The sequence below is a fragment of the Oncorhynchus kisutch genome, linkage group LG17 (genome assembly GCF_002021735.2).
Source record: "Oncorhynchus kisutch isolate 150728-3 linkage group LG17, Okis_V2, whole genome shotgun sequence".
NCBI lineage: Eukaryota > Metazoa > Chordata > Actinopteri > Salmoniformes > Salmonidae > Oncorhynchus > Oncorhynchus kisutch.
In genome coordinates, this window is record NC_034190.2 from 20380796 (window position 1) to 20524974 (window position 144179).

The window sequence follows — 144179 nt, forward strand, 5'->3', positions numbered from 1 at the left end:
ACTGGCGGCACTGGCGGCCCCTGGCAGACTGGCGGCCCCGGGCAGACAGGTGGCTCAGGCGGCGCTGGGCTGAGTAGCTCTCGTAGCGCCGAACAGGCGGGAGACTCCGGCTGCGCTGGAGAAGCGGGAGACTCCGGCAGCGCTGGAGAGGAGGGAGACTCCGGCAGCGCTGGACAGGCGAGGCGCACTGTAGGCCTGATGCGTGGTGCTGGTACTGGTGGTACTGGGCCGAGGACACGCACAGGAAGCCTGGTGCGGGGAGCTGCTACCGGAGGGCTGGGGTGTGGAGGTGGTACTGGATAGACCGGACCGTGCAGACGCACTGGAGCTCTTGAGCACCGAGCCTGCCCAACCTTACCCGGTTGAATGGTCCCGGTCGCCCTGCCAGTGCGGCGAGGTGGAATAGCCCGCACTGGGCTATGCAGGCGAACCGGGGACACCGTGCGCAAGGCTGGTGCCATGTAAGCCGGCCCAAGGAGACGCACTGGAGACCAGCTGCGTAGAGCTGGCTTCATGGCACTTGGCTCAATGCTCACTCTAGCCCGGCCGATACGCGGAGCTGGAATGTACCGCACCGGGCTATGCACCCGCACTGGGGACACCGTGCGCTTCACAGCATAACACGGTGTCTGTCCGGTCTTTCCAGCCCCCCGGTAGCACAGGGAGTTTGCGCAGGTCTCCTACCTGGCATAGCCATACTCCCTGTGAGCCCCCCCCCCCCAAGACATTTTTGGGGCTGACTCTCGGGCTTCCGTCCGCGCCGCCGTGCTTGCTTCGCCAACTCCATTCTCCGATAACCTTCTGCTCCATCGAATCCCAGGCGGGCTCCGGCACTCTCCCTGGGTCGACCGCCCACCTGTCTATCTCCTCCCAAGAAGTATAGTCCAGACTCTTGCAGTCCAAACCGTACTCCCATGTCCATTCCTCTTTGCGTTGCTGTTGCCCGTTACCACGCCGCTTGGTCCTGTTGAGGTGGGTGATTCTGTCACGGTTTTCTGTATGTGAAGGAGAGTCAGACCAAAATGCGGCGTGGCTATTGCGATCCATGTTTAATGAAAACAAAGAAAACACGAATCAAATACAAAAAACAATAAACGTAACACGAAAACCGAAACAGCCTAATACTGGTGCTAAGTAACACAGACAGAACAAGGACATAAGGACAATCACCCACAAAACAGGCTACATAAATATGGTTCCCAATCAGAGACAATGACGAACACCTGCCTCTGATTGAGAACCAGATCAGGCCAAACATAGAACTAGACAAACTAGACATGTAACATAGAATGCCCACTCAGCTCACACCCTGACCAACCAAAACATAGAAACATACAGAGCAAACTATGGTCAGGGTGTGACAACAAGGCAGTTAACCCACTGTTCCTAGGCCGTCATTGAAAATAAGAATGTGTTCTTAACTGACTTGCCTAGTTAAATAATGGTGTAAAAAAAATATATAATAATTTTTTAATCGGCGTCCAAAAATACAGATTTCCGATTGTTATGAAAACTTGAAATCGGCCCTAATTAAACGGCCATTCCGATTAATCGGTCGACCTCTAATATACACATCAACTTGAATATTTTATTAAAGTAAAGTAATGTGACTAAATGATGGTTAATAAGTGATAAGCAGTAATGGGCAGTCACTACCACCATGGGACTTTTATTCATTGTTTATTCTGTGTTATTACAGCATTCAACCCACATAATGCATGGTGCATTTAATGAAACGGAAATTGAAAACCTTGATTATTTTTTTATAATCAAACCGAAATCTGAACTGACTTCAAAAAGCTCTAATCACTCAGCACTATGCAGCTCAGAAGAAGAAAATGTGTGTGTGTGTGTGTGTGTGTGTGTGTGTGTGTGTGTGTGTGTGTGTGTGTGTGTGTGCGCACTCCATTTGACGTCCCCTGGTGTTGTAGCACCACGAAAACTCATAGTTTATGGGCTCCTGTTAGAAACGAAAAAAAAAAACATACACACACGCACACACAAACATACACAGGGGGGTTGCAATCAATATAGGGGGACATCAAACCAGCCATAACAGGATAAAACATGGGGTCTTTGTCCGTGTCGTTTGCTGCCAGTTGTCTTTACCAGTGGGTGGATAGGCGATAAAGCTATAGAACACACACACACACACAAACACACTAAAGCTTTAGTGCCTGTTCAGCTGTTGATATGGTTTAGCTGGCTGCAGTGTCTGCCTTCAAACAAGGTTGTGTACGTAAGCAATAAATAAAAGCTTAATGGCTGCACACACACACACACACACACACACACACACACACACACACACACACACACACACACACACACACACACACACACACACACACACACACACACACACAAACACTGCCTATTTAGGTTTGGACTGAGTTAACAGTTAGCTGTGTTGATATGCTCAGCCAGTGTCTTAGTAGTGCATAACCTGTCTCTTGTCAATGTTTATATCATTTTAGAATGTGTTTGCAGAGAGAAGTTGAATATGTGTCAGGAATCCAGAGGTAGTTGGGTTTCTGTGCAAGCATGTGTTAGCAAGGGCAGAGAAAGAGTGTGTGTGTGTGTGGCTCGTTTTGCATTTCAAACAGGGGCCCGTGATCTATGAGGTGTCGCAGTGCCACAGCACCAGGGGACGGAAGGCAGAGTGCATACCTTCCAAACACACAGACACACATTCGCAGCTTTGGTGGATGCTGCATGTGCGTGCACACACTCACCCACACATATATTTTGTGTGGAGCTGCCTGTACATTATTAATGATCTTCACACGGAGTGTTCCCTCTCCCTCAGCGGGAGGTCCTCTCACTGACGCAGCACTCACAGCGCTCACAGATTGCAAAAATCGATGCCCACACACGCGTCACACACACGCGTCTCACCTAGGATAGGCATTGGCGTGCCATTTAACCCCAATAATCTCTTCTCTAGTTGTAATGTGTGAAGGAGTTGTGTGGTTAGTATCATTTTCCAGTGTGGTTAGTATCATTTTCCAGTGTGGTTAGTATTCTCTTCTAGTGTGGTTAGTATTCTCTTCTAGTGTGGTTAGTATTCTCTTCTAGCGTGGTTAGTATTCTCTTCTAGTGTGGTTAGTATTCTCTTCTAGTGTGGTTAGTATTCTCTTCTAGTGTGGTTAGTATTTTCTTCTAGTGTGGTTAGTATTCTCTTCTAGTGTGGTTATTATCCTCTTCTAGTGTGGTTATTATCCTCTTCTAGCGTGGTTAGTATTCTCTTCTAGTGTGGTTAGTATTCTCTTCTAGTGTGGTTAGTATTCTCTTCTAGTGTGGTTAGTATTCTCTTCTAGTGTGGTTATTAGCCTCTTCTAGTGTGGTTATTATCCTCTTCTAGCGTGGTTAGTATTCTCTTCTAGTGTGGTTAGTATTCTCTTCTAGCGTGGTTAGTATTCTCTTCTAGTGTGGTTAGTATCCTCTTCTAGCGTGGTTAGTATTCTCTTCCAGTGTGGTTATTATCCTCTTCTAGCGTGGTTAGTATTCTCTTCTAGTGTGGTTAGTATCCTCTTCTAGTGTGGTTAGTATTCTCTTCTAGTGTGGTTAGTATTCTCTTCCAGTGTGGTTATTATCCTCTTCCAGTGTGGTTAGTATCATTTTCCAGTGTGGTTAGTATTCTCTTCCAGTATCGCAAGTATTCTCTTCCAGTGTGGTTATTATCCTCTTCCAGTGTGGTTAGTATCATTTTCCAGTGTGGTTAGTATTCTCTTCCAGTATCGCAAGTATTCTCTTCCAGTGTGGTTATTATCCTCTTCTAGCGTGGTTAGTATCCTCTTCTAGCGTGGTTAGTATTCTCTTCTAGTGTGGTTAGTATCCTCTTCTAGCGTGGTTAGTATTCTCTTCTAGTGTGGTTAGTATTCTCTTCTAGCGTGGTTAGTATTCTCTTCTAGTGTGGTTAGTATCCTCTTCTAGTGTGGTTTGTATTCTCTTCTAGTGTGGTTAGTATCCTCTTCTAGCGTGGTTAGTATTCTCTTCTAGTGTGGTTAGTATTCTCTTCTAGTGTGGTTAGTATTCTCTTCTAGTGTGGTTAGTATCATTTTCCAGTGTGGTTAGTATCATTTTCCAGTGTGGTTAGTATTCTCTTCCAGTATCGCAAGTATTCTCTTCCAGTGTGGTTATTAGCCTCTTCTAGTGTGGTTATTATCCTCTTCTAGTGTGGTTATTATCCTCTTCTAGTGTGGTTAGTATTCTCTTCTAGTGTGGTTAGTATTCTCTTCTAGTGTGGTTAGTATTCTCTTCTAGCGTGGTTAGTATTCTCTTCTAGCGTGGTTAGTATTCTCTTCTAGTGTGGTTAGTATTCTCTTCCAGTGTGGTTAGTATTCTCTTCTAGTGTGGTTAGTATTCTCTTCTAGTGTGGTTAGTATTCTCTTCTAGCGTGGTTAGTATTCTCTTCTAGTGTGGTTAGTATCCTCTTCTAGCGTGGTTAGTATTCTCTTCTAGTGTGGTTAGTATTCTCTTCTAGTGTGGTTATTATCCTCTTCTAGCGTGGTTAGTATTCTCTTCTAGTGTGGTTAGTATTCTCTTCCAGTGTGGTTATTATCCTCTTCCAGTGTGGTTAGTATCATTTTCCAGTGTGGTTAGTATTCTCTTCTAGTGTGGTTAGTATTCTCTTCTAGTGTGGTTAGTATCATTTTCCAGTGTGGTTAGTATCATTTTCCAGTGTGGTTAGTATTCTCTTCTAGTGTGGTTAGTATTCTCTTCTAGTGTGGTTAGTATTCTCTTCTAGCGTGGTTAGTATTCTCTTCTAGTGTGGTTAGTATTCTCTTCTAGTGTGGTTAGTATTCTCTTCTAGTGTGGTTAGTATTTTCTTCTAGTGTGGTTAGTATTCTCTTCTAGTGTGGTTATTATCCTCTTCTAGTGTGGTTATTATCCTCTTCTAGCGTGGTTAGTATTCTCTTCTAGTGTGGTTAGTATTCTCTTCTAGTGTGGTTAGTATTCTCTTCTAGTGTGGTTAGTATTCTCTTCTAGTGTGGTTATTAGCCTCTTCTAGTGTGGTTATTATCCTCTTCTAGCGTGGTTAGTATTCTCTTCTAGTGTGGTTAGTATTCTCTTCTAGCGTGGTTAGTATTCTCTTCTAGTGTGGTTAGTATCCTCTTCTAGCGTGGTTAGTATTCTCTTCCAGTGTGGTTATTATCCTCTTCTAGCGTGGTTAGTATTCTCTTCTAGTGTGGTTAGTATCCTCTTCTAGTGTGGTTAGTATTCTCTTCTAGTGTGGTTAGTATTCTCTTCCAGTGTGGTTATTATCCTCTTCCAGTGTGGTTAGTATCATTTTCCAGTGTGGTTAGTATTCTCTTCCAGTATCGCAAGTATTCTCTTCCAGTGTGGTTATTATCCTCTTCCAGTGTGGTTAGTATCATTTCCAGTGTGGTTAGTATTCTCTTCCAGTATCGCAAGTATTCTCTTCCAGTGTGGTTATTATCCTCTTCTAGCGTGGTTAGTATCCTCTTCTAGCGTGGTTAGTATTCTCTTCTAGTGTGGTTAGTATCCTCTTCTAGCGTGGTTAGTATTCTCTTCTAGTGTGGTTAGTATTCTCTTCTAGCGTGGTTAGTATTCTCTTCTAGTGTGGTTAGTATCCTCTTCTAGTGTGGTTTGTATTCTCTTCTAGTGTGGTTAGTATCCTCTTCTAGCGTGGTTAGTATTCTCTTCTAGTGTGGTTAGTATTCTCTTCTAGTGTGGTTAGTATTCTCTTCTAGTGTGGTTAGTATCATTTTCCAGTGTGGTTAGTATCATTTTCCAGTGTGGTTAGTATTCTCTTCCAGTATCGCAAGTATTCTCTTCCAGTGTGGTTATTAGCCTCTTCTAGTGTGGTTATTATCCTCTTCTAGTGTGGTTATTATCCTCTTCTAGTGTGGTTAGTATTCTCTTCTAGTGTGGTTAGTATTCTCTTCTAGTGTGGTTAGTATTCTCTTCTAGCGTGGTTAGTATTCTCTTCTAGCGTGGTTAGTATTCTCTTCTAGTGTGGTTAGTATTCTCTTCCAGTGTGGTTAGTATTCTCTTCTAGTGTGGTTAGTATTCTCTTCTAGTGTGGTTAGTATTCTCTTCTAGCGTGGTTAGTATTCTCTTCTAGTGTGGTTAGTATCCTCTTCTAGCGTGGTTAGTATTCTCTTCTAGTGTGGTTAGTATTCTCTTCTAGTGTGGTTATTATCCTCTTCTAGCGTGGTTAGTATTCTCTTCTAGTGTGGTTAGTATTCTCTTCCAGTGTGGTTATTATCCTCTTCCAGTGTGGTTAGTATCATTTTCCAGTGTGGTTAGTATTCTCTTCTAGTGTGGTTAGTATTCTCTTCTAGTGTGGTTAGTATCATTTTCCAGTGTGGTTAGTATCATTTTCCAGTGTGGTTAGTATTCTCTTCCAGTATCGCAAGTATTCTCTTCCAGTGTGGTTATTATCCTCTTCTAGTGTGGTTATTATCCTCTTCTAGCGTGGTTAGTATTCTCTTCTAGTGTGGTTATTAGCCTCTTCTAGTGTGGTTATTATCCTCTTCTAGTGTGGTTAGTATTCTCTTCTAGTGTGGTTAGTATTCTCTTCTAGCGTGGTTAGTATTCTCTTCTAGCGTGGTTAGTATTCTCTTCTAGTGTGGTTAGTATTCTCTTCTAGTGTGGTTAGTATTCTCTTCTAGCGTGGTTAGTATTCTCTTCTAGTGTGGTTAGTATCCTCTTCTAGCGTGGTTAGTATTCTCTTCTAGTGTGGTTAGTATCCTCTTCTAGCGTGGTTAGTATTCTCTTCTAGTGTGGTTAGTATTCTCTTCTAGCGTGGTTAGTATTCTCTTCTAGTGTGGTTAGTATCCTCTTCTAGTGTGGTTAGTATTCTCTTCTAGTGTGGTTAGTATCATCTTCTAGCGTGGTTAGTATTCTCTTCTAGTGTGGTTAGTATTCTCTTCTAGTGTGGTTAGTATTCTCTTCTAGTGTGGTTAGTATCATTTTCCAGTGTGGTTAGTATCATTTTCCAGTGTGGTTAGTATTCTCTTCCAGTATCGCATGTATTCTCTTCCAGTGTGGTTATTAGCCTCTTCTAGTGTGGTTATTATCCTCTTCTAGTGTGGTTATTATCCTCTTCTAGTGTGGTTATTATCCTCTTCTAGCGTGGTTAGTATTCTCTTCTAGTGTGGTTAGTATTCTCTTCTAGTGTGGTTAGTATTCTCTTCTAGCGTGGTTAGTATTCTCTTCTAGCGTGGTTAGTATTCTCTTCTAGTGTGGTTAGTATTCTCTTCCAGTGTGGTTAGTATTCTCTTCTAGTGTGGTTAGTATTCTCTTCTAGTGTGGTTAGTATTCTCTTCTAGCGTGGTTAGTATTCTCTTCTAGTGTGGTTAGTACCCTCTTCTAGCGTGGTTAGTATTCTCTTCTAGTGTGGTTAGTATTCTCTTCTAGTGTGGTTATTATCCTCTTCTAGCGTGGTTAGTATTCTCTTCTAGTGTGGTTAGTATCCTCTTCTAGCGTGGTTAGTATTCTCTTCTAGTGTGGTTAGTTTTCTCTTCCAGTGTGGTTATTATCCTCTTCCAGTGTGGTTAGTATCATTTTCCAGTGTGGTTAGTATTCTCTTCTAGTGTGGTTAGTATTCTCTTCTAGTGTGGTTAGTATTCTCTTCTAGTGTGCTTAGTATTCTCTTCTAGTGTGGTTAGTATTCTCTTCTAGCGTGGTTAGTATTCTCTTCTAGTGTGGTTAGTATTCTTTTCTAGTGTGGTTAATATCCTCTTCTAGTGTGGTTATTATCCTCTTCTAGCGTGGTTAGTATTCTCTTCTAGTGTGGTTAGTATTCTCTTCTAGTGTGGTTAGTATCATTTTCCAGTGTGGTTAGTATCATTTTCCAGTGTGGTTAGTATTCTCTTCCAGTATCGCAAGTATTCTCTTCCAGTGTGGTTAGTGTTCTCTACCAGTGTGGTTAGTATTCTCTTCCAGTGTGGTTATAATCCTCTTCCAGTGTGGTTAGTATTCTCTTCCAGTGTGGTTAATATTCTCTTCCAGTGTGGTTATAATCCTCTTCCAGTGTGGTTAGTGTTCTCTTCCAGTGTGGTTAGTGTTCTCTTCCAGTGTGGTTAGTGTTCTCTTCCAGTGTGGTTAGTATTCTCTTCCAGTGTGGTTAGTATTCTCTTCCAGTGTGGTTAATATTATCTTCCAGTGTGGTTAGTGTTCTCTTCCAGTGTCATTAATATTCTCTTCCAGTGTGGTTATAATCCTCTTCCAGTGTGGTTAGTGTTCTCTTCCAGTGTGGTTAGTGTTCTCTTCCAGTGTGGTTAGTATTCTCTTCCAGTGTGGTTAATATTATCTTCCAGTGTGGTTAGTGTTCTCTTCCAGTGTCATTAATATTCTCTTCCAGTGTGGTTATAATCCTCTTCCAGTGTGGTTGGTGTTCTCTTCCAGTGTGGTTAGTATTCTCTTCCGGTGTGGTTAGTGTTGTCTTCCGGTGTGGTTAGTATTCTCTTCCAGTGTGGTTATTGGGGTTAGTATTCTCTTCCAGTGTGGTTATTATTCTCTTCCATTGTGGTTAGTATTCTCTTCGGGTGTGGTTAGTGTTGTCTTCCGGTGTGGTTACTGTTGTCTTCCAGTGTGGTTAGTATTCTCTTCCGGTGTGGTTAGTGTTGTCTTCCGGTGTGGTTAGTATCATCTCCCAGTTTTGTTAGTGTTTTCTTCCAGTGTGGTAAGTATTCTCATCCGGTCTGGTTAATATTCTCTTCCAGTGTTGTCCTTATTATCTTCCAGTGTGGTTAGTATTCTCTTCCGGTGTGGTTAGTGTTGTCTTCCGGTGTGGTTAGTATTCTCTTCCAGTGTGGTTATTATTCTCTACCATTGTGGTTAGTATTCTCTTCCGGTGTGGTTAGTGTTGTCTTCCGGTGTGGTTAGTGTTGTCTTCCAGTGTGGTTAGTATTCTCTTCCGGTGTGGTTAGTGTTGTCTTCCGGTGTGGTTAGTATTCTCTTCCAGTGTGGTTAGTATCCTCTTCCAGTGTGGTTAGTATTCTCTTCCAGTGTGGTTAGTATTCTCTTCCAGTGTGGTTATTGGGGTTAGTATTCTCTTCCAGTGTGGTTAGTATTCTCTTCCAGTGTGGTTATTGGGGTTAGTATTCTCTTCCAGTGTGGTTAGTATGCTCTTCCATTGTGGTTATTATTTTTAGAAAAAAATCTGTCCAAATCTAGTTATAATATGCATATCTTATATTCTTGGCATGAGTAGCAGGAAGTTGAAATTGGGCACGCTATTTATCCAAAAGTGAAAATGCTGCCCCCTATACCTTAAAAAGTTTACAGCTTCTACCCCCAAGCCTGGGGTGGCAGGGTAGCCTAGTGGTTAGAGTGTTGGACTAGTAACCGGAAGGTTGCAAAGTTCAAACCCCTGAACAGGTGTTCTGCCTCTGAACAGGCAGTTAACCCACCTTTCCTAGGCCATCATTGAAAATAATAATTTGTTCTTAACTGACTTGCCTGGTAAAATAAATAAAAACTAACAATGCTGAACAATTAATAAAATGGCCATCCAGACTATTTACATTGACACCTCCCCCACCCCTGTTGATTCTAAACTGCTGCTTCTCGCTGTTTATTATCTATGCATAGTCACTTTACCCCTACCTACATGTATAAATGACCTCCACTAACCTGTACCCCCGCACATTGACTCGTTACCAGTACCCCCTGTATATCGTTACTGTTATTTTATTGTGTTACTTAAAAAATAACACAAAACTTGAGTTTATTTAGTAAATATTGGCTCTATTTCTTGAACTGCATTGTTGGTTAAGGGCTTGTAGTAAGGTCTATCTATAGCTGTTGTATTCGGCGCATGTGACAAATACAATTTGATTTGATTTGTATGTGCTTGTGTGTGTGTGTGTGTGTGTGTGTGTGTGTGTGTGTGTGTGTGTGTGTGTGTGTGTGTGTGTGTCTGTGTGTGTGTGTGTGTGTGTGTGTGTGTGTGTGTGTGTGTGTGTGTGTGTGTATGTGTGTTGGAGAGCCTAATGTGTGTTCTTCTTGTTCCCCAGGTTCCCGCTGCCATCCAGGAGGCTCGCTCTCAGAGGGAAATGATTCCGCATGAAGTTGACGGACGGCTCTCTTCCTCTCTACACGGAAACGGCAGGTGTGACTCTCGCTGCTCCCACGACAACAGCAGGTGTGCCCCTCTCTGCTTCTCGCTGAGCCAGAGCCAGGCGTCCGACAGACGCTGAGCTACAGGACAGGACAGTCCCTCTCTACTCCCTCCACCCTACCCCCTCTAACTTACCCCCACCCCCTCTAACTTACCCCCTCCAACCTTCCAGTCCTCTGACCCCAGCCACCCACACAACCAGCAGGAGGGCCTATTCTGTCAACGAGGAAAAGCCAAGAGAGAGTGAGGGAGCCAGCCAAAGACAGGAGTGAAATAGAGAGTGAACGAGGGAGAGACCGAGATAGGAAGAGAAAGAGAGTTCTAAAGTGATAGTGTGAGAGAGACGAGCCAAGGCTAGTGTATGTAACAGGAAGTTGATAGAGAAAAGATAACAGTATGAAGTCCAACCAGGAGCGCAGCAACGAGTGTCTGCCCCCCAAGAAGAGAGATTTCCCAGCTAGCACTGTGGACGAGAGGCCCCTGGTGATGGCGCCTGCTAGTGAGAGCCAGCGCGGAGAGAACCTGGCATGGCTGGCCAGCGTAGCCAGCGGGCACAACAGCGGGCACGATAGAGACAGTGGCGGAGGTGGCCTCGATGGCAGTAGAGGTGGGCAGCGTATCAGCACTCCCATTGAGTCTGACGGGCCACAGTACAAACCGCTATGCTCCACCATCACCACACACACAGACTTCCTGGTCCCTTCCTCTATCTGTTCCATCTCCTCCTCCTCCTCTTCATCACATCAGTCCAGAGTGGTGACCACATCCCTCCCTGCCATGTACACCTCTGCATTGTCCCAACCAGGGGGGACGATCCAGTACACCCAGCTGCCCCCCAACGTCCAGTTCATCAGTTCCCCTTACACAGGCCCCTACGCTGGCTACATCTCCTCCCAGCTCCTCTCTCCCCCTCCACCCACCTCCACATCCCAACGCTCCCACCCTGACCCATACCCCAACACCACCATCACCTCCCAATCCCAGATCTCTGGTTCCTCTCTGAGCGTGGCCCCCCAGACTGCTCCCTCGCCACACGGTGGGACCCACCACCTGCCCCTCCACCTGCACTCCCACCCCCACCACACCCTGGCCCTCAGCGGGGGCTCCCAGGTGCTGGTCCAGTACACAGGCCCCGGCCCTGAGGGGCCCCTGACTAAGAGAGAGGAGGGCCGGCCCAGGGAGTTGCACAACGGAGATCAGAGGGGCCGCTATGAGAGAAAGGAAAGCAAAGGAACCCCCTCCTCTTCTTCCTCCTCTTCCTCTCAGTACCACCAACTCCACCAGCAGCAGAGCGCGCAGCATCACTATGAGGCCTACACCTCCCATGATGCATCAGGGCAACGGACCTCTCTAATGCTAGTGCCCAACAGCCGCGGAGGACCAGACAACCACAGCCCCGACAAACTACGGCAATCCGCCGCCTCGCACACAGAGAAAGGCAGCCTCCTTCTGGGTAAACCTGTGTCCTGCACCCCCTCCTCCTCCTCCACGTTCACCTTCCCCCCTCCACTCAGTGTGGAGAGTCTTAAGGCGGCTGTCAGCTCCCTGTCCCCTCACACCCACACAGTCATCCAGACCACACACAGCGCCAGCGAGGCTTCGCCCCTCTCCCTGGGCCAACTCTCCACCAACACCAACTTCTACCAGGCTGGCCCCGGCGGGCAGCCCATCATCGGCTACCTGGCTGGGAGTGCAGGAGGGCAGCGGTACCACACCAGTCTGCCCCAGCACCTGCTCATCCCAGGGGCCCCAGGGTCTCAACCTATCATCATCCCTGTCAGTGGGGCCGGGGTCACCAGCCTGGAGGCTGGCCATGCTGCCCACATAGCCACTACAACCCAACCACAGTCCTTCCCCACCACGCTACCCCACACTTACTTCACCAACACAACCAACCCTAACCCCAACCCTAAAGATGAGCATCTATTTGAGGTCCCGGCGCCCTACCCCCCTCTCTCCCACCCTGCCGGGGTTGGAGGCACTGTGGTCCAGGCCCAGCTACACCTCCCGGTGGTCCCAGCTCCCACGACCCCCTCCTCAGCCCCCTCCTCGGCCCCGTCGCTGCCTCCCTACTTCATCAAGGGCTCCATCATCCAGCTGGCAGACGGGGAGCTGAAGCGCGTGGAGGACCTGAAGACGGAGGACTTCATCCAGAGCGCTGAGATCAGCAGCGAGCTGAAGATAGACTCGTCCACCGTGGAACGCATCGATGGCAGCCACACGTCCAACTTCGCCATCGTACAGTTCTCCGTGGGCGAGCACCGCGCTCAGGTAGGAGAACACGTACAGTGCCTTGCGAAAGTATACGGCCCCCTTGAACTTTGCAACCTTTTGCCACATTTCAGGCTTCAAACATATTGATTTAAAAGTGTATTTTTTGTGAAGAATCAACAACAAGTGGGACACAATCATGAAGTGGAACGACATTTATTGGATATTTCAAACTTTTTTAACAAATCAAAAACTGAAAAATTGGGCGTGCAAAATTATTCAGCCCCCTTAAGTTAATACTTTGTAGCGCCACCTTTTGCTGCGATTACAGCTGTAAGTCGCTTGGGGTATGTCTCTATCAGTTTTGCACATCGAGAGACTGAAGATTTTCCCATTCCTCCTTGCATAACAGCTCGAGCTCAGTGAGGTTGGATGGAGAGCATTTGTGAACAGCAGTTTTCAGTTCTTTCCACAGATTCTCGATTGGATTCAGGTCTGGACTTTGACTTGGCCATTCTAACACCTGGATATGTTTATTTTTGAACCATTCCATTGTAGATTTTGCTTTATGTTTTGGATCATTGTCTTGTTGGAAGACAAATCTCCATCCCAGTCTCAGGTCTTTTGCAGACTCCATCATGTTTTCTTCCAGAATGGTCCTGTATTTGGCTCCATCCATCTTCCCATCAATTTTAACCATCTTCCCTGTCCCTGCTGAAGAAAAGCAGGCCCAAACCATGATGCTGCCACCACCATGTTTGACAGTGGGGATGGCGTGTTCAGGGTGATGAGCTGTGTTGCTTTTACGCCAAACATAACGTTTTGCATTGTTGCCAAAAAGTTCAATTTTGGTTTCATCTGACCAGGTGGCTTGTGGCAAACTTTAAACAACACTTTTTATGGATATCTTTAAGAAATGGCTTTCTTCTTGCCACTCTTCCATAAAGGCCAGATTTGTGCAATATACGACTGATTGTTGTACTATGGACAGAGTCTCCCACCTCAGCTGTAGATCTCTGCAGTTCATCCAGAGTGATCATGGGCCTCTTGGCTGCATCTCTGATCAGTCTTCTCCTTGTATGAGCTGAAAGTTTAGAGGGACTGCCAGGTCTTGGTAGATTTGCAGTGGTCTGATACTCCTTCCATTTCAATATTATCGCTTGCACAGTGCTCCTTGGGATGTTTAAAGCTTGGGAAATCTTTTTGTATCCAAATCCGGCTTTAAACTTCTTCACAACAGTATCTCGGACCTGCCTGGTGTGTTCCTTGTTCTTCATGATGCTCTCTGCGCTTTTAACGGACCTCTGAGACTATCACAGTGCAGGTGCATTTATACGGAGACTTGATTACACACAGGTGGATTGTATTTATCATCATTAGTCATTTAGGTCAACATTGGATCATTCAGAGATCCTCACTGAACTTCTGGAGAGAGTTTGCTGCACTGAAAGTAAAGGGGCTGAATAATTTTGCACGCCCAATTTTTCAAAATATCCAATAAATGTCGTTCCACTTCATGATTGTGTCCCACTTGTTGTTGATTCTTCACAAAAAAATACAGTTTTATATCTTTATGTTTGAAGCCTGAAATGTGGCAAAAGGTCGCAAAGTTCAAGGGGGCCGAATACTTTCGCAAGGCACTGTACTTATGAAGGCAAACATTTGTCCAAACAAACACTGAGCATGCTCAACAATAGTAACATTGATAACATTTATAATCACAGGTAAGGGACAGACAGGGTCCTTAATGTCCATGCTTAGAATGACGTGAAATGTTACATCAAGAACACTTGGCAATCATAGTATTTACATCACATTTACTCCATAGACTATAATGGTGTTCTATAGTCATTTTCCCTCTTGTTTGCCACCTATGAGGATCCTACATGCCTCATAGCCTCTGGTGGGAAAACTTCTCAGACTTCTCAGACCTTCTAAAACCATCTCCTCTCTCTACTGACTATTACATAGGACACCTATCTCCATCCATATATCCATGTTACACGCGACAACAAAGCTTGCTCAACATAAGACTTTTCCCACACACCTTCTCAGTGTGTGAAGATGATGATGAATCATGACATGTGTAGGAGGTTCAAAGGAGTTTAAAGATGAAGGACTAGAATGTGAGCTACTCAGCTAGCTGTATATATGACCACGTGGGATTGTCATGAATCTGTTTTTTTCAAATGTTCTGGTATTCCAGTTTCTCTCGCCCATTATCTCTCTCTCTCCCCCCTCACTCTCTCTCTGTCTCTCTCTCTCACTCTCTCTATCTCTTTCTGTCTGTCTCTCTCTCTCTCTGTCTCTCTATCTCTCTCTCTTTCTCTCTATCTCTCTCTGTCTGTCTGTCTCTCTCTGTCTCTCTCTCTATCTATCTATCTCTCTCTCTCTCTCTCTCTCTCTCTCTCTCTCTCTCTCTCAATTCAATTCAATTCAAGGGGCTTTATTGGCATGGGAAACATGTGTTAACATTGCCAAAGCAAGTGAGGTAGATAACAGACAAAAGTGAAATAAACAATAAAAATTAACAGTAAACATTACACACACAGAAGTTTCAAAACAATAAAGACATTACAAATGTCATATTATATATATATATATATACAGTGTCTCTCCCCATCTCCCCCTCTCTCTCTCTCTCTCTCTCTCTCTCTCTCTCTCTCTCTCTATCTATCTCTCTCTCTCTGTCTCTCTCCCTCTCTCTCTCTCTCTCTCTCTCTCTCTCTCTCTCTCTCTGTCTTTCTCTCTCTCTCTCTCTCTCTCTCTCTCTCTCTCTCTCTCTCTCTCTCTCTCTCTCTCTCTATCTCTCTCCCTCTCTCTCTCTCTCTCTCTCTCTCTCTCTCTCTATCTATCTCTCTCCCTCTCCCTCTCCCTCTCTCTCTCTCTATCTATCTCTCTCCCTCTCCCTCTCTCTCTCTCTCTGTCTCTCTCTCTCTTTCTCTCTCTCTCTCTCTGTCTTTCTCTCTCTCTCTCTCTATCTATCTTTTTGTTCTTTCTTTTATTCTTTCTTTCTCTCTCAATTCCTTTCTCCCTCTGTCTCTCTCTCTCTCAGGGGGTCTGTTAAAATCTCATCTTTTTCATGTCTGTTCTCCGGTTCCAACCCCTCAAACCAGCTTCTGTCCAACTCCCCCCATTCTCTGTCTCTGAAACATGGACAGCCTCAGAGCATTACTGTATCAAAGACTTCCATTCTTATCTCTTTTCTCTCTTCTCGTATTCTGTGCTTTTCAGATTTTTTCTTTTGAGGTAGTTTCTTCTCTGAGTTCATGTATATGATGTCTGATGTTTAACTTGTTTTTCTACTGTCTGTTCTCTCTCTCAATCTCTCATTCTCTCGTCTCCTCAATCCTCCAGGTGAGTGTGGAGGTGCTGGTGGAGTATCCCTTCTTCGTATTCGGCCAGGGCTGGTCATCGTGCTGCCCGGACCGGACCACTCAGCTGTTAGAACTACCCTGCACCAAGCTCTCAGTGGGGGACGTCTGCATCTCCCTCACCCTGAAGAACCTGAGGAACGGCTCCCTGAAGAAGACGCAGCAGACCCAGAACCAGGCTACTGAGATCACTACCAGCTGCAATATGGGCTCCATCCACGGTCCCCTCAAATCCTCCAGGTCAGCCAGGCACGGGGAGCAGGAGAACGGGGTGGGCCAGAGAGGCTCCAGGAGTGGATGTGGGAGAGTGGTGGTTGGAGTAGGTGGAGGTGTTCAGATCGCCTCAGAGAATGGGGAACTGAGGTTCGGCGCCGGGGGAGAGGCCAACTCGAAAGGAGGCCAGCCTGGAGATTCAGAATCTAGTGGTGGTGCCGCCAAGCCGGTGAGCCGCAAGAGGAGATGGTCGGCCCCCGAGGGCCGTAAGGTGGAGAGGAGCGAGAAGGAGCCCCCGTTGACTCTGCCCAAACCTTCCTTTATCACTCAGGAGGTAAAGATCAGCATCGAAGGCAGGTCAAATATAGGCAAGTAGTGAAGGTAGGAGATTTAAACAAGACTGTTAATTCAAATATGGGATTGGATGGAGATTCAAAAAGGAAAAAGAAAGAGAGAAAGAAAGAAAGCCCACATGAAATGTTAATTTTAGATTGTTTTCTTGTTTTTATTTTCTACCCGGATTTCTGTACTGTAGGCAACATTTTACCCAGTACTTACATGTTATCACCTTACATTAAGTTAAGTTGGTAATAACATTGTAATAGATGCGTTCGGTATTAGGTAAACAAGCAACCGGTGCAATTGTTTAGTTTTTTTTTCCCACAAATCTCCGGGCGAGGGGTTTTGTGAAGTTTTGTAGATGTTTTATTGGTGGTTTTGTGGCACACAAGAGCACTGCGTGATACCTCTCTGGTCATGTGACGGCTGCAGGTGGACAAATACATCAAATGAATAAAACATGTAGTTAGCTTTCCAATCGCGGCTAGGGGCATGACTAAACGGGTGTAATGTAGACCCGTGAGTGATGTCACTTCCTTTGTGATGTCACTTCCTGATACAGGCACTACTGACGAGAGTGTTCAGGAGGTCTGGACTTAATCACTCTCGACGCCACCCAGTTGCCATGGTGGCAGACTGAGTTGATATGATGTCATTTATCCCAAGTGACTCAAGACGTCTTTAGATAAGACAGTTCAAAAAGCGTCTGTAACCATTTTAAACCCTCATGACAACACATCTAATCCTAAACAAGGGGTCACCGGAAGCTTCGACACTCATCCATCTAGACCACTTAGCTAGGTGATGTCATCCAGCAGGCCAGTCCAGCCAGGTGATGTCATCCAGCAGGCCAGTCCAGCCAGGTGAGGTCATCGAGCGGCGCCAGTGTGCCTCTAGAAAGAGGGAACTCTTCCTTCCTTTGTTATGTTTTGCTGACACTGATCTCTTTATGTTATTATTTTTGTTTTTGAAACATTTTAATTTTAACATTTTAATTTAGTTTTGCTTGTCAATTTTGACCTTTCATCCTATCTTGCCCAGTGAGTTGATAATGATATATTTGATGATTGTCTAGAACTTTGAGATCAGGGGTCACATGTATGTACGTATAGTTTGAACCAAGGTGGTAAAGTTAAATGTTATTCCTTTATACCCTAACGATGCATACATTTGCAGTCACACTGGGTTGAAATGAACTATGAAAATAGGAAGATGATTATACTCCATCCTTTTACTTGGTGCAACCTTTTGATTTGTATTCTTATGGAGAGAGAGGCAGAAAGAAAGTGGCACCCTATTTCAACATAGTGCACGACTTTTGACCAAGGCCCTATCTCTATGAGCCCGGGTCAAAAGTAGTGCACTATGTAAGGAATAGGTTGCCATTTGGGACTCTGTCAGAAAGTCAGTGTTGAGTCTTTAGAGAGGAGAGGGACAGGATGTTGTGTTGAAGCACTTTCATTTGCACACCTGTCACACTCACCAACTGATGATATCACAACTATTATTATTATTATTATTATTATTGATCTCTTCATTAACACAGTACTGTATGTTTTTGTTATTTTGACTTAAGGAAGAAGTAGAACTCTGTGGCAGCAGCACTTTTGAACGATGAAGGGGGTCATGTTGATGTCTTGGTGTCTTGGGGTCACACTACCTTTGAAAGGGATGAATGTGACATGTGATGGAGTGAGTGCCAGTTAGGGGAGGGAGGGAAAGAGAGAGGAGGAATATGGAAGAAGTGCTTTTTGTTGAGGCACTTTACTCAAATCAAAACATGCTTTTCAAAATATGCGTGTGGTCAAAAAATGTACCTTTTGACACATAACTGCCTTGTCAAGGATATCACAAGTCAATGAAATCCAAAAGAAGAATGGGTAAAGAATGGGAATAATTGTGGGAATGTCCAGGTATGTTGTGGACGAGATTGAGGGAGTTATAGACGCTCTGGCCACAGAATTTCTGAAGGGCGTCATATACATAATGTATGTATGCAAGTGTGCATGAATGCAGGTATGTGTTAGTGCACACACACTCACAAGAGCACACACACTCACACGGACACACACACGGAATACAGTACCCACACAGACAGGCACTTTCCTAAAGGAGAGGATTGTATGTATTTCATACTTGTTGATATACGTTTAGTATGTATACAAATACTTATGTGGCATAGATATTTCCCCTTGATGATGTAGAGAAGCCAAGATATTTGAGTAGCAGACGAAGATGATAGTTAGTCTCAGTGCTCTGTGCAGTGTGTGTTTGTTGGCGTGTGTGTGTGTACGTGTGTTTGTATATGTGTATAGAAATATCATATAACTTAATATGATATATCCAATGTAAAATGTCCAGTGTTTCTGTTTTTGGAGTTCTACTTAAGAGAATCTTGCAATTTGCACATCTGGAGAGGTAGTCAGTTGGGTGACATTACTTTTTGACTGTGTTCAAAATATACTTTTCTCTATACAGTGCACTGGCCAAAAGTAGTGCACTATATAGGGAATAGGATGCCATTTCAGACACAACTATGTTTTCAGCTAGGTTGCACATACACACCGAACTGAAACCCCATTTTACTGAATTGTAGCAGTTATTTAACAAGTGTGATCCATGCTGATTGTCTCCAATGCTCTCTGCTCTGCTCCTCATTGGACCACACCTGTGGCATGTCCAAGTCCCGCCCACTTGTTGCGTGTTTGGTTGAGAGACATTGTGGAGCCGGGGGCGGGGCCACCAGCAGGTACACCTGTTGAGCTCTCTGATTGGCTGCGTTTTTCAGGTGTGTTTAGGTGGTAGAAGATGTGGCAGAGAACTAGAAGAATGTAGAAGTTGCTTCTAACTACTGCTCTAGGTTCAAATGTTTAGTTCATCCTGCTAATGGTTAGTGTTAGGAGTGGGTGCAGGCCAGAGGAGGCTGGTGGGATGAGCTATAGGAGGACGGGTTCATTGTAATTGCTGGAATATTGGAACGGAGTCAAACATGTGGTTTCCATGTTTGATACTGTTCCATATATTTCATTCCATCCATTCCAATGAGCCCATTCTCCTATATCTCCTCCCACCAGCCTCCTTTGGTGTAGGCTAATCTGATCCTAGATCTGTGGTTAAGAACAACTCCTACGTGGACTGTGGTGAAATAGGAGGATGGATGCGGGTGATCGGTGTAGTGATGGACGGATGGATGTGTGACTTGGATGGATGGATGAAGACAGATGGGTGATGGTGAGTGAGTAGACACCGTATAGGTTGGAAAATGCTTTATTTTTTATAATAAAACAGGGTTTCTCAGATCAACACCACGGCAGTGCATCTTCATTTGTTCTTTTATAACATTGTTTTATTATTTCTTCTGAAGGTAGTTTATGAATATGTGCATGTATGTGTGTATATGTATGTGTGTATATGTATGTGTGTATATGTATGTGTGTATATGTATGTGTGTATATGTATGTGTGTATATGTATGTGTGTGATGTGTGTGTTTTTGTGAGAATCTTTTTGTCTTTTTGTAAGGGCAGGATGGGTATATTAATGACTGTTCCTTCTAGAGCTTCACCAAACTGGGTAAAATAGCAGGTATTTTAACCATTAGATACAGATGCCGTATCTTAATTTGATCATCTTGTTGTTGCAGGAGTATCCCTGCACAGCAAGAAATTCAAACTTGTAGTGTATTTAAGGTTTAAAAATGCTTCTTACGTTTGTAGTTTCCACTTTCAAATTTCAGACTTGATTTTCCCTGATGAAAAATGTATCAACCCCTACAAAACAATCTATTAATTATAATCTACATAAAAATTATCATTTGCTGCAGGATTATTTTCCTGCTCTGTGAAACAGGCTCAAATTAAGATACGGAATCTGTATATGGTTTTGCATTCATACACATTGAACCAAAATGAGACCCTGGTTGAGTTAAGTATTGTTCTGACTGACTTACCCCTCCTAAACTCTCATTATGGGAAAATACAGAAAAACAATGACACACACACCACTCAAACCCTTTCAGGTAATGTTTTCTAGTGCAAATGCATAGCATCATGGCAGTTGTGTGTGGGCTGCTTTCCAATAGCAATAGTCAGACAACAAGCATACATTATAACCCATTAGAGTGCTCCTCCTCTCATACCTCCCTTTCATGGCCAGCCACAGATGGGGGGTGAAGCTGTGTCTCTAGAGAGCGCACTAGTTAAAAGCCCTTCCTCTCGTCTCTCTCTGGCTGGCTAGCTATAACATGTCAATCGTTCCTTCTAGAAGCTCTCTGCAATAAAATCCTTCTCCCTCAATGTTAGAACCAAAATAAAGAGCTGTTTCCACACACACACACACACACACACACACACACACACACACACACACACACACATACAGGCTCACATACCCCCTTTAACATACCAGCCTAGTCATTTCAGCAACTTTCAATTCCTATTAAGTTGTTGCAGTTGCACGGCCTGCCATTCAAAAAATTCAGGGAGATTTTCACATATGCAGTGACAGACTGTCCAGTAAGGACTAAAGTACCCATGATGCTACACCCACTAGTGACCTCTAACCTCTGACTACTAGTTCAGGTATCCATGGCCAGCCAGCCTCTGTCATACCCTCTCTAGAACCTCAGCAACCAGTTAGTTAGTTTACCCTCAGCAACCGCTAGCTACCTTCTATCAATGGCCTGGCCTTACATGTGCAACTGCCTATTTCTTCCCCCTAGCACAGTTTCCTTCTGCTCTCTAGTTCCCACACACACACTCACTTTTTATTTTCTGTTAGAGACATATTAAGTAACAGTGTTCACGCTCCAGTGTGGATGCTTGCATGTTGAGATGAGTGTTAAGTGAACCCAGAGATTCACCACAGTTTGTTTTCCTTGTTTTAGGAATAAACAAAATAAACACACACACATACACGAAGCCACGTTCACCCGATCTGCAATGTCTGATTAGGTCAGCTTTACAATCATAGCAGTGTGTCAGGTTAGTTGGAGAGGTGAGAGGCGTAGTGGGCCGGACAGGTAGATGTTAGAGGCCAGGACTAAAAAGGGGAATGCAGTCAGGAGATTTAGCCTAATGTATAATACAATGTAGCGGCTTGTTATAAGGTTGTATTCAAGTTGTACTAAAATTGTGTGAGGTTAAAATAAAGTAGTATTTAGATGGAGGGGACAGCAGAGCTTGTGGCAATTACACATTGTTATTTTTATTTTATTTCGTGTTTTTTATTTCTAGTTCAGGTAGTCCCAGTTCTTATCTATCAGGATAATGATTCCCGTTGCCCTTGGAATCATACTGTATGTGCAATAGTTGTCTTTGTTTATACTGTTTCTCTCCCATTGTTGTGCCAAGTGTATGTAGCATTGTTCCTGTCTGATGTTTGTTAGCCATGTACTGTACCCCTGTACAGTACATGGCTAATGTACTGTACACCTTTACTGTGCCCCTAAAATGTCTTCAATTTCATTTGCCTCACACTAGACAGATTTCTTTAACTCAGGAAGGTTTAGTGCAGAATGGGTGGATAAGAATGGAGAGTGAGTGAGCGTATTACCTGTGTGTTGGTGTGTCAAGCTGGCAGCATACGCACGCCTACCGGTATGTAGAAGTATGTCTTTGACCTCAGTAAACGGAATGCTTTGTCAGTCAACGCTCCAGCTAGAAGTTCATTTACAGTCTGACTGTCAAGAGTCTGGATACACTAAACGATTCTCCATTCTGCAGTCCAGGAAAGTTGTCAGTCAGAGAGAGTGATGTAAGATAGAGATAAAGAAAAATAAATAATGAGTGATATCGAAAGACAGAGACACGCGCCTGGCTAGGGAGAGGTGTACTGTGCTTGTCATTGGAGAGCCATTCTTGGTATGTTTGTGTTGTGAGGGAGAGGTGAAGGACAGGTGACATGGCAGTACCATGATGTCAGTGGAAGAGGTATGTATGTAGTGTTGACATAGAAAGTCTCCCTGCCCTGGGAGCTGTTGGCTTTCAGGTGGATTTACAATGTTTATCAGCCTCTGGTGAAGTAAGGGGACATTCCTGTTCCCTTAGAAAGACTTGTGTGCTCTGTGTTAGTACTCTTGGCCTCTGTCCAGTTTCTACTGTGTGTTGTTCATCTGCATCATGTCAACGGCTGTGTGAGCGTGTGGAGAGACATGTTTGCCTAAGGCTAGTTGCATACAGGTATGTGGAAATATGTGTGGACACGTTTTAGTTTAAACTTGAGATAGGTTGTCCCCACCAGCCTTTCATAATGATGTTGTTTATTTTCTGTGTGTGTGCGTGTGTGTGGTGTTCTCCTATGGACTTTGAGATCACTAGCCCTAACCCTCAATAAGGTCCAGAGAGAAAAGACAGTTGACAGAATTATTATAACCTAACATATTAGTGGGGACCACTTTTGTAAAACAAACCAATAAAGATGCACATTTAAAGTAGCCGACTAACGGCGTAGACTTGATACTGTTTCAGCACTTTCTAAACCCAGAGGAAAGGTCTGGTGTCTAAACCCTCATCTCAGACCAAGGCCTTTCCAGAGGTATAACATTCATTATATATATATATATATATATATATAGAGAGAGAGAGAGAGAGAGAGAGAGAGAGAGAGAGAGAGAGAGAGAGAGAGAGAGAGAGAGAGAGAAATAAACAATGGGGAGACTTTGGATTCAGTTTTTTGCACATGGCCGTGTTGTAAACAGTAGTGTTTCCTCTATTGGCTCCATCCCGCCTAGCGTCCGGCACGTTCTTGGGTCCAACGAGCTAAGACGCTAGGCGGGTTTCCTGGTTCCACATTATAATCAGGAAGTACCTTTCTCATGGACGCACCCTCTTTTTTTGTGTTCAGTTTGGTCCTATTGTATAAAAGACTTTTGCTTTCTTTATTTACCTACCTTTTCGGAATAGGACCTTTTCCTTGTCTTAGTCTCCTTTGTAGCACTCGACTCTGTCAGGAGACGTGATTGGACGTCTGTTTGGGGAATGTTTCATGTGACTTTGTGACAAGCCTCCTCATTGGAGGAGCACACACAGCTGACCTTGTTGTCTTTTTTAAAATTTGCTTATTTACTTCTTGCACAAATGACAAATATAATGAATGTTGGTGTGAGCTTCAGCATTTTGAAAAGAAAAGGCATGTGTTGTTGTTTTTATTGTTTATTGACATGTTGTTGTTTTATTTTTGTTTATTTTTTGTCAAAAAAAAAAGAGAATGGTTTTGGCACCTTTTTGTGTTTAAACTGAACATAATTCAATCAGGATTCCTTTGTTGAAACTTGACTGTTGTTTGACGTCTTGTCAATAAATGTCCGTACCGCTGGAAAACCAACTCAGGCATAGAAAACTTCAACACGCCCATTAACCAGAATGGTTAAGTCGCCATCGTCGTGCCCCCCCCCCCCCCCCCCAATTTAATGTTGGTGGGCTGTTCGATATGGTTATTACTATAATTAGTTATTATATTTATATAATAAATATATAAATATAATTTATTATATGGATTATTATGATTAGGATTCTTATTGTACTGTTATATGCTGGAGATGGCTATGTGCTCTTAGTGTGGACGTTTAGTGAGGAGGCACCGGTTGTCCTGGTCCTGCAGTGAAGGGCCATCATTCAGCACATCTATCTTTATCCCACTCTATCTATAACAACCAGCTGACAGACACTCACTCACTCAGAGATGTGGCCTGTTCTGTGCTCTCTGACTTCTCACCTTTGACCCCTACACACTCTGAAATCCAGAAAAGGGTCTTCTGTCAGCTGGGGTCCAGTAAATGTTGTCTACTGGTCAGAACGCACAGCCTTGTGGCTAAAAACATGTCTGGGAGTTGGACTCTCTCCGTCGACCTTTGGTTTGGCTGCTGGTCAACCTGGACATATGTGTAGACGTAAGCGGAGAGTGGCATCCGCATTGCAGGCTGCAAGTCACACAGAGAGCTGAGACACAACACAAGGACTGGCAAGGTGGGCAAAGACAAACTTGGACATGATGAGAGACGGAGCCAATCAGAACCAACCAACAACCAACTCATGTTATATAGATGATGTACTCCATCACCACCAACCCGTGTCTGTCACAGACCTCTATAGCAATCCAAACTGTCAGTGTATGTATTTGAGATCTGTAAGAACACACCTCTTAAGAAAATAAGAAAATAAGACTTGAAATATCTTAAAGAAATGGGCAAATAAATGTCCTATGATTTTTTTAAATGCTGCCAATGAATGCTCTACAAGATATTGTACTTCTGTAATATAATATTTCACACAAAAATACAAAGCCCCAATGTCCCCACTCCTCAACCTAACTGACAATGTTTGATAAAAGGGGCTAAAATAAGAACAGAGGTGAGTTTGTATTGGTGAGTTCTGTAATGGTAGAAACAGGAGCCCCCCCTAGTGTCTGCCCAGTGACACGACACCACACTACTCCCTACTACTCCCCTGTTGGACAGTGTCATCTCTTAACTGGTGTTGAGGGGGAGAGAAAACAATGGGTGTTCATTACAACTTGTTACGCACGCATTTCCAACCACCTGGTTCTTTTTGCTGTTGTTGTTTTTCATGTGTATTTTCCCCCAGTTCATTTTGTTGATCGAATCAAAACAGGTAAACAGATTGTATTGTACGAGGATACGGGAAGAAGGCCGGCAGATGGCGACATTGAGTCATTTTCATCTTACTGTACAAACACGCTGTATGCAGCCGACAATGCATTAATATCCCTCGTCGACTGGTTCGTACCTAAAACAAGAATGGGGAAATATGCGGACCATTTTACACCACTGGAGTGACTAAACACTAGTCCCGGATGTTGTGTATGCCGTTCAGCCAATCAGGTTGCAGGAAGCAGCCCCCCCCCCTAACATTACGCAGCACTTTATCGCATTAGTGGAAACCAAAGCTGTTCTCAGGGCGGGTCTGCCGGTTTTGACTAGCAGAAGTTACTTTTCGTAGCAGGTTAGGAGAATTAACGTGGCAGGTTAGGATAATTAAGTTAAGGTTAGGAAAAGGGTTAGGGTTAGCTAAAATGGAAAAATTGTCCCTGACTCGACTCAAACACATCTAGCTACAACCAGGTCTGCCCTGAGAACAGTCTTGGTTTCCACTAATGCGATGCACCCTGTTTTGATAGTTTTAACTTGAACACGACACAACATCCGGGATTAGCATTTAGCCACTCAAGCATTGTAGTTGAAAATGGTATGCATATTTACCCCCTTTTTCCCACCATTAAATAAAGTTAAAGAGGATACCGAAGCCTCTGCAGCCTGAATGGACAATGTTTCAGGTACGAACCGGTCAACGAGGGATACTCATTTATTTCCGGCTGTATACAACGCGTTTGGACGGTAAGATGAAAATGACTCAATGTCTCCATCTGCTGGCCTTTGGGCTAGGAAGAAGACACAGAGGTCATTCCAATGGAAGGACTGGTCTAATGTATGTTAAGACATTGCAGTAGTAGCTAGGCTTTGTTCACATGTCAATACTAGCATACCACTAAGGATACATGCCCAATACTTTGCTTCATTCTAAATCGTGTGCTAGTGGGGATGTTGGACAGAGCTCTAGTCCCAGGGCTTAGTATACAGGTGTTGAGGATGTTGTCGTAATGAGATTAATTCCTCTATTGGGGAGGACGTGGAGGATGTTTTAAATTTTTTCTCACTTGATACTGGGCAGAAAAAGGCATAGATGAAGAAACTCTAGAATGGCCACAGTGTGATAATAATGGTTGGACCTACAGTACCAGTCAAAAGTTTGGACACACCTACTCATTGAAGGGTTTTTCTTTATGTTTACTATTTTCTATGCCAAGATTGTGCAAAGCTGTCATCAAGGCAAAGGGTGGCTACTTTGAAGAATCTCAAATATAAAATATAGCACTTTTTTGGTTACTACATGATTCCGTGTGTTATTTCATAGTTTTGATGTCTTAACTATTATTCTACAATGTAGAAACTAGTATAAATAAAGAAAAACCCTTCAATGAGTAGGTGTGTCCAAACTTTTCACTGGTACTGTATATGTGAACTGTATATTCATATTGCATATAGGAAGAGTCAGACAAGATGACTAGGGGTTTGAGTTCTCCCTGACCATGTGACTTTGAAAAGGAAAAACTCTGGTCAGATCACATATTCAGGAGAAACTCAGGGCCCCAATGATAATGTTTAAATCAAGGTATTTTTTAGAGAGTATTGTAAATTGTATGTGAAATATTGCAGGAGCCATGTTAGAAAGTGTCAATGTGAAAGTATGTTGAGACAAATCTAGGTATTGTATGTCCATGATGTGGACACGGAGGATTCTGGCCTGTATCAAGTGGAGGTCTTTGGAGAGGGGGAAATGGTTTGTACCTTACTCAATAAAATATGAAACCACACGAAGTGCGTACAGGCTTTAGATAGTTAGGAGCTGGTATCGGGGAAAAGAGAAAACCTTTCTTCTTTTGTTTTGTTACCATATGCGTGCATACTCTGTCATTTGTGTAAAATATTGTATTTGCACTAGCTTTTTATATATAAAAAAAACTAATTTAAAAAAGGTTACAATTGAAATTCTATTTTCTAATTGTGGTGTGTCTATTTGTAGGATACACTCAAGTCTCAAGTTTCTTGGATTTTATGGTTATTTTCTTTGATGGTGCTTGCAGGTTTTCTAGTTAGAATTCATTTCATTATTATTACGAATAATAAAACAACATTTGTGAACAAATTTGTTAAAAAATAAAATGTCTGTATACCAGTTCCAGTGTATTGTTTCAGTATACACAAACTAATAAAATAACAGTGCCAATGTAAGTTCGGGCCTTTTGATTACAATTAGCATTTAGCGTGTTTGCTAACCAAAACTAATTCTGTGGCACTCGTTTCCAGATGCATTCTTCAGTAACTATGAGAGGACTCTACAGTACAGTAGACAACACATATGTGGCTTGTTTTGTCTGCAGAGGTTCTGTGGAAATAGCTCTCTACTGCCAGCAAACATGTAATTACCAATATCCTCTACATCCAACAAACACGTAGCTAGATGTTTCTCATCAAAAGAGGGCCTTCCATTTCACATTCAAACTGTGTAACCTTGGCTGATTCATTGTAATTCTACTAACACACACACCCATGCGCCAGGCACACACATACGCACACAAACACACAGACATTTACCTGACACAGGCACACATACACACACACACAGATCCACCCGTCACACACATACGCACAGGCAAATATCTACACATCCACTCACTGCATGTTCTCTGTGCGTGTACAGATATGTTCTCCCAGAGAGTCCTAGGTACACTGTGTACTGTAAAGTAGCTCGTTAATGGGCTGTGGGTGTAAGCAGACAGACGTGGCTGTCTGGAGTATCATTATGCATTAGATCTGGGCTCATTCATTTGAGTTAGTGTCAGTGTAGAGGACTGCACTGAAAACAGATCAGGGCTGTTACTACATCTGCTGACTACAACCAGGCCAGACTCGCCATTCATGGCTGGCTGTGTTCCACTATATCCACTAGCATAGACTACTACTTAGAATGTAGCAACGTATTGGGCTTTCATTGTAAGTAGTGTGTTCATATGGATACATATTGAGACCCTGTGCACTTGTCTGAATCTATCACAAACAACATTCTTCTGTGGCTATTATCCTCAATATGAAAAATTAAGACATTGACTACTGCACATATCAATGCTTATTACCTGCCTACACTGTTCCACAGTTTCAACAGCTGAACAAACACAACAGATTTTAATCCAGATATGTTCACATTTACTCACGACAAAGAACTCTCAAATCCTTTTTGGGAACTCCATTACGATTACAGCAGGAAGGCTATGTTTGTTTTACAGTAATGTTTAATCCTTCAACGTTCCAGTACAGTAATATAGCAATGTAGTAAGTTAACCCAACAGCAGTGTAATACAGCGATGTAGTTAGTTAACCCAACAGCAGTGTAATACAGCGATGTAGTAAGTTAACCCAACAGCAGTGTAATACAGCGATGTAGTTAGTTAACCCAACAGCAGTGTAATACAGCGATGTAGTAAGTTAACCCAACAGCAGTGTAATACAGCGATGTAGTTAGTTAACCCAACAGCAGTGTAATACAGCGATGTAGTAAGTTAACCCAACAGCAGTGTAATACAGCGATGTAGTTAGTTAACCCAACAGCAGTGTAATACAGCGATGTAGTTAGTTAACCCAACAGCAGTGTAATACAGCGATGTAGTAACTTAACCCAACAGCAGTGTAATACAGCGATGTAGTTAGTTAACCCAACAGCAGTGTAATATAGCGATGTAGTTAGTTAACCCAACAGCAGTGTAATACAGCGATGTAGTTAGTTAACCCAACAGCAGTGTAATACAGCGATGTAGTTAGTTAACCCAACAGCAGTGTAATACAGCGATGTAGTAAGTTAACCCAACAGCAGTGTAATACAGCGATGTAGTTAGTTAACCCAACAGCAGTGTAATACAGCGATGTAGTAAGTTAACCCAAAAGCAGTGTAATACAGTGAGTGAGTCCACAGTCCCGCAGTTAGTTAACCCAACAGCAGTGTAATACAGTGAGTGAGTCCACAGTCCCGCAGTTAGTTAACCCAACAGCAGTGTAATACAGCAATGTAGTTAGTTAACCCAACAGCAGTGTAATACAGCGATGTAGTTAGTTAACCCAACAGCAGTGTAATACAGCGATGTAGTAAGTTAACCCAACAGCAGTGTAATACAGCGATGTAGTAAGTTAACCCAACAGCAGTGTAATACAGTGAGTGAGTCCACAGCCCCGCAGTTAGTTAACCCAACAGCAGTGTAATACAGTGAGTGAGTCCACAGCCACGCAGTTAGTTAACCCAACAGCAGTATAATACAGTGAGTGAGTCCACAGCCACGCAGTTAGTTAACCCAACAGCAGTGTAATACAGTGAGTGAGTCCACAGCCACGCTGTTAGTTAACCCAACATCAGTGTAATACAGTGAGTGAGTCCACAGCCACGCAGTTAGTTAACCCAACAGCAGTGTAATACAGTGAGTGAGTCCATAGCCACGCAGTTAGTTAACCCAACAGCAGTGTAATACAGTGAGTGAGTCCACAGCCACGCAGTTAGTTAACCCAACAGCAGTGTAACACAGTGAGTGAGTCCATAGCCACGCAGTTAGTTAAGCCAACAGCAGTGTAACACAGTGAGTGAGTCCACAGCCACGCAGTTAGTTAACCCAACAGCAGTGTAATACAGTGAGTGAGTCCATAGCCACGCAGTTAGTTAACCCAACAGCAGTGTAATACAGTGAGTGAGTCCACAGCCACGCAGTTAGTTAACCCAACAGCAGTGTAACACAGTGAGTGAGTCCATAGCCACACATTTAGTTAACCCAACAGCAGTGTAACACAGTGAGTGAGTCCACAGCCACGCAGTTAGTTAACCCAACAGCAGTGTAACACAGTGAGTGAGTCCATAGCCACGCAGTTAGTTAACCCAACAGCAGTGTAATACAGTGAGTGAGTCCACAGCCACGCAGTTAGTTAACCCAACAGCAGTGTAACACAGTGAGTGAGTCCACAGCCACGCAGTTAGTTAACCCAACAGCAGTGTAACACAGTGAGTGAGTCCACAGCCACGCAGTTAGTTAACCCAACAGCAGTGTAATACAGTGAGTGAGTCCATAGCCACACAGTTAGTTAACCCAACAGCAGTGTAATACAGTGAGTGAGTCCACAGCCACGCAGTTAGTTAACCCAACAGCAGTGTAACACAGTGAGTGAGTCCACAGCCCCGCAGTTAGTTAACCCAACAGCAGTGTAATACAGTGAGTGAGTCCACAGCCACGCAGTTAGTTAACCCAACAGCAGTGTAATACAGTGAGTGAGTCCACAGCCACGCAGTTAGTTAACCCAACAGCAGTGTAATACAGTGAGTGAGTCCACAGCCCCGCAGTTAGTTAACCCAACAGCAGTGTAATACAGTGAGTGAGTCCACAGCCACGCAGTTAGTTAACCCAACAGCAGTGTAACACAGTGAGTGAGTCCACAGCCACGCAGTTAGTTAACCCAACAGCAGTGTAACACAGTGAGTGAGTCCACAGCCACGCAGTTAGTTAACCCAACAGCAGTGTAATACAGTGAGTGAGTCCACAGCCACGCAGTTACTTAACCCAACAGCAGTGTAACACAGTGAGTGAGTCCACAGCCACACAGTTAGTTAACCCAACAGCAGTGTAACACAGTGAGTGAGTCCACAGCCACGCAGTTAGTTAACCCAACAGCAGTGTAATACAGTGAGTGAGTCCACAGCCACGCAGTTAGTTAACCCAACAGCAGTGTAATACAGTGAGTGAGTCCATAGCCACGCAGTTAGTTAACCCAACAGCAGTGTAATACAGTGAGTGAGTCCACAGCCACGCAGTTAGTTAACCCAACAGCAGTGTAATACAGTGAGTGAGTCCATAGCCACGCAGTTAGTTAACCCAACAGCAGTGTAATACAGTGAGTGAGTCCACAGCCACGCAGTTAGTTAACCCAACAGCAGTGTAACACAGTGAGTGAGTCCATAGCCACACATTTAGTTAACCCAACAGCAGTGTAACACAGTGAGTGAGTCCACAGCCACGCAGTTAGTTAACCCAACAGCAGTGTAACACAGTGAGTGAGTCCATAGCCACGCAGTTAGTTAACCCAACAGCAGTGTAATACAGTGAGTGAGTCCACAGCCACGCAGTTAGTTAACCCAACAGCAGTGTAACACAGTGAGTGAGTCCACAGCCACGCAGTTAGTTAACCCAACAGCAGTGTAACACAGTGAGTGAGTCCACAGCCACGCAGTTAGTTAACCCAACAGCAGTGTAATACAGTGAGTGAGTCCATAGCCACGCAGTTAGTTAACCCAACAGCAGTGTAATACAGTGAGTGAGTCCACAGCCACGCAGTTAGTTAACCCAACAGCAGTGTAACACAGTGAGTGAGTCCACAGCCCCGCAGTTAGTTAACCCAACAGCAGTGTAATACAGTGAGTGAGTCCACAGCCCCGCAGTTAGTTAACCCAACAGCAGTGTAATACAGTGAGTGAGTCCACAGCCACGCAGTTAGTTAACCCAACAGCAGTGTAACACAGTGAGTGAGTCCACAGCCACGCAGTTAGTTAACCCAACAGCAGTGTAACACAGTGAGTGAGTCCACAGCCACGCAGTTAGTTAACCCAACAGCAGTGTAATACAGTGAGTGAGTCCACAGCCACGCAGTTAGTTAACCCAACAGCAGTGTAACACAGTGAGTGAGTCCACAGCCCCGCAGTTAGTTAACCCAACAGCAGTGTAATACAGTGAGTGAGTCCACAGCCACGCAGTTAGTTAACCCAACAGCAGTGTAATACAGTGAGTGAGTCCACAGCCACGCAGTTAGTTAACCCAACAGCAGTGTAATACAGTGAGTGAGTCCACAGCCCCGCAGTTAGTTAACCCAACAGCAGTGTAATACAGTGAGTGAGTCCACAGCCACGCAGTTAGTTAACCCAACAGCAGTGTAACACAGTGAGTGAGTCCACAGCCACGCAGTTAGTTAACCCAACAGCAGTGTAACACAGTGAGTGAGTCCACAGCCACGCAGTTAGTTAACCCAACAGCAGTGTAACACAGTGAGTGAGTCCACAGCCACGCAGTTAGTTAACCCAACAGCAGTGTAACACAGTGAGTGAGTCCACAGCCACACAGTTAGTTAACCCAACAGCAGTGTAACACAGTGAGTGAGTCCACAGCCACACAGTTAGTTAACCCAACAGCAGTGTAATACAGTGAGTGAGTCCACAGCCACACAGTTAGTTAACCCAACAGCAGTGTAACACAGTGAGTGAGTCCACAGCCACGCAGTTAGTTAACCCAACAGCAGTGTAATACAGTGAGTGAGTCCACAGCCACCCAGTTAGTTAACCCAATAGCAGTGTAACACAGTGAGTGAGTCCACAGCCACACAGTTAGTTAACCCAACAGCAGTGTAATACAGTGAGTGAGTCCACAGCCACGCAGTTAGTTAACCCAACAGCAGTGTAACACAGTGAGTGAGTCCATAGCCACGCAGTTAGTTAAGCCAACAGCAGTGTAACACAGTGAGTGAGTCCACAGCCACGCAGTTAGTTAACCCAACAGCAGTGTAATACAGTGAGTGAGTCCATAGCCACGCAGTTAGTTAACCCAACAGCAGTGTAATACAGTGAGTGAGTCCACAGCCACGCAGTTAGTTAACCCAACAGCAGTGTAACACAGTGAGTGAGTCCATAGCCACACAGTTAGTTAACCCAACAGCAGTGTAACACAGTGAGTGAGTCCACAGCCACGCAGTTAGTTAACCCAACAGCAGTGTAACACAGTGAGTGAGTCCATAGCCACGCAGTTAGTTAACCCAACAGCAGTGTAATACAGTGAGTGAGTCCACAGCCACGCAGTTAGTTAACCCAACAGCAGTATAATACAGTGAGTGAGTCCACAGCCACGCAGTTAGTTAACCCAACAGCAGTGTAATACAGTGAGTGAGTCCACAGCCACGCTGTTAGTTAACCCAACATCAGTGTAATACAGTGAGTGAGTCCACAGCCACGCAGTTAGTTAACCCAACAGCAGTGTAATACAGTGAGTGAGTCCATAGCCACGCAGTTAGTTAACCCAACAGCAGTGTAATACAGTGAGTGAGTCCACAGCCACGCAGTTAGTTAACCCAACAGCAGTGTAACACAGTGAGTGAGTCCATAGCCACGCAGTTAGTTAAGCCAACAGCAGTGTAACACAGTGAGTGAGTCCACAGCCACGCAGTTAGTTAACCCAACAGCAGTGTAATACAGTGAGTGAGTCCATAGCCACGCAGTTAGTTAACCCAACAGCAGTGTAATACAGTGAGTGAGTCCACAGCCACGCAGTTAGTTAACCCAACAGCAGTGTAACACAGTGAGTGAGTCCATAGCCACACATTTAGTTAACCCAACAGCAGTGTAACACAGTGAGTGAGTCCACAGCCACGCAGTTAGTTAACCCAACAGCAGTGTAATACAGCAATGTAGTTAGTTAACCCAACAGCAGTGTAATACAGCGATGTAGTTAGTTAACCCAACAGCAGTGTAATACAGCGATGTAGTAAGTTAACCCAACAGCAGTGTAATACAGCGATGTAGTAAGTTAACCCAACAGCAGTGTAATACAGTGAGTGAGTCCACAGCCCCGCAGTTAGTTAACCCAACAGCAGTGTAATACAGTGAGTGAGTCCACATCCACGCAGTTAGTTAACCCAACAGCAGTATAATACAGTGAGTGAGTCCACAGCCACGCAGTTAGTTAACCCAACAGCAGTGTAATACAGTGAGTGAGTCCACAGCCACGCTGTTAGTTAACCCAACATCAGTGTAATACAGTGAGTGAGTCCACAGCCACGCAGTTAGTTAACCCAACAGCAGTGTAATACAGTGAGTGAGTCCATAGCCACGCAGTTAGTTAACCCAACAGCAGTGTAATACAGTGAGTGAGTCCACAGCCACGCAGTTAGTTAACCCAACAGCAGTGTAACACAGTGAGTGAGTCCATAGCCACGCAGTTAGTTAAGCCAACAGCAGTGTAACACAGTGAGTGAGTCCACAGCCACGCAGTTAGTTAACCCAACAGCAGTGTAATACAGTGAGTGAGTCCATAGCCACGCAGTTAGTTAACCCAACAGCAGTGTAATACAGTGAGTGAGTCCACAGCCACGCAGTTAGTTAACCCAACAGCAGTGTAACACAGTGAGTGAGTCCATAGCCACACATTTAGTTAACCCAACAGCAGTGTAACACAGTGAGTGAGTCCACAGCCACGCAGTTAGTTAACCCAACAGCAGTGTAACACAGTGAGTGAGTCCATAGCCACGCAGTTAGTTAACCCAACAGCAGTGTAATACAGTGAGTGAGTCCACAGCCACGCAGTTAGTTAACCCAACAGCAGTGTAACACAGTGAGTGAGTCCACAGCCACGCAGTTAGTTAACCCAACAGCAGTGTAACACAGTGAGTGAGTCCACAGCCACGCAGTTAGTTAACCCAACAGCAGTGTAATACAGTGAGTGAGTCCATAGCCACGCAGTTAGTTAACCCAACAGCAGTGTAATACAGTGAGTGAGTCCACAGCCACGCAGTTAGTTAACCCAACAGCAGTGTAACACAGTGAGTGAGTCCACAGCCCCGCAGTTAGTTAACCCAACAGCAGTGTAATACAGTGAGTGAGTCCACAGCCACGCAGTTAGTTAACCCAACAGCAGTGTAATACAGTGAGTGAGTCCACAGCCACGCAGTTAGTTAACCCAACAGCAGTGTAATACAGTGAGTGAGTCCACAGCCCCGCAGTTAGTTAACCCAACAGCAGTGTAATACAGTGAGTGAGTCCACAGCCACGCAGTTAGTTAACCCAACAGCAGTGTAACACAGTGAGTGAGTCCACAGCCACGCAGTTAGTTAACCCAACAGCAGTGTAACACAGTGAGTGAGTCCACAGCCACGCAGTTAGTTAACCCAACAGCAGTGTAACACAGTGAGTGAGTCCACAGCCACGCAGTTAGTTAACCCAACAGCAGTGTAACACAGTGAGTGAGTCCACAGCCACACAGTTAGTTAACCCAACAGCAGTGTAATACAGTGAGTGAGTCCACAGCCACACAGTTAGTTAACCCAACAGCAGTGTAACACAGTGAGTGAGTCCACAGCCACGCAGTTAGTTAACCCAACAGCAGTGTAATACAGTGAGTGAGTCCACAGCCACGCAGTTAGTTAACCCAATAGCAGTGTAACACAGTGAGTGAGTCCACAGCCACACAGTTAGTTAACCCAACAGCAGTGTAATTTTTGTAAGTTCTCATTTACAATTGCGACCTGGCCAAGATAAAGCAAAGCAGGTTGACAGATACAACGACACAGAGTTACACATGGAGTAAAACAAACATACAGTCAATAATACAGTATAAACAAGTCTATATACAATGTGAGCAAATGAGGTGAGAAGGGAGGTAAAGGCAAAAAAGGCCATGGTGGCAAAGTAAATACAATATAGCAAGTAAAACACTGGAATGGTAGATTTGCAATGGAAGAATGTGCAAAGTAGAAATACAAATAATGGGGTGCAAAATAAATAAATAAATAAAATACAGTTCGGAAAGAGGTAGTTGTTTGGGCTAAAATTATAGGTGGGCTATGTACAGGTGCAGTAATCTGTGAGCTGCTCTGACAGTTGGTGCTTAAAGCTAGTGAGGGAGATAAGTGTTTCCAGTTTCAGAGATTTTTGTAGTTCGTTCCAGTCATTGGCAGCAGAGAACTGGAAGGAGAGGCGGCCAAAGAAATAATTGGTTTTGGGGGTGACTAGAGAGATATACCTGCTGGAGCGTGTGCTACAGGTGGGAGATGCTATGGTGACCAGCGAGCTGAGATAAGGGGGGACTTTACCTAGCAGGGTCTTGTAGATGACATGGAGCCAGTGGGTTTGGCGATGAGTATGAAGCGAGGGCCAGCCAACGAGAGCGTACAGGTCACAATGGTGGGTAGTATATGGGGCTTTGGTGACAAAACGGATTGCACTGTGATAGACTGCATCCAATTTGTTGAGTAGGGTATTGGAGGCTATTTTGTAAATGACATCGCCAAAGTCGAGGATTGGTAGGATGGTCAGTTTTACAAGGGTATGTTTGGCAGCATGAGTGAAGGATGCTTTGTTGCGAAATAGGAAGCCAATTCTAGATTTAACTTTGGATTGGAGATGTTTGATATGGGTCTGGAAGGAGAGTTTACAGTCTAACCAGACACCTAAGTATTTGTAGTTGTCCACGTATTCTAAGTCAGAGCCGTCCAGAGTAGTGATGTTGGACAGGCGGGTAGGTGCAGGTAGCGATCGGTTGAAGAGCATGCATTTAGTTTTACTTGTATTTAAGAGCAATTGGAGGCCACGGAAGGAGAGTTGTATGGCATTGAAGCTTTCCTGGAGGGTTGTTAACACAGTGTCCAAAGAAGGGCCGGAAGTATACAGAATGTTGTCGTCTGCGTAGAGGTGGATCAGAGACTCACCAGCAGCAAGAGCGACCTCATTGATGTATACAGAGAAGAGAGTCGGTCCAAGAATTGAACCCTTTGGCACCCCCATAGAGACTGCCAGAGGTCCGGACAGCAGACCCTCCGATTTGACACACTGAACTCTATCAGAGAAGTAGTTGGTGAACCAGGCGAGACAATCATTTGAGAAACCAAGGCTGTCGAGTCTGCCGATGAGGATGTGGTGATTGACAGAGTCGAAAGCCTTGGCCAGATCAATGAATATGGCTGCACAGTAATGTTTCTTATCGATGGCGGTTAAGATATCGTTTAGGACCTTGAGCGTGGCTGAGGTGCACCCATGACCAGCTCTGAAACCAGATTGCATAGCAGAGAAGGTATGGTGAGATTCGAAATGGTCGGTTATCTGTTTGTTGACTTGGCTTTCGAAGACCTTAGAAAGGCAGGGTAGGATAGATATAGGTCTGTAGCAGTTTGGGTCAAGTGTCCCCGCCTTTGAAGAGGGGGATGACCGCAGCTGGTTTCCAATCTTTGGGAATCTCAGACGACACGAAAGAGAGGTTGAACAGGCTAGTAATAGGGGTGGCAAAAATTTCGGCAGATAATTTTAGAAAGAAAGGGTCCAGATTGTCTAGCCCGGCTGATTTGTAGGGGTCCAGATTTTGCAGCCCTTTCAGAACATCAGCTGAATGGATTTGGGAGAAGGAGAAATGGGGAAGGCTTGGGCGAGTTGCTGTTGGGGGTGCAGTGCTGTTGACCGGGGTAGGAGTAGCCAGGTGGAAAGCATGGCCAGCCGTAGAAAAATGCTTATTGAAATTCTCAATTATGGTGGATTTATCCGTGGTGACAGTGTTTCCTATCTTCAGTGCAGTGGGCAGCTGGGAGGAGGTGTTCTTATTCTCCATGGACTTTACAGTGTCCCAGAACTTTTTTGAGTTAGTGTTGCAGGAAGCAAATTTCTGCTTGAAAAAGCTAGCCTTGGCTTTTCTAACTGCCTGTGTATAATGGTTTCTAGCTTCCCTGAACAGCTGCATATCACGGGGGCTGTTCGATGCTAATGCAGAACGCCATAGGATGTTTTTGTGTTGGTTAAGGGCAGTCAGGTCTGGGGAGAACCAAGGGCTATATCTGTTCCTGGTTCTAAATTTCTTGAATGGGGCATGTTTATTTAAGATGGTTAGGAAGGCATTTTTTTTAAATATCCAGGCATCCTCTACTGACGGGATGAGATCAATATCCTTCCAGGATACCCCGGCCAGGTCGATTAGAAAGGCCTGCTCGCTGAAGTGTTTCAGGGAGTGTTTTACAGTGATGAGTGGAGGTCGTTTGACCGCTGACCGATTACGGATGCAGGCAATGAGGCAGTGATCGCTGAGATCTTGGTTGAAGACAGCAGAGGTGTATTTAGAGGGGAAGTTGGTTAGGATGATATCTATGAGGGTGCCTGTGTTTAAGGCTTTGGGGAAGTACCTGGTAGGTTCATTGATAATTTGTGTGAGATTGAGGGCATCAAGTTTAGATTGTAGGATGGCTGGGGTGTTAAGCATGTTCCAGTTTAGGTCGCCTAGCAGCATGAGCTCTGAAGATAGATGGGGGGCAATCAGTTCACATATGGTGTCCAGAGCACAGCTGGGGGCAGAGGGTGGTCTATAGCAGGCGGCAACGGTGAGAGACTTGTTTTTAGAGAGGTGGATTTTTAAAAGTAGAAGTTCAAATTGTTTGGGTACAGACCTGGATAGTAGGACAGAACTCTGCAGGCTATCTTTGCAGTAGATTGCAAGACCGCCCCCTTTGGCAGTTCTATCTTGTCTGAAAATGTTGTAGTTTGGAATTAAAATTTCTGAATTTTTGGTGGTCTTCCTAAGCCAGGATTCAGACACAGCTAGAACATCTGGGTTGGCAGAGTGTGCTAAAGCAGTGAATAGAACAAACTTAGGGAGGAGGCTTCTAATATTAACATGCATGAAACCAAGGCTATTACGGTTACAGAAGTCGTCAAAAGAGAGCGCCTGGGGAATAGGAGTGGAGCTAGGCACTGCAGGGCCTGGATTCACCTCTACATCGCCAGAGGAACATAGGAGGAGTAGAATAAGGGTGCGGCTAAAAGCAATAAGAATTGGTCGTCTAGAACGTCTGGAACAGAGAGTAGTGGGTGGTGGAACTAATAGGTTGGATAAGGTATAGTGAGCAGGACTACAGGCTCTACAGTGAAATAAGCCAATAAACACTAACCAGAACAGCAATGGACAAGACATATTGACATTAAGGAGAGGCATGCTTAGTCGAGTGATCAAAAGGGTCCAGTGAGTGGAGAGGTTGGTTGGTTGGGGGTCACGGCGATTTAGACAGCTAGCCAGGCCATCGGTAGCAAGCTAGCATAGGATGGAGGTCTGTTGTTAGCCACCTCTTGCGTTTTGTCAGTAGATTAGTGGGGTTCCGTGTGGTAGAGGGGATTAATCCAAATCACACAACAACAACAAAAATAAAAACAATAGATATAGTTATAGAGGCCCAAGAAGAAAACATAATAATAATACAATGACCATGATAGCTGATGACCACAAACCGTGGTTAGCTGAATACTAACGATTTGCCAGTAAAGAAGCTAACTAGCTTCTGAACTAGCTTCTGATTAGCTTCTGGATTAGCTTCTGGGCTAGCTTCTGGCTAGCTTCTGGCTAGTTTCTGGCTAGCTTCTGGCTAGCTTCTTGGAGTTTCTGGCTAGCTTCTTGGAGGATTACAGATTTGAGGTAAATAATAGTTTTTTATAAATATAAATTGGTGAGGCGGGTTGCAGGAGAGTGTTTTGAAGATGAGTTGATGGAAAATAAAAATAAAATGTATGTGAAAAATGTTGTAAATATATATATATATATATATACAGGACACGACAAGACGAGGACAAAAGACGTCTGAACTGCTATGCCATCTTGGTTAATACAGTGAGTGAGTCCACAGCCACGCAGTTAGTTAACCCAACAGCAGTGTAATACAGTGAGTGAGTCCACAGCCACACAGTTAGTTAACCCAACATTCCTGACATTCCTCTGCCCTGATGGTGCTTCCCTTCTCTTCCCGCCACACCCAGAGCACTTTCACAGTCACACAGAAAGCAGAGAAAAGCAGACACTACCACACTGTATTAACCCTCTCACTGTGCTGAAGCCTGATCTTATTTAGTCAGACACATTAAGAGCTACTATAAAGTACAACACATCCTAACATTACATTCAGCAATGGCTTCATAAAGTTAAAGGCCAAGTGCAATCAAAAAAACATCAGTTTCCTGTGTTTTATATATTTTTCCACACTATGAGATAGGAATAATACTGTGAGATTGTGACAATTATGATAATGCATTTTGGTGTAAGAGCTGTTTGAAAAGTCTGCCTGAAAAGACCACCTATTCTGGTGGCATAGAGTTTTGGCCAGCCTATCACCAGGCAGTAAATTACTTAATAGACAGATAAGAAAGAGAGTTACAAGCCTGTCTGCCAATAACAGCTAGTTTTCAGTTTTCACCTACCTACTCAGACCACTCCCAGACAGTCCTAGCAAAAGAAGGTATGCTATGAGGCTATTTTGTTTCTTTTTGACCACTTTAATTGAAAACAATCACAGTGAGGAACTTCATTGTTACCCAGAAATGATTTGATATTGAGATAAAAACGTCTGCATTGGACCTTTAATATTATCAGTCTAGAGAGGAAACGCCATGGGAAGCACTCAAAGCCAGCATGCAGTTATTGCAATATCTAAGTAATATACACTGAGTATGGACAGAGTAGTAAGGTTTCAAGCAACCCTAACAGGCTCTTGCATATTTTATTTCTGCAGAGCAGACTGAATGTTTTAAATCATGTTCTGATAATATTACTCACAATTTTACATAATAACCAAATATGCAGAGCATGTTGCAACAGAGGTCCAGAGAGAAACACATTTGTAGTGATGGCGGTAGTGTGTTTTCCTGTTCGTGTGTGATTAGTGGAACATGGTGCTGGCCTGCTGTGTGACTCTGATAAAGGTGGTTCTGCGACTAAGCTCCTTCAGTTTGGCAGCTCCTACATAGGTACAGGTGGAGCGGAGGCCCCCTAGGATATCTCTGATGGTGTTCTCAACATCTCCTCTGTAAGGAACTTCCACGGTCCTACCCTCTGACGCCCTGCAGAGGGAGAGGAGAACATCAGCACAAACTCAGTATATCGGATAACGCTGAGACAATGTTCAAGCAACATCATGGTGATGTTACTGATCACGATAACAAATCATTTTTATTCAGAGGACACTTAAACTTTGCCTTTTACATCACATTGGTAGCAGCAGTTGGATTTTGAATAACAAAGGTGGGTAAAATAAATGTATTTCACGGGGTATTATACGACAAAAAAACGAAGATACCATGCAACTTCACATCAACAAGTTCAATCTTCTAAGGACTAATTCTCCATCTGCCCCCTCACAGTTACATTCAACAGGTCATTTAGCAGGCCCCCTCACAGTAACATCCAATAGGTCATTTAGCAGGCCCCCTCACAGTAACATCCAATAGATCATTTAGCAGCCCCCCTCACAGTAACATCCAATAGGTTATTTAGCAGGCCCCCTCACAGTAACATCCAACAAGATACCATGCAACTTCACATCAACAAGTTCAATCTTCTAAGGACTAATTCTCCATCTGCCCCCTCACAGTTACATTCAACAGGTCATTTAGCAGGCCCCCTCACAGTAACATCCAATAGGTCATTTAGCAGGCCCCCTCACAGTAACATCCAATAGATCATTTAGCAGCCCCCCTCACAGTAACATCCAATAGGTTATTTAGCAGGCCCCCTCACAGTAACATCCAACAGGTCATTTAGCAGGCCCCCTCACAATAACATGCAATAGATCATTTAGCAGGCCCCCTCACAGTAACATTTAACAGGTCATTTAGCAGGCCCCTCACATTAACATGCAATAGATCATTTAGCAGGCCCCCTCACAGTTACACCAAACTGGTCATTTAGCAGGCCCCCTCACAGTTACATGCAATAGATCATTTAGCAGGCCCCCTCACAGTTACATTCAACAGGTCATTTAGCAGGCCCCCTCACAGTTACATCAAACAGGTCATTTAGCAGGCCCCCTCACAGTTACATCCAACATGTCATTTAGCAGGCCCCCTCACAGTAACATTCAACAGGTCATTTAGCAGGCCCCCTCACAGTTACATCCAACAGGTCATTTAGCAGGCCCCCTCACAGTTACATCCAACATGTCATTTAGCAGGCCCCCTCACAGTAACATCCAACAGGTCATTTAGCAGGCCCCCTCACAGTAACATTCAACAGGTCATTTAGGGCCCCCCTCACAGTAACATTCAATAGATCATTTTGCAGGCCCCCTCACAGTTGCATTCAACAGGTAATTTAGCAGGCTCCCTGACAGTAACATCCAACAGGTCATTTAGCAGGCCCCCTCACAGTTACATGCAATGGATCATTTAGCAGGCCCCCTCACAGTTATATTCAACAGGTCATTTAGCAGGCCCCCTCACAGTTACATCCAACAGGTCATTTAGCAGGCCCCCTCAAGGTTACATCCAACAGGTCATTTATCAGGCCCCCTCACAGTTACATGCAATGGATCAATTAGCAGGTCCCCTCACAGTTACATGCAATGGATCATTTAGCAGGCCCCCTCACAGTTACATCCAACAGGTCATTTAGCAGGACCCCTCACAGTTACATCCAACAGGTCATTTAGCAGGTCCCCTCACAGTAACATTCAACAGGTCATTTAGGGCCCCCCTCACAGTTACATGCAATAGATCATTTAGCAGGCCCCCTCACAGTTACATCCAACAGGTCATTCGCAGGCCCCCTCACAGTAACATTCAACAGGTAATTTAGGGGCCCCCTCACAGTAACATTCAATAGATCATTCAGCAGGCCCCCTCACAGTAACATTCAACAGGTCAATTAGCAGGCCCCCTCACAGTAACATCCAATAGATCATTTAGCAGGTCCCCTCACAGTTACATGCAATGGATCAATTAGCAGGCCCCCTAACAGTAACATCCAACAGGTCATTTAGCAGGCCCCCTCACGGTAACATTCAACAGGTCATTTAGCAGGCCCCCTCACAGTTACATCCAACAGGTCATTTAGCAGGCCCCCTCACAGTTACATCCAACAGGTCATTTAGCAGGCCCCCTCACAGTAACATTCAACAGGTCATTTAGCAGGCCCCCTCACAGTTACATCCAACATGTCATTTAGCAGGCCCCCTCACAGTAACATCCAACAGGTCATTTAGCAGGTCCCCTCACAGTAACATTCAACAGGTCATTTAGGGCCCCCCTCACAGTTACATGCAATAGATCATTTAGCAGGCCCCCTCACAGTTACATCCAACAGGTCATTCGCAGGCCCCCTCACAGTAACATTCAACAGGTAATTTAGGGGCCCCCTCACAGTAACATTCAATAGATCATTCAGCAGGCCCCCTCACAGTAACATTCAACAGGTCAATTAGCAGGCCCCCTCACAGTAACATCCAATAGATCATTTAGCAGGTCCCCTCACAGTTACATGCAATGGATCAATTAGCAGGCCCCCTAACAGTAACATCCAACAGGTCATTTAGCAGGCCCCCTCACGGTAACATTCAACAGGTCATTTAGCAGGCCCCCTCACAGTTACATCCAACAGGTCATTTAGCAGGCCCCCTCACAGTTACATCCAACAGGTCATTTAGCAGGCCCCCTCACAGTAACATTCAACAGGTCATTTAGCAGGCCCCCTCACAGTTACATCCAACATGTCATTTAGCAGGCCCCCTCACAGTAACATCCAACAGGTCATTTAGCAGGTCCCCTCACAGTAACATTCAACAGGTCATTTAGGGCCCCCCTCACAGTTACATGCAATAGATCATTTAGCAGGCCCCCTCACAGTTACATCCAAAAGGTCATTCGCAGGCCCCCTCACAGTAACATTCAACAGGTAATTTAGGGGCCCCCTCACAGTAACATTCAATAGATCATTCAGCAGGCCCCCTCACAGTAACATTCAACAGGTCAATTAGCAGGCCCCCTCACAGTAACATCCAATAGATCATTTAGCAGGCCCCCTCACAGTGACATGCAATGGATCAATTAGCAGGCCCCCTCACAGTAACATCCAATAGATCATTTAGCAGGCCCCTTCACAGTTAAATCCAACAGGTCATTTAGCAGGTCCCCTCACAGTTACATGCAATGGATCATTTAGCTGGCCCCCTCACAGTTACATTCAACAGGTCATTTAGCAGGCCCCCTCACAGTTGCATCCAACAGGTCATTTATCAGGCCCCCTCACAGTAACATTCAATAGATCATTTAGCAGGCCCCTCACAGTAACATTCAACAGGTCATTTAGCAGGCCCCCTCACAGTATCATCCAACAGGTCTTTTAGCAGGCCCCCTCACATTAACATTCAACAGGTCATTTAGCAGGCCCCCTCACAGTTACATCCAACAGGTCATTTAGCAGGCCCCCTCACAGTTACATGTAATGGATCAATTAGCAGGTCCCCTCACAGTTACATGCAATGGATCATTTAGCAGGCCCCCTCACAGTTACATCCAACAGGTCATTTAGCAGGACCCCTCACAGTTACATCCAACAGGTCATTTATCAGGCCCCCTCACAGTAACATTCAATAGATCATTTAGCAGGCCCCCTCACAGTTACATCCAACAGGTCATTTAGCAGGTCCCCTCACAGTTACATGCAATGGATCATTTAGCAGCCCCCCTCACAGTTACATCCAACAGGTCATTTAGCAGGACGCCTCACAGTTACATCCAACAGGTCATTTATCAGGCCCCCTCACAGTAACATTCAATAGATCATTTAGCAGGCCCCCTCACAGTTGCATTCAACAGGTCCTTTGCAGGCCCCCTCACAGTAACATTCAACAGGTCATTTAGCAGGCCCCTCACATTAACATGCAATAGATCATTTAGCAGGCCCCCTCACAGTAACATTTAACAGGTCATTTAGCAGGCCCCTCACATTAACATGCAATAGATCATTTAGCAGGCCCCCTCACAGTTACACCAAACTGGTCATTTAGCAGGCCCCCTCACAGTTACATGCAATAGATCATTTAGCAGGCCCCCTCACAGTTACATTCAACAGGTCATTTAGCAGGCCCCCTCACAGTTACATCAAACAGGTCGTTTAGCAGGCCCCCTCACAGTAACATTCAACAGGTCATTTAGCAGCCCCCTCACAGTAACATTCAACAGGTCATTTAGCAGGCCCCCTCACAGTTACATCCAACAGGTCATTTAGCAGGCCCCCTCACAGTAACATTCAACAGGTCATTTAGCAGGCCCCCTCACAGTTACATCCAACATGTCATTTAGCAGGCCCCCTCACAGTAACATCCCTCAGGTCATTTATCAGGCCCCCTCACAGTAACATTCAACAGGTCATTTAGGGCCCCCCTCACAGTTACATGCAATAGATAATTTAGCAGGCCCCCTCACAGTTACATCCAACAGGTCATTCACAGGCCCCCTCACAGTAACATTCAACAGGTAATTTAGGGGCCCCCTCACAGTAACATTCAATAGATCATTCAGCAGGCCCCCTCACAGTAACATTCAACAGGTCAATTAGCAGGCCCCCTCACAGTAACATCCAATAGATCATTTAGCAGGCCCCCTCACAGTTACATGCAATGGATCAATTAGCAGGCCCCCTAACAGTAACATCCAACAGGTCATTTAGCAGGCCCCCTCACGGTAACATTCAACAGGTCATTTAGCAGGCCCCCTCACAGTTACATCCAACAGGTCATTAGCAGGCCCCCTCACAGTTACATCCAACAGGTCATTTAGCAGGCCCCCTCACAGTAACATTCAACAGGTCATTTAGCAGGCCCCCTCACAGTTACATCCAACATGTCATTTAGCAGGCCCCCTCACAGTAACATCCAACAGGTCATTTAGCAGGTCCCCTCACAGTAACATTCAACAGGTCATTTAGGGCCCCCCTCACAGTTACATGCAATAGATCATTTAGCAGGCCCCCTCACAGTTACATAAAACAGGTCATTCGCAGGCCCCCTCACAGTAACATTTAACAGGTCATTTAGCAGGCCCCTCACATTAACATGCAATAGATCATTTAGCAGGCCCCCTCACAGTAACATTTAACAGGTCATTTAGCAGGCCCCTCACATTAACATGCAATAGATCATTTAGCAGGCCCCCTCACAGTTACACCAAACTGGTCATTTAGCAGGCCCCCTCACAGTTACATGCAATAGATCATTTAGCAGGCCCCCTCACAGTTACATTCAACAGGTCATTTAGCAGGCCCCCTCACAGTTACATCAAACAGGTCGTTTAGCAGGCCCCCTCACAGTAACATTCAACAGGTCATTTAGCAGCCCCCTCACAGTAACATTCAACAGGTCATTTAGCAGGCCCCCTCACAGTTACATCCAACATGTCATTTAGCAGGCCCCCTCACAGTAACATCCCTCAGGTCATTTATCAGGCCCCCTCACAGTAACATTCAACAGGTCATTTAGGGCCCCCCTCACAGTTACATGCAATAGATAATTTAGCAGGCCCCCTCACAGTTACATCCAACAGGTCATTTAGCAGGCCCCTCACATTAACATGCAATAGATCATTTAGCAGGCCCCCTCACAGTTACACCAAACTGGTCATTTAGCAGGCCCCCTCACAGTTACATGCAATAGATCATTTAGCAGCCCCCTCACAGTAACATTCAACAGGTCATTTAGCAGGCCCCCTCACAGTTACATCCAACATGTCATTTAGCAGGCCCCCTCACAGTAACATCCCTCAGGTCATTTATCAGGCCCCCTCACAGTAACATTCAACAGGTCATTTAGGGCCCCCCTCACAGTTACATGCAATAGATAATTTAGCAGGCCCCCTCACAGTTACATCCAACAGGTCATTCACAGGCCCCCTCACAGTAACATTCAACAGGTAATTTAGGGGCCCCCTCACAGTAACATTCAATAGATCATTCAGCAGGCCCCCTCACAGTAACATTCAACAGGTCAATTAGCAGGCCCCCTCACAGTAACATCCAATAGATCATTTAGCAGGCCCCCTCACAGTTACATGCAATGGATCAATTAGCAGGCCCCCTAACAGTAACATCCAACAGGTCATTTAGCAGGCCCCCTCACGGTAACATTCAACAGGTCATTTAGCAGGCCCCCTCACAGTTACATCCAACAGGTCATTTAGCAGGCCCCCTCACAGTAACATTCAACAGGTCATTTAGCAGGCCCCCTCACAGTTACATCCAACATGTCATTTAGCAGGCCCCCTCACAGTAACATCCAACAGGTCATTTAGCAGGTCCCCTCACAGTAACATTCAACAGGTCATTTAGGGCCCCCCTCACAGTTACATGCAATAGATCATTTAGCAGGCCCCCTCACAGTTACATCCAACAGGTCATTCGCAGGCCCCCTCACAGTAACATTTAACAGGTCATTTAGCAGGCCCCTCACATTAACATGCAATAGATCATTTAGCAGGCCCCCTCACAGTAACATTTAACAGGTCATTTAGCAGGCCCCTCACATTAACATGCAATAGATCATTTAGCAGGCCCCCTCACAGTTACACCAAACTGGTCATTTAGCAGGCCCCCTCACAGTTACATGCAATAGATCATTTAGCAGGCCCCCTCACAGTTACATTCAACAGGTCATTTAGCAGGCCCCCTCACAGTTACATCAAACAGGTCGTTTAGCAGGCCCCCTCACAGTAACATTCAACAGGTCATTTAGCAGCCCCCTCACAGTAACATTCAACAGGTCATTTAGCAGGCCCCCTCACAGTTACATCCAACAGGTCATTTAGCAGGCCCCCTCACAGTAACATTCAACAGGTCATTTAGCAGGCCCCTCACATTAACATGCAATAGATCATTTAGCAGGCCCCCTCACAGTAACATTTAACAGGTCATTTAGCAGGCCCCTCACATTAACATGCAATAGATCATTTAGCAGGCCCCCTCACAGTTACACCAAACTGGTCATTTAGCAGGCCCCCTCACAGTTACATGCAATAGATCATTTAGCAGGCCCCCTCACAGTTACATTCAACAGGTCATTTAGCAGGCCCCCTCACAGTTACATCAAACAGGTCGTTTAGCAGGCCCCCTCACAGTAACATTCAACAGGTCATTTAGCAGCCCCCTCACAGTAACATTCAACAGGTCATTTAGCAGGCCCCCTCACAGTTACATCCAACAGGTCATTTAGCAGGCCCCCTCACAGTTACATCCAACATGTCATTTAGCAGGCCCCCTCACAGTAACATCCCTCAGGTCATTTATCAGGCCCCCTCACAGTAACATTCAACAGGTAATTTAGGGCCCCCCTCACAGTAACATCCAGCAGGTCATTTAGCCGGTCCCCTCACAGTTACATCCAACAGGTCATTTATCAGGCCCCCTCACAGTAACATTCAATAGATAATTAAGCAGGCCCCCTCACAGTTGCATTCAACAGGTAATTTAGCCGGCCCCCTCACAGTAACATTCAACAGGTCATTTAGCAGGCCCCCTCACAGTAACATCCAACAGGTCATTTAGCAGGCCCCCTCACATTAACGTTCAATAGATAATTTAGTAGGCCCCCTCACAGTAACATCCAACAGGTAATTTAGCAGGCCCCCTCACGATAACATTCAACAGGTCATTTAGCAGGCCCCTCACATTAACATGCAATAGATCATTTAGCAGGCCCCCTCACATTAACATTCAATAGATCATTCAGCAGGCCCCCTCACAGTTACATCCAACAGGTCATTTAGCAGGCCCCCTCACAGTAACATTCAACAGGTCATTTAGCAGGCCCCCTCACAGTTACATCCAACAGGTCATTTAGCAGGCCCCCTCACAGTAACATTCAACTGGTAATTTAGGGGCCCCCTCACAGTAACATTCAATAGATCATTCAGCAGGCCCCCTCACAGTTGCATTCAACAGGTAATTTAGGGGCCCCCTCACAGTAACATTCAATAGATCATTCAGCAGGCCCCCTCACAGTAACATTCAACAGGTCAATTAGCAGGCCCCCTCAAAGTAACATCCAATAGATCATTCAGCAGGCCCCCTCACAGTTACATCCAACAGGTCAATTAGCAGGCCCCCTCACAGTTACATGCAATGGATCATTTAGCAGGCCCCCTCACAGTTACATTCAACAGGTCATTTAGCAGGCCCCCTCACAGTTGCATCCAACAGGTCATTTATCAGGCCCCCTCACAGTAACATTCAATAGATCATTTAGCAGGCCCCTCACAGTAACATTCAACAGGTCATTTAGCAGGCCCCCTCACAGTAACATCCAACAGGTCTTTTAGCAGGCCCCCTCACATTAACATTCAACAGGTCATTTAGCAGGCCCCCTCACAGTTACATCCAACAGGTCATTTAGCAGGCCCCCTCACAGTTACATGCAATGGATCAATTAGCAGGTCCCCTCACAGTTACATGCAATGGATCATTTAGCAGGCCCCCTCACAGTTACATCCAACAGGTCATTTAGCAGGACCCCTCACAGTTACATCCAACAGGTCATTATCAGGCCCCCTCACAGTAACATTCAATAGATCATTTAGCAGGCCCCCTCACAGTTGCATCCAACAGGTCATTTAGCAGGTCCCCTCACAGTTACATGCAATGGATCATTTAGCAGGCCCCCTCACAGTTACATCCAACAGGTCATTTAGCAGGCCCCCTCACAGTTGCATTCAACAGGTCCTTTGCAGGCCCCCTCACAGTAACATTCAACAGGTCATTTAGCAGGCCCCTCACATTAACATGCAATAGATCATTTAGCAGGCCCCCTCACAGTAACATTTAACAGGTCATTTAGCAGGCCCCTCACATTAACATGCAATAGATCATTTAGCAGGCCCCCTCACAGTTACATCCAACAGGTCATTTAGCAGGTCCCCTCACAGTTACATGCAATGGATCATTTAGCAGCCCCCCTCACAGTTACATCCAACAGGTCATTTAGCAGGACCCCTCACAGTTACATCCAACAGGTCATTTATCAGGCCCCCTCACAGTAACATTCAATAGATCATTTAGCAGGCCCCCTCACAGTTGCATTCAACAGGTCCTTTGCAGGCCCCCTCACAGTAACATTCAACAGGTCATTTAGCAGGCCCCTCACATTAACATGCAATAGATCATTTAGCAGGCCCCCTCACAGTAACATTTAACAGGTCATTTAGCAGGCCCCTCACATTAACATGCAATAGATCATTTAGCAGGCCCCCTCACAGTTACATTCAACAGGTCATTTAGCAGGCCCCCTCACAGTTACATCAAACAGGTCGTTTAGCAGGCCCCCTCACAGTAACATTCAACAGGTCATTTAGCAGCCCCCTCACAGTAACATTCAACAGGTCATTTAGCAGGCCCCCTCACAGTTACATCCAACAGGTCATTTAGCAGGCCCCCTCACAGTAACATTCAACAGGTCATTTAGCAGGCCCCCTCACAGTTACATCCAACATGTCATTAGCAGGCCCCCTCACAGTAACATCCCTCAGGTCATTTATCAGGCCCCCTCACAGTAACATTCAACAGGTCATTTAGGGCCCCCCTCACAGTTACATGCAATAGATCATTTAGCAGGCCCCCTCACAGTTACATCCAACAGGTCATTCACAGGCCCCCTCACAGTAACATTCAACAGGTAATTTAGGGGCCCCCTCACAGTAACATTCAATAGATCATTCAGCAGGCCCCCTCACAGTAACATTCAACAGGTCAATTAGCAGGCCCCCTCACAGTAACATCCAATAGATCATTAGCAGGCCCCCTCACAGTTACATGCAATGGATCAATTAGCAGGCCCCCTAACAGTAACATCCAACAGGTCATTTAGCAGGCCCCCTCACGGTAACATTCAACAGGTCATTTAGCAGGCCCCCTCACAGTTACATCCAACAGGTCATTTAGCAGGCCCCCTCACAGTTACATCCAACATGTCATTTAGCATGCCCCCTCACAGTAACATCCAACAGGTCATTTAGCAGGTCCCCTCACAGTAACATTCAACAGGTCATTTAGGGCCCCCCTCACAGTTACATGCAATAGATCATTTAGCAGGCCCCCTCACAGTTACATCCAACAGGTCATTCGCAGGCCCCCTCACAGTAACATTTAACAGGTCATTTAGCAGGCCCCTCACATTAACATGCAATAGATCATTTAGCAGGCCCCCTCACAGTAACATTTAACAGGTCATTTAGCAGGCCCCTCACATTAACATGCAATAGATCATTTAGCAGGCCCCCTCACAGTTACACCAAACTGGTCATTTAGCAGGCCCCCTCACAGTTACATGCAATAGATCATTTAGCAGGCCCCCTCACAGTTACATTCAACAGGTCATTTAGCAGGCCCCCTCACAGTTACATCAAACAGGTCGTTTAGCAGGCCCCCTCACAGTAACATTCAACAGGTCATTTAGCAGCCCCCTCACAGTAACATTCAACAGGTCATTTAGCAGGCCCCCTCACAGTTACATCCAACAGGTCATTTAGCAGGCCCCCTCACAGTAACATTCAACAGGTCATTTAGCAGGCCCCTCACATTAACATGCAATAGATCATTTAGCAGGCCCCCTCACAGTAACATTTAACAGGTCATTTAGCAGGCCCCTCACATTAACATGCAATAGATCATTTAGCAGGCCCCCTCACAGTTACACCAAACTGGTCATTTAGCAGGCCCCCTCACAGTTACATGCAATAGATCATTTAGCAGGCCCCCTCACAGTTACATTCAACAGGTCATTTAGCAGGCCCCCTCACAGTTACATCAAACAGGTCGTTTAGCAGGCCCCCTCACAGTAACATTCAACAGGTCATTTAGCAGCCCCCTCACAGTAACATTCAACAGGTCATTTAGCAGGCCCCCTCACAGTTACATCCAACAGGTCATTTAGCAGGCCCCCTCACAGTTACATCCAACATGTCATTTAGCAGGCCCCCTCACAGTAACATCCCTCAGGTCATTTATCAGGCCCCCTCACAGTAACATTCAACAGGTAATTTAGGGCCCCCCTCACAGTAACATCCAGCAGGTCATTTAGCCGGTCCCCTCACAGTTACATCCAACAGGTCATTTATCAGGCCCCCTCACAGTAACATTCAATAGATAATTAAGCAGGCCCCCTCACAGTTGCATTCAACAGGTAATTTAGCCGGCCCCCTCACAGTAACATTCAACAGGTCATTTAGCAGGCCCCCTCACAGTAACATCCAACAGGTCATTTAGCAGGCCCCCTCACATTAACGTTCAATAGATAATTTAGTAGGCCCCCTCACAGTAACATCCAACAGGTAATTTAGCAGGCCCCCTCACGGTAACATTCAACAGGTCATTTAGCAGGCCCCTCACATTAACATGCAATAGATCATTTAGCAGGCCCCCTCACATTAACATTCAATAGATCATTCAGCAGGCCCCCTCACAGTTACATCCAACAGGTCATTTAGCAGGCCCCCTCACAGTAACATTCAACAGGTCATTTAGCAGGCCCCCTCACAGTTACATCCAACAGGTCATTTAGCAGGCCCCCTCACAGTAACATTCAACTGGTAATTTAGGGGCCCCCTCACAGTAACATTCAATAGATCATTCAGCAGGCCCCCTCACAGTTGCATTCAACAGGTAATTTAGGGGCCCCCTCACAGTAACATTCAATAGATCATTCAGCAGGCCCCCTCACAGTAACATTCAACAGGTCAATTAGCAGGCCCCCTCAAAGTAACATCCAATAGATCATTCAGCAGGCCCCCTCACAGTTACATCCAACAGGTCAATTAGCAGGCCCCCTCACAGTTACATGCAATGGATCATTTAGCAGGCCCCCTCACAGTTACATTCAACAGGTCATTTAGCAGGCCCCCTCACAGTTGCATCCAACAGGTCATTTATCAGGCCCCCTCACAGTAACATTCAATAGATCATTTAGCAGGCCCCTCACAGTAACATTCAACAGGTCATTTAGCAGGCCCCCTCACAGTAACATCCAACAGGTCTTTTAGCAGGCCCCCTCACATTAACATTCAACAGGTCATTTAGCAGGCCCCCTCACAGTTACATCCAACAGGTCATTTAGCAGGACCCCTCACAGTTACATCCAACAGGTCATTTATCAGGCCCCCTCACAGTAACATTCAATAGATAATTTAGCAGGCCCCCTCACAGTTGCATCCAACAGGTCATTTAGCAGGCCCCCTCACAGTTGCATTCAACAGGTCATTTGCAGGCCCCTTCACAGTAACATTCAACAGGTCAATTAGCAGGCCCCTCACATTAACATGCAATAGATCATTTAGCAGGCCCCCTCACAGTAACATTTAACAGGTCATTTAGCAGGCCCCTCACATTAACATGCAATAGATCATTTAGCAGGCCCCCTCACAGTTACACCAAACTGGTCATTTAGCAGGCCCCCTCACAGTTACATGGAATAGATCATTTCGCAGGCCCCCTCACAGTTACATCCAACAGGTCATTTAGCAGGCCCCCTCACAGTTACATCAAACAGGTCGTTTAGCAGGCCCCCTCACAGTAACATTCAACAGGTCATTTAGCAGCCCCCTCACAGTAACATTCAACAGGTCATTTAGCAGGCCCCCTCACAGTTACATCCAACAGGTCATTTAGCAGGCCCCCTCACAGTAACATTCAACAGGTCATTTAGCAGGCCCCTCACATTAACATGCAATAGATCATTTAGCAGGCCCCCTCACAGTAACATTTAACAGGTCATTAGCAGGCCCCTCACATTAACATGCAATAGATCATTCAGCAGGCCCCCTCACAGTTACATGCAATGGATCAATTAGCAGGCCCCCTCACAGTAACATCCAATAGATCATTTAGCAGGCCCCTTCACAGTTACATCCAACAGGTCATTTAGCAGGCCCCCTCACAGTTACATGCAATGGATCATTTAGCAGGCCCCCTCACAGTTACATTCAACAGGTCATTTAGCAGGCCCCCTCACAGTTGCATCCAACAGGTCATTTATCAGGCCCCCTCACAGTAACATTCAATAGATCATTTATCAGGCCCCTCACAGTAACATTCAACAGGTCATTTAGCAGGCCCCCTCACAGTAACATCCAACAGGTCTTTTAGCAGGCCCCCTCACATTAACATTCAACAGGTCATTTAGCAGGCCCCCTCACAGTTACATCCAACAGGTCATTTAGCAGGCCCCCTCACAGTTACATGCAATGGATCAATTAGCAGGTCCCCTCACAGTTACATGCAATGGATCATTTAGCAGGCCCCCTCACAGTTACATCCAACAGGTCATTTAGCAGGACCCCTCACAGTTACATCCAACAGGTCATTTATCAGGCCCCCTCACAGTAACATTCAATAGATCATTTAGCAGGCCCCCTCACAGTAACATTCAATAGATCATTTAGCAGGCCCCCTCACAGTTACATCCAACAGGTCATTTAGCAGGTCCCCTCACAGTTACATGCAATGGATCATTTAGCAGGCCCCCTCACAGTTACATCCAACAGGTCATTTAGCAGGCCCCCTCACAGTTGCATTCAACAGGTCCTTTGCAGGCCCCCTCACAGTAACATTCAACAGGTCATTTAGCAGGCCCCTCACATTAACATGCAATAGATCATTTAGCAGGCCCCCTCACAGTAACATTTAACAGGTCATTTAGCAGGCCCCTCACATTAACATGCAATAGATCATTTAGCAGGCCCCCTCACAGTTACACCAAACTGGTCATTTAGCAGGCCCCCTCACAGTTACATGCAATAGATCATTTAGCAGGCCCCCTCACAGTTACATTCAACAGGTCATTTAGCAGGCCCCCTCACAGTTACATCAAACAGGTCGTTTAGCAGGCCCCCTCACAGTAACATTCAACAGGTCATTTAGCAGCCCCCTCACAGTAACATTCAACAGGTCATTTAGCAGGCCCCCTCACAGTTACATCCAACAGGTCATTTAGCAGGCCCCCTCACAGTAACATTCAACAGGTCATTTAGCAGGCCCCCTCACAGTTACATCCAACATGTCATTTAGCAGGCCCCCTCACAGTAACATCCCTCAGGTCATTTATTAGGCCCCCTCACAGTAACATTCAACAGGTAATTTAGGGCCCCACTCACAGTAACATTCAATAGATAATTTTGCAGGCCCCCTCACAGTTGCATTCAACAGGTCATTTAGCAGGCCCCCTCACAGTAACATCCAACAGGTCATTTAGCAGGTCCCCTCACAGTTACATCCAACAGGTCATTTATCAGGCCCCCTCACAGTAACATTCAATAGATAATTAAGCAGGCCCCCTCACAGTTGCATTCAACAGGTAATTTAGCCGGCCCACTCACAGTAACATTCAACAGGTCATTTAGCAGGCCCCCTCACAGTAACATCCAACAGGTCATTTAGCAGGCCCCCTCACATTAACGTTCAATAGATCATTTAGCAGGCCCCCTCACAGTAACATCCAACAGGTAATTTAGCAGGCCCCCTCACGGTAACATTCAACAGGTCATTTAGCATGCCCCTCACATTAACATGCAATAGATCATTTAGCAGGCCCCCTCACATTAACATTCAATAGATCATTCAGCAGGCCCCCTCACAGTTACATCCAACAGGTCATTTAGCAGGCCCCCTCACAGTAACATTCAACAGGTCATTTAGCAGGCCCCCTCACAGTTACATCCAACAGGTCATTTAGCAGGCCCCCTCACAGTAACATTCAACTGGTAATTTAGGGGCCCCCTCACAGTAACATTCAATAGATCATTCAGCAGGCCCCCTCACAGTTGCATTCAACAGGTCATTTAGCAGGCCCCCTCACAGTAACATTCAACAGGTCATTTAGCAGGCTCCCTCACAGTAACATTCAACAGGTCAATTAGCAGGCCCCCTCACAGTAACATCCAATAGATCATTAGCAGGCCCCCTCACAGTTACATCCAACAGGTCATTTAGCAGGCCCCCTCACAGTTACATGCAATGGATCAATTAGCAGGCCCCCTCACAGTAACATCCAATAGATCATTTAGCAGGCCCCCTCACAGTAACATTCAACAGGTCATTTAGCAGGCCTCCTCACAGTAACATCCAACAGGTCTTTAGCAGGCCCCCTCACATTAACATTCAATAGATCATTTAGCAGCCCCCCCACAGTAACATCCAACAGGTAATTTAGCAGGCCCCCTCACAGTAACATTCAACAGGTAATTTAGGGGCCCCCTCACAGTAACATTCAATAGATCATTCAGCAGGCCCCCTCACAGTTGCATTCAACAGGTCATTTAGCAGGCCCCCTCACAGTAACATTCAACAGGTCATTTAGCAGGCTCCCTCACAGTAACATTCAACAGGTCAATTAGCAGGCCCCCTCACAGTAACATCCAATAGATCATTAGCAGGCCCCCTCACAGTTACATCCAACAGGTCATTTAGCAGGCCCCCTCACAGTTACATGCAATGGATCAATTAGCAGGCCCCCTCACAGTAACATCCAATAGATCATTTAGCAGGCCCCCTCACAGTAACATTCAACAGGTCATTTAGCAGGCCTCCTCACAGTAACATCCAACAGGTCTTTAGCAGGCCCCCTCACATTAACATTCAATAGATCATTTAGCAGCCCCCCCACAGTAACATCCAACAGGTAATTTAGCAGGCCCCCTCACGGTAACATTCAACAGGTCATTTAGCAGGCCCCCTCACAGTTACATCCAACAGGTCATTTAGCAGGCCCCCTCACAGTTACATGCAATGTATCAATTAGCAGGCCCCCTCACAGTAACATCCAATAGATCATTTAGCAGGCCCCCTCACAGTTACATCCAACAGGTCATTTAGCAGGCCCCCTCACAGTTGCATCCAACAGGTCATTTATCAGGCCCCCTCACAGTTACATGCAATGGATCAATTAGCAGGCCCCCTCACAGTAACATCCAATAGATCATTTAGCAGGCCCCCTCACAGTTACATCCAACAGGTCATTTAGCAGGCCCCCTCACAGTTGCATCCAACAGGTCATTTATCAGGCCCCCTCACAGTAACATTCAATAGATCATTTATCAGGCCCCTCACAGTAACATTCAACAGGTCATTTAGCAGGCCCCCTCACAGTAACATCCAACAGGTCTTTTAGCAGGCCCCCTCACATTAACATTCAACAGGTCATTTAGCAGGCCCCCTCACAGTTACATCCAACAGGTCATTTAGCAGGCCCCCTCACAGTTACATGCAATGGATCAATTAGCAGGTCCCCTCACAGTTACATGCAATGGATCATTTAGCAGGCCCCCTCACAGTTACATCCAACAGGTCATTTAGCAGGACCCCTCACAGTTACATCCAACAGGTCATTTATCAGGCCCCCTCACAGTAACATTCAATAGATCATTTAGCAGGCCCCCTCACAGTTACATCCAACAGGTCATTTAGCAGGTCCCCTCACATTAACATGCAATAGATCATTTAGCAGGCCCCCTCACAGTAACATTTAACAGGTCATTTAGCAGGCCCCTCACATTAACATGCAATAGATCATTTAGCAGGCCCCCTCACAGTTACACCAAACTGGTCATTTAGCAGGCCCCCTCACAGTTACATGCAATAGATCATTTAGCAGGCCCCCTCACAGTTACATTCAACAGGTCATTTAGCAGGCCCCCTCACAGTTACATCAAACAGGTCGTTTAGCAGGCCCCCTCACAGTAACATTCAACAGGTCATTTAGCAGCCCCCTCACAGTAACATTCAACAGGTCATTTAGCAGGCCCCCTCACAGTTACATCCAACAGGTCATTTAGCAGGCCCCCTCACAGTAACATTCAACAGGTCATTTAGCAGGCCCCCTCACAGTTACATCCAACATGTCATTTAGCAGGCCCCCTCACAGTAACATCCCTCAGGTCATTTAGCAGGCCCCCTCACAGTAACATTCAACAGGTAATTTAGGGCCCCACTCACAGTAACATTCAATAGATAATTTTGCAGGCCCCCTCACAGTTGCATTCAACAGGTCATTTAGCAGGCCCCCTCACAGTAACGTCCAACAGGTCATTTAGCAGGTCCCCTCACAGTTACATCCAACAGGTCATTTATCAGGCCCCCTCACAGTAACATTCAATAGATAATTAAGCAGGCCCCCTCACAGTTGCATTCAACAGGTAATTTAGCCGGCCCACTCACAGTAACATTCAACAGGTCATTTAGCAGGCCCCCTCACAGTAACATCCAACAGGTCATTTAGCAGGCCCCCTCACATTAACGTTCAATAGATAATTTAGCAGGCCCCCTCACTGTAACATCCAACAGGTAATTTAGCAGGCCCCCTCACGGTAACATTCAACAGGTCATTTAGCATGCCCCTCACATTAACATGCAATAGATCATTTAGCAGGCCCCCTCACATTAACATTCAATAGATCATTCAGCAGGCCCCCTCACAGTTACATCCAACAGGTCATTTAGCAGGCCCCCTCACAGTAACATTCAACAGGTCATTTAGCAGGCCCCCTCACAGTTACATCCAACAGGTCATTTAGCAGGCCCCCTCACAGTAACATTCAACTGGTAATTTAGGGGCCCCCTCACAGTAACATTCAATAGATCATTCAGCAGGCCCCCTCACAGTTGCATTCAACAGGTCATTTAGCAGGCCCCCTCACAGTAACATTCAACAGGTCATTTAGCAGGCTCCCTCACAGTAACATTCAACAGGTCAATTAGCAGGCCCCCTCACAGTAACATCCAATAGATCATTAGCAGGCCCCCTCACAGTTACATCCAACAGGTCATTTAGCAGGCCCCCTCACAGTTACATGCAATGGATCAATTAGCAGGCCCCCTCACAGTAACATCCAATAGATCATTTAGCAGGCCCCCTCACAGTAACATTCAACAGGTCATTTAGCAGGCCTCCTCACAGTAACATCCAACAGGTCTTTAGCAGGCCCCCTCACATTAACATTCAATAGATCATTTAGCAGCCCCCCCACAGTAACATCCAACAGGTAATTTAGCAGGCCCCCTCACGGTAACATTCAACAGGTCATTTAGCAGGCCCCCTCACAGTTACATCCAACAGGTCATTTAGCAGGCCCCCTCACAGTTACATGCAATGGATCAATTAGCAGCCCCCCTCACAGTAACATCCAATAGATCATTTAGCAGGCCCCCTCACAGTTACATCCAACAGGTCATTTAGCAGGCCCCCTCACAGTTGCATCCAACAGGTCATTTATCAGGCCCCCTCACAGTTACATGCAATGGATCAATTAGCAGGCCCCCTCACAGTAACATCCAATAGATCATTTAGCAGGCCCCCTCACAGTTACATCCAACAGGTCATTTAGCAGGCCCCCTCACAGTTGCATCCAACAGGTCATTTATCAGGCCCCCTCACAGTAACATTCAATAGATCATTTATCAGGCCCCTCACAGTAACATTCAACAGGTCATTTAGCAGGCCCCCTCACAGTAACATCCAACAGGTCTTTTAGCAGGCCCCCTCACATTAACATTCAACAGGTCATTTAGCAGGCCCCCTCACAGTTACATCCAACAGGTCATTTAGCAGGCCCCCTCACAGTTACATGCAATGGATCAATTAGCAGGTCCCCTCACAGTTACATGCAATGGATCATTTAGCAGGCCCCCTCAGTTACATCCAACAGGTCATTTAGCAGGACCCCTCACAGTTACATCCAACAGGTCATTTATCAGGCCCCCTCACAGTAACATTCAATAGATCATTTAGCAGGCCCCCTCACAGTTACATCCAACAGGTCATTTAGCAGGTCCCCTCACAGTTACATGCAATGGATCATTTAGCAGGCCCCCTCACAGTAACATCCAACAGGTCATTTAGCAGGCCCCCTCACAGTTGCATTCAACAGGTCATTTAGCAGGCCCCCTCACAGTAACATTCAACAGGTCATTTAGCAGGCCCCTCACATTAACATGCAATAGATCATTTAGCAGGCCCCCTCACAGTAACATTTAACAGGTCATTTAGCAGGCCCCTCACATTAACATGCAATAGATCATTTAGCAGGCCCCCTCACAGTTACACCAAACTGGTCATTTAGCAGGCCCCCTCACAGTTACATGCAATAGATCATTTAGCAGGCCCCCTCACAGTTACATTCAACAGGTCATTTAGCAGGCCCCCTCACAGTTACATCAAACAGGTCGTTTAGCAGGCCCCCTCACAGTAACATTCAACAGGTCATTTAGCAGCCCCCTCACAGTAACATTCAACAGGTCATTTAGCAGGCCCCCTCACAGTTACATCCAACAGGTCATTTAGCAGGCCCCCTCACAGTAACATTCAACAGGTCATTTAGCAGGCCCCCTCACAGTTACATCCAACATGTCATTTAGCAGGCCCCCTCACAGTAACATCCCTCAGGTCATTTAGCAGGCCCCCTCACAGTAACATTCAACAGGTAATTTAGGGCCCCACTCACAGTAACATTCAATAGATAATTTTGCAGGCCCCCTCACAGTTGCATTCAACAGGTCATTTAGCAGGCCCCCTCACAGTAACGTCCAACAGGTCATTTAGCAGGTCCCCTCACAGTTACATCCAACAGGTCATTTATCAGGCCCCCTCACAGTAACATTCAATAGATAATTAAGCAGGCCCCCTCACAGTTGCATTCAACAGGTAATTTAGCCGGCCCACTCACAGTAACATTCAACAGGTCATTTAGCAGGCCCCCTCACAGTAACATCCAACAGGTCATTTAGCAGGCCCCCTCACATTAACGTTCAATAGATAATTTAGCAGGCCCCCTCACTGTAACATCCAACAGGTAATTTAGCAGGCCCCCTCACGGTAACATTCAACAGGTCATTTAGCATGCCCCTCACATTAACATGCAATAGATCATTTAGCAGGCCCCCTCACATTAACATTCAATAGATCATTCAGCAGGCCCCCTCACAGTTACATCCAACAGGTCATTTAGCAGGCCCCCTCACAGTAACATTCAACAGGTCATTTAGCAGGCCCCCTCACAGTTACATCCAACAGGTCATTTAGCAGGCCCCCTCACAGTAACATTCAACTGGTAATTTAGGGGCCCCCTCACAGTAACATTCAATAGATCATTCAGCAGGCCCCCTCACAGTTGCATTCAACAGGTCATTTAGCAGGCCCCCTCACAGTAACATTCAACAGGTCATTTAGCAGGCTCCCTCACAGTAACATTCAACAGGTCAATTAGCAGGCCCCCTCACAGTAACATCCAATAGATCATTAGCAGGCCCCCTCACAGTTACATCCAACAGGTCATTTAGCAGGCCCCCTCACAGTTACATGCAATGGATCAATTAGCAGGCCCCCTCACAGTAACATCCAATAGATCATTTAGCAGGCCCCCTCACAGTAACATTCAACAGGTCATTTAGCAGGCCTCCTCACAGTAACATCCAACAGGTCTTTAGCAGGCCCCCTCACATTAACATTCAATAGATCATTTAGCAGCCCCCCCACAGTAACATCCAACAGGTAATTTAGCAGGCCCCCTCACGGTAACATTCAACAGGTCATTTAGCAGGCCCCCTCACAGTTACATCCAACAGGTCATTTAGCAGGCCCCCTCACAGTTACATGCAATGGATCAATTAGCAGGCCCCCTCACAGTAACATCCAATAGATCATTTAGCAGGCCCCCTCACAGTTACATCCAACAGGTCATTTAGCAGGCCCCCTCACAGTTACATGCAATGGATCATTTAGCAGGCCCCATCACAGTAACATTCAACAGGTCATTTAGCAGGCCCCCTCACAGTTACATCCAACAGGTCATTTAGCAGGCCCCCTCACAGTAACATTCAACCGGTAATTTAGGGGCCCCCTCACAGTAACATTCAATAGATCATTTAGCAGGCCCCCTCACAGTTACATCCAACAGGTCATTTAGCAGGTCCCCTCACAGTTACATGCAATGGATCATTTAGCAGGCCCCCTCACAGTAACATCCAACAGGTCATTTAGCAGGCCCCCTCACAGTTGCATTCAACAGGTCATTTAGCAGGCCCCCTCACAGTAACATTCAACAGGTCATTTAGCAGGCCCCTCACATTAACATGCAATAGATCATTTAGCAGGCCCCCTCACAGTAACATTTAACAGGTCATTTAGCAGGCCCCTCACATTAACATGCAATAGATCATTTAGCAGGCCCCCTCACAGTTACACCAAACTGGTCATTTAGCAGGCCCCCTCACAGTTACATGCAATAGATCATTTAGCAGGCCCCCTCACAGTTACATTCAACAGGTCATTTAGCAGGCCCCCTCACAGTTACATCAAACAGGTCGTTTAGCAGGCCCCCTCACAGTAACATTCAACAGGTCATTTAGCAGCCCCCTCACAGTAACATTCAACAGGTCATTTAGCAGGCCCCCTCACAGTTACATCCAACAGGTCATTTAGCAGGCCCCCTCACAGTAACATTCAACAGGTCATTTAGCAGGCCCCCTCACAGTTACATCCAACAGGTCATTTATCAGGCCCCCTCACAGTAACATCCCTCAGGTCATTTAGCAGGCCCCCTCACAGTAACATTCAACAGGTAATTTAGGGCCCCACTCACAGTAACATTCAATAGATAATTTTGCAGGCCCCCTCACAGTTGCATTCAACAGGTCATTTAGCAGGCCCCCTCACAGTAACGTCCAACAGGTCATTTAGCAGGTCCCCTCACAGTTACATCCAACAGGTCATTTATCAGGCCCCCTCACAGTAACATTCAATAGATAATTAAGCAGGCCCCCTCACAGTTGCATTCAACAGGTAATTTAGCCGGCCCACTCACAGTAACATTCAACAGGTCATTTAGCAGGCCCCCTCACAGTAACATCCAACAGGTCATTTAGCAGGCCCCCTCACATTAACGTTCAATAGATAATTTAGCAGGCCCCCTCACTGTAACATCCAACAGGTAATTTAGCAGGCCCCCTCACGGTAACATTCAACAGGTCATTTAGCATGCCCCTCACATTAACATGCAATAGATCATTTAGCAGGCCCCCTCACATTAACATTCAATAGATCATTCAGCAGGCCCCCTCACAGTTACATCCAACAGGTCATTTAGCAGGCCCCCTCACAGTAACATTCAACAGGTCATTTAGCAGGCCCCCTCACAGTTACATCCAACAGGTCATTTAGCAGGCCCCCTCACAGTAACATTCAACTGGTAATTTAGGGGCCCCCTCACAGTAACATTCAATAGATCATTCAGCAGGCCCCCTCACAGTTGCATTCAACAGGTCATTTAGCAGGCCCCCTCACAGTAACATTCAACAGGTCATTTAGCAGGCTCCCTCACAGTAACATTCAACAGGTCAATTAGCAGGCCCCCTCACAGTAACATCCAATAGATCATTAGCAGGCCCCCTCACAGTTACATCCAACAGGTCATTTAGCAGGCCCCCCTCACAGTTACATGCAATGGATCAATTAGCAGGCCCCCTCACAGTAACATCCAATAGATCATTTAGCAGGCCCCCTCACAGTAACATTCAACAGGTCATTTAGCAGGCCTCCTCACAGTAACATCCAACAGGTCTTTAGCAGGCCCCCTCACATTAACATTCAATAGATCATTTAGCAGCCCCCCCCACAGTAACATCCAACAGGTAATTTAGCAGGCCCCCTCACGGTAACATTCAACAGGTCATTTAGCAGGCCCCCTCACAGTTACATCCAACAGGTCATTTAGCAGGCCCCCTCACAGTTACATGCAATGGATCAATTAGCAGGCCCCCTCACAGTAACATCCAATAGATCATTTAGCAGGCCCCCTCACAGTTACATCCAACAGGTCATTTAGCAGGCCCCCTCACAGTTACATGCAATGGATCATTTAGCAGGCCCCATCACAGTAACATTCAACAGGTCATTTAGCAGGCCCCCTCACAGTTACATCCAACAGGTCATTTAGCAGGCCCCCTCACAGTAACATTCAACCGGTAATTTAGGGGCCCCCTCACAGTAACATTCAATAGATCATTCAGCAGGCCCCCTCACAGTTGCATTCAACAGGTCATTTAGCAGGCCCCCTCACAGTAACATTCAACAGGTCATTTAGCAGGCCCCCTCACAGTAACATTCAACAGGTCAATTAGCAGGCCCCCTCACAGTAACATCCAATAGATCATTTAGCAGGCCCCCTCACAGTTACATCCAACAGGTCATTGAGCAGGCCCCCTCACAGTTACATGCAATGGATCAATTAGCAGGCCCCCTCACAGTAACATGCAATGGATCAATTAGCAGGCCCCCTCACAGTTACATCCAACAGGTCATTTAGCAGGTCCCCTCACAGTTACATGCAATGGATCATTTAGCAGGCCCCCCTCACAGTTACATTCAACAGGTCATTTAGCAGGCCCCCTCACAGTTACATCCTACAGGTCATTTATCAGGCCCCCTCACAGTAACATTCAATAGATCATTTAGCAGGCCACCTCACAGTTGCATTCAACAGGTCATTTAGCTGGCCCCCTCACAGTTGCATTCAACAGGTAATTTAGCCGGCCCACTCACAGTAACATTCAACAGGTCATTTAGCAGGCCCCCTCACAGTAACATCCAACAGGTCATTTAGCAGGCCCCCTCACATTAACGTTCAATAGATAATTTAGCAGGCCCCCTCACTGTAACATCCAACAGGTAATTTAGCAGGCCCCCTCACGGTAACATTCAACAGGTCATTTAGCATGCCCCTCACATTAACATGCAATAGATCATTTAGCAGGCCCCCTCACATTAACATTCAATAGATCATTCAGCAGGCCCCCTCACAGTTACATCCAACAGGTCATTTAGCAGGCCCCCTCACAGTAACATTCAACAGGTCATTTAGCAGGCCCCCTCACAGTTACATCCAACAGGTCATTTAGCAGGCCCCCTCACAGTAACATTCAACTGGTAATTTAGGGGCCCCCTCACAGTAACATTCAATAGATCATTCAGCAGGCCCCCTCACAGTTGCATTCAACAGGTCATTTAGCAGGCCCCCTCACAGTAACATTCAACAGGTCATTTAGCAGGCTCCCTCACAGTAACATTCAACAGGTCAATTAGCAGGCCCCCTCACAGTAACATCCAATAGATCATTAGCAGGCCCCCTCACAGTTACATCCAACAGGTCATTTAGCAGGCCCCCTCACAGTTACATGCAATGGATCAATTAGCAGGCCCCCTCACAGTAACATCCAATAGATCATTTAGCAGGCCCCCTCACAGTAACATTCAACAGGTCATTTAGCAGGCCTCCTCACAGTAACATCCAACAGGTCTTTAGCAGGCCCCCTCACATTAACATTCAATTGATCATTTAGCAGCCCCCCCACAGTAACATCCAACAGGTAATTTAGCAGGCCCCCTCACGGTAACATTCAACAGGTCATTTAGCAGGCCCCCTCACAGTTACATCCAACAGGTCATTTAGCAGGCCCCCTCACAGTTACATGCAATGGATCAATTAGCAGGCCCCCTCACAGTAACATCCAATAGATCATTTAGCAGGCCCCCTCACAGTTACATCCAACAGGTCATTTAGCAGGCCCCCTCACAGTTACATGCAATGGATCATTTAGCAGGCCCCATCACAGTAACATTCAACAGGTCATTTAGCAGGCCCCCTCACAGTTACATCCAACAGGTCATTTAGCAGGCCCCCTCACAGTAACATTCAACCGGTAATTTAGGGGCCCCCTCACAGTAACATTCAATAGATCATTTAGCAGGCCCCCTCACAGTAACATTCAACAGGTCATTTAGCAGGCCCCCTCACAGTAACATTCAACAGGTCATTTAGCAGGCCCCCTCACAGTAACATTCAACAGGTCAATTAGCAGGCCCCCTCACAGTAACATCCAATAGATCATTTAGCAGGCCCCCTCACAGTTACATCCAACAGGTCATTGAGCAGGCCCCCTCACAGTTACATGCAATGGATCAATTAGCAGGCCCCCTCACAGTAACATGCAATGGATCAATTAGCAGGCCCCCTCACAGTTACATCCAACAGGTCATTTAGCAGGTCCCCTCACAGTTACATGCAATGGATCATTTAGCAGGCCCCCCTCACAGTTACATTCAACAGGTCATTTAGCAGGCCCCCTCACAGTTACATCCAACAGGTCATTTATCAGGCCCCCTCACAGTAACATTCAATAGATCATTTAGCAGGCCACCTCACAGTTGCATTCAACAGGTCAATTAGCTGGCCCCCTCACAGTAACATTCAACAGGTCATTTAGCAGGCCCCCTCACAGTAACATCCAACAGGTCTTTTAGCAGGCCCCATCACAGTAACATTCAACAGGTCATTTAGCAGGCCCCCTCACAGTTACATCCAACAGGTCATTTAGCAGGCCCCCTCACAGTAACATTCAACCGGTAATTTAGGGGCCCCCTCACAGTAACATTCAATAGATCATTCAGCAGGCCCCCTCACAGTTGCATTCAACAGGTCATTTAGCAGGCCCCCTCACAGTAACATTCAACAGGTCATTTAGCAGGCCCCCTCACAGTAACATTCAACAGGTCAATTAGCAGGCCCCCTCACAGTAACATCCAATAGATCATTTAGCAGGCCCCCTCACAGTTACATCCAACAGGTCATTGAGCAGGCCCCCTCACAGTTACATGCAATGGATCAATTAGCAGGCCCCCTCACAGTAACATGCAATGGATCAATTAGCAGGCCCCCTCACAGTTACATCCAACAGGTCATTTAGCAGGTCCCCTCACAGTTACATGCAATGGATCATTTAGCAGGCCCCCCTCACAGTTACATTCAACAGGTCATTTAGCAGGCCCCCTCACAGTTACATCCTACAGGTCATTTATCAGGCCCCCTCACAGTAACATTCAATAGATCATTTAGCAGGCCACCTCACAGTTGCATTCAACAGGTCATTTAGCTGGCCCCCTCACAGTTGCATTCAACAGGTAATTTAGCCGGCCCACTCACAGTAACATTCAACAGGTCATTTAGCAGGCCCCCTCACAGTAACATCCAACAGGTCATTTAGCAGGCCCCCTCACATTAACGTTCAATAGATAATTTAGCAGGCCCCCCTCACTGTAACATCCAACAGGTAATTTAGCAGGCCCCCTCACGGTAACATTCAACAGGTCATTTAGCATGCCCCTCACATTAACATGCAATAGATCATTTAGCAGGCCCCCTCACATTAACATTCAATAGATCATTCAGCAGGCCCCCTCACAGTTACATCCAACAGGTCATTTAGCAGGCCCCCTCACAGTAACATTCAACAGGTCATTTAGCAGGCCCCCTCACAGTTACATCCAACAGGTCATTTAGCAGGCCCCCTCACAGTAACATTCAACTGGTAATTTAGGGGCCCCCTCACAGTAACATTCAATAGATCATTCAGCAGGCCCCCTCACAGTTGCATTCAACAGGTCATTTAGCAGGCCCCCTCACAGTAACATTCAACAGGTCATTTAGCAGGCTCCCTCACAGTAACATTCAACAGGTCAATTAGCAGGCCCCCTCACAGTAACATCCAATAGATCATTAGCAGGCCCCCTCACAGTTACATCCAACAGGTCATTTAGCAGGCCCCCTCACAGTTACATGCAATGGATCAATTAGCAGGCCCCCTCACAGTAACATCCAATAGATCATTTAGCAGGCCCCCTCACAGTAACATTCAACAGGTCATTTAGCAGGCCTCCTCACAGTAACATCCAACAGGTCTTTAGCAGGCCCCCTCACATTAACGTTCAATTGATCATTTAGCAGCCCCCCCACAGTAACATCCAACAGGTAATTTAGCAGGCCCCCTCACGGTAACATTCAACAGGTCATTTAGCAGGCCCCCTCACAGTTACATCCAACAGGTCATTTAGCAGGCCCCCTCACAGTTACATGCAATGGATCAATTAGCAGGCCCCCTCACAGTAACATCCAATAGATCATTTAGCAGGCCCCCTCACAGTTACATCCAACAGGTCATTTAGCAGGCCCCCCTCACAGTTACATGCAATGGATCATTTAGCAGGCCCCATCACAGTAACATTCAACAGGTCATTTAGCAGGCCCCCTCACAGTTACATCCAACAGGTCATTTAGCAGGCCCCCTCACAGTAACATTCAACCGGTAATTTAGGGGCCCCCTCACAGTAACATTCAATAGATCATTTAGCAGGCCCCCTCACAGTAACATTCAACAGGTCATTTAGCAGGCCCCCTCACAGTAACATTCAACAGGTCATTTAGCAGGCCCCCTCACAGTAACATTCAACAGGTCAATTAGCAGGCCCCCTCACAGTAACATCCAATAGATCATTTAGCAGGCCCCCTCACAGTTACATCCAACAGGTCATTGAGCAGGCCCCCTCACAGTTACATGCAATGGATCAATTAGCAGGCCCCCTCACAGTAACATGCAATGGATCAATTAGCAGGCCCCCTCACAGTTACATCCAACAGGTCATTTAGCAGGTCCCCTCACAGTTACATGCAATGGATCATTTAGCAGGCCCCCCTCACAGTTACATTCAACAGGTCATTTAGCAGGCCCCCTCACAGTTACATCCAACAGGTCATTTATCAGGCCCCCTCACAGTAACATTCAATAGATCATTTAGCAGGCCACCTCACAGTTGCATTCAACAGGTCAATTAGCTGGCCCCCTCACAGTAACATTCAACAGGTCATTTAGCAGGCCCCCTCACAGTAACATCCAACAGGTCTTTTAGCAGGCCCCCTCACATTAACATTCAATAGATCATTTAGCAGCCCCCCCACAGTAACATCCAACAGTTAATTTAGCAGGCCCCCTCACGGTAACATTCAACAGGTCATTTAGCAGGCCCCCTCACAGTTACATCCAACAGGTCATTTAGCAGGCCCCCTCACAGTTACATGCAATGGATCAATTAGCAGGCCCCCTCACAGTAACATCCAATAGATCATTTAGCAGGCCCCCTCACAGTTACATCCAACAGGTCATTTAGCAGGTCCCCTCACAGTTACATCCAACAGGTCATTTATCAGGCCCCCTCACAGTAACATTCAATAGATCATTTAGCAGGCCCCCTCACAGTTGCATTCAACAGGTCATTTAGCTGGCCCCCTCACGGTAACATTCAACAGGTCATTTAGCAGGCCCCCTCACAGTTACATCCAACAGGTCATTTAGCAGGCCCCCTCACAGTTACATGCAATGGATCAATTAGCAGGCCCCCTCACAGTAACATCCAATAGATCATTTAGCAGGCCCCCTCACAGTTACATCCAACAGGTCATTTAGCAGGTCCCCTCACAGTTACATGCAATGGATCATTTAGCAGGCCCCATCACAGTAACATTCAACAGGTCATTTAGCAGGCCCCCTCACAGTTACATCCAACAGGTCATTTAGCAGGCCCCCTCACAGTAACATTCAACCGGTAATTTAGGGGCCCCCTCACAGTAACATTCAATAGATCATTCAGCAGGCCCCCTCACAGTTGCATTCAACAGGTCATTTAGCAGGCCCCCTCACAGTAACATTCAACAGGTCATTTAGCAGGCCCCCTCACAGTAACATTCAACAGGTCAATTAGCAGGCCCCCTCACAGTAACATCCAATAGATCATTTAGCAGGCCCCCTCACAGTTACATCCAACAGGTCATTGAGCAGGCCCCCTCACAGTTACATGCAATGGATCAATTAGCAGGCCCCCTCACAGTAACATCCAATAGATCATTTAGCAGGCCCCCTCACAGTTGCATTCAACAGGTCATTTAGCTGGCCCCCTCACGGTAACATTCATCAGGTCATTTAGCAGGCCCCCTCACAGTTACATCCAACAGGTCATTTAGCAGGCCCCCTCACAGTTACATGCAATGGATCAATTAGCAGGCCCCCTCACAGTAACATCCAATAGATCATTTAGCAGGCCCCCTCACAGTTACATCCAACAGGTCATTTAGCAGGTCCCCTCACAGTTACATGCAATGGATCATTTAGCAGGCCCCATCACAGTAACATTCAACAGGTCATTTAGCAGGACCCCTCACAGTTACATCCAACAGGTCATTTAGCAGGCCCCCTCACAGTAACATTCAACCGGTAATTTAGGGGCCCCCTCACAGTAACATTCAATAGATCATTCAGCAGGCCCCCTCACAGTTGCATTCAACAGGTCATTTAGCAGGCCCCCTCACAGTAACATTCAACAGGTCAATTAGCAGGCCCCCTCACAGTAACATCCAATAGATCATTTAGCAGGCCCCCTCACAGTTACATCCAACAGGTCATTGAGCAGGCCCCCTCACAGTTACATGCAATGGATCAATTAGCAGGCCCCCTCACAGTAACATCCAATAGATCATTTAGCAGGCCCCCTCACAGTTACATCCAACAGGTCATTTAGCAGGTCCCCTCACAGTTACATGCAATGGATCATTTAGCAGGCCCCCTCACAGTTACATTCAACACGTCATTTAGCAGGCCCCCTCACAGTTACATCCAACAGGTCATTTATCAGGCCCCCTCAAAGTAACATCAATAGATCATTTAGCAGGCCACCTCACAGTTGCATTCAACAGGTCATTTAGCTGGCCCCCTCACAGTAACATTCAACAGGTCATTTAGCAGGCCCCCTCACAGTAACATCCAACAGGTCTTTAGCAGGCCCCCTCACATTAACATTCAATAGATCATTTAGCAGCCCCCCCACAGTAACATCCAACAGTTAATTTAGCAGGCCCCCTCACGGTAACATTCAACAGGTCATTTAGCAGGCCCCCTCACAGTTACATCCAACAGGTCATTTAGCAGGCCCCCTCACAGTTACATGCAATGGATCAATTAGCAGGCCCCCTCACAGTAACATCCAATAGATCATTTAGCAGGCCCCCTCACAGTTACATCCAACAGGTCATTTAGCAGGTCCCCTCACAGTTACATCCAACAGGTCATTTATCAGGCCCCCTCACAGTAACATTCAATAGATCATTAGCAGGCCCCCTCACAGTTGCATTCAACAGGTCATTTAGCTGGCCCCCTCACAGTAACATTCAACAGGTCATTTAGCAGGCCCCCTCACAGTAACATCCAACAGGTCTTTTATCAGGCCCCCTCACATTAACATTCAATAGATCATTCAGCAGGCCCCCTCACAGTAACATCCAACAGGTAATTTAGCAGGCCCCCTCACGGTAACATTCAACAGGTCATTTAGCAGGCCCCCTCACAGTTACATCCAACATGTCATTTATCACGCCCCCTCACCGTAACATTCAATAGATCATTTAGCAGGCCCCCTCACAGTAACATCCAACAGGTAATTTAGCAGGCCCCCTCACAGTAACATTCAACAGGTCATTTAGCAGGCCCCCTCACAGTAACATTCAACGGGTCATTTAGCAGGCCCCCTCACAGTAACATCCAATAGATCATTTAGCAGGCCCCCTCACAGTTACATCCAACAGGTCATTTAGCAGGCCCCCTCACAGTTACATCCAACAGGTCATTTATCAGGCCCCCTCACCGTAACATTCAATAGATCATTTTTCCGGCCCCCTCACAGTAACATCCAACAGGTAATTTAGCATGCTCTTGCCCATATTGACAGATAGTGGTTGGTAAGTGACTGTGTCTCACCTGTACTCAGCCACTCCCCCTACGTATTTCTTCATGGCGGTGTCTGAGCTCATCCCGTAGAACAGCTTGACCTTCTTGCCATCCTTCTGGACGACCTCACCCAGACACTGGTCGTGTCCCGCCAGCATGCCCCCCATCATCACAAAGTCAGCCCCTGCACCTGTGGATGAGGATGGAAGCCAATCAGCAACCAGCCATGGACAAGATCAGGTAGTTCAAAATGGTGTCTCCTCGTTGAACAAGGCCCTGCTGTAACTTATTATGGCTGCAGGGGCAGTATTGAGTAGCTTGGATGAAAGGTGCCCAGAGTAAACGGCCTGCTCCTCAGTCCCAGTTGCTAATATATGCATATTATTATTAGTATTGGATATAAAACACTCTGAAGTTTCTAAATCTGTTTGAATGATGTCTGTGAGTATAACAGAACTCGAATGGCAGGCAATAACCTGAGAAGAAATCCAAACAGGAAGTGGGAAATCTGAGGTTGGTCGATTTTCAACCCAGCCCCTATTGAATACACAGTGGGATATTGGTTGTGTTGCACTTCCTAAGGCTTCCACTAGATGTCAACCGTCTTTAGAAACTTGAATGAGGCTTCTACTGTGATGTGGGGCCGGATGGGAGCTGTTTGAGTCAGTGGTCTGGCAGAGAGCCAGGTCCTGGTCATGTGCATTTCACATGATAGCGACCTGCGTTCCATGGCTTTTCTACAGACAATGGAATTCTCCGGTTGGAATGTTATTGAAGATTTATGATAACAACATCCTAAAGATTGATTCTATATTTAGTTTGAAATGTTTCTAAGACCTGTAATATAACTTTCGGAAGTTTTCGTCCGACATTCGGCTGGACCTCCACGAGCGTTTGGATAGGTGTACTAAACGCCCTAACAAAAGTAGCTACTTGGACATAAATAATGGACATTATCAAACAAAACAAACATTTATTGTGGAACTAGGATTCCTGGGAGTGCATTCTGATGAATATCATCAAAGGTAAGGGAATACTTATAATGTTATTTCTGATTTCTGTTGACTCCAACATGGCGGATATTTTTTTTCTTTTTCTGAGCCCGTCTCAGATTATTGCATGGTTTGCTTTTTCCGTCATTTAAAAAAAGAATCTGACACAGCTGTTGCATTAGGGAGAGGTATATCTATATTTCCATGTCTAACAATTGTATTTTCATCGACATTTATCATGAGTATTTCTGTAAAATTATATGGCTCTGCAATATCACCGGATGTTTTTGGAACTAGTGAACATAACGCGCCAATGTATACTGAGATTTTTTTATATAAATATGAACTTTATCAAACAAAACATACATGTATTGTGTAACATGAAGTCCTATGAGTGTCATCTGATGAAGATCATCAAAGGTTAGTGAAGAATTTTATCTCTATTTGTGCTTTTTGTGACTTCTCTCTTTGGCTGGAAAAATGGCTGTGTTTTTCTGTGAGTTGGTGGTGACCTAACATAATCGTTTGTGGTGCTTTCGCTGTAAAGCCTATTTGAAAAATCGGACTCTGTGGTGGGATTAACAATAAGATTACCTTTAAAATGGTATAAAATACATGTATGTTTGAGGAATTTTAATTATGAGATTTCTGTTGTTTTGAATTTGGCGCCCTACACTTTCACTGACTGTTGTCATATCGATCCCGTTAACGGGATTGCAGCCCTAAGAAGTTTTAATATAGTCTAACGACCATTCACGCTCGATGTACTAACGGCTGTTATGAAGTCAGGTGGTTCTGTTAGGATAGTGTCTGCTGGTTTTTGTTTTTTCCTTCCAATTAAGACCTAGACAACCAGGTGAGGGGAGTTCCTTACTAATCAGTGACCTTAATTCATCAATCAAGTACAAGGGATGAGCGAAAACCTGCAGACACTAAGCCCTCTGGTGGAATGTGTTTGACACGTGTGTTAGGGGGTCCACATACCGAAAGCTTTAGCCACGTCGCCTGGGCAACTGCAGCCACCATCCTGTGGAAGAGAAGGACATTGTTGGTGTTGTCCAGCTTTTAGATTTTAATGTGGTCATCACTTTGGAATTTCAATAATGGTTAAGAGCGTTGGGCCAGTAACCGAAAGGTTGCTAGATCGAATCCCCACGCTGACAAGGTAAATATCTGTCATTATGCCCTGAACAAGGCAGTTAGCCCACTGATCATAGGCCGTCATTGTAAATAAGAATTTGTTCTTAGCTGACTTGCCTATTTAAAAAAAGGTCAAATAAAAATGTTTGCTTCTTTCTATTTGCAAGACTAATACCGCCCTCTAGAGGTAACACGTTGCTACAGAGATCGCACCAAAATGTGTTTGTCATGGCTGCTTCTGTATTACTAACAAAAAGAGAGATGCCTCAAAAACCTGTCATCCAATACTTTGTCAGTCCCTGACCCAACCCCAAGACAACTTAATAGAGAGATGACTCAAACAACTGTCATCCAATACTTTGTCAGTCCCTGACCCAACCCCAAGACAACTTAATAGAGAGATGACTCAAACAACTGTCATCCAATACTTTGTCAGTCCCTGACCCAACCCCAAGACAACTTAATAGAGAGATGACTCAAACAACTGTCATCCAATACTTTGTCAGTCCCTGACCCAACCCCAAGACAACTTAATAGAGAGATGACTCAAACAACTGTCATCCAATACTTTGTCAGTCCCTGACCCAAACCCAAGACAACTTAATAGAGAGATGACTCAAACAACTATCATCCAATACTTTGTCAGTCCCTGACCCAACCCCAAGACAACTTAATAGAGAGATGACTCAAACAACTGGATAGCATATCTACAGTCTAGTGTGTGTATTCAAAGGGGGGGGGGTCTCACTGAGATAATATGTCCCTTGAGGCCGTGGGCGGAATCTGCACACTCGATAACAGCGCTGAGCTGAGGGTAGCCCACCCCAGTCTTGATACGGGTGGTGCACACTGAGCCTGTCAATAGAGACGTTATTCATTATTACTGTTACATATCAAAGAAGTTCATTAATACAACACCATAATATAGTCTATTGTAATTCCTCACCCCGGTCATTACAACATCCCTTTATGCTACATTAGAGGATTTATTGAATGTCTTTGTTTGTTGCCCGAAGCAGTTAGGTAGCTTGGCGTGTGTGTAGAGATGGAACTGATGTGGACAGTCTCCTTGCCTCCGGGAACACTTAGATTTATGCACCCACCTTGCCAGGGGGAACACTTAGACTGACGCACCCACCTGGCCCGATGCCCACTTTGATGATGTCAGCACCAGAGAGAATGAGCTCCTCCACCATCTCCCCTGTTACCACGTTACCAGCCTGCGCATGCACACACACACACACGCACGCAAGAACGCACACACACACACACAGGGAAAATAAAGAGACACAGGCCTCCAGGTTAGATAATAGTAATTATTAGGACACTTCTGTCTTGTTAAACAGATTGAGGAACAACCTCAAACCCTCCATGACCTTTTAGAAGGTACAACCTCATACCCTCCATGAACTTTTAGAAGGAACAACCTCACACCCTCCATGACCTTTTAGAAGGAACAACCTCACACCCTCCATGACCTTTTAGAAGGAACAACCTCATACCCTCCATGACCTTTTAGAAGGAACAACCTCACACCCTCCATTACCTTTTATAAGGAACAACCTCACACCCTCCATGACCTTTTAGAAGGTACAACCTCACACCCTCCATGACCTTTTAGAAGGTACAACCTTATACCCTCCATGACCTTTTAGAAGGAACAACCTCACACCCTCCATGACCTTTTAGAAGGTACAACTTCATACCCTCCATGACCTTTTAGAAGGTACAACCTCACACCTTTCGTGACCTATTTAAATTCTTTATACATACATACATGAAGCAAGCAGAAGACATAAAACAAACTGTTGTGGTTGACTAAGGCTGTGTTTATACAGGCAGCCCAATTCTGATATTTTGCCCAGCTATTAGCGCAGCTTTTGCCCAGCTATTGTGTAAAGAGAGATCTTTGCCATGTGTAGATGCAATGGCTACAATGTGGGCACAATCAGAATGTGGATAAGATCAGGAAAAAAGGACGCATGTTAGAACCAGGTATAAACAAGGCAATGGTAACTATCAAGGGCTCAAGACTTGAATGGCAAACTATTTCCTGATCATCCGCCGGCTAAAGATAGATCATGATGTGGACACATAATACATAGAAACCTGGATTAAACTATATATATTTTGTATATCTGTATTCGTGTTTGCTCAAATGTATTATTAATAAACAAAGAACATTTGATCACCAAAAAATGTATGCTGACTAAGCTAAAATCCATAAAGAATAGTTAAAATGCAGAGAACTCTCATCTTACCATGATGGTGTGTTTGGGGAACTTGTCCCTGACGGTTTTCACGAATTCCACAAAGTACTCTGAGTAACCGTTGGCAACGTCCAGACAGATGTATTTTATGTCAGGGATAGCCTCCAAGATCTCACACAGTCTCTCTAGATCAGCCTTACCGCTGCCAGAGCTGGCTGCTATGTGCTGGAGGTCAACAATACAATAATGTAGTATGAGCAATTCATTCAATCTAAACACTTCATTACTCCCCAAGGGGAAATGACTTTAGTACTTTACAAGCCTCAGACACCATAGACGATGTTCACACCATTGGGGACATGAAAGAGTATCTGTGGGGACTTCCTGTTTTACCTCTAAGCATTCTGGGTGGTTGACTGCAAAGGTCTTCCACTCATCCAGTGAGTAGTGCTTCTGCATAGCCGTGAAGAGTGTGTGCTGGAGGGAGATATGGAGAGAGAGTCAGTCAGTCTGTCAGTCTGTCCATTTATCCGTCAGTCAGTCAGTCAGTCAGCCAGTCAGAGTGGGATGAAAGTGAAAGGCTGTCAGTGTGTTACTCTCACCTTGCTGAGGACCCGGGCCATCTCAAAGGTCCCTGTGGTGTCCATGTTGGCAGCGATGATGGGGATGCCATGGTAGGTCTGCTTAGAGTTACGGAATGTGAACGTCCTTGCCAGGTCAACCTGAAAGCATTGAGATATATGTTTATTTAGCATGCAGACACAAGTGGACATCAAGCCAGGGTTAGGGTTAGTGATATCCTGTCGTCATGTGAAGGCCTTTCTGGGCTTGAGTTAAACTGAGTGGAGTATGAGTCAGCTCAGTGCTACGGTTACAACCAGGCTTGGGCCCGAGGCCAAGCCAGGAGCTCAATTTAATCACCCCCCAGAACAGAGGAGGTGGATAAGGGATGTAATACAATGATGGACCTGATTAAATGGGGACCTCCTCCACAGGGTTCTTCATGATTAGGGATCTTTGACCGCAGCCTGGATAACCTATTTTTAGAGGAAGTCTAAGTACAGCACATCATGCAGGCAAAAAACACAAGTTATTAAAACATCCGTATTACTTGCTGAAAGGTAAAAGCTACCTGATTCCACCTGATACCAATCGACTGTACCTTCATCTCCCTGACCCAAAGTACAGGCCAAGGCCTTTGATAAACACACAGTAGGATGGGTTACATACGGTACACCAGCGTGAGGGTGAAGCTTCAGGCTTTATCCAACTCACAATATGTGTCTGTGCTGCTGAGACAGAGAACACTTCACTGTGTTGAAGGGGATGTGCTGAATCATTTAGATTAGCTCTGGCAGCCTGTAACCGGACGCCTAGTGATCTCAGAGAGAGAGAGAGACAGAGAAAGCGAGCGAGAGATTGGCCAAGGGTATCAGGTATTGCACAGCTCAAAGCTCTGTCTACTCAGCGGCAGGTTGTTTGGTTGGTTCTTATCTAGGAGCTCAGTTGGCTGGAGAGTGACTGACTGGTTTAAACATGGGTCTCTAAAAAGGACATCACTCATAGCTTGACACCAGTAAGTGTTTGCTGATCAATAGCTAATATTTATTTAACTCCCACCAAAAGTGAATATAATTTCTGCTGAAATTGCCAGCCTCCTCTTCATTTCACAGACAGCACTTACTGTTTCATCTCCATATTAAATTACTCGCTTGAGGGGAGCAACATTTTATAGCCCCACATTTCATTATGCCAGTATTACATGTCCAGTCAATGAGACATGGGGCTGGACGGTGGGAGAGGTGAGAGTGTGAATTACCAATGTTCCGGTTAGAGCAAAAAACTCCCTCTGCCTCTGCTCTGTTGCTGTGAATTCCTCTCAACAGGAAATCGATAAGTCACAGAGCGTTTCCCGTGAACTCCACCTGCGACTGGACGTCCACTAGTCTCTCTGTTTAATGGGGTTTCAGTGGCCTGTGTCTCTTTCGCTTCTCTCTCTCTTTCTCTCCCTCTTCTTCTCCCTCTCCCTCTCCCTCTCCTAGATCGATAGCCCTGAGAGAGGAGTAATGGTAGGTGCCTGGCCCCACTGTGGTCTCAGCCCTGGAGTGACTATGGCTGTAGATCACCTGGACTAAAGCTAGAAAGCAGGGGGGCTGGGAGGAAGGGATGCTGGGAGGCAGGGGGGCTGGGAGGCAGGAATGCTGGGAGGCAGAGGGGTTGGGAGGCAGAGGGGTTGGGAGGCAGTGGGGCTGGGAGGCAGTGGGGATGGGAGGCAGAGGGGTTGGGAGGCAGTGGGGCTGGGGGGCAGAGGGGCTGGGGGGCAGAGGGGCTGGGGGGCAGATGGGCTGGGGGGCAGAGGGGTTGGGAGGCAGTGGGGCTGGGAGGCAGAGGGGCTGGGGGGCAGAGGGGCTGGGGTGCAGAGGGGCTGGGAGGCAGTGGGGCTGGGAGGCAGAGGGGCTGGGGGGCAGAGGGGCTGGGAGGCAGGGGGTTGGGAGGCAGGGGGGCTGGGAGACATGGTAGGCTGGGAGGCAGAGGGGCTGGGGGCAGAGGGGTTGGGAGGCAGTGGGGCTGGGAGGCAGTGGGGTTGGGAGGCAGAGGGGTTGGGAGGCAGAGGGGCTGGGGGGCAGATGGGCTGGGGGGCAGTGGGGCTGGGAGGCAGTGGGGTTGGGAGGCAGTGGGGTTGGGAGGCAGTGGGGTTGGGAGGCAGTGGGGCTGGGAGGCAGAGGGGCTGGGAGGCAGAGGGGCTGGGGGCAGAGGGGTTGGGAGGCAGTGGGGTTGGGAGGCAGTGGGGCTGGGAGGCAGTGGGGTTGGGAGGCAGAGGGGCTGGGAGGCAGTGGGGCTGGGAGGCAGTGGGGTTGGGAGGCAGTGGGGTTGGGAGGCAGTGGGGCTGGGAGGCAGTGGGGCTGGGAGGCAGAGGGGCTGGGAGGCAGAGGGGCTGGGGGCAGAGGGGTTGGGAGGCAGTGGGGCTGGGAGGCAGTGGGGTTGGGAGGCAGTGGGGCTGGGAGGCAGAGGGGCTGGGGGGCAGTGGGGCTGGGAGGCAGTGGGGTTGGGAGGCAGTGGGGTTGGGAGGCAGTGGGGCTGGGAGGCAGAGGGGCTGGGAGGCAGAGGGGCTGGGGGCAGAGGGGTTGGGAGGCAGTGGGGCTGGGAGGCAGTGGGGTTGGGAGGCAGTGGGGTTGGGAGGCAGTGGGGCTGGGAGGCAGTGGGGTTGGGAGGCAGTGGGGTTGGGAGGCAGTGGGGCTGGGAGGCAGAGGGGTTGGGAGGCAGTGGGGTTGGGAGGCAGTGGGGCTGGGAGGCAGAGGGGCTGGGGGCAGAGGGGTTGGGAGGCAGTGGGGCTGGGAGGCAGTGGGGTTGGGAGGCAGTGGGGTTGGGAGGCAGTGGGGCTGGGAGGCAGTGGGGCTGGGAGACAGTGGGGCTGGGAGACATGGTAGGCTGGGAGGCAGAGGGGCTGGGAGGCAGGGGGGCTGGGAGGCAGGGGGGCTGGGAGACAGAGGGGCTGGGAGGCAGTGGGGTTGGGAGGCAGTGGGGCTGGGAGGCAGGGGGGTTGGGAGGCAGTGGGGTTGGGAGGCAGGGGGGCTGGGAGGCAGGGGGGCTGGGAGACAGAGGGGCTGGGAGGCAGTGGGGATGGGAGGCAGTGGGGCTGGGAGGCAGGGGGGTTGGGAGGCAGGGGAGTTGGGAGGCAGGGGGGCTGGGAGACTTGGTAGGCTGGGAGGCAGAGGGGTTGGGAGGCAGGGGGGCTGGGAGACATGGTAGGCTGGGAGGCAGAGGGGTTGGGAGGCAGGGGGGCTGGGGGTGCTGGGGGGCAGAGGAGCAGAGGGGCTGGGAGTCAGTGGGGCTTGGAGGCTGGGAGCTGGGCTGGGGGGCTTGGAGGCTGGGAGCTGGGCTGGGGGGGCTTGGAGGCTTGGAGCTGGGCTGGGGGGCTTGGAGGCTGGGAGCTGGGCTGGGGGGCTTGGAGGCTGGGCTGGAGGGCTGGGGGGCTTGGAGACTGGGAGCTGGGCTGGAGGGCTGGGGGGCTTGGAGGCTGGGCTGGAGGGCTTGGAGGCTGGGAGCTGGGCTTGGAGGCTGGGAGCTGGGCTGGAGGGCAGGGAGCTGGGCTGGAGGGCTGGGAGGCAGGGAGCTGGGCTGGAGGACTGGGGGGCTTGGAGAATGGGAGCTGGGAGCTGGAGGGCAGGGGTTGGAGCAGGGATGCTGGGGATGCAGGTCAGTCCATCACTGCAGGCCCATTAAATAATAGCCTGACAAAGCGGGGGAACTCCAGCCTCCCCACTGCACACCAACCTGGACTCAGGGGTAGATGTGACATATTAAATGTAAATCTGTCTCCCTCCATTCTGTATGATATGTTACGTTTTGTATGGTATGTATTCATTTGTGGATGTCCATCATCCATTTCGTGTGATATATTACTAATTACTATTCGGATGATATGTTACGAATTTAAATGTGTTGTAGCCAACGTTAGCTAGGTGGTTAACATTAGCTCGGTTAGGATTATGGTTAGGGATTAAGGTTAGGGTTAAGGTTAGGGTTTAAGATTAAAGTTAGGGGTAAAGGTTAGAGGTTAAGGTTTCTGTCTTATGTAACCGTACCAAACGTAACATCATACTATTTTGAGTGTCACAGATTTATGTTTACTATGTTATGTCTTTCAGGTCAGGTTGTCCCCACACACCCCCTGACATCATGCTGCAGTGAAGCTCAGGGAGAGAGGGAAAGAGAGAAGGAAAGAGAGGGAGGGAGGGAGGGAGTCTGCACTTCAGCATCTCTTATACCATGCTGCGTGATATAGCTACCATCTCCATTCACATCTAAACACTGATCCCAACTGCTACTGCAGTCTTTTCGCTTCCTCTTCTGCTGCAGGCTATCCAATCAATAGTACTAGGGCGTGGCTGATTATCTGCATATCATTATATGTACATGATATGTCCAATCATACATTCAATACTGAAGTCTCAGTGTTAAATTGGAAGCTATGATGCGTAATGATGTAAAATATTGTAGATGTGATGTGGATCTCAGGAGTAAACCATGTGTTATACGGTAGAAACTGTTCCACCCGGTGGCTGTCCAGAGAGACAGTAGAATACTTCAGCAGAGAATAGAAGAGCTGCCTGGCCGCAGGCACTGAATGAATGAACACTGAACAGATAGGCGGAAAAAAATGTGTACTCCCATGTTACACTCCAGTGTGTCTAGTACTCTACAGCAGATATGCATGTGTACTATCACGCCTGTTGACCCTTGGATGTGTGTACTAAATGGTGTGTGTGTGTGTGTCTGGAAGTGTTAAACTATTCTTGTGGGGACCAGAAGTCCCCATAAGAATAGTAAACAAACAAACATTTGACCAACTGGGGACATTGTGTTGGTACCCACAAGGTCAAATGTTATTTTTAGGGGGTTTAAGGTTAAGGTTAGAATTAGTGTTAGGGTTAGAAGCTAGGGTTAGGTTTAGGGTAAAGGTTAAGGTTAAGGTTAGGTTTTTTGGGTTAAGGTTAGGGTTAGAGTACTGGTTAGGGAAAATAGGATTTTGAATGAGACTGAATTGTGTCCCCACAAGGTTAGCTGTACAAGACTGTGTGTGTGTGTGTGTGTGTGTTTATCTCTTTGTGTTATTCCAGTAGGCCCTCTGCATGTGGAAAATGCTCTCATTGACAGTTAGCACATAGAGCTCTGCAGGACTATTTTTAAACAGATTTTCCAAGAAGCGTCCTCCTGTCTCATGTTGCCCCCTACATTGACACACAGTAAACCCTGATGCCAAACTACATGGTTTAGTGTCTGGGTTTAGTTTAAGACCCAAGAGCAAGGTAAGAGCTGACATGCCATAGGCCTAGACTGGGCTACTGGCTCATGTCTTGACATGACTGTATGCTTCTACACAGCAGGCCTAAAACAAACCCTTGTCTCTGTCACCCAAGAGAAGGTCACCGACTCCCCTAAGTCCCTCCCTCTTCTTGTTCAGAATTTCTATCATGCACACATACACAACTCATACATATATTTATACTGAGTACCCTTGATCTAAATTACTCTCAAATTAATCAAGTAGTCTGACATGTCCTCCTTATTCAGATACAGTAACGAATTGTGGTTACAGATCAATAACATCAACACCAGCCACTACAAATAGGTAATAAGATGTTCCCTGTAATAATGCCAAGGACATAAACAACACACAGCAAACCCAGAGGAACACAACTTACAATTCCCCATCCCCTTACCCCCAGTCCCTTACCCCAGTCCCTTACCCCCATCCCCTTACCCCCAGTCCCTTACCCCCATTCCCTTACCCCCATTCCCTTACCCCGAGTCCCTTATCCCCATTCCCTTACCCCCAGTCCCTTACCCCCAGTCCCTTACCCCCAGTCCCTTACCCCCATCCCCTTACCCCCCATCCCCTTACCCCCAGTCCCTTATCCCCAGTCCCTTATCCCCAGTCCCTTACCCCCAGTCCCTTACCCCCATCCCCTTACCCCATCCCCTTACCCCCAGTCCCTTATCCCCAGTCCCTTATCCCCAGTCCCTTACCCCCATCCCCTTACCCCATCCCCTTACCCCCAGTCCCTTACCCCATCCCCTTACCCCATCCCCTTACCCCCAGTCCCTTACCCCCAGTCCCTTATCCCCAGTCCCTTATCCCCATTCCCAATTCCCCTACCTCCTGTCCCCTACCGCCAGTCCCCTACCTCCTGTCCCTTACCCCCAGTCCCTTACACCCCATCCCCTTACCCCCAGTCCCTTACCCCCAGTCCCTTATCCCATCCCCTTACCCCCAGTCCCTTATCCCCAGTCCCTTACCCCCATCCCCTTACCCCCAGTCCCTTATCCCCAGTCCCTTACCCCCATCCCCTTACCCCCAGTCCCTTACCCCAGTCCCTTATCCCAGTCCCTTATCCCCATTCCCTTATCCCCATTCCCAATTCCCCTACCTCCTGTCCCCTACCGCCAGTCCCCTACCTCCTGTCCCCTTATCCCCATTCCCTTATCCCCATCCCCTTACCCCCAGTCCCTTATCCCCAGTCCCTTATCCCCATTCCCTTATCCCCATTCCCAATTCCCCTACCTCCTGTCCCCTACCGCCAGTCCCCTACCTCCAGTCCCTTACCCCCAGTCCCCTACCCCCAGTCCCCTTACCCCCAGTTCCCTACCCCCAATCCCCTACCTCCAGTCCCCTACCCCCAGTCCCCTACCCCCATTCCCCTACCTCCTGTCCCCTACCTCCAGTCCCCTACCCCCAGTCCCCTACCCCCAGTCCCCTTACCCCCAGTTCCCTACCCCCAATCCCCTACCTCCAGTCCCCTACCCCCAGTCCCCTACCCCCATTCCCCATTCCCCTAACTCCTGTCCCCTACCTCCAGTCCCCTACCCCCAGTTCCATACCTACTGTCCCCTACCCCCATTCCCCTAGACCCCTACCAACCCCCAGTCCCCTACCTCCAGTCCCCCACCCCCAGTTCCATACCTCCAGTCCCCTACCCCCAGTTCCATACCTCCATCCCCCTACCTCCAGTCCCATACCTCCAGTCCCATACCTCCAGTCCCATACCTCCAGTCCCCAACCCCCAATCCCCTACCCCCAGTCCCATACATTCAGTCCCCTACCCCCAGTCCCATACATTCAGTCCCCTACCCCCAGTCCCATACCTCCAGTCCCCTACCCCTACCCCCAGTCCCATACCCCCAGTCCCATACATCCAGTCCCCTACCTCCAGTCCCCTACCCACAGTTCCCTACCCACAGTCCCCTACACCCAGTCCCCCATTCCCCAGCCCCCTCCAGGCCTACCTCTGACCTGCTCTTCAGACTGCTCCTCTTGGGTCTGAATAGGACATCCTTAAAGTCCAGTTTGAGGTCTGCATCTACGCGGGGCATAGTTGCTGAGGTTGCTACAACGGAGGCTGAGTTACGGAGGATCACAGAGGAGGCTCTTCCAAGGCACCAGGTTGCTGTGGTCTTCGTAGGTCTCAAGCCCCAGCCACCAAACCCGAACCTCCAGGAGCGCAGCGTATTTATAGTGTATGGGATGCCGTCCCAGCCCAGGCCCACATGGCTTTATTTGGCGTGGCCCCGGACTCTCTTGCTCTTTCCCCTTCCCTCTCTCTCTCTCCCTCCTCTCCTCTCCTTCTCTTTCCCTTCCCTCTCCTCTTTCTTTCTTCTTTTCCCTGTCTCCCTCTCCCCTCCCTTTCCCACGACAGAGTGGCAGCAGCAGCCGCGGAGGTGACACACATATCTTGTAAACACACACACGCCACTGCACACTGCAGTGAGACTCAGCAGCACTGCAGCACTGTAGAGCACACCTTCTGTCCAGTAGGGGCATTACTCCCTGTGCAGCCCTGACACTGATATCAATACCCTGAGACAGAGAGAGAGAGAGAGAGAGAGAGAGAGAGAGAGACAAGAGAGAGAGAGAGGAGAGAGACAAGAGAGATAGAGTAGAGAGATGAGAGAGAGAGAGAGAGAGAGAGAGAGAGGAGAGGAGAGGAGAGGAGAGGAGAGGAGAGGAGAGGAGAGGAGAGGAGAGGAGAGGAGAGGAGAGGAGAGGAGAGAGAGAGAGAGAGAGAAGAGAGAGAGAGAGAGAGAGAGAGAGAGAGAGAGAGAGAGAGAGAGAGGAGAGAGACAAGAGAGATAGAGTAGAGAGATGAGAGCGAGAGAGAGAGAGAGAGAGAGGAGAGAGAGAGAGGAGAGGAGAGAGAGAGAAGAGAGAGAGAGAGAGAGAGAGAGAGAGAGAGAGAGAGAGAGAGAGAGAGAGAGAGAGAGAGAAGAGAGAGAGAGAGAGAAGAGAGAGAGAAGAGAGAGAGAGGAGAAGAGAGAGAGAGAGAGAGAGAGAGAGAGAGAAGAGAGAGAGAGACAGAGAAGAGAGAGAGTGTGTTTGGGGACGTTTTTCAATGTGTTTATTACTTTCAAATGGACCATGTCCATAAGGATCAATCCCTGCTTTAACAACGCACAAACATGATACTTTAAGCATAATCACTTTGGCCACAAGGTGCCACAATAGCTTAAGAAATACAGCCGTGTGTGCTTCGGTACTGAACTTTGTGATACAGTTGAGCTTTTCCAGGTACTTTTCCAAGATTCTAAATCCAGGGTTGAAGTCCGGGTCAAACGCATATCTCCTCTACATAAAACTGTAATAACCTCACAGTGAATACCTAAAGTAACTACATCATATACAGTATATAGCCAACTCATGATGGTAATAACCATTTGATCTTTCACCCCTTTTACAGTATAACTCTCTTACCATAAGGAGACACAGAGACACAGCACCACACTGCCCTGCCAAAAAGCTGAAATATACAGTAAATCAGCAATATACAGTAAATCAGCAAATATAAGCCAGTCAGCCCATGGCTCAGTCAGCCCATGTCTCAGTCAGCCCATGTCTCAGTCAGCCCATGTCTCAATCAGCCCATGTCTCAGTCAACCCATGGCTCAGTCCGCCCATGGCTCAGTCAGCCCATGGCTCAGTCAGCCCATGTCTCATGCAAGCCAATGATAATAAGTGGGGCAGTCTGTTACAGAATGTACGCCATAAAAAACCTGTGTCAGTGTGTTGAAATTGCCTTCACGCCTGTCTCTGTGTGTGCTGTGTAATATAGGGGTGTTTTTATGTCACTGGAGAGATAGATAGATTATGTACACTACATGACCAAAAGTATGTGGATATTTGCTGGTCAAACATCTCATTCCAAAATCATGGGCATTAATATGGAGTTGGTCCTACCTTTGCTGCTGTAACAGCCTCCACACTTCTGGGAAGACTTTCCACTAGATGTTGGAACATTGCTGCAGGGACTTACTTCCATTCAGCCACAAGAGCATTAGTGAGGTTGGGCACTGACGTTGGGCGATTAGGCCTGGCTCGCAGTCGGCAATCCAATTAATCCCAAAAGTGTTTGATGGGGTTGAGGTCAGGGCTCTGTGCAGATCAGCCAAGTTCTTTCACACTTATCTTGACAAACCATTTCTGTATGGACCTCACTTTGTGCACAAGGCATTGTCATGCTGAAACAGGAAAGGGCCTTCTGTGTGCTTGATTTCACACCTGTCAGCAATGGGTGCGGCTGAAATTGCAGAATCCACTCATTTGAAGGGTGTCCACATACTTTCGGCCATGTAGCGTATGTATAGTAGGTGAACGTGCACGTGGTCACCACCACTGCAAGTATGGCCACTATAGTGGAGGGAGGGGGAACTTATTATTTTATGATTAGGGTTGTGACGTCCCTCCCACTTTGTCTGCTGGGATCTCCTGTTTGGTGGTCTGCTTGTTGCTGTAGACCAGTGGGATGAGCTGGGAGGATCGTCAGCTGATGTGGTGCACCTGGGCAGGCTTGGCCTGCAGGCTATAAAGGGTGTCCACATCAGCCAACACTCTCTCTCTTCCCTGACTGGCAGGCTGGCTTCCACCATCTTCAGTTTTTTTTGGTCTGTTTTCACCATACAACACCCTCTCCACTCATCCACACACAGCGTACACTAATGATCCTACATACATCCACAGCTTATGTTCCATTTTTGTATTTGTTAATATTTAGTTTAATAAACGTGTTCCTCTTTACATGTAAGTCATGCATGGTCTCCCTTTGTTGTTAGGAACTGTGAGCCAGGTCGTAACAGGGTTGACCCGTCTATCACAATAGATGTGTTTTTGCGTGCGTGTATGTGTGTTATCGGTGTGTGTGACACTGGAAATATGTAGGTGGAAGTGCACTCAGTCATTGCTGTTTGTGTGTCTGTGTGTGTAACTACTGGGGAGTAGGTCAGTGACAGACATCTTTAGTAAAGCCAAGTAGCTGAGAACAGAACAGATGGTTTGAATTGTTTGCGTGGAGAACATTTTATAGCCTTAGGTCTTTTTTCTCTTTTTCCCCTCTAAACATTCTCCTGTCAGAGAACAACACAGAGGAGAGGCAGGCTTAGGCCATGAATGTGTCACTGACAGATGACTCATGGGTTGGGGGATCTATTTGATTGAAATGGCTATCTGCAAACAATGATTGACAACAACAACTACATCATCATATATCATAAAAAAATCCAAATGCTGTGCAGATCCTTCCTGGCTCTATGCATTCCTGCAACCCTAGAGACCAGGGTTCAATCCCCATGTGAGCTCTTTACTCCCTCTTAAGCCATCTCCCCCTGTGTTTCTCATCCATCTGTAAGCAGGCTAATTAATATACACATAGCTGTGGGAAGTAGGGGTGCTGAGGGGGCTAAATAAATAAATCATTGGAGTGGACTAGGACTTCATTACTCCTGTATGAGTGGATAAAAATACTCCTCTCACCCTCCACCCCTCCCCTCCCTCCTATCAACAGCACCCTCCACCCCTCCCCTCCCTCCTATCAACAGCACCCCCAACCCCTCCCCTCCCTCCTAGCAACAGCACCCCCAACCCCTCCCCTCCCTCCTATCAACAGCACCCTCCACCCCTCCCCTCCCTCCTATCAACAGCACCCTCCACCCCTCCCCTCCCTCCTTACAACAGCACCCCAACCCCTCCCCTCCCTCCTATCAACAGCACCCCAACCCCTCCCCTCCCTCCTATCAACAGCACCCTCCACCCCTCCCCTCCCTCCTATCAACAGCACCCTCCACCCCTCCATTCCCTCCTATCAACAGCACCCTCCCCTCCCTCCTATCAACAGCACCCTCCACCCATCCCCTCCCTCCTATCAACAGCACCCTCCCCTCCTCCTATCAACAGCACCCTCCCCTCCCTCCTATCAACAGCACCCTCCACCCCTCCCCTCCCTCCTATCAACAGCACCCCCAACCCCCTCCCCTCCCTCCTAGCAACAGCACCCCAACCCCTCCCCTTCCTCCTATCAACAGCACCCCCAACCCCTCCCCTCCCTCCTAGCAACAGCACCCCCAACCCCTCCCCTCCCTCCTATCAACAGCACCCTCCACCCCTCCCCTCCCTCCTTCAAACAGCACCCTCCACCCATCCCCTCCCTCCTATCAACAGCACCCTCCCCTCCCTCCTATCAACAGCACCCTCCACCCCTCCCCTCCCTCCTATCAACAGCACCCTCCAACCCTCCATTCCCTCCTATCAACAGCACCCTCCACTCATCCCCTCCCTCCTATCAACAGCACCCTCCACTCATCCCCTCCCTCCTAGCAACAGCACCCCAACCCCTCCCCTTCCTCCTATCAACAGCACCCCCAACCCCTCCCCTCCCTCCTAGCAACAGCACCCCCAACCCCTCCCCTCCCTCCTATCAACAGCACCCTCCACCCCTCCCCTCCCTCCTTCAAACAGCACCCTCCACCCATCCCCTCCCTACTATCAACAGCACCCTCCCCTCCCTCCTATCAACAGCACCCTCCACCCCTCCCCTCCCTCCTATCAACAGCACCCTCCAACCCTCCATTCCCTCCTATCAACAGCACCCTCCACTCATCCCCTCCCTCCTATCAACAGCACCCTCCACCCCTCCCCTCCCTCCTATCAACAGCACCCTCCACCCCTCCCCTCCCTCCTATCAACAGCACCCTCCACCCCTCCCCTCCCTCCTATCAACAGCACCCCCAACCCCTCCCCTCCGTCCTATCAACAGTACCCCCAACCCCCTCCCCTCCCTCCTATCAACAGCACCCCCAACCCAAAACATTTTCCCGCGGCCATGAATGTACAGTATGTGTATGTGGGGAGGGCAACACTATTCGGGAAACGAGAGGAAAAGGGCTTCTAATTTGGCAGACTAGAGCAGACATGAAAACAGCAGGGGACATAATAAGCAATTGGGGGGGGGGGGGGGGGTTCAGGATGCCTCCTGGTATGAGTTTGATTATCTTTCGTAACAGTAACTCTAAGTCCATTGTATTTTGCACCATGCACTAAATAGGCCACAGGCCTCTACTTCCGGCGCCGACAGAGATGGCCGCCTCGCTTCGCGTTCCTAGGAAACTATGCAGTTTTTTGTTTTTTTTACGTGTTATTTCTTACACTAGTACCCCAGGTCATCTTAGGTTTCATTACATACAGCCGAGAAGAACTACTGAATATAAGATCAGCGTCAACTCACCATCAGTACGACCAAGAATATGTTTTTCGCGATGCGGATCCTGTGTTCTGCCTTACAACCAGTGCAACGGAGTGGATTACATGCAGCGACCCAAAAAAACGACTCAGAAAAAGAGGGAAACGAAGCGGTCTTCTGGTCAGACTCCGAAGACGGGCACACCGTGCACCACTCCCTAGCATTCTTCTTGCCAATGTCCAGTCTCTTGACAACAAGGTTGATGAAATCCGAGCAAGGGTAGCATTCCAGAGGGACATCAGAGACTGTAACGTTCTCTGCTTCACGGAAACATGGCTAACCGGAGAGACGCCATCCGAAGCGGTGCAGCCAGCGGGTTTCTCCACGCATCGCGCCGACAGAAACAAACATCTTTCTGGTAAGAAGAGGGGTGGGGGCGTATGCCTTATGACTAACGTGACATGGTGTGATGAAAGAAACATACAGGAACTCAAATCCTTCTGTTCACCTGATTTAGAATTCCTCACAATCAAATGTAGACCGCATTATCTACCAAGAGAATTCTCTTCGATTATAATCACAGCCGTATATATCCCCCCCCAAGCAGACACATCGATGGCTCTGAACGAACTTTATTTAACTCTCTGCAAACTGGAAACGATTTATCCGGAGGCTGCATTCATTGTAGCTGGGGATTTTAACAAGGCTAATCTGAAAACAAGACTCCCTAAATTTTATCAGCATATCGATTGCGCAACCAGGGGTGGAAAGACCCTGGATCATTGTTACTCTAACTTCCGCGACGCATATAAGGCCCTGCCCCGCCCCCCTTTCGGGAAAAGCGGACCACGACTCCATTTTGTTGATCCCTGCCTACAGACAGAAACTAAAACAAGAAGCTCCCACGCTGAGGTCTGTCCAACGCTGGTCTGACCAAGCTGACTCCACACTCCAAGACTGCTTCCATCACGTGGACTGGGAGATGTTTCGTATTGCGTCAGACAACAACATTGACGAATACGCTGATTCGGTGTGCGAGTTCATTAGAACGTGCGTTGAAGATGTCGTTCCCATAGCAACGATTAAAACATTCCCTAACCAGAAACCGTGGATTGATGGCAGCATTCGTGTGAAACTGAAGGCGCGAACCACTGCTTTTAATCAGGGCAAGGTGTCTGGTAACATGACTGAATACAAACAGTGCAGCTATCCCTCCGCAAGGCTATCAAACAAGCTAAGCGCCAGTACAGAGACAAAGTAGAATCTCAATTCAACGGCTCAGACACAAGAGGCATGTGGCAGGGTCTACAGTCAATCACGGACTACAGGAAGAAACCCAGCCCAGTCACGGACCAGGATGTCTTGCTCCCAGGCAGACTAAATAACTTTTTTGCCCGCATTGAGGACAATACAGTGCCACTGACACGGCCTGCAACGAAAACATGCGGTCTCTCCTTCACTGCACCCGAAGTGAGTAAGACATTTAAACGTGTTAACGATCGCAAGGCTGCAGGCCCAGACGGCATCCCCAGCCGCGCCCTCAGAGCATGCGCAGACCAGCTGGCCGGTGTGTTTACGGACATATTCAATCAATCCCTATACCAGTCTGCTGTTCCCACATGCTTCAAGAGGGCCACCATTGTTCCTGTTCCCAAGAAAGCCAAGGTAACTGAGCTTAACGACTACCGCCCCGTAGCACTCACATCCGTCATCATGAAGTGCTTTGAGAGACTAGTCAAGGACCATATCACCTCCACCCTACCTGACACCCTAGACCCACTCCAATTTGCTTACTGCCCAAATAGGTCCACAGACGATGCAATCTCAACCACACTGCACACTGCCCTAACCCATCTGGACAAGAGGAATATCTATGTGAGAATGCTGTTCATCGACTACAGCTCGGCATTCAACACCATAGTACCCTCCAAGCTCGTCATCAAGCTCGAGACCCTGGGTCTCGACCCCGCCCTGTGCAACTGGGTACTGGACTTCCTGACGGGCCGCCCCCAGGTGGTGAGGGTAGGCAACAACATCTCCTCCCCGCTGATCCTCAACACTGGGGCCCCACAAGGGTGCGTTCTGAGCCCTCTCCTGTACTCCCTGTTCACCCACGACTGCGTGGCCACGCACGCCTCCAACTCAATCATCAAGTTTGCGGATGACACAACAGTGGTAGGCTTGATTACCAACAACGACGAGACGGCCTACAGGGAGGAGGTGAGGGCCCTCGGAGTGTGGTGTCAGGAAAATAACCTCACACTCAACGTCAACAAAACTAAGGAGATGATTGTGGACTTCAGGAAACAGCAGAGGGAACACCCCCCCATCCACATCGATGGAACAGTAGTGGAGAGGGTAGCAAGTTTTAAGTTCCTCGGCATACACATCACAGACAAACTGAATTGGTCCACTCACACAGACAGCATCGTGAGGAAGGCGCAGCAGCGCCTCTTCAACCTCAGGAGGCTGAAGAAATTTGGCTTGTCACCAAAAGCACTCACAAACTTCTACAGATGCACAATCGAGAGCATCCTGGCGGGCTGTATCACCGCCTGGTATGGCAACTGCACCGCCCTCAACCGTAAGGCTCTCCAGAGGGTAGTGAGGTCTGCACAACGCATCACCGGGGGCAAACTACCTGCCCTCCAGGACACCTACACCACCCCGATGCTACAGGAAGGCCATAAAGATCATCAAGGACATCAACCACCCGAGCCACTGCCTGTTCACCCCGCTGTCATCCAGAAGGCGAGGTCAGTACAGGTGCATCAAAGCTGGGACCGAGAGACTGAAAAACAGCTTCTATCTCAAGGCCATCAGACTGTTAAACAGCCACCACTAACATTGAGTGGCTACTGCCAACACACTGTCAATGTCACTGACTCTACTCCAGCCACTTTAATAATGGGAATTGATGGGAAATGATGTAAATATATCACTAGCCACTTTAAACAATGCTACCTTATATAATGTTACTTACCCTACATTATTCATCTCATATGCATACGTAGATACTGTACTCTATATCATCGACTGCATCCTTATGTAATACATGTATCACTAGCCACTTTAACTATGCCACTTGGTTTACATACTCATCTCATATGTATATACTGTACTCGATATCATCTACTGTATCTTGCCTATGCTGCTCTGTACCATCACTCATTCATATATCCTTATGTACATATTCTTTATCCCCTTACACTGTGTATAAGACAGTAGTGTTTTTGGAATTGTTAGTTAGATTACTTGTTCGTTATTACTGCATTGTCGGAACTAGAAGCACAAGCATTTCGCTACACTCGCATTAACATCTGCTAACCATGTGTATGTGACTAATAAAATGTGATTTGATTTGATTTGAGTATGTCATTTCAGACGTAGACCAAGTATCTGTAAGTAAAGATGATACAAGACTTTAAGTAGGCCAGAAGAACGTGTACAATACAAGGAAAGGAATGTTAGAGTTGTTTACTTAAAACGAGTGCTGTTCCTTTTGCTGTAGGTCACTCTCCTTCTGAGAACACACTTAAAAATACACTCTTAGAAGACAAGGGTGCTGCTAACTAGATCTATAGTGTCTAGTCTAGTATGTAGAACCCTGCCAAATGTTCTACCTAGAAGCCCCTATAAAGGGTTCTTCCTCTAACTCCTTGTAAATGGTTCTACCGAGACCCATCTATTAAAGTGTCTACTTAAAACCTATGTATTTTATAATCTAAGGGTTCTAAATGGAACCCTCATTGAATGGTTGAATCCTTTTATCAATTTGATACAAAATGAGCATTCTAAACTGATGATTTTTTTCAAACTAAAATAAGGAGGACTTGCACTCACCAACCATCAAGGAGCTGGATGCAATTCAATGCATTACATTCACACTGAGACCTCCGGCCACTCTCTCACTCTGTCTGCATGGGTCTGTAAACTGTAATGATACCTAAGCCCTTGAAAGCTATCTCTGCCTAGCCATGAGATTGGAGAGTGTCTGAAGATAACTTTGAGAATATAAAGTCAACAGAGATGAAGTTGGAACACGCTGGACGGGTATTTAAGATAATGACTCCAGCATGGATTAATAGATTAGACTTTCATTGAATCTGTAGTTTACCCCTCCCCTTTTCTTTCTATCTCTCACCATCCTGTTCTCTCTCTCACTCTTTCTCTCTGTGTTAACCTCTCCCTCCTGTTCTCTCCCTCTCCCTCTTGTTCTCTCTGTGTTAACCTCTCCTTTCTGTTCTCTCTGTGTTAACCTCTCCCTCCTGTTCTCTGTATTAACCTCTCCCTCCTGTTCTCTGTGTTAACCTCTCCCTCCTGTTCTCTGTGTTAACCTCTCCCCCCTGTTCTCTGTGTGTTAACCTCTCCCTCCTGTTCTCTGTGTGTTAACCTCTCCCTCCTGTTCTCTGTGTTAACCTCTCCCCCTGATCTCTGTGTTAACCTCTCCCTCTTGTTTTCTCTGTGTTAACCTCTCCCTCCTGTTCTCTCTGTGTTAACCTCTCCCTCCTGTTCTCTGTGTTAACCTCTCCCTCCTGTTCTCTGTGTGTTAACCTCTCCCTCCTGTTCTCTGTGTTAACCTCTTCCCCCTGATCTCTGTGTTAACCTCTCCCTCCTGTTTTCTCTGTGTTAACCTCTCCCTCCTGTACTCTCTGTGTTAACTTCTCCCTCCCGTTCTCTCTGTGTTAACCTCTCCCTCCTGTTCTCTCTGTGTTAACCTCTCCCTCCTGTTCTCTCTGTGTTAACCTCTCCCTCCTGTTCTCTGTGTGTTAACCTCTCCATCCTGTTCTCTGTGTTAACCTCTCCCTCCTGTACTCTCTGTGTTAACCTCTCCCTCCTGTTCTCTCTGTGTTAACCTCTCCCTCCTGTTCTCTGTGTTAATCTCTCCCTCCTGTTCTCTCCCTCTCCCTCCTGTTCTCTCTGTGTTAACCTCTCCCTCCTGTTCTCTCTGTATTAATCTCTCCCTCCTGTTCTCTCTGTATTAACCTCTTCCTCCTGTACTCTCTGTGTTAACCTCTCCCTCCTGTTCTCTGTGTTAACCTCTCCCTCCTGTTCTCTCCCTCTCCCTCCTGTTCTCTCTGTATTAACCTCTCCCTCCTGTTTTCTCTGTGTTAACCTCTCCCTCCTGTACTCTCTGTGTTAACCTCTCCCTCCTGTACTCTCTGTGTTAACCTCTCCCTCCTGTTTTCTCTGTGTTAACCTCTCCCTCCTGTACTCTCTGTGTTAACCTCTCCCTCCTGTACTCTCTGTGTTAACCTCTCCCTCCTGTACTCTCTGTGTTAACCTCTCCCTCCTGTTTTCTCGGTTGTTAACCTCTCCCTCCTGTACTCTCTGTGTTAACCTCTCCCTCCTGTTCTCTGTATTAACCTCTCCCTCCTGTTCTCTGTGTTAACCTCTCCCTCCTGTTCTCTGTGTTAACCTCTCCCTCCTGTTCTCTGTGTGTTAACCTCTCCCTCCTGTTCTCTGTGTGTTAACCTCTCCCTCCTGTTCTCTGTGTTAACCTCTCCCCCCTGATCTCTGTGTTAACCTCTCCCTCTTGTTTTCTCTGTGTTAACCTCTCCCTCCTGTTCTCTCTGTGTTAACCTCTCCCTCCTGTTCTCTGTGTTAACCTCTCCCTCCTGTTCTCTGTGTGTTAACCTCTCCCTCCTGTTCTCTGTGTTAACCTCTTCCCCCTGATCTCTGTGTTAACCTCTCCCTCCTGTTTTCTCTGTGTTAACCTCTCCCTCCTGTACTCTCTGTGTTAACTTCTCCCTCCCGTTCTCTCTGTGTTAACCTCTCCCTCCTGTTCTCTCTGTGTTAACCTCTCCCTCCTGTTCTCTCTGTGTTAACCTCTCCCTCCTGTTCTCTGTGTGTTAACCTCTCCCTCCTGTTCTCTGTGTTAACCTCTCCCTCCTGTACTCTCTGTGTTAACCTCTCCCTCCTGTTCTCTCTGTGTTAACCTCTCCCTCCTGTTCTCTGTGTTAACCTCTCCCTCCTGTTCTCTCCCTCTCCCTCCTGTTCTCTCTGTGTTAACCTCTCCCTCCTGTTCTCTCTGTATTAATCTCTCCCTCCTGTTCTCTCTGTATTAACCTCTTCCTCCTGTACTCTCTGTGTTAACCTCTCCCTCCTGTTCTCTGTGTTAACCTCTCCCTCCTGTTCTCTCCCTCTCCCTCCTGTTCTCTCTGTATTAACCTCTCCCTCCTGTTTTCTCTGTGTTAACCTCTCCCTCCTGTACTCTCTGTGGTAACCTCTCCCTCCTGTACTCTCTGTGTTAACCTCTCCCTCCTGTTTTCTCTGTGTTAACCTCTCCCTCCTGTACTCTCTGTGTTAACCTCTCCCTCCTGTACTCTCTGTGTTAACCTCTCCCTCCTGTTTTCTCGGTGTTAACCTCTCCCTCCTGTACTCTCTGTGTTAACCTCACCCTCCTGTACTCTCTGTGTTAACCTCTCCCTCCTGTTTTCTCTGTGTTAACCTCTCCATCCTGTACTCTCTGTGTTAACCTCGCCCTCCTGTACTCTCTGTGTTAACCTCGCCCTCCTGTACTCTCTGTGTTAACCTCGCCCTCCTGTACTCTCTGTGTTAACCTCTCCCCCCTGTACTCTCTGTGTTAACCTCTCCCTCCTGTTCTCTGTGTGTTAACCTCTCCCTCCTGTTCTCTGTGTTAACCTCTCCCCCCTGATCTCTGTGTTAACCTCTCCCTCCTGTTCTCTCTGTGTTAACCTCTCCCCCCTGATCTCTGTGTTAACCTCTCCCTCCTGTTTTCTCTGTGTTAACCTCTCCCTCCTGTACTCTCTGTGTTGACCTCTCCCTCCTGTACTCTCTGTGTTAACCTCGCCCTCCTGTACTCTCTGTGTTAACCTCGCCCTCCTGTACTCTCTGTGTTAACCTCTCCCCCCTGTACTCTCTGTGTTAACCTCGCCCTCCTGTACTCTCTGTGTTAACCTCGCCCTCCTGTACTTTCTGTGTTAACCTCTCCCTCCTGTACTCTCTGTGTTAACCTCGCCCTCCTGTACTTTCTGTGTTAACCTCTCCCTCCTGTACTCTCTGTGTTAACCTCGCCCTCCTGTACTCTCTGTGTTAACCTCGCCCTCCTGTTCTCTCCCTCTCGCTCTTTCTCTCTGTTTGTCATCCTCTCCCTCCTGTTCTCTCTGTGTTAACCTCTCCCTCCTGTACTCTCTGTGTTAACCTCTCCCTCCTGTACTCTCTGTGTTAACCTCGCCCTCCTGTACTCTCTGTGTTAACCTCGCCCTCCTGTACTCTCTGTGTTAACCTCGCCCTCCTGTTCTCTCCCTCTCGCTCTTTCTCTCTGTTTGTCATCCTCTCCCTCCTGTTCTCTCTGTGTTAACCTCTCCCTCCTGTACTCTCTGTGTTACCTCTCCCTCCTGTACTCTCTGTGTTAACCTCTCCCTCCTGTACTCTCTGTGTTAACCTCGCCCTCCTGTACTCTCTGTGTTAACCTCGCCCTCCTGTTCTCTCCCTCTCGCTCTTTCTCTCTGTTTGTCATCCTCTCCCTCCTGTTCTCTCTGTGTTAACATTACTATTTATACACTTTTGTCAGACATTATATATTTTAATTTCCACACATAATCCCCATAAACTTGATATAGTTTCACATTCTTTTCTGACATATGACTAATACGTTTTGCCTGTGTGCTTTTGACCATATGACAGCTAGGTATATATTCTGTTGCAGTGCAACAGAGCAGAAAACCCTAAGTGGCCTACTTCTATGTTTCTACTCCCATCTGGGTTACTGGCTGCCTCTGGCCCCACGGCTGGACAGTGGAAACTGCACAACAAAAGGCAAAGACCAACACTATGTCGTCTCCTATTGATCTCCATATAGACCAACACTATGTTGCCTCCTATTGATCTCCATATAGACCAACACTATGTCGTCTCCTATTGATCTCCATATAGACAAACACTATGTCGCCTCCTATTGATCTCCATATAGACCAACACTAGGTTGTCTCCTATTGATCTCCATATAGACCAACACTATGTCGTCTCCTATTGATCTCCATATAGACCAACACTATGTCGTCTCCTATTGATCTCCATATAGACCAACACTATGTTGCCTCCTATTGATCTCCATATAGACCAACACTATGTTGTCTCCTATTGATCTCCATATAGACCAACACTAGGTCGTCTCCTATTGACCTCCATATAGACCAACACTATGTTGCCTCCTATTGATCTCCATATAGACCAACACTATGTCGTCTCCTATTGATCTCCATATAGACAAACACTGTCGTCTCCTATTGATCTCCATATAGACCAACACTATGTTGTCTCCTATTGATCTCCATATAGACCAACACTATGTTGCCTCCTATTGATCTCCATATAGACCAACACTATGTCGTCTCCTATTGATCTCCATATAGACAAACACTATGTCGTCTCCTATTGATCTCCATATAGACCAACACTATGTCGTCTCCTATTGATCTCCATATAGACCAACACTATGTCGTCTCCTATTGATCTCCATATAGACCAACACTATGTCGTCTCCTATTGATCTCCATATAGACCAACACTATGTTGCCTCCTATTGATCTCCATATAGACCAACACTATGTCGTCTCCTATTGATCTCCATATAGACCAACACTATGTTGCCTCCTATTGATCTCCATATAGACCAACACTATGTCGTCTCCTATTGATCTCCATATATACCAACACTATGTTGTCTCCTATTGATCTCCATATAGACCAACACTATGTTGCCTCCTATTGATCTCCATATAGACCAACACTATGTTGCCTCCTATTGATCTCCATATAGACCAACACTATGTTGCCTCCTATTGATCTCCATATAGACCAACACTATGTCGTCTCCTATTGATCTCCATATAGACCAACACTATGTCGTCTCCTATTGATCTCCATATAGACCAACACTATGTTGCCTCCTATTGATCTCCATATAGACCAACACTATGTCGTCTCCTATTGATCTCCATATAGACCAACACTATGTTGCCTCCTATTGATCTCCATATAGACCAACACTATGTTGCCTCGTATTGCTTGTTCTAGGTCCCAAGAAACAAAGAGATCTTCTGTTGAATCTGACAATTAATCTTAATGGTTGTACAGTCGTCTCAAATAAAACTGTGAAGGACTTCGGCGTTACTCTGGACCCTGATCTCTCTTTTAAAGAACATATCAAGACCATTTCAAGGACAGCTTTTTTCCATCTACGTAACATTGCAAAAATCTGAAACTTTCTGTCCAAAAATGATGCAGAAAAATTAATCCATGCTTTTGTCACTTCTAGGTTAGACTACTGCAATGCTCTACTTTCCGGCTACCCGGATAAAGCACTAAATAAACTTTAGTTAGTGCTAAATACGGCTGCTAGAATCCTGACTAGAACCCCCCAAAAATTTATCATATTACTCCAGTGCTAGCCTCTCTACACTGGCTTCCTGTCAAAGCAAGGGCTGATTTCAAGGTTTTACTGCTAACCTACAAAGCATTACATGGGCTTGCTCCTACCTATCTCTCTGATTTGGTCCTGCCGTACACACCTACACGTACAAGACGCAGGCCTCCTAATTGTCCCTAGAATTTCTAAGCAAACAGCTGGAGGCAGGGCTTTCTCCTATAGAGCTCAATTTTTATGGAACGGTCTGCCTACCCATGTCAGAGACGCAAACTCGGTCTCAACCTTTAAGTCTTTACTGAAGACTCATCTCTTCAGTGGGTCATATGATTGAGTGTAGTCTGGCCAGGAGTGGAAGGTGAACGGAAAGGCTCTGGAGCAACGAACCGCCCTTGCTGTCTCTGCCTGGCCGGTTCCCCTCTTTCCACTGGGATTCTCTGCCTCTAACCCTATTACAGGGGCTTACTGGAGTCACTGGCTTACTGGGGCTCCCTCATGCCGTCCCTGGAAGGGGTGCGTCACCTGAGTGGGTTGATTCACTGTTGTGGTCATCCTGTCTGGGTTGGCGCCCCCCCTTGGGTTGTGCCATGGCGGAGATCTTTGTGGGCTATACTTGGCCTTGTCTCAGGATGGTAAGTTGGTGGTTGCAGATATCCCTCTAGTGGTGTGGGGGCTGTGCTTTGGCAGAGTGGGTGGGGTTATATCCTTCCTGTTTGGCCCTGTCCGGGGGTGTCCTCGGATGGGGCCACAGTGTCTCCTGACCCCTCCTGTCTCAGCCTCCAGTATTTATGCTGCAGTAGTTTATGTGTCAGGGGGCTAGGGTCAGTTTGTTATATCTGGAGTACCTCTCCTGTCCTATTCGGTGTCCTGTGTGAATCTAAGTGTGCGTTCTCTAATTCTCTCTTTCTCTCTCTCTCTCGGAGGACCTGACCCCTAGGACCATGCCCCAGGACTACCTGACATGATGACTCCTTGCTGTCCCCAGTCCACCTGGCCGTGCTGCTGCTCCAGTTTCAACTGACCTGAGCCCTAGGACCATGCCCCAGGACTATCTGACATGATGACTCCTTGCTGTCCCCAGTCCACCTGGCCGTGCTGCTGCTCCAGTTTCAACTGTTCTGCCTTATTATTATTTGACCATGCTGGTCATTTATGAACATTTGAACATCTTGGCCATGCTCTGTTATAATCTCCACCCGGCACAGCCAGAAGAGGACTGGCCACCCCACATATGCTCTCTCTAATTCTCTCTTTCTTTCTCTCTCTCGGAGGACCTGAGCCCTAGGACCATGCCCCAGGACTACCTGACATGATGACTCCTTGCTGTCCCCAGTCCACCTGGCCGTGCTGCTGCTCCAGTTTCAACTGTTCTGCCTTATTATTATTTGACCATGCTGGTCATTTAGGAACATTTGAACATCTTGGCCATGTTCTGTTATAATCTCCACCCGGCACAGCCAGAAGAGGACTGGCCACCCCACATAGCCTGGTTCCTCTCTAGGTTTCTTCCTATGTTTTGGCCTTTCTAGGGAGTTTTTCCTAGCCACCGTGCTTCTACACCTGCATTGCTTGCTGTTTGGGGTTTTAGGCTGGGTTTCTGTACAGCACTTTGAGATATCAGCTGATGTACGAAGGGCTATATAAATAAATTTGATTTGATTTGATATTGATCTCCATATACAGTGCCATTCAAAAGTATTCACCCCCTTTGGTGTTTTTGTTTCATTACAACCTCTAATTTAAATTGATTTTTATTTGGATTTCATGTAATGGACATACACAAAATAGTCCAAATGGGTGAAGTGAAATTTTAAAAATAGCTTGTTTCAAAAAATTATAAAAAAAGAAAAAACGTAAAAGTGGTGCATGTATATGTATTCAGCCCCTTTGCTATAAAGCCCCTAAATAAAATCTGGTGCAACCAATTACCTTCAGAAGTTACATAATTTGTTAAATAAAGTCCACCTGTGTGCAATCTAAGTGTCACATGATCTCAGTATATATACACATCTGTTCTGAAAGGCCCCAGAGTCTGCAACATCACTAAGCAAGGGGTACCGCCAAGCAAGCGGTACTATGAAGACCAAGGAGCTCTGCAAACAGATCAGGGACAAAGTTGTGGAGAAGTTCAGATCAGGGTTGGGTTACAAAAAAATATCCGAAACTGAACATCCCAAGGAGCATTACCATTATATCCATTATTAAAAAATGGAAAAAACATGGCACCACAACAAACCTGCCAAGAGAGGGCTGCCCACCAAAACTCACAGATCAGGCAATGAGGGCATTAATCAGAGGCAACAAAGAGACCAAAGGTAACCCTGAATTAGCTACAAAGCTCCACAGCGGAGATTGAAGTATCTGTCCATAGGACCATTTTAAGTCGTACACGGCACAGAGCTGGGCTTTACGGAAGAGTGGCCAGAAAAAAAGCCATTGATTAAAGAAGAAAATAAGCAAACACTTTTGGTGTTTGCCAAAAGGAATGTGGGAGACTCCCCAAACATATGGAAGAAGGTACTCTGGTCAGATGAGATTAAAATTGAGCTTTTTGGCCATCAAGGAAAACACTATGTTTGGCGCAAACCCAACACATCACCCCAAGAACACCATCCCCACAGTGGGGATGTTTTTCCATCGGCAGGGACGGGGAAACTGGTCAGAATTGAAGGAATGATGGATGCCACTAAATACAGGGAAATTCTTAAGGAAAATCTATTTCAGTCTTCCAGAGATTTGAGACTGGGACAGAGGTTCACCTTCCAGCAGGACAATGTACCTAAGCATACTGCTAAAGAAAAAAATGTAGTGATTTAAGGGGAAACATTTAAATGTATTGGAATGGCCTAGTCAAAGCCCAGACCTCAAGCCAATTGAGAAGCTGTGGTATGACTTAAAGTGTGCTGTACACCAACGGAACCCATCCAACTTGAAGGAGCTGGAGCAGTTTTGCCTTGAATGGGCAAAAATCACAGTGGCTAGATGTGCCAAGCTTATAGAGACATACCCCTAGAGACTTGCAGCTGTAATTGCAAAAGGTGGCTCTACAAAGTATTGACTATGGGGGGGTTCACAATTCAAAATATTTTGCATTTTCAAAGTGGTAGGCTTGTTGGGCAAATCAAATGATACAAACCCCTAAAAAAACTATTTTAATTCCAGGTTGTAAGGTAACAAAATAGGGAAAATGCCAATGGGGGTGAAAGCCACTTTCGCAAGCCACTGTAGACTAACACTGTTGCTTGTACTGAGGAAGATCAGGGTTAAAGCCATAATCTGCAATTCGTTTGGTAGCCAAATGTTTTCAGCCCCACCACTTGGTTTGAAGTCATTCTTCAAGAATCAAAATGGGCATTTATAAATCATTAATTGAAAAGGACTATTGAACAGCTGTAAATATTGCAGATTGTCACTAGACATTCAGGTGGCGAAATAAAGGCACCATTTTCTGTGTGACAGCAAGGCAGCAAGTTTAAGGCTTTTGGTAAAGAAAGGCTTAGGGGTTCTCTGTCGATGAGCAGCAATCACCTCAGTCTTCCTGAACCCTCCCTCTGTTCCAGCAGTCACCAGTGCCCTTGGAATCTAACAACATTGATTTTGTCTGACTGTGTGTGGCGTGTACACAGATAGGGATCAATACTCTGCAATGGTCTATGGTGTCACCTCCCCTCGATCTTCAAACTATTATCACAGTGAAGCAATCTTATCCTAAAATAAATCAATACTAATTGCACTGTACCGTTAGTGCAATTTGAACACATGCATTCTGATACAAGATCAGTACACAGAAACCATAATGGATTTACTACTTAAAATGACAGGCAACAAAAGCATTAATTAAATAAGGTGGCATACCAGGCCAGGCATGAACTTTTAACCCTATGAGCCTCCATCAATCTTTAGTAACGAGAGCCTCAGTCATCTAACTCCATATCTTTATCTGACCTTTCAGTTGTGACTGTCCCCATTGAGAATAAGAACCAGTGAGTGAGGTGAAAGGGGGTAACTTGAACAGTCAAAGCCAATCAAATCAATGAACACATTTCCCCCCCAAAAAATACAATTTAAAAAACTTGAATGCTTGTTTTAAAAAAAAAACTTTATTAATACTTTTCTAGTTCAAAGAAATACAATATAAAAGACAGTTCTTTCTACATTTGCAGAGCATAGTTTTTGCTTCAGAAAACAGAAACAAATCCTACTTGAACAAAGTGATCAAATAATCAATCCCCTGCAGTGACTATGTGCCAAATGGTGTCAGGAATAAAGACAACATATTCCTCATCTTTAAAACAAAGAAAGTCTGTGCAAAGAAAGAATGCATATCAAAACACAATGTCGCTGTCTCAAATGGCACCCTATTCTTAAACAGTGCACTAATTTCAACCAGAGTGCTATGGGCTCTGGTCAAAAGTACTGCACTGCATAGGGAATAGGGTGCCACTTGAGACGCAAGCCAGTGTTGCTACATTAAGGCAAAACCCTATGGATAAAACACTGGTGAAGTTTCCTTGGTAAAGTGACAGTATATTCATTCTTCCACCCGCCCCCCCCCCCCAAAAAAAACTAAAAAAGCAGCTCGTATTGCACTGACAGATCGACTAGTACCCTTTAATAATAAAATCATAAGGAACTCCCTAGTTGACCACATAGAACAGAAGTTGAGGACACACACACACCGCTACACAGTAGAGGCTGAAAAACAGTAGCCTGGTCCCAGAACTGCTTGTGCTGTATAGCTAACTCCTAAAATCTGGGTTAGTTATACAACACAAGCATATCTGGGATCAGGTTAAAAAAACAGCCTTACTAATAAATAATCACAGATCACTTATTGAGTAAAAGAATTACAGGGAGCATCTTATTTTGGGGCCTCCGTCTGTGAAGGTTCTGTTATGGGATAGAATGCTGAATGTCTGGAGCTCATAGAGTTCCGTACGAGTAGAGTTACTTTATATGACCCATTGGGAATGGACTAGGAGATTCAACCATTTATCTTTCCCTGTCAGAGTTCTGGTTTGGTTCCAGAACCCTGGCACTCATATACACATTAATACCGGGCTTATCGTCAAGACTTCCCCTTGGTTGCATCCCAAATTGCACCCCTTCCCTGCAAAGTGCACCACTGGTCAAAAGTGGTGCACTACTGTACATAGGAAATAGGGTGCCTTTTGGGACAGTACTTCTCTAAAATCAGAATGCAGTGCTGTACCAGGGCCAGATTCCTACCCCCAAATAACTTCTCATTGGCATGGAAACAGAACAAAAAAATGCATTTCACTCCATTAGAACCATAAAATGAGATTCTAAAAGCTTAAAACGAAGAAACTTAAAAAATGCAAATATACTTATAAAACAACTGAACGATTATGTACGTTGCCTACTATTCTCCTAGAACACAGAATTCCCTGATATTGTACAAGCGTTGCAGGTTATGAGCCCAATAGATAATTCACATTCTGTACACGGATATGGAGCAAAAAACAAACAAAAGCACAATCCAAATGAAATAAATCCGATCACACCGCTAATGCTGATCAAATCAACAGCTGCAGTTCAATTAAGAAAATAGAATAGGCAATAACCCTAAAATTAAAATGGAAATTCAAAATCCCAAATCCATCATTGGTTTAAAAAAAAATAATATCGACAGTGGAAAAATACCACTGTCAGAATGGTAAGGTGATAAACAAAGAAACTGTGGTGTTGGGACTGGACTGTGTCTGGAATGGCATCATATTCCCTAATTAGTGCATTACTGTGGACAGCACTATGTAGGGTGCCAGGGTGCTATTCGGGACGCAGTCTGTAAGTGGGGTAGTGGTTTATGTCTCAGTCTGGTAGATCTTGTTGGAGTCGTGGTGGTTGTTTGTGTTGGAGTGGTCCTTGGTGTGGCAGGTATATGCTAGCCCACCTATAGCTCTGTGGACGGGGCTGCTGTCGTCGTCGTGGGAGGTGTTGCTGAGGTTTAGGAGACTGGTGCAGGTGGGCAGGTAGACATGCTGCACGTGTTCCACCTCAGATCGACACACCGGACACAACTGGGGAGAGATAATTGAATGTCAACATAAGACTAACTTGTTAAGTTACAGAAATGGAACAGGTCAAATATATCAAAGAACATGAAGACAAGGCTGTCAGTGGTTTGTTAAAGCAATGGCACTGTTACTACGGTCTTTGGACCACTGTGTGCTACAAGTACTGCACATGTGGGTTCACACACCGCTTCAAAGGGTTCACAAACTGCTTCAAAGGGTTCACACACTGCTTCAAAGGGTTCACACACCGCTTCAAAGGGTTCACACACTGCTTCAAAGGGTTCACACACTGCTTCAAAGGGTTCACACACCACCCTATTTACCACTGGAAGCTGTTGAGGGGAGGACAGCTTATAGTGATGGCTGGAATGGAGTGTAATGGAATCAACCACATGAAACCATGTATTAGATACCATTCCATTTACACCAATATTATGAGCCATCCTCCCCTCAGCAGCCTCCACTGGCATATACAGTGTTTTGGTTGTTCACGTGTGAGTCCAACTCATTCCATAAAAGCACAAATACCCACCACAAGCCCTGGGCTGCAGAATGGACCAGGCAGCCAGATTCTCAGAATCATATTGAAGACATCCAGAACATACTAATTATACTAACCAGTCTGTCAGTGACAGTGAAGAGCAGTGGAATAACACTCCAATTTAATTTAACCAGTCAATTGTATTATTGTAAAAGCCTGTTAAGCAACCCGGGACCACTAGATGGAATTATCCACGATACACTGTTCAGAAAAGACTAAGGGGGCGGCCATGTTGGAATGATTTTTTTCTCCCCGGAATGTTCTCCCTGCGTGGCAGTTCTCTCCTCTCAATGTGTTTGGGTCCAGCCACATAAAACGACACATTTCCCTGTGGATTTAGTGGAATAGACATTTGCTGGCCTGCTGCCGGCAGCTTTAATCCACAGCCGCTAACTCACCATCTGCGATGGCAGTTCAAGCAAAATTTAGGAGTTTAGTGGGAGGGCCAATCACGTGAGCTGAACCCATACATGAGCAAAATACTGGATCGGTTTTTAAAAGTCATAAAATGGATATGAGAGAAAGAGAGGTCACTCCCTCTGAGCAGTAACTCAGGAGAAAAGTCTAGTATTCTCCTTGAATCTGTGCTCTGCCACTCATGGTATTACACAGCTAGAACCCTAGAGTGTGCTTGTTGTGTTGTGCCAAGGACTACCAGAAAAGGAAGACATTAAACCTAGCGAGACAGCTTTCGTATTCATGGAGGTAGATGGTAGTGGTGGCATCCAAATGTCGACTTGACCAAAAACCATAAAAAAATTGTGCAAAGTTAGTGTTCATTGACTAGTAGTTGTTTCTCAATTTGACCAAAACCAACATGCACAACATTCAATCATTTACAAGCATTGACTTTCGTCTCAGTCTCCTCACCGGTAGTTGGTTGGCGCATGTCTGGCAGCATACCATGTGTCCACAGGGGCAGAAGGCTGCGTCTATCTCCTCCTCACAGCACAGCATACACAGCAGAGCCTCCCTGAGCTTCTCTAGTCTCTCCAGCAGTGCCCTGCTCTGCTGGCAGCTGCCACAATCCTCCCCCATCCCCTCCCCCTGGCCACGAAGGGGACTGTGCCCTGAAGGCGTCCTCTCGCCACCCGTCCCCGCTGCACGTGCCACCAGGTCCACGATGCCGGCGTTGTAGAGTGCCCGGCGTGCGTAGTCGTAGACCTCCTTGGAGGTGCGTCGGATGTCGAAGACGTACTTCTTGCCCAGGTTTATGTTCTCGTTGAGGAAGAGAGACGCCAGGTGGCCCTTGAAGTCACGGCTGTACTGCATCATCACTGCGTTGGTCACAGTGTCACACCTGGAGGAGAAAGCGAGACGTTATTAACCAAAAAGTCAATCTAACTTTTCTTCATCAGTCAATTGAACATTAGACAATTTTTTTAATCAATTGATTTCCCAATTCTCCACTTTGACTCAACCTATACATGGGATTGATCATGTTTAATAGCAGTAAAGGACTAGAAATCCTCTAAATCTGATCCAGAAACAGTTACTACACTAAGCTCAAGTACAGAACAAGCCCATCACCACAACCTGGGGAAAGACATGGTGAAAAATTCTGAACCCCCCCACACACACACTAGAGAGGTCATCTTTGTGACTATTATAACCCACCTGTGAACAATCTCATTGCTCTGCAGTAGGCCAATTTAAATGGCTGACCTTCATTTTCCAGGAAGAATAAAGCACTTTTTCATTAATATCAACACCATTACAGTCTATGGCTTTATCAATCACTTCAGACCAAGAACATGTAAAAGGAATTGGTATATAGTGGCTTCAACAAACTTCCTCCTTAAGGACCATAGCATAGTCTCAGTGAATGTGTACAACTGTAATTCAGGATGCATATTCACCGAGCAGCACTCCATGTTAAACAGAGCAAAATGTTGAGTGGAAGTGATTGAGAGAACCTGACCTATCAGGACTTCTAAATGGGGAAGTAAAATGCTTGACTGGTTAGCTGCCCCCTAGGCAGTAGAACTCTACAGTGCTTTGGGAGCATTCGTGTATTCGGAGGGCCGTAAAGTCGTCTGAATAAGTGACAGAAATACCATTTAGAGAGAATGATCCAGTCGGTAGTGTAAATAAACATTTTGTCAATTCATTAGCATGACAGTGCAGCCCATGGGTGGTTGTAGCTCTATACTATACTCAGAAGCACTCCTTTCAACCCTACTAAATAGTTAGCGGAGAAGCCAGTCCCTAAAAGGTTTCATCATGGAACATTTGATCAATAATGCCTTGGATCACTTGGTGATCAAATCTAACTGCACAATTATGATGACTATATGTGGAGTGCACTGTATAATTGGACTGCATGACTGTGTTTTGGCTCCCCACAAGTGGATCCTCTCCTGTCCCCTCACCTGTAGAAGGCATGTGTCTCTGTGATGGCCCGGTACAGTCCGCTGGCAGCCCGGTTGCTGATTAGCTTGAATAGTAGAACCACACTATCGCTGGTATCCTTGATCACCGTCAGGTAAACACTCTTCCCTGACTGGGTGGCTATTTGGATTATGGGATAGCTGATCCTAGAATGGATAAAGAAAAGTTGAAGGTGGAAACTATTCTTTAAACTAAATCCTGTAACATTACACAATGTTGTACAACATTTTGCAATACTGTGTAATATTACAGGATTTCAGTTCCATGATGACAATCTCAGAACAATAAGAGATTTCCTCAAGGTAAAGATTTTGGGATAAATCAGGTGGACATTACACTTCATATATATATAACATAATATAGACTAAAGTCATATCAGAGCACTTTGTATGTGGGGTGTACAATATACAATTTACTGTAGATAGATAGATAGATAGATAGATAGATAGATAGATAGATAGATAGATAGATAGATAGATAGATAGATAGATAGATAGATAGATAGATAGATAGATAGATAGATAGATAGATAGATAGATAGATAGATAGATAGATAGATAGATAGATAGATAGATAGATAGATAGATAGATAGATAGATAGATAGATAGATAGATAGATAGATAGATAGATAGATAGATAGATAGATAGATAGATAGATAGATAGATAGATAGATAGATAGATAGATAGATAGATAGATAGATAGATAGATAGATAGATAGATAGATAGATAGATAGATAGATAGATAGATAGATAGATAGATAGATAGATAGATAGATAGATAGATAGATAGATAGATAGATAGATAGATAGATAGATAGATAGATAGATAGATAGATAGATAGATAGATAGATAGATAGATAGATAGATAGATAGATAGATAGATAGATAGATAGATAGATAGATAGATAGATAGATAGATAGATAGATAGATAGATAGATAGATAGATAGAATAGATAGATAGATAGATAGATAGATAGATAGATAGATAGATAGATAGATAGATAGATAGATAGATAGATAGATAGATAGATAGATAGATAGATAGATAGATAGATAGATAGATAGATAGATAGATAGATAGATAGATAGATAGATAGATAGATAGATAGATAGATAGATAGATAGATAGATAGATAGATAGATAGATAGATAGATAGATAGATAGATAGATAGATAGATAGATAGATAGATAGATAGATAGATAGATAGATAGATAGATAGATAGATAGATAGATAGATAGATAGATAGATAGATAGATAGATAGATAGATAGATAGATAGATAGATAGATAGATAGATAGATAGATAGATAGATAGATAGATAGATAGATAGATAGATAGATAGATAGATAGATAGATAGATAGATAGATAGATAGATAGATAGATAGATAGATAGATAGATAGATAGATAGATAGATAGATAGATAGATAGATAGATAGATAGATAGATAGATAGATAGATAGATAGATAGATAGATAGATAGATAGATAGATAGATAGATAGATAGATAGATAGATAGATAGATAGATAGATAGATAGATAGATAGATAGATAGATAGATAGATAGATAGATAGATAGATAGATAGATAGATAGATAGATAGATAGATAGATAGATAGATAGATAGATAGATAGATAGATAGATAGATAGATAGATAGATAGATAGATAGATAGATAGATAGATAGATAGATAGATAGATAGATAGATAGATAGATAGATAGATAGATAGATAGATAGATAGATAGATAGATAGATAGATAGATATTTCAGTAAAGCACAGTATTTGTAGGAGATACTCTGAACTGTGTACAGTAAATTGTATATTGTACACCCCACATACAAAGTGCTCTGATATGACTTTAGTCTATATTATGTTTGAGCTGACTGCACAAGAGATGGAGCAGTTGGTTAAGTAGCCCAAAGAGCCTTCATTTACCTGTTGACCAGGCTGAAGTCCTCTTTACAGACAGTGATGCCCTCCGGGCCCACCCCTATGGCCAGCCTCTGTGCCTCTGCATCCCTGGCCCAGTGCCACTCCACCCCGTAGTGCTCCAAACTGGACACTAGCTGCAGGGCCTGGTACTCCACCGACCCCAGGCTCTGACCCTCCAATGCCTTGTGCTTAGAGATGATACTGTGAAGTGATGGATAGAGAGAGACAGCAGTGTCACTAGTGGTTCACATCCAGAGCCACCATGCTTCAAATAGTTCATATCCTGTATTTATTTCCTGTGAGGGCTGTGAGAAAACAGTACAGAAATCCCATCTTCACACAGCTGAACAACATGACAGACTGCTGGGTGCTGCCTGAGCAGTGAGTCAGTCACCCAGAGAGCAGATTCTCTAATATAAACCCATCATACCCCTAACCTGATCAAATAATAAGGGAATCAGTTACTATAATGTAATGTGAGCCTCTGCTTGCGCTGCTAGTAGTTCTCTCCTCACTATATGTGCAGTGTGAATTAGAGTATGAAGTGAGCCATTATTGAGTTAACATTACTCATGGACTAAGCCTTTACTTCCTCAGTTCATATGAACATTACTCATACAGCTACTGATGCACTGATGTCTGTCCTGTCAATGGAAAATGGCAATACTTTTCCTTTACAGACAGCTTTGCTGTTCGGAAACTGCCACAACAGTGACTATATTTTCCTGCAGTAATTGCTTCAATATGGTAGAATGATATGCATGACATTTTTTCCTCGGGCATTGGAAAGCTGTTTCCAATCTTAGCATTTACAGCTATGCTAAAATTATGACACGGCACAACCAATATCTGTACTGTGTTATCATCCCAAGACATAAGCTTGATTATGCGGAGCGAGAACTTCCATAAAATTACCCATAGTGCAATAGAAATATGCTTTCGCCAATTACTAAAAACAGAGCTGAATAAATTACCAAATTGGCTATTATAATTTTGAAAACACACTAACAAGAGAGCATCGTGTCCATTTAATCCTGATTAACCCAGTACATTGACATCTGCATTTACCCTCCAATTATGATCTCAGGTGGGATCCTAGAGTGTGTAAACACAGTGATAGATCCATCCTCTGACCTTGCACAAACAGTCCCTAGTTTAGATTGGCCTGCACCCAAACTGCTGCTTCTCAAACTGTTGATTTAACCAGTCAACGAGCTGCTGTGCTACTCCCTGGCATGGTTCTGCGAGAGAGACACTGTCTATTGTGGGCTTTATGGGTTGGTGGTAGAAAACGAAACTGATGTGAGCGTTGACTGCGCTTTTAGGTTTAGTTTCACAGAAAGGATAAGTTGATGTTTAACACCTAGTTATAGTCCTTTTTTTTGGGGCTGTTTAAAGGAATGGGTCAAGTCAGATGAAATATTATTCCTATTTCAAGTTTTGATTTAGAGTGTTTCCAGAATATGTAAGACATTTAACCGGCTAAAACTCAAACCGGCTACTGTAGCTCTAATTGTCCCTTAGGTGTTCAGTTCAATGCCTGAACAGGTTTGGTTCATGACTAAGAAAAACAAGTGGCTGCATGGTAGGAACACGGGAGGGGTGTGTCTCCGTAGAGGGAACATTGTGACCATGTGTTGTCCAGTTTGCGTCCAAAATGGCACCCCTTTCCCCATCTGCACTACTTTTGACCAGAGCCTATGGGGAAATAGTGTGCCATTTTTGACACTAGCTAGCTATAGGGAGCCATTTCAGACACAACCCAAGTTTCCTCTGTCTGTTGCTCATGTCACACTGGGTGATATCATGTGGGTCAAACTTTGTTGTTCCAATTGCAAACCTACCTCTGCTAGTGAAAAACAAGTGGGTGCATGGAGACAACATGGGAGGGGATGGGAGGGGGTGCTTTCTTTCCGTAGATGGAACCTTGTGAGCGCGTGTTGTTTAAGATACAAATTAAAGATCACTTTATTGGCCAATCGCACACAGGGTCCAAACAAAATTTGACTTACACTTTTAACTCAACCCCTCTGAGTTGTGGTGTTATCCAGTTGTGTAAAGTACTTAAGTCATTTTTTTCTGTACTTTACTATTTATACTTTACTTTTTTTCTAAAGAAATGAATGTACATTTTACTCCATACATTTTCCCTGACACCCAAAAGTACATGTTACATTTTGACAGGAAAATGGTCCAGTTCACACACTTATCAAGAGAACATCTCTACTGCCTCTGATCTGGCAGGCTCCCTAAACAGACTGCTTTGTTTGTAAATTATGTCTGTCTGAGTGTTGGATTTCCAAACTGTGCTGCTGTCTGCATTGCCAGAGTAACTGGCACAAATGTTTATGTCAGCTGCACACGACTGACTGGTTCATATCCAAAAAGTAGAAGGCAAGGTTACGGCTTGGAGCAAATCAGGGGTTAGGGTGTAGTAAATTATAGTCTTTTACCAACCATAGATTCTTGGGAATAGGTACACAGCTTGGGTACAAGTCTGGCCAAAGCAACAGAAGTTCATTTCATGTAAATTATGGTCATAAATGATTAAAGGTATAAATCTGTTTCGGGGTTAATTTTAAACATTGGGAATCTCTCTTTGAAGCACCTGACTAGATGTCTGACTGATGTTGGATGAATCATTAACACCACATCTGGCACTTGGTTCAGCTGGATTTTGATACTTCCATATCATAAGCCTACCATAACATTACGGTCTACCATATCTGTTCACTAAGCCAGCCGGCAGGATTGGGGAGTAACGGATTACATGTCAGGGATTACAAAAATATCGGTAACTTTAATCCATTACCAGCTAAAGTATTGTAGTCAGATTACAGATACTTTTGAAAAACTAGATGATTTACTTTGAGGATTACTTTTAAATTCAGAAAGGATGTTTGCGGAAAAAAAAATATCTTTGACACTTGTGTTTACTCAATGACATTCATTGCATTAAAAAAAGCATTAAAAGAGGCACGTTTAAGTTTGTTCCTGAAAAACATGCGTCAGAGACCACTATGACGACACACCAAATGTGTTTGATGGGTCGCGGGAAAAGATCAGGAATGGGCTTTCGTAGGCTACAGTCGAAGTCGGAAGTTGACATACACCTTAGCCAACTACATTTAAACTCAGTTTTCCACAATTCCTAACATTTAATCCTTAGTAAAAATTCCCTGTTTTAGGTCAGTTAGGATCACCACTTTATTTTAAGAATGTGAAATGTCATGGTTGGGATAGTGTTCTTCGGCTTGCAAGCCTCCCCCTTTTTCCTCTGAACTTAACAATGGTCATTATGGCCAAACAGTTATATTTTTGTTTAATCAGACCAGAGGACATTTCTCCAAAAAGTACAATCTTGGCTGATTTATTTTGATTTTCCAATGATGTCAAGCAAAGAGGCACTGAGTTTGAGGGTAGGCCTTAAAATACATCCACGGGTACACCTCCAATTGACTCAAATTGTGTCAATTAGCTAATCAGAAGCTTCCAAAGCCATGACATCATTTTCTGGATTTGTCCAAGCTGTTTAAAGGCACAGTCAACTTAGTGTATGTAAACTTCTGACCCACTGGAATTGTGATACAGTGAATTATAAGTGAAATAATCTGTCTGTAAACAATTGTTGGAAAAATTACTTGTGTCATGCACAAAGTAGATGTCCTAACCGACATGCCAAAACCATAGTTTCTAACAAGAAATTTGTGGAGTGGTTGAAAAACGAGTTTTTATGACTCCAACCTAAGTGTATGTAAACTTCGATTTCAACTGTACATGCATAGATACATATATCCATCAATTGTTGAAGAATAGAACTTATAAATGCCTCATGAGCTTAATTCACACTCCATGAGAACTCAAAACAAGCTTATTTTTCTCCAATGTTTGTATAAATTGTAAATGTAAATAAACACTGTATAGCCTCATAACATGGTTAAAACTATAATGTTGATGTCATGGATGGTCAGTCCTTGATTCCATAGCTCTGTTTATTAATCTGACAGTGGTTACATTTCTCCAGGTCCATTCCTCAGCGTTTTACCAAAACAGAGGCGGGCAACCATTTTGTTATTGTTTCATCTGTGAATTTGCCTTTTAAAACAGCTGCATATTATCAAGATAAAGTTTCACCAACAAAAATGGTAAACAGGCCTATAGCAAATGCAGCATATGGCATTCGCTTTTCACATGTAAATAGCACTTTTCAGTAGTGCTCAAAGAATGCCATTCCATGAGCGCAGCATCAGTCTTCCATTACAACAAAATCCTAAACACCACAGTAGGGCTGGCTAAGTCCTTAGTTTTGGGGTTAGCATAACCAAGGTTAAACAATTTGGCTAATCTATACTTCTATAAATCCTATTCTTGAAGATCAAAGAGTATAACATTTATTGGAATGACTGGAATTCTGATAGACTTTGGTTTTTAATCTAAAGATATAATTTAATCATATTACTTGATGTAGTAGAAAGAGATGGGTTAGAAGAGGCCTTCATAACCAACCCATTAAGTAAAATGTAACATCCATTTATGGCCAGCTATGTAAACTTTTACAATGATTTATCTTGCAATTGGTAACATACATTTTTGTCTCCTAATACCGCTTAAGAGGAAAGTAATCTAATAGTAACTGGATGTAATCAGATTACATTACTGAGTTTGGGTAATCCAAAAGCTACATTACTGACTACAATTTTGGACAGGTAACTAGTAACTAATGGATTACATTTAGAAAGTAACCTACCCAACCCAGCCAGCCGGCAACCTTGTCAAGGGCAGCTTTGCTTTCAAAATTCCAACAGTGTATTCATGTCCTGCAAACTCCAACCAATTAGCATTACGGCTCAAACTCGAATCCTTTTTTAAACACACCACAGGGGTGTGTGTGTGTGCGCGTGAGCGAGCATCGGTGTGTCCAGTCTACACTCATTGTCTAACATATCCCCAGGTGTCCCCTGCCCTTACCTGTCGACTGTTGCCGGGCAGGGTTTGCTCCCACACAGCTCAGAGTAGCAGTATTTGGCAGTGTTCTGGTTGTAGTCTTTGAATTCGGCCTGGGCCAGTAGGGCACTCAGCACCTCAGCCTGCTCTGAACACATCCTCAGGTGGCCGCTGTGGAGGTCCTCCTTGACATGCATGAAGAACACATGCCTGGTGGAGGGAAGAGAGAGGGGCAAGAGTTGTTAGACATGGATTGGGGAGGAGAGGGGGTACACAGGGCCTGGAACCAAACAGGTGATGGTTGGTAGATCAGAGAGGGACACAGAATGGAGCAGGTGGTTAGAGGTTGGGTTACAGACACACACACACACACAAGCTAATTAGTGAAAGTGGTTCCCAGTCAGTGTGTGACGTGGTTTGACTTTTAACCCAGTGACACAGTCTGTGTGTTCTAATTGCTCCATAGCTCTCATCATTGTGGCAGAGTACACACACAGAGCTCTATAGCCATTATCATAGTATTCAGAGGAGCAGCAGCTAGCCCTGTACACCTTCTGCATTGCCTGCCTATTCACTAACCCCAGTGGTGTGCTGCGGCGCGATAAGCAGCCAGGTTGCTACTGCTGTTGTGATGTAACACTGTGGGGTCTGGGTACGATAGCACCATTTAGCCTAGGCATCCCTCAATCCTTCCCTCCATCCCTTCGGCCTGGCTTATGTTTTCCTGTTAAACACCAACACAAGCCCACAAAGACGGGGCTAAGTCAATGTAATGGCAACACAATGCTGTAATCTTGTTCTTTTGGCAAGGTAAGGGACCTTCCTGGTTGTCGGTAAACGCTTGTTATTATGGCAAATTCAAAGTGTGGAGGGGGCGGCCATGGGGGAAAATGTGATAAAACAAGGAAGACTTTGTAGATCTGTGTGCAGAACACTAGGCTGCAGCGAGCCAAATACAAAAACAACCAGAGTCGAGGCTTTCATTGTTTTCACCGAAAGCTTTGTTTCTTGTTTATTAGTTTCAGAGATGTCACGAATTATTAGAAGTTCAAGGTCAAGGTCCATCTGACCTATGTGACATGATAACACTTTCAACAGGAAAAGCCTATTCTCCTGGACTGTATTTATGGTTGGTAAAACCCGGCTTTCCCTGAGTTTTGGAAACCCTGGGTTAAACAGTAACTAGTAATATGACAGAGGCAGTGACAGAGGACTCAATCTCTCCCATCAAAAGGAGGGTGAACTAGAGTGGCCTAGTCTCTAAACTGAAAACTAGCACAAGCCGGTCAGGTAACCTTCCCTCCCCCCCTCCCTCCCTCCACCCCCTCAGATGGGATGAATTCAACGGGGGTGAACCAAACCAGACTCCCTTCTTGTTTTTCTCACACATACCATAAAACTGAAATTAAAAAATAGCCCGGGCCTTTATTTGCTTAAATCACTTAACAGGCACTTAGAGACAGGCTTCTATTTGAGCCAGGTGTCCATTTCCTTGATGCACACAGTGTTTGCTCACTTGCGTAGTTAATTTAATCCCAGCATTCACTTCCAGCATTTCAATCAATTTCTTCATTTCCTGCACCAATGCGTTATTATTTACACACTAACATTTATTTGTATCTTGTTTTTTCTTCTTCTTCGAAATGGAGACATACCAACTTTCGCTTGACAGAATAGCAATTTCCCCATTTCTGGTGGTCTGTATTCCCAAAGTTGTTGACCTTTCGTGCTTGCCAGTTAACTAGCAGTTATCAGCCAATGGCTAGCAGTTTCTTACTGGTGATAACAAACAGGGGCACAACTTTGGTTTTAGAAGTGGTGGGGGGGGGGGGCATAAACAGCCTACCCTACTGCTCAGAGGTAGCCGCATGGTCCTAAAGCACACCATTGCCTTGTTTTGTATCACATTCCAATTATAAAACTATGAGGGGACGACGACAAAATAAAATGTCAGAATGGGGGGGGGGCAGTGAAAGTTTCACCCCCAATAAAAACTGATTGCCATAATTTTTTCAACTCATTACTAAATTACGTAATATAACAAATCGAAACCAAACCTCGTAAACAATTCATTTAGATCCGGCGTATATTTGAAACAGGTGTTTATTTGCTGAAATGTGTGCCGTTGCCCGGCTATTAAACGTGACAGACAGCTATGAGTCTCTGCATTTAATTGAAGTTTTACAGTACTGTAAAACATAACCAGGCATACCACCACCAGAGGCAATCTGTACAAATTAATAACACAGAACGACGCAACATCCATAACACAAAGCAATGGAAAATAGCACTCCCACCGAGTAAGAATGTGTGACAGTGTGCCTTTAAAAGAGATGTACTGTTGACTGGTCTCATCCTGCCCCCAGTGCCTTATGGGCAGGAGAGGGGGCATGGGAACACAGCTTGGTTGGCACTCAGTCTTCCTGCCTCCTCTGAACCCCTTGGCTTTAGCAGGGAGCAGATACACAAAAGAAGAAGAATCACTTCAGGACAAGAATTGAGAGGAATATTACCATACAATAAAGGAGATGTAAACAATAGTAGCTCTAGGGGCATAATAAACAACCATTTGAGATGGTGTTCAACAAACCGCCCAAGTAGATCTATTCCAGAAAGTCCCAGACCTGGCCTCCTTTCCCAGCAGCTCCTGCCCTAGCTGGAACAGTACACACAGCTGTCCGTTTCCTGTATTGTGTTAGGTCCAGCAGCAGCACAGTGACCATTAGGCTGCTACCTGGCCAGTTGGAAACAAAGGGCTGTGACTACCTGGGGGTTACTATAGGCCACAGGCCCTCCTGGCCTGGCTGCTCTCCCTCACCACCCAGTGGAAATTGAAAATGACCCCTCCTTTTTCACCCCCCACCCCCCCATCTAATGCTGCACTCTAGAGTGGTTTAATCTATGCTTAGAACATGGACTAGGTTACCATGTTTGGGTGTATAGAGTATCTGGAACATTCCTCGTAGTAAGAAGTGCAATACTAGGTGGGTGTTTACAAGGTCATGGCCTACATGGGGTAATATACTGTACAGGAACCAGTCAAGTCTAGTGTGCACAGAGTACTGTAATGATTTCCTTCCTACTCTTTATTTCTTCCTGGCTCTTCCTGGTTGTTGATGCACACGTGGATTTCTCATCTATCCCTGCTTGACCCCTCAATAGTCTAGCCTGTGCAAAGTCTGTACAGAGTGTAACATTGCATCCCAATTATCTACCCTTCTGCCCTTCGTGTGCACTTGTACACTTCCTTTAGGAGAATACAGGCGTAAGAAATATGGGAGTAAACTCCTCACATGCTTTTTCTTGGCTCTTCCAGGTCGTTGAAGCACATGATTTCTCATCCATCCCTGCTTGACAACCCTCTGTGGGTCTGCTGATTCCAGACTGCCCAGCCAGGGGGGGGCGGGGGGGCTGAGCCTGGCTCCTGGCTATGTGGGAGCTCCTCTATCAGGGGAGTCTGCCCCTGTCAGACCCTATAGCACACCCCACTGGGAGACAAAGAGCAGAGACTAGGAGGGAGGCTCTGGAAGCAGCACCCCGTTATGGAGGTAGACATCCAGGGCAGCAGGGTGAGTGTCTCCCCCTCTCCCCCAGTGCATTGATGTGGACTGTGGAGGGTGGTGATGTGGAGGGGTTGTAAACTGGTCTGACTATCCACTGTGCAGGACAGTGACTGGTGCAGACAGGCTCACGGCTCTAACTTTAACTCCTACAGCGGCTGGAGGGCAGAAATGTCAGGACAGAGAAGCATTACAGTCCAGAGGTGCCCAGACTGCCAACACCATACCAGTCACTTCCCTGCCCACACAACATACTGGTCCCTACCCACATGACAGACAGTGGGCAGCAGTGCGGACAAGGGAGAAGGCCACAGAGACAAAACAGTGGGGGGTCTCCCATTAAGCCTATAGGGAGTCTAATACAGGAGAAGAAAATACTTGACCCCCCCCACCATCCTTGTTTAAATACAACTGGGAAGAATAAAGCCTCTTAAGACATTCACGACAGTCATCTTGATGAAGGGAAAGAAAAGGGGGGCACGGAACGGCTGCTCTCAGACCAAGGGACCGCATGGTAGATTTACTGTTCACACACACACACACACCGGGCAATAGATGACAGTGGGTGCTCCAACAAAGTCATCTGTTCTCCTGATGGAATGTTAAACACTTCATTACATAGCTGGAATAATTCAATTAAAGTGCACCGTAGCCTGGCACGGCCGTAGCTGGGAGGAATATGGGTCATTGCTCCCTTTCTGTGACAGATGGAAGATGCAGGAGGAGAAGAGGGATTACTTGCTTAGTTCTGGGTTTATTAGTGACATTTCTACTGTTTTAGAGAGAGCAGCCCTGTGGAGTTTTAGATTGTCAAAGTTAACTTAAAAGATTTCCCCAAAATGTAGTGCATTTCACACACTCATCTCTTTGACAGATTTGTTTGTGTTAAAATCTCTTTTCCTGACATCCTGTCTTTACTTTTTCCTCCGGCTATTTAAAAAAAAACTTTAACTGTTGATAAGCAATATCCCAAGTGCAAACTCAGAGTATGGCATTCGGATGGGAATTTGGGTTGTCATCAGCCCCCCCCACCCACCCCCTTGCTCAAGGAACAATGGAGAACGAAATAGGAAAGGCATGATACCTATGTCATGACATACCTGGACCACCCACTGAGATGATTTACTTTTTTTTTTAAAGGCACAAGTGTTAAATGAGGCGAACAGGGGACTAGAGTGCCACTGTAAGCTGTTGCTTGTTCACATGGCTAACTGTTTTTAATGAACTTATTTCAGAGTAAACATTCTCAAAAGAAGCCGATCACAGATTATAGGGCAATTTGGTGAAACTTTCTTTGTTCTTCTTACCATCCTGGCCTATAAAATAATTGTTTCAACTTGACTTCTCTCAGTAGTAAGAGAGAAGACATTAGTCACAGAGCTCTGTCTCCAGAAGAACAAAATGTCCCTGTGAAATGAAATTATAAACCTCTGCCTAGTTACTGCACCGTGTCAGCCAATGAGAAGTGTCAGTTTCAGAGCTCACAGGGCCAGGCTCTAAACAATGTGGTTTGTAGAAGTAACAAATAACACAGCCCAGAGCTGTGTGCTAGAGGTAACTCCCAGTCAACGAACTCTAGTAACCCCAGTCCAGGGACCAGTTTTACAGTCTCTCAATGGAAACATCACAACAAGGATGTTAATCAAATAGTTTAACCAACGGAACGAGAGCAATAAAGAAAATGTTAAAAAGTGGGGAAACAAAACACCAAATAAACAAGAGAAACATTTAATTCTGGGCCGAGTGAACTCATGAATCCAACAACTGCCATTTTGAGGTGAACAAAGAAGTTGTTTGTAAGCTAAATCGACCTCTGGTTAAGGGGAGAGAGAGTGTTCCAGATTAACAGATTGTAGAAGGGTAATTAAACATAACCCAGGCTGAGCCAGGGCGCTTTGGGCAGGAGTCACTAAGCCCAGAGCCTGACACAGCCATCCTTCCTGGCCAGGGACTAATATTATGGGTTCAAAACAGATGAGGGAAGGCTACTTGAGTTCAGAGAAATGAAAAGGAAAGTTAAACAAGTCTGGGTGGGGGACAGGGACTGTGACAACCATCTTGTCTCCCTAACTAATCCTACTGGCTGCAATGCTGTGACAACACGAATGGTCTTAACATCAGGGAAAAAACATTTGCCTGGTGGTGAAAATATCTAGAACGTTCTGCTTCAGCAGACATGTAAAGACAGACACTTTTGGCAAAGACATCTGGAGTTGGCAGATCTGGATAATACAAACTGCTCTCCTCAGGTTTAGGGAGAGGACATCAAAACTGTTGGAGTTGGGTTGCAAAGCAGAAAAACATCTGACGACCTGCATTTGCACCCAAATAAAAATTCAAGTAGACTATCAAACTTTTTTGCAATTTCTCCTCCATCTCCTCTCTATGATAACGAAATTCACATTAGATTAACGTGGACAGCAGACAGATACAGTAACAAATCAATTCAACAAGACCTTGACTCAATTAACAGCGTTCTGAGAGGCAATGCATCCCCTCAACTTGTAACACAACCATAAGAATCCATGCTGCTGCCATTCAAAAACAAAAACACATTTTTAAATAGAACTCCATATATGCATTATCGTCATTTTCACAATTTCAGATTCTTTCACAACAGAAAAAAGGAAATCACATTAACTGCACTGCCCCTTTAATCATTTCCTTCCATTCTGAACCCAGCATTAGCTGAATTAACCAGTCAAATTGCTAGGGTTAGGGACTCCGTGTCCCTTCAAGAGATTCTATTTCTATGGGAAAGGCACTAAAAACATTCCTTTTCTTATTCATGGCAGATGAGGTCTGTTAATGGTTGTGCCCTCTGGATAGCTAACACCCCCGACCAACTGTTGACCTGATCAGAATGCTAAAACACTGCACAACAAGGGGAAAACATGTTCATTTAGACAAGCATGGAACACACACTACCTCCAGGCTAGTGAGGGGTAATGATGCAGATAGCACACCATTCATTGAGGGGGACAAGTTTCAACCATAGAATTAGAACTATTAGAACAGAACTGACATTCTAATAATTATATTTCTATGGAGCCAACTCAATCTCTGAACCAATAGAAGTGTCAGAAAGTTTAATAAAAAGAGGACCTGGTTGTGGTTTGAGCAAATAGCTTCTAAAACAAATAGGAAGTCTACTACTTCTCTGGAAATACCCACCAAATGCAGAAGTAGATATTAAACTGCCCATATCTGGTCAGTGCAGTGTACACACACAAGGCTGCCTCAAGCCATGGTCAAAGACCAGGCAGGGTGTTTCAGAAGTTACCGGGGCAGAGCGGAGCTGAGAAATTCTGGGATCTCAAAGCTACAGGATCAGGATGGGGGGTTTTGTTTGATGTTGGGAGGACAAGAGGAACTGCAGAAATCAGACGTGTGTGTGTATTTATAGAAAGCTTTAAATGTGGGAAAGTGCGTGTGTTACTGAATCTCTTTAGACCCCTCCACACACACACAGGTTAAACCCTGCAATGGATCACCGTTTCCTGGGAGTGGCTAGCTGCACCTTAGGGTTTTACTACTCGTCTATTATAACACAGAAACATGGGATGCCTAAATAGTCAACTGTAAAACAGTAAACGCACACTAGCTGATGTCTCCAACACTCAACCTCACACTTAATAATCCCCATGTCTGGCATAGAGTGGACGTCTCTGGTAAAAAAATGTTTTTTAACTATTCAAGGATAATGGGATAGCAGCAGGATTTAGTGAAGATTCTGTAAATGGCCAAGCTTATGTAAGCAGATTTTTCTATTTTAATTATATGTGTGCCGTATCCACCATATGTTATGTAACCCGGGCTGAAAGAGGGCGAGAGAAGTAGGTGTGTGTGTGTACTGGCACTCGGAGGGCCAAGCTTGTCTGTCTGCACCCACTAAGGACATTTCGTACACACACCTGTTACTACCCACAGGTTTACCTGTACCAGGACATTACGTTTTAAGAGTGTGTGTGCCCTATAATGCTGGAAAATCCCCTGGCCCCTGGGTCAGGTCACCACCCAGCACTGTTACTTGCCAAGAACACTGTTTTATTGGTGGATATTAGTTTGAGCACGTTCCATTGGTTTATTTTAGTTTCTAAGAGGTGTCCCTCACTAGTAAACTATTCGGTGGTCTCTCTCTCATGCACCAACTGACAGTGCAACACTTGAAGCTATCAGACCAAGCCAATGGATTCAAACAGAGACTAAAACACAAGAGATAGAGGGACACTAGTCAGAGACTGTTCTCTCTGCTACCGCACAGTAAGCGGTACCGGAGCGCCAAGTCTTGGTCCAAGAGGCTCCTAAATAGCTTCTACCCCCAGCCATAAGACTCCTGAACAGCTAATCAACTGGCTCTCCAGACTATTTGCATTGCCCCTCCTTCTGGAACGCTGCTGATACTCTGTTATTATCTATGCATAGTCACTTTAATAACTCTGCCTACATGTACATATTACCTCGACACCGGTGCCCCCGCACATTGACTCTGTACTGGTACCCCCTGTATATAGCCCCGCTATTGTTATTTTACTGCTGCTCTTTAATAATTTAATAATTTCTCTTACTTTTTGGGGGGGATTTTCTTAGAACTGCATTGTTGTGACAAAATTTGATTTGAGACAGTCACGCATTCCACATCTACTTACTAAGATGTTCTGCCCTCACTATGAGTACCAACTTATGCGTTTTGTATCTGTGTTTATGAATATGTGTGTTTACGAACATGTGTGTTTACGAGTGTATCTATTTCTGCCTTCAAGCCTGTCCGTTTGTGGTCTGAGTGACGGCCGGAGGGAAGCAGCAGTAGCCCAACGAGGGGAAATGTGAAAGCACAAAGAGGGTTAAGGCACATGACGACATTGTGACGTTAAGAGTTTTTACGGCTGTTGATGCGCACCAAAATGTAGGCTAGACGCCAGCTGAACCAAAGCAAGCAGAAGGCTTTAAGGGAACCCTGCCGGCCTCCCGTACCACTGTTGCTCATCTCGCTCCCTGCCACACACAGAGGGAACAAAGACCTGTTTTCACCACTGAGAGACATGACCTTCCAGTAACCACTGAGTCACAAATACCACCACTAGAACAGAGAGAGTAGAGAGCACACAGCATGCTAACAGAAATATACATCATGAGTGTGGAGAGTTTCCATGAGTTGTGAACCAGTGTGGTGATCTCACAGGCCTGTTCTCTAGAGAAAGATGCAGAGGAAGTCAAAATGGCCCCTTCTTTCCTATCTGAAAATCTGGTCCTCATTGTCTTGAAAACCATCCAGAGAGAGAGAGCGAGCGAGAGATGGGGCCCCATCCTCAACCACTTTAAATGATCCTACATCTGGTAGTAACAGCGTACGGGCCAAAAATAAAATTGTTGAGCCGAGCTCTACCCACCACAACTGTGTGTGCGCAAAACCTTTGCTACTTTTAACTAAGACTCACACATTACCATCCCCTCCCTCTATACCCCCCCCCCCCCACCACCACCACCCCCATCTTTATCTCCCCTTTCCCCTTGTCCCCGGTTCCACACACACCCTCTCTCCTCGCCATCTGTTAAAGACCCTCCTAATCTGCCAGAGGTCAGCAGTGGATGAACTGCCATGGGTCCTGACGTCTTCCAATAGCAGACACACCAATAGTGTTTTCTGGCCGAGAGGACTTAGCGCCTCTGAACAGAGTACCAGACGTAATTTGAAAAACGATTCTACATGTAGAGTCGTCAGCAGCCATGCACTTACCGGCGGATGGTCCCTAAAAACACACCGTGCCGAATGGCAGATCGACATTCGCTGCGACGTGTGCGCGCATCCTACAACTGTCCTCAGAAAGACTGCTTTTTAGCTTCCTCAGCTCCCCTGGTCAACTCCCCTTAACTGCACATGCACGCTGTCCAGTCTTAAAGAAACACAAAGTGCATTGGGTGGCAGGTAGCCTAGTGGTTAGAGGGTTGGACTTGTAACCGAAAGGTTTCAAGATCGAATCCTCAAGCTGACAAGGTAAAAATCTGTCATTCTGCCCCTGAACAAGGCAGTTAACCCACTGTTCCTAGGCTGTCGTAGAAAATAAGAATTTGTTCTTAACTGACTTGCCTAGTTAAATTAAAATTAAAATAAATCAAATAAAAATCCTCAAAGACAGACAATGAAAGGAAAAAGGACTTGCCCTCCAAGCCAGGGGGAGGGAGTGGTAGTATGTACTTATAGTCCAGACAGAGACAGCTGGGAGGGGGGCAAGAGAGATAGATCTCAGTTTAATGAACAGTTACTGGCCGACCTTGCCTGGAGAGAGAGCGAGAGGAGCTAAGAAGCTCAGAGGCTCAGCCCCACACACACACACACACACACACAACTCCCTCTCCTCTAACAGCATGTTATCAGATGCCTTCCCTGGCAGACTGCCTGGGGTTAGAATCTACTTTTAATGATACCGTATCTGTCCTACAGCTGTGGAAAGATATCTGATGATATTAACGTGAATGCTGCATGCAAAACTTTACTGGGGGGTGGTGGGGTTAGCAATGAGAGCAGAGCACCCTATTAGTAACAGCAAAAGAGAAGTGCTGAGTTGATTCTCTGCTGGTGCATTTCCATACAGGATTTACAACATATTTTTGAGTGTGGACGCATCACACCTTTTTACATACAGGACCTAAACCAGTGTTTTACCCAAAAGGCTCAGACTTTTCAGTTTCCACCTAAGCGGTTCGGCACCCGTAACTCACTGGGCCATGGCTCCAGCGGACCTGCTCTAACCTGGGGACAAAGCCTGGCAACTGGTACTTTTACATTACAATGGCTCACCGGACTTTAACCCACAAAGCATCTTTTGATTACACAGAGGTTGTTAATTCTACTCTTCACAAGTCCTCACTGCCAGCCCTAGTTATGGAAACAATTTCCCTAGTATAGCATAAGGGTGTATACACTAGTGTTACAGTCAAAAAAGCAGCATGTGTCCTCCCCCAAATGGCACCCTATTCCCTATTTAGTGCACTACTTATGAACAAAGCCCCTATAGGGAATAGGGTCCCATTTGCAATCAGTCTAAGATTCAGCGTGTTAGGATGTGTTACTTTGTATGGAGACTTCTAACTAGAGGACCTCTAAAGGGCTGGGAGGAGAGAACTAAACTAGACTCCAAAGGTCCTGTTATCCATCAGCCAGAAGTCAGTGTGTCAGGCCTTTCGCTAGAGATACGTTTCAACAAGTTTAGAAGACTGGGCAATTTCTTCTCTGGTTAATTTATATTACAGTCTTTGTGTAAGAGAGGAAGAATGATTTTTTAAATGAGGCTGACGGAACACAGAGCACATTATATGAGAAAACTACACCAAATAAAGCCTTTTACATTTGGTGTCTGAAAAAACTATGAAAACAAGTTTTTTTTTGTTCATTCAACTCAAATGTTTTCAGAGTTTGTAGTAAAAAGCACTTTTAACATCTAAACAAAGTTACAACTTTGAGATGTCCTTCGAGACTTTGTCTCCAAGACAAAAGAAACCAAGGCAAAAGCACAACATCAACAAAAGTGTTAATAAGGACACTTCTCCTGAATGAGAAAAAGTATACGAAAGACAAAAGAAACCGAAGTGAGCTCACGTCATCATTCGTTTGAATGAGAGCCAGCATGGGATGTCTGGAGGGGGGGGGGGGGGGGTGTAGCTCTCAGCAGGCAGGGCCAGGCAGAGGGACCCTGGGGCAGCGGTAAAGGAGTCTGGAACCTCTACAGAGATCATATTTCCTTACTGCCTCCTGCCCGGCTCCGCGCCACAATGACCTGTAGTAACCCTGTGTGCTGCGGGGTTACTGTAGGCCGTTTCACTGTACAGCAGAATCAGGAAGTCACAACTAACTTCACAGGCTATGACAGATCTGGTTGTTTCTCTTTCCCCCTGATCCTCCTCCTCCTATAGTACATGACTGGAATCTGAATAGTTGAGTTAGAGATTATGTTGTAATATGTATATTTAGTAAGTAACTTCCCTAGGTTCTTTCTCTCCCTTTCTCATTTTAACAAGATGCAGGGATGGAAGAGAATGACTATTGTAATGAGATGGTTAAATATGCATGTATGCTCATGAAGTGGTATTGAATTTTGTCTGTGTGCGATATACAACATCCATACCTAGTCTGTTCCTGGAGTATGAGATGTGGTTCCACAAAGAATTTGACTCTAAGCCTGAGTCGGCAGGGAGTCAGATTGTCCATCTGCTGACAGATTCTGTTCCTCAGGTTGAGCCACAGGTTCTCTCCCTTACTGCCCGAGAACTGCAGGCCAAAGTAGTCCACCTCTATGATTCCCAACTTCCTACACACCTTTGGAATAAAAGAGGAAGAAGTCAGTTATGGAGAAGAAAAAACAACAACGTAAAAACCAAAGTAAAACCAAAGTTGCCTAACCGCAGTTTGTGTAGGCCGAGAAGCTTACGGAGCATCTTCAAGAAAATATGAGACAGTTTAGCATGTTTCTTTATTATCATTTTTGCATTTGCGATACATCAATATCAAGGCAGTAAAGCCGGTGGGAGCAGTTAAGTGGGAAATAAATGTGGATCTTTTTCCCGCGGTAATAAATTTCATCACGAGCGCATCCCACGCGCCTCTCACCAGCAGCAGGAAAGGAACGGAGTTATGTAACGTCAAGTGTAGCCGAAATCCAGAGGGGACGGAGGGTGAGATAACTATACCGATTCAAAGGACATGTCAACGCGCTGTGTATATGAGATAGGAGCTTAGAATGTATTTAGAACTCATTAGAAGACAACGATTAGGCCCTCTGACAAATTCACATGTTTTCGGATTGATGACTAGGCCTACATCATTGGCACCATAACGTTCAATGCACATGATCATTGATGTAACGACTTTGGTATTTAGGAAATCTAAAAACAGATTATTGCAATGTGGTAGACCACTATTGGATATTCAAGGTTAATTAAGTCAACAGTAGACTATTTTCGTGAGAACACCCATTGAAGCTACACAACATTGCTAAGCATGCACAGGGACCAACATGAACTGAAGTAACCTTTGCTTGACAAAGCCATATACTTTCCTCGCGACTAGACTACCAGGAAGCAACTCCCTCAGATGGCACCTTCATACTCATTTCGAAAATCACCAACTCAATCATCATGAGTTGAATTGTACCACAAGTCAAAATTGTTGGCTCTTTCTTTGTTACGGAAAATGTAGCCAACTTGTTTCCAAACAAAGCAACATTGTTGCACGATTGAGGAAGCACATTTGTATCGCTGTGTGTGGCAATGTAGCATACATATCCAGTGACAGACAATGCTGTTTAGAGAGAACTGATCCTGGCGACAGAAAATCTAACAATAAACAGGAACTTTGAACATCAAAATGTGGAGTTCTCATCTCGGCAACAAAAAAAACACGTTCATGCTGACAAAGTGTTGCGATTTAATCCACAAAAAATGTGCACTTGCAGGACAATTTTCACTGTGTTTCGACAAATGTATTTATAACCTAAAAATAACCTATAAACAACAACCCGAAAACAGAAAAATAACAAAAGGAAGAATTAAAATGAGTATCTACCTTATTCAGACAGTCTTCACCATTCGCCTTCGAATCAACTTCCACTTCCATAACCACCGAATCCGGACGGGTAACATGGCAAAGCATTTTGGCTGTCTAGTATTTTATATTTGGTCTATACCTCTTTTAAAATAATAACACAACCACGGTATTCCTCTTTTGAGACCCTACATCAAACCTTCGTCCACTTTCCAAACCCTCTCACTTCGTATGGCAGCCAAACACTCCCTACCAGCGGTAAGCTATATCAATGAATTGCTATGCAAAGCACTGGCTACTCCGAAGCAGCCAATTACAATGCGTTTAGCATATGAGGCTTGCACCCGCGATCACCGTCATATCCAAACGGCTAGTGCAATCCGGGATCCTTGGGACATCCCTATGCTAAAACCTAATCCAGGGGTGTCAAACCGTGAGATGGTTCAGTACGGCTGAGTAAAACAAATAAAACAATTGTGAATTTTTTTTCCGGTGGTGGACGAACTCAAAAACCTTTAAAATAACTACAACGAAATCGAAACGGTATAAAAATGATAATGGAAAAATATTCATACAGTTTCTTGATTGTCCAGCCCGCCAATAATCAGTAGACAGTCAGGGAGAATAGAACATTCAAAACATGATGGATAGAGGATACATTTTTGACTATTTAGAGTCAAGGAAATATAAAATATTTTCAGTGCGGCACTCCAGATCTCCTTGAAGACCGAATGAGGCCCCCAGGGCTAAATTTGTTCAACACCCCTGTCCTAACCCCAAACTTAAGCCCCTACCCTAACTATAGCCATAACCCTTACCTATAACTAACCTTAACACTTACCTTAACCATTTCAATTTCAATGGGGTAGGGACGTCCTAAGGAGTCCGAATAGCACATACCATATTCAAACGAGACCATCTCGTGGCTACAGTGCATGATGAGGACAACAGATGCGCCCCCTTCTGGGGTTTTCTCCAGAGTGTGCAGCTCGTTGGACCTCTCATAAGTCTATGGGTCTTTCACCTGCTTGATAAGAGTTGACTATCCATGGAAATAGCTGGTATAGAGTGGCTTGAGTTGTAAGTTGAGAGCTGCATATGAATTAACAATACATTGAAATAGGCTAGTGATCAGAAATAGCAGCAGTAGAGGACTATGTGCACCCCAACCATTTATTTCTGTGCTTACTTTCAAAAGCATCTGAATGTTCAATGCAAAAATCTCCCATTGTTATTGCCCAATACACACCCTTGCCGTGTGCCCAGTGAGCAGTCTATTCCTGTACGTTGGCTAGAGCTAGGTATAGGTCTACAACCTGTCTCTATGTTGTTGACATTCAGTAGCCTACTGTGTAAGTCAGACAAGCATTTGCAAGCATGTACAGAATGAGACCTGGATAAATAATTTGACAGGTAGACTGGTTGAGCACTAAACATATGGTTGTTTCTGAGGTTTCCCCAGTTATATTCGCTCCCTACCTGTTAGTCAAAGTCACCTTTCCGCAACCACTCTTAATTACATCTTGTGGTCTTCACTAGTAAGATCTAATAAAGAAAGGTGAGCATTATATTATTTGTGTCTGTAAAGCTCCCTTGATGACAGGCACTATAATATGGAAACATATCATACAGTTATTGGATGGTTATAATGAAATGCAGTCGTTCCCACAGAGAAACACAAGCCCTATATTCACATGTTGACATGCATGAAATCAATAGAAAGAAACACAGCAGTGTGTGTGTGTGTGTGTGTGTGTGTGTGTGTGTGTGTGTGTGTGTGTGTGTGTGTGTGTGTGTGTGTGTGTGTGTGTGTGTGTGTGTGTGTGTGTGTGTGTGTGTGTGATTATAGGTCGGAGGTGACTCTGTCAACGACCTCCATCCATACTGACATAAAAATACAATTTGAGTCCGTCGAAGTTGCATGACAGCTGGATGCAAATGTAGTATTTATTATTTTCTATGATATTTTCCCATCTAAATAACTTTGTAAGTCGAATTTCTACAATTTTCACAGAGAGCGACATTTTGCCACATCATGTCCTCCACCAAGTCTGAATATATATTGCTTTGCAAATAAATGACTGTGTGACAATGACTGTATAAATTGGTATTTGATCCTCAGTTCTACTGACATGAAAATAGGATAACAGGAGAAATGTAATATGGATTAAAACATGAAAGCCTAGCTGAGAGCAGGGTTGTACTCAATTTGAATTGAAGGCAGTCAATTCAGTAAGAAAACTAAAGTTACAATTCAATACTCGAAAAAAGGGCATTTATTTCCAATGGCTTCTTAATAAAATGAAAAGTAGAAGCTATTTATTTCAAAAGTTTTAAAATGTCTGAATGTTAAATTCAAATCCCTTCCTGAATTGACTTCCTTCGGTTTGAATTGAGTCCAACCCTGGCTGAGAGTGAGTGACACATCCCACCTTGAACTGACTTGTGTTGTCAATGTATAAGTGTGGTGTTCAGCTCAGCCAACCGTCTGACCTCCTGCACCCTGCCAAAGGACATCAGCGAGCTTGGCCTGGGCCGCCCATCGAGTCTGCCGGTCAGAAACAAGTGTTCACTTCTGATGCAGCTAGTCTAATGCTGTTTCACCTAAATGGATTGCAAATCACATACATTGAATCTCTTTGTATTCTCTTTTGATTTGGGCTGCTTGTGTCCTAAATGACACCATATTCCCTATTTATTTCACCAATTTTGACCAGGGCCCATGGGGCTCAGGTCAAAAGTAGTGCACTATACAGTACCAGTTAAAAGTTTGGACACCTACTCATTCAAGGGTTTTTCTTTATTTTCACTATTTTAACACTGTAACCAAAACAGTGTTAAACAAATCAAAATATATTTTATATTTGAGATTCTTCAAAGTAGCCAACCTTTGTCTTGATAACAGCTTTGCACACTCTTGGCATTCTAGTCACCTGGAATACATTTCAATTAACAGGTGCGCCTTGTTGAAAGTTAATTTGTGGAATTTCTTTCCTTCTTAATGCGTTTGAGCCAATCAGTTGTGTTGTGACAAGGTAGGGTTGGTATACAGAAGATAGCCCTATTTGGTAAAAGACCAAGTCCATATTATGGCAAGAACAGCACAAATAAGCAAAGTGAAATGACAGGTCAGTCAACCTGGAAAATGTAAAGAACTTTGAAAGTTTCTTCAACGATAAGTTAATTACAATTACCAGCCTAAGAAATTGCAGCCCAAATAAATGCTTCACAGAGTTCAAGTAACAGACACATCTCAACATCAACTGTTTAGAGGAGACTGTGTGAATCAAGCCTTCATGGTCGAATTGCTGCAAAGAAACCACTACTAAAGGACACCAATAAGAAGAACAGACTTGCTTGGGCCAAGAAACGCGAGCAATGGACATTACACCGGTGGAAATCTGTCCTTTGGTCTGATCAGTCCAAATTTGAGATTTTTGGTTCCAACCGCCGTGTCTTTGTGAGAAGCAGAGTAGGTGAACGGATGATCTCTGCATGTGTGGTTCCCACCATGAAGCATGGAGGTGGAGGTGTGATGGTGTTGGGTGCTTTGCTGGTGACACTGTCAGTGATTTATTTTGAATTCAAGGCACACTTAACCAGCATTCTGCAGTGATACGCCATCCCATCTGGTTTGCGCATAGTGGGACTATCATTTGTTTTTCAACTTGACACTGACCCAACACACCTCCAGGCTGTGTAAGGGCTATTTGACCAAGAAGGAGAGTGATGGAGTGGTGCATCAGATGACCTGGCCTCCACAATCAAAAATCAAATCCAATTTTATTGGTCACATACACATGGTTAGCAGATTGTAACGCTTGTCGTCTGAGGAAGGAGAGGAGGACCAAGGTGCAGCGTGGTAAGTGTTTATATTATTTAATGAAATATGCAACACTAGACAAAAACAACAAACAGTCCTGAAAGGTGAAACAAAAACACCAAACAGGAAACAACCACCCACAAAACACAATGGAAAACAGGCTACCTAAATATGGTTCTCAACCAGGGACAACGATTGACAGCTGCCTCTGATTGAGAACCATACCAGGCCAAACACAGAAATAGAAAATCATAGACAAACTAACATAGACAACCCACCCAACTCACGCCCTGACCATACTAAAACAAAAGACGAAACAAATGAACTAAGGTCAGAACGTGACAGTACCCCCCCCCCCCCCCAAAGGTGCGGCAAAACCTGAACCTATAGGGGAGGGTCTGGGTGGGAGTCTGTCCGCGGTGACGGCTCTGGCGCGGGACGTGGACCCCACTCCACCATAGTCTTTCTCCGCCTCCTTAACCTCTTAAGAGCGGCGACCCTCGCCGCCGACCTCGGACTGGGGACCCTAGCCACGGGTCCCGAATGGACGGGAGATTCCGGCAGCACCGGAGTGAAGGACGACTCCGGCAGCGCCGGACAGGCGGGAGACTCCGGCAGCACCGGACAGGCGGGAGACTCCGGCATCTCCGAAGTGAAGGGCGATTCTGGCATCGCCGGCGTGACAGGCGGGTCTGGCAGCTCCTGGCTGACTGACGGCTCTGGCAGCTCCTGGCTGACTGACGGCTCTGGCAGCTCCTGGCTGACTGACGGCTCAGGACAGACTGGCGGCTCTGATAGATCAGGACAGACTGGCGGCTCTGGCAGCCCAGGACAGACTGGCGGCTCTGGCAGCTCAGGACAGACTGGCGGCTCTGGCAGCTCAGGACAGACGGGAGACTCCGGCAGCTCCGAAGTGAAGGGCGATTCTGGCATCGCCGGCGTGACAGGCGGCTCTGGCAGCTCCTGGCTGACTGACGGTTCTGGCAGGTCCTGGCTGACTGACGGTTCTGGCAGCTCCTGGCTGACTGACGGCTCTGGCAGCTCCTGGCAGACTGACGGCTCTGGCAGCTCCTGGCTGACTGACGGCTCAGGGCAGCCGGGAGACTCTGGCAGCGCTGGGCAGGAGGAATGCTCTGGCAGCGCTGGACAGGCGGGAGCACCTGTAGGGAGAAGACGGAGAGATAGCCTGGTGCGGGGGGCTGACACCGGAGGGCTGGTGCGTGGAGGTGGCACCGGGTAGACCGGACAGTGAAGGCGCACTGGAGCTCTTGAGCACCGAGCCTGCCCAACCTTACCTGGTTGAATGGTCCCCGTAGCCAGGCCAGTGCGGCGAGGTGGAATAGCCCGCACTGGGCTGTGCTGGCAAACCCGGGGACACCATGCGTAAGGCTGGTGCCATGTACACCGGCCCGAGGAGACGCACTGGAGAGAAGATGTGCTGAGCCGGCTTCATGGCACCTGGCTCGATGCCCACTCTAGCCTGGAAAATACGAGGCGCTGCAATGTACTGCACCGGGCTATGCACACGCACCGGGGACACTGTGCGCCTCACGGCTTAACACGGTGCCTCTCGCTCTCCGGTAAGCACGAGGAGTTGGCTCAGGTCTCCTATCTGACTTAGCCACACTCCCCGTGTGCCCCACCCCAAGACATTTTTGGGGCTGCCTTTTGGGCTTCCTTGATCATCGTGCAAACTCCATTCGCCGAAACAAAGGAACTAAGGTCAGAACATGACACAGATGTTAATGCGAGTGTAGCGAAATGTTTGTGCTTCTAGTTCTGACCGTGCAGTAATATCTTACAAGTAATCTAACAATTTCACAACAACTACCTTATACACACACAACTGTAAAGGAATGAATAAGAATATGTACATATAAATATATGGATGAGCGATGGCTGTGCAGCATAGGCAAGATGCAGTAGATGGTATAGAGTACAGTATATACATATGAGATGAGTCATGTAGCGCATGTAAACATTATATAAAGTGGCATTGCTTAAAGTGACTAGTGATACATTTTTTAAAATTACATTTTTAATTATTAAAGTGGCTAGAGATTTGAGTCAGTATGTTGGCAGCAGCCACTCAATGTTAGTGATGGCTGTTTAACAGTCTGATGGCCTTGAGATAGAAGCTTTTTTTCAGTCTCTCGGTCCCAGCTGTGATGCTCCTGTGCTGACCTCGCCTTGTGGATGATAGCGGGGTGAACAGGCAGTGGCTCGGGTGGTTGTTGTCTTTGATCTTTTTGGCCTTCCTGTGACATCGGGTGGTGTAGGTGTCCTGGAGGGCAGGTAGTTTTCCCCCGGTGATGCGTTGTGCAGATCTCACTACCCTCTGGAGAGCCTTACGGATGTAGGCGGAGCAGTTGCCATACCAGGCGGTGATGCACCACGACAGGATGCTCTCGATTGTGCATCTGTAGAAGTTTGTGAGTGTTCTCGGTGACAAGCCAAATTGTTGCTCCTTCTTTACCACGCTGTCTGTGTGGGTGGACCATTTCAGTTTGTCTGTGATATGTACGCAGAGGAACTTTCCACCTTCTCCACTACTGTCCCATCGATGTGGATAGGGGAGTGCTCCCTCTGCTGTTTCCTGAAGTCCACAATCAGCTTGTTTGTTTTGTTGACGTTGAGTGTGAGGTTATTTTCCTGACACCACACTCTGAGGGCCCTCACCTCCTCCCTGTAGGCCGTCTCGTCGTTGTTGGTAATCAAGCCTACCGCTGTAGTGTCGTCTGCAATCTTGATGATTGAGTTGGAGGCGTGCGTGGCCACGCAGTCATGGGTGAACAGGGAGTACAGGAGAGGGCTGAGAACGCACCCTTGTGGGGCCCCAGTGTTGAGGATCAGCGGGGTGGAGATGTTGTTTCCTACCCTCACCACCTGGGGGCGGCCCGTCAGGAAGTCCATGACCCAGTTGCACAGGGAGGGGTCGAGACCCACAGTCTCGAGCTTAGTGATGAGTTTGGAGGGTACTATAGTGTTAAATGCTGAGCAGTAATCGATGAACAGCATTCTTACATAGGTATCCCTCTTGTCCAGATGGGTTAGGACAGTGTGCAGTGTGATTGCATCATCTGTGTACCTATTGGGGTGGTAAGCAAATTGGAGTGGGTCTAGGGTGTCAGGTAGGGTGGAGGTGATATGGTCCTTGACTAGTCTCTCAAAGCACTTCATGATGACGGAAGTGCTAGTCGTTTAGCTCAGTTACCTTAGCTTTCTTCGGAACAGGAACAATGGTGGCCCACTTGAAGAATGTGGGAACAGCAGACTGGGATAGGGATTGATTGAATATGTCTGTAAACACAGCAGGCAACTGGTCTGCGCATGCTCTGAGGAAGCGGGTAGGGATGCCGTCTGGGCCGGCAGCCCTGCGAGGGTTAACACGTTTAAATGTTTTACTCACGTTGGCCACGGTGAAGGAGAGCCCGCAGGTTTTGGTAGCGGGCTGTGTCAGTGGCACCATATTGTCCTCAAAGCGAGCAAAGAAGATGTTTAATTTGTCTGGGAGCAAGACGTTCGTGTCCGCGACGGGGCTGGTTTTCTTTTTGTAATCCGTGATTGACTCTAGACCCTGCCACATACCTCTTGTGTCTGAGCCGTTGAATTGCGACTCTACTTTGTCTCTATACTGTCGCTTAGCTTGTTTGATTGCCTTGTGGAGGGAATAGCTACACTGTTTTTATTCAGTCATGTTTCTGGTTGCCTTGCCATGATTAAAAGCAGTGGTTCGTGCTTTCAGTTTTGCAATCACCCGACCTCAACCCAATTGAGATGGTTTGGGATGAGTTGGACCGCAGAGTGATCAAGGCAAAGGGTGGCTACTTTGATGAATCAAATATAAAATATATTTTGATTTGTTTAACACTTATTTGTTTTCTACATGATTCCATATGTGTTATTTAATTGTTTTGATGTCTTCACTATTATTCTACAATGTAGAAAATTGTAAAAATAAAGAAAAACCTTTGAATGAGTAGGTGTGTCCAAACTTTTGCCTGGTCCTGTATATGGAATAGGGTGCCATTTGGGAGGCAGTTTTCATCTCATTCAGATGAGTGGCTATCCAACACTGCCAGATGATAGAAGAGAGCGGATTTGGGAAGTGAACTGCAGATCACAGTCTCCCAGGGACTAGTTCCAGTCAACAGACAGACCCTCACACTGACACCACCAGGGACAAGCACGCACACACACACGCACGCACAACACAACACACACACACCAGAAGCCTCAACACAGTTTATTCTCCTGTTCTCCCTCAGGGACATGACAAAGATGTTTGCCAGTGAAACATATTGCCTTGTCATCGTCAGCAGCGTCACCGCAGCTTTACTACAACGTTTACCGTGACTACATTCCTTTCAATTATGTGTTCAGATTATCCCAAGGCATCCAAGTCACTGGAGTTGTCTTGACATGACATACACTACTCACATTGTTTATAATAATAAATACATCATTTTCTTTTGCTGCTTTAACTCTCAGGAAGAGCTCTTTGTGCACCTGGCTGCAACATCAGTATAAAACAAGGTAGGCGCTTATTGTGATGAGTTATTTATTCCAGTAATGCAGAAGCCACAGTCCTAGAGCAGTACATAAAATATAAACTAGCTAGTGCTAACCTGCACCCACAGAGACAGCCTCTCAATACATCAAATATAAACTAGCTAGTGCTAACCTGCACCCACAGAGACAGCCTCTCAATACATCAAATATAAACTAGCTAGTGCTAACCTGCACCCACAGAGACAGCCTCTCAATACATCAAATATAAACTAGCTAGTGCTAACCTGCACCCACAGAGACAGCCTCTCAATACATCAAATATAAACTAGCTAGTGCTAACCTGCACCCACAGAGACAGCCTCTCAATACATCAAATATAAACTAGCTAGTGCTAACCTGCACCCACAGAGACAGCCTCTCAATACATCAAATATAAACTAGCTAGTGCTAACCTGCACCCACAGAGACAGCCTCTCAATACATCAAATATAAACTAGCTAGTGCTAACCTGCACCCACAGAGACAGCCTCTCAATACATCAAATATAAACTAGCTAGTGCTAACCTGCACCCACAGAGACAGCCTCTCAATACATCAAATATAAACTAGCTAGTGCTAACCTGCACACACAGAGACAGCCTCTCAATACATCAAATATAAACTAGCTAGTGCTAACCTGCACCCACAGAGACAGCCTCTCAATACATCAAATATAAACTAGCTAGTGCTAACCTGCACCCACAGAGACAGCCTCTCAATACATCAAATATAAACTAGCTAGTGCTAACCTGCACCCACAGAGACAGCCTCTCAATACATCAAATATAAACTAGCTAGTGCTAACCTGCACCCACAGAGACAGCCTCTCTTTGCATCTATGTGGAGTGTCATTAAAGCAGAGCGATGGTAAAGCCGTGACTTGTGATCATGTCTTCCAATGTATTTATATGATCTCTTCCAAGTTGAATTATTCAGAATGTCCAATGTATTTGGTGCAGGGCTGTAGGAGGAATGGTTTTATTCTGCCATCAGCTCTGACGTAGTCCACTACAAGCAGGGGGGACAGTAAATGATTCCAGCGATGCTACTGTAACTCCCAAAGGTGTGTGTGTGTGTGTGTGTGTGTGTGTGTGTGTGTGTGTGTGTGTGTGTGTGTGTGTGTGTGTGTGTGTGTGTGTGTGTGTGTGTGTGTGTGTGTGTGTGTGTGGATTGCAGCATACACACAGAGTGTAATCAGAATCCAATCAGTCAGAGATTGATATCCAGGGACCTCATCATGAAACAACATGAGACCTGTCTAGGTAGTACACACCTCTGATACACAGAGAAGCAACATGAGACCTGTCTGGCTATTACACACCTCTGATACACAGAGAAGCAACATGAGACCTGTCTGGGTAGTAATTACCTCTGATACACAGAGAAGCAACATGAGACCTGTCTGGCTATTACACACCTCTTATACACAGAGAAGCAACATGAGACCTGTCTGTGTAGTAATTACCTCTGATACAAAGAGAAGCAACATGAGACCTGTCTGTGTAGTAATTACCTCTGATACACAGAGAAGCAACATGAGACCTGTCTGGGTAGTAATTACCTCTGATACACAGAGAAGCAACATGAGACATGTCTGGCTATTACACACCTCTGATACACAGAGAAGCAACATGAGACCTGTCTGTGTAGTAATTACCTCTGATACACAGAGAAGCAACATGAGACCTGTCTGGCTATTACACACCTCTGATACACAGAGAAGCAACATGAGACCTGTCTGTGTAGTAATTACCTCTGATACACAGAGAAGCAACATGAGACCTGTCTGGCTATTACACACCTCTGATACACAGAGAAGCAACATGAGACCTGTCTGTGTAGTAATTACCTCTGATACACAGAGAAGCAACATGAGACCTGTCTGGCTATTACACACCTCTGATACACAGAGAAGCAACATGAGACCTGTCTGTGTAGTAATTACCTCTGATACACAGAGAAGCAACATGAGACCTGTCTGGGTAGTAATTACCTCTGATACACAGAGAAGCAACATGAGACCTGTCTGGCTATTACACACCTCTGATACACAGAGAAGCAACATGAGACCTGTCTGTGTAGTAATTACCTCTGATACACAGAGAAGCAACATGAGACCTGTCTGGGTAGTAATTACCTCTGATACACAGAGCAGCAACATCTGATCCATACAATCATAAATCAGGTATATAAAACCTGTATTTGCTTTCAATACAGCTGCTGTTTCACATATCAGATTGCTCTCTATGAACAACCGTACAGACACTGACCCATACAGCATTGTACTGTGCTGTTGTGATGTGTCATATTTATAGGGAAATGGAAATGATTAACAGTATAATCAATAATACCCATTAGGATTCATATTGAATCATATGTTAGAAAATGGTGCCTGTTGGACGATAGACAAAAGCCTTATTTCACTTGTAAAGACATGCTTATTCATATTGTTGTTTTTTTTTATGCGGAGGAGTGACTTTTTGTTCCCCTCAAACTAGCTTAACCATGACATAAACATAAACCATTAAACCAAAGAATCATTACTCTTTATTAGTGGAGGTTTTGTCCTGTATGATGACATCGTCCAATGTGACATCACAGTCCTTCAAGGCACTCACTGATGGGAATAGAACATTAAAGCATTATCAGGGTTCTTCTATCTGTGAAATCCTCCACATTTCCATTTGAGATGTGTCACTGTCACTGATGCAGTGATTATGTCATAAAGGACCAGGGCAGGCAATGCTCACAGGGTGTTGTGTATCTGTGGTAAGATTCATTCCACATTTGTTTCATCGCAGCTCGGTACAGTAGCAGGCAGCTTCATCAGGGAGCTCTTTCTTCTTGTGGTGACTATGATGAAGAAAGGCCGGAGGTTCAGCTGTGTCTGCTTCCGGGGAAAAGCAGAAAACCCATTCCAGACACGGAATATGAAAGATGGACTGTCGACAAAGGACACAAATAAACTTGTGACAGCCAAAGAGATGGTTAAGTCAGATCTAGAGACGGAATGTAAACTGTCTAAAGAGAAGGACAAAGAAGACAAGAGAACATGTGACAGCCAATTGTCTGTGCTGAAAATACAGGATGTGTGGTCGTCGCTTACTGGTTGTCTCACCTCGCTGCGCTGTCTCACCCTCAGCAGACACAAGCCACACAGGGACATCTCCCTATCAGAGGTCACACAGTGCCACAGCTCAGACTCAACCAATGGGAGCCCTTGGAACACAGACTCCTCTAATGACGGACAGCCAGATAAACCAATAGGATTGGTGGATGTCCCTTTATCCCCACAGGCTGAGGAGAAGCGAGGGGAGGAGGAGGAGGTTGGTGCAGGCCCCTCCATGTTTCCCGTGCCTGGGGTCCAGCTATACTGGTCTCTCCAGCTATCTTAGTGGTGAAGCGTCCCAGTTGTTTCTGGCCCAATGGGGGAGAGACATGATGCTGCGTATGGAGCTGGTGGACATGGGAGGGGAGAGCGGGGATGCGACTCACGCGAGGTACAGGGCAGAGTGGAGCATGTTTGAGGGGGACACACAGGTGGCCCAGGGGGTGTGGCTCCCAGGGTTGCCAAATGGATTTGGGTGCCTCACTGATGGATTATCAGCACCCAACAAGGTTAGAGTTTTATGATGTTTAATACTAGAACTTATCATACCTGGGTTCAAATCATATTTGAAGAGTTTCATTGCCTAACGCTACATACCCATTTCCAGAAATATTGGTAAATTGACTTTGATTGTTTAAAGAACTTATGAAAGAGATTGATGTGTTTTTTCCACATCTAATCATGGCATGAGGTTATTTAAATGACAGACATGTATTTTCCACATCTAATCATGGCATGAGGTTATTTAAATTACAGACCTGTATTTTCCACATCTAATCATGACATGAGGTTATTTAAATTACAGACATGTATTTTCCACATCTAATCATGGCATGAGGTTATTTAAATTACAGACATGTATTTGTTTGAAATCTATCTCTTGATGATTTCATTTCAGAGAGACAAAGAATCCTGTTTTGTTGCAAAGCGCTATATATCCGCATCACTCTCTGAGAAAAAAGTAGCACTGCTTGGTTTTACACAGTCAAATGTGACAAATCACTACATTTTTTATAAAGAACTGTACAAATTATACATTTTGTGACGTCAATACTTTAAAATGTAGATAACATAAATTAATCAAAACAGTAATATGAGAATATATTCAAATATTTACATTGGACATTTTAGGGTGTGTTAGTAAATTCACTCTGGCTATCTACTTCGTTTTCAGAACACTCTCATCTGAGCGTTCCAGAGCGCAGAATAACTGATGAATTTACAAACACACAACACCTGTTGAGTGTGACCGGTGTCAGTAAATTTTGGCAAAAAAAGTAATTCAATTGTTGCCAGGAGCACAGTTACAGTCACCAACTCTCTGGATAACATGAAAACACCCTAACCAGCTCTGCTAGAGGGAGTAAAATGGTCAGAGTGGGGTGTTCTCTCATTGTGTTTGGAAATAGCTAGTAAGCTAGCTAACTTTAGCCAGTTAGCTTGGGTGCTTGACTGCCGTTGTGAGGTCAGAACGCTTGGATCAACCTTACTCCTCAGCCAGAGCGTCAAGTGACAGTGTGTGCTCTGAAAGCGAAATGCTCAGAAATTATGAACGGACAATCTGACAACGCTCTGAATTTAGGAATGCCCAGCGCTCACCCTGAGCAAGCTCTGGCACTACAGATTAAATTTACGAACACACCCATAGTCATTTAGTAGATACAGTTAGTGGATTCATCTTAATGTAGCTAAAAGAGACAACCACATATCACATTCAAATATACAGGATATGAACATCATTTTGCAACAAAATCCATTTGAATACACATCTAAAATGTATAGATAAAAAATATGAGAACAGTAATATTTTACAGACACATGAAGGTACCCAATAATTTCTGATTAAAAAACACGAATGTAAAAAACTGGTGGCTATAGTGTTTTGAAACTTTTTGCTTTTAATTTTATTACCCCTTTTTCTACCCAATTTTCATAATATCCAATTGGTAGTTACAGTCTTGTCTCATCACTGCAACTCCTGCACAGACTCGGGAGAGGTGAAGGTCTAGAGCCGTGCGTCCTCCGAAACACAACCCAACCAAGCCGCCCTGCTTCTTGACACGATGCCCACTTAGCCCAGAAGACAGCCGCACCAATGTGTCGGAGGAAACACTGTACACCTGGCGACCGTGTCAGCATGCACTGCACCCGGCCCGCCACAGGAGTCGCTAGTGCACAATGGGACAAGGACATCCTTGCTGGCCAAACCCTCCCCTAACGCGGTCGACGCTGGGCCAATTGTGCGCCGCCCCATGGGTCTCCCGGGCACGAAACCAGTGGCACAGCTAGCACTGTGAACCCAGTGGCACAGCTAGCACTGTGATGCAGTGCCTTAGACCACTGCGCCACTCGGGAGGCTTAAATACTTTTTTAGCTGCGCTTGATTGAGTTTGCCTGAGCTTAACCATCCTTATTAATGGGCTCTCTTTGTTTCGTACAGCCAAGCTGGGACATTTAGCCCATTGAAAACTGTGTCTACAGATCAAATGGTTTTCTGTGAAAGGGATGATGCTGAGAATGTGGTGTTTTCTCTTTTCCAGCTCCATCTCAGTAGCCCTGACTGAGCCACGACTAGATCAGAGAGAGAGGAGAAACTCACGACTGTAATGCTTGTAATAAAAAGGTGTTTTTGCATCTTTTTGAATGTGGAGTTGTTGTTTATGAGAAAACATGATTATTTTTGTGTTGCAGTCAAGTAAAGCATAGCAGCCATGTATACGAGATAGAATTTCTAATATCCATACTCCCATCACCAAAACTCCATGGCAGACTTGTCATTGAAGACAGATTCAGCTGTAGTTTTAAACAATGCATACGTGAGCAACAATCAAACATTTTGAAACACTGGGTGTGGTTCGACTTATGAGACTCCAAACATCATTCATGAAACATTTTCCTTTCAATAACAACCTGATGAATATTACTTGATATTTTGTTAGGAGGCTGCAGGTACATATATTAATGCGTTGCGTTTGCATATCAATTCATTTTGCCAGGTGTCTCACTGACTCAGAAGGTCAGGTGCAAATGATTAACTCATCCTGCTTAATCTCTATAATTTTCCTTACCACTCTATCATCCTCTGTCTGAGCACACACGTGCACACACACAAACACTGCTACTGATCGACAGGCTAGCTCATCACTCATCGGTCAGTGCAGCCCGAGTCTCTGGCCTCTATTGTCTCTGTTGGCAAAAGCAATTTGTGAAGGTTGGCCCTGGAGACAGGTCTGATTGTTCATTAAAATCTGGAATCCAGAAGAGAGGAAGTGTTTTATTACCAGATCAAGCATGGGGAGATGCGTCCAGCTGCTACAGCAGGCGATTGTATCTCTACTTCACAGGAACTGGCATATAGACCCAGTTGGTATTAGGTAGAATCTCGTGACCCTGGCCTCCTGTGGGGACAACAACCCGTGGTTACCTAGGTTACTCCATTGGCCCACAGCAAAAACTTAATCCTTTTTCAAAATGCAATTTTCTTGTTGTCTGCTTGTTTTAGTCAATTACAAAACTACATTTAAGAAAAGTACAACACGACTAAAGATAAATTTTCAACATTGCCTGCTCCCTAGCATTCTCACTACTTACAAAAAGCTAATATTGTAGGGCTTCTCTCATGCCCCTTTTCATGAGGATGCTAGCAGCCACTTGAGTGAGTGAGTGCTAGCTACAAGAAGTGAGTGGAGTTACAACTAAACAAGTTAAATTTCTTACGTGTGTCATGACGTGGCCCTTTCTGGGTGTAGATCGTTGCTTCCCGCTCTCTCTCACTCTCTCCTACTCCCAGGTTCTGTTATCTCAAGCCATACATTCCTGGTGGAGTCTCTCTCCCTTTGGTCATGCAGAGAGAGAGTGAACAAAGGATTTCACTTGACCAAACTCCTAAATCCCCAAAATGTGAGAATGAAACTATATGTCCACTTGTGAGAATGTGGGAAGGGTCCGTGGACACTTAAGGGACAGGTATGATGAGTGTGTTTCATTTGGTGACCTCATGGAGGACAGGAAACACACAACTAAATCTCTGACTGTATGCATTTCTCAATTATGGAGTTTGCATCTAATTCTTGTATAAAATGAATGAGTAAAGATGAAACTATTTGTGAAATGATGTAATGTGATGTTAACCTTTAGAATGAGAGAATTGTATTCACTGTAAAGTTTAACTAAGTCATTGGCCACGCCCCCGTGAGCACAGACATGATCAGGCGTCATGGAACCGCCCTTTTTTATTGGTACGAATGAAACCCCCTCCCGAGGAAATCCTCTTCAGACTAAGCAAACCCCCAGTGTGAGCTGTGGTTGCAATGGTTGAGTACCAAGACTAGAAAACCATACCACGTGGCGTATTGGCTACACTGCTAGAAATGGTGAAACTCTGAGACTATCGATTCCTACAGAATAAGAGCAAATCTTAGATACTAATTACTAGTCTGCAGCTAGAAATTATGTAAATCTGATCGTCGTATTGAGGAGACCAAGGCGCAGCGTGATATGAATACATCTTCTATTTATTAATGAAGTCGAACACTAAACAAACTATACAAAATAACACGACAACCATGTCCGCTATAGCAACTGAGTGCTAACATGCAACATCACATAGACAATAACCCACAAAATACCCAAAGAAGATGGCTGCCTAAATATGTTTCCCAATCAGAGACAACGATAAACAGCTGCCTCTAATTGAGAACCAATCTAGGCAACCATAGACATACATAAACACCTAGATGGTAAACAACCCCATAAACCTACAAAAAACCCTAGACAGTACAAAAAACACATACATCACCCATATCACACCCTGACCTAACCAAAATATATAAAGAAAACAAAGAATACTCAGGTCAGGGCGTGACAAAATCTGGGATGTGAATACCGACAACCGCCGAAACATCTACTCTAAGAACAATGGACGCCTGACGTATCCATTACAACAGATACTATCAGGAGCCGCCAATAGAGCTACCACCATGAGTAACCAGAGACTCTCTGATGAACTGACTCTCCAGCAGACTGACCAACGATTCCAACAGAGAAGACAACAACAACACATGGGTGTAAATATATTGATTGCAATTATTCCCGAATGAGTGAGCGTTCATGTGCAAAGAATTAGCATTTCAATTCATATAATATCCACTGTGTGAAATGATCCATTTTGTCTTTCCCGCTCCTTTATCGGTCCACGCCCCCTTTTCTTTGTCCACCAAGCCGTCATATTAGTTTAGACCACTAGGGGATCTTCCCTATCATTGTTAGTAACCAATATCTACTGTTTGTTTGGTATGCATTTCTGTGATTATTTAGTTAGTAAATAAATGATTAAGTCAAATGGTGTATGGATGATTTGTAATTTAGGCTGGGTTCATGCAAATAACCAAGAATTCTACGATGTTTGAAATGAGACGTAAGGTAAAGAATATTTCATTAATAGAAGACTAATTGATAAGATAGTAAAATATCTGAAGAGTTATATTCGGAAAAGTATAGCTCTGTAATCTGAAGATTTTCCGTTGTGCCCCGACTTCCTAGTTAATTACATTTACATGATTAGTTTAATCACGTACTAATAATTACAGAGAATTGATTTGATGAAATAACAGTCTTCACCTTTAATGATACTGAAGACACAATGCCTGTGATGAAATGTTTTCCACACACATAGCTACATGTAGTTCTAGGTCGGGTTTTTACACCTGGCTACGTGTTCATTGATCAACACAGCAGCTTTTCAGCAGCTTTTGTTATTTCTGTATAACAAATAAAATCAACGAGGAAGTTGCCTCTTTTATTATGTGGATCAATAAGAAAGAATGTTGGTTTTCCCCAATTTGAGTGCTTGGTCAAGGATAATTCCTTATTATTACACTAATAACAACTGGGAGTATAAAAAATCTGGCAAATAATGACAGGAAGGCAGTTTATCAACTTCCATTCAACCTTCCAGGAAACTGTGAAATGTTGTAAAAACACAGGCTCTACAGGATGCTATGAGA

At 45.6% G+C, this 144179-nt stretch overlaps 3 protein-coding genes across 4 annotated transcripts; 1 reads left to right on the forward strand and 2 right to left on the reverse strand.

The window, feature by feature from the left end:
* Positions 1-9992: 9992 nt before the first annotated feature.
* atxn1a (ataxin 1a) lies at positions 9993-27039 on the forward strand. The gene is made up of 2 exons (XM_031793170.1): positions 9993-12367; positions 15665-27039. The coding sequence occupies exons 1-2, from the start codon at positions 10493-10495 to the stop codon at positions 16268-16270; spliced, it is 2481 nt and encodes an 826-aa protein (XP_031649030.1). The 5' UTR covers positions 9993-10492; the 3' UTR covers positions 16271-27039.
* A 12907-nt stretch (positions 27040-39946) lies between these two features.
* On the reverse strand, positions 39947-83511 carry gmpr (guanosine monophosphate reductase). 2 transcript variants are annotated; one of them, XM_020475025.2, is made up of 9 exons: positions 83131-83511; positions 75945-76064; positions 75736-75819; positions 75394-75567; positions 74271-74352; positions 73881-73987; positions 72977-73019; positions 71031-71190; positions 39947-40444 (listed from the first exon to the last, which is right to left on the reverse strand). In XM_020475025.2, exons 1-9 carry the CDS (start codon positions 83215-83217, stop codon positions 40264-40266), a joined length of 1038 nt encoding a protein of 345 aa, XP_020330614.2. In that variant the 5' UTR covers positions 83218-83511; the 3' UTR covers positions 39947-40263. The 2 variants fall into 2 exon arrangements, with proteins under 2 accessions (XP_020330614.2, XP_031649032.1); XM_031793172.1 differs by lacking the exon at positions 75394-75567 and having other exon boundaries at positions 83131-83504.
* Positions 83512-101815: 18304 nt separating this feature from the next.
* On the reverse strand, positions 101816-126990 carry LOC109882945 (E3 ubiquitin-protein ligase MYLIP-A-like). The gene is made up of 7 exons (XM_020475024.2): positions 126713-126990; positions 125277-125467; positions 113618-113803; positions 108653-108850; positions 106689-106853; positions 105187-105616; positions 101816-103778 (listed from the first exon to the last, which is right to left on the reverse strand). The coding sequence occupies exons 1-7, from the start codon at positions 126797-126799 to the stop codon at positions 103563-103565; spliced, it is 1473 nt and encodes a 490-aa protein (XP_020330613.2). The 5' UTR covers positions 126800-126990; the 3' UTR covers positions 101816-103562.
* Between the last annotated feature and the right edge of the window lie 17189 nt (positions 126991-144179).

What these genes read in the sequence shown, in the direction of transcription:
- atxn1a (XM_031793170.1), top strand. Translation starts at nt 10,493, where the DNA reads ATGAAGTCCAACCAGGAGCGCAGCAACGAGTGTCTGCCCCCCAAGAAG. An exon ending in TGGGCGAGCACCGCGCTCAG is followed by an intron (nt 12,368 to 15,664) that starts GTAGGAGAACAC and finishes TCAATCCTCCAG; the next exon opens with GTGAGTGTGGAGGTGCTGGT.
- gmpr (XM_020475025.2), bottom strand. Translation starts at nt 83,217, where the DNA reads ATGCCCCGCGTAGATGCAGACCTCAAACTGGACTTTAAGGATGTCCTA. An exon ending in ACCACCCAGAATGCTTAGAG is followed by an intron (nt 75,568 to 75,735) that starts GTAAAACAGGAA and finishes GTTGACCTCCAG; the next exon opens with CACATAGCAGCCAGCTCTGG. An exon ending in TCCCCAAACACACCATCATG is followed by an intron (nt 74,353 to 75,393) that starts GTAAGATGAGAG and finishes GTGCATGCGCAG; the next exon opens with GCTGGTAACGTGGTAACAGG.
- LOC109882945 (XM_020475024.2), bottom strand. Translation starts at nt 126,799, where the DNA reads ATGCTTTGCCATGTTACCCGTCCGGATTCGGTGGTTATGGAAGTGGAA. An exon ending in GTGAAGACTGTCTGAATAAG is followed by an intron (nt 125,468 to 126,712) that starts GTAGATACTCAT and finishes TTTATTCCAAAG; the next exon opens with GTGTGTAGGAAGTTGGGAAT. An exon ending in CATGCGCCAACCAACTACCG is followed by an intron (nt 103,779 to 105,186) that starts GTGAGGAGACTG and finishes ATCTCTCCCCAG; the next exon opens with TTGTGTCCGGTGTGTCGATC.